Source organism: Hyalella azteca, unplaced genomic scaffold (genome assembly GCF_000764305.2).
Source record: "Hyalella azteca isolate HAZT.00-mixed unplaced genomic scaffold, Hazt_2.0.2 contig15124, whole genome shotgun sequence".
NCBI lineage: Eukaryota > Metazoa > Arthropoda > Malacostraca > Amphipoda > Hyalellidae > Hyalella > Hyalella azteca.
Genome location: NW_025944985.1, coordinates 46,635 through 172,502, shown reverse-complemented (window position 1 = coordinate 172,502; position 125,868 = coordinate 46,635). Strand labels below are relative to the sequence as shown.

General features: G+C 38.3%; 7 protein-coding genes across 7 annotated transcripts; 2 read left to right on the top strand and 5 right to left on the bottom strand.

Annotated features, from left to right (window-relative positions):
* Positions 1-28,194: 28,194 nt before the first annotated feature.
* On the top strand, positions 28,195-42,802 carry LOC108670484. The gene is made up of 21 exons (XM_018157960.2): positions 28,195-28,216; positions 28,832-28,954; positions 29,697-29,837; positions 30,092-30,186; positions 30,485-30,854; positions 31,176-31,318; positions 31,563-31,845; positions 32,095-32,189; positions 32,525-32,732; positions 33,028-33,131; positions 33,744-34,074; positions 34,352-34,494; positions 35,485-35,617; positions 35,824-36,114; positions 36,949-37,382; positions 37,986-38,214; positions 38,777-38,933; positions 40,174-40,246; positions 40,812-40,909; positions 41,243-41,321; positions 42,176-42,802. Exons 1-21 carry the CDS (start codon positions 28,195-28,197, stop codon positions 42,746-42,748), a joined length of 4,125 nt encoding a protein of 1,374 aa, XP_018013449.2. The 3' UTR covers positions 42,749-42,802.
* Positions 42,803-44,334: 1,532 nt separating this feature from the next.
* On the bottom strand, positions 44,335-55,423 carry LOC108670497 (leucine-rich repeat-containing protein 20). The gene is made up of 4 exons (XM_018157971.2): positions 54,828-55,423; positions 46,572-46,715; positions 45,944-46,111; positions 44,335-45,652 (listed from the first exon to the last, which is right to left on the bottom strand). Exons 1-4 carry the CDS (start codon positions 54,961-54,963, stop codon positions 45,489-45,491), a joined length of 612 nt encoding a protein of 203 aa, XP_018013460.1. The 5' UTR covers positions 54,964-55,423; the 3' UTR covers positions 44,335-45,488.
* A 6,713-nt stretch (positions 55,424-62,136) lies between these two features.
* On the bottom strand, positions 62,137-74,988 carry LOC108670491 (peritrophin-48-like). The gene is made up of 6 exons (XM_018157966.2): positions 74,724-74,988; positions 73,006-73,073; positions 65,578-65,726; positions 64,765-64,950; positions 63,852-64,092; positions 62,137-63,503 (listed from the first exon to the last, which is right to left on the bottom strand). The coding sequence occupies exons 1-6, from the start codon at positions 74,746-74,748 to the stop codon at positions 62,946-62,948; spliced, it is 1,227 nt and encodes a 408-aa protein (XP_018013455.1). The 5' UTR covers positions 74,749-74,988; the 3' UTR covers positions 62,137-62,945.
* Positions 74,989-75,513: 525 nt separating this feature from the next.
* On the top strand, positions 75,514-83,265 carry LOC108670496 (chromatin assembly factor 1 p55 subunit). The gene is made up of 10 exons (XM_018157970.2): positions 75,514-75,678; positions 76,133-76,286; positions 78,442-78,587; positions 78,714-78,918; positions 79,197-79,374; positions 80,009-80,203; positions 80,586-80,663; positions 81,333-81,467; positions 81,936-82,034; positions 82,802-83,265. Exons 1-10 carry the CDS (start codon positions 75,651-75,653, stop codon positions 82,880-82,882), a joined length of 1,299 nt encoding a protein of 432 aa, XP_018013459.1. The 5' UTR covers positions 75,514-75,650; the 3' UTR covers positions 82,883-83,265.
* On the bottom strand, positions 83,252-99,707 carry LOC108670495 (protein toll-like). The gene is made up of 6 exons (XM_018157969.2): positions 99,531-99,707; positions 90,130-92,457; positions 87,851-88,001; positions 86,237-86,373; positions 85,553-85,819; positions 83,252-85,182 (listed from the first exon to the last, which is right to left on the bottom strand). Exons 2-6 carry the CDS (start codon positions 92,368-92,370, stop codon positions 84,973-84,975), a joined length of 3,006 nt encoding a protein of 1,001 aa, XP_018013458.1. The 5' UTR covers positions 92,371-92,457; positions 99,531-99,707; the 3' UTR covers positions 83,252-84,972.
* A 7,480-nt stretch (positions 99,708-107,187) lies between these two features.
* On the bottom strand, positions 107,188-116,226 carry LOC108670499. The gene is made up of 5 exons (XM_018157973.2): positions 116,196-116,226; positions 109,268-109,397; positions 109,048-109,138; positions 107,971-108,089; positions 107,188-107,315 (listed from the first exon to the last, which is right to left on the bottom strand). Exons 1-5 carry the CDS (start codon positions 116,205-116,207, stop codon positions 107,188-107,190), a joined length of 480 nt encoding a protein of 159 aa, XP_018013462.1. The 5' UTR covers positions 116,208-116,226.
* Positions 116,227-123,063: 6,837 nt separating this feature from the next.
* On the bottom strand, positions 123,064-125,013 carry LOC108670504 (protein transport protein SFT2). The gene is made up of 4 exons (XM_018157977.2): positions 124,750-125,013; positions 124,467-124,618; positions 123,630-123,789; positions 123,064-123,378 (listed from the first exon to the last, which is right to left on the bottom strand). The coding sequence occupies exons 1-4, from the start codon at positions 124,972-124,974 to the stop codon at positions 123,256-123,258; spliced, it is 660 nt and encodes a 219-aa protein (XP_018013466.1). The 5' UTR covers positions 124,975-125,013; the 3' UTR covers positions 123,064-123,255.
* Between the last annotated feature and the right edge of the window lie 855 nt (positions 125,014-125,868).

Genomic DNA, 125,868 nt, shown 5'->3' with positions numbered 1-125,868 from the left:
TAGCTTACAGGAGTCCAATGGCGGCAGATGTAGCGATGTTAATGCTTCCCTACACACTTTTAATGCTCTCCGGACAGAAGCTTTTTGAAGACTCGAAGCACGGCTGAGATGCGTATCTGGCCTCAGCTGAAAGTCGTATAAGAATGTGTAAGAATGGGTTGCATCCATGATTTTTACATACGCTATCAAGAAGGATGCCTTCCTTCCCATTTAGACGATCAACGAATCTCATGAAGATTAAGTTTATTTATTACATTTTCATAAGTTATCTTACTTTTTAGATTATCACAAATTAATTAGGTTAATCTTATAAAGGTGCGAGTTGACTTGTCTATAATGGCTTCGTAGATCACAATTTTAAACTAATTACGTTTGTGCGCGCCACCATTTAGTGACACTAATGTTGGTATCTGAAAGATTCAAGATTTATTACCGTGTTTTCCTCGCTTTCCAACGCCTTCTCTACTGAATAAAATAAGAAGCAAGCTTACGATAAGAAATGCCGATTGCGAGGCGGCGCTGCGCGGCTCAAAGACGGCCGTAAATCTCAAAGCCGTCATTGCGACTTCTATCAGTTAGTGCTGACTAAATAAACCCGGCTTCAGAATGGCTTCGACTCTTGAAAAGTGCCACCAAAATACCACTGCAGCTCCCTGATAACGGGCGACGTTTTTATGCCCTTGGGCATGGGCTACGATTGAATGGGTTTTCTGCAATGGTTTCTCTGTGTATTGTTTGTGTGTTCCATCTACAGTTAAAACCCAATAATAGGTTATTAATATCATAAAAATTATTTAGGGGGATCGTTTAATCGTTATTGAAGCTCATGACAGTTCAACCACTGTATGCTCTTATATTTTGTTGTTGGCTTATGCTTCAAATTTAATTTTAAATCTAGATGATCACCACCACGCATCGCTTTGTGATAGAAACTTGTATACTGGCCATTACTCTGCTCTTGAATCCTGTACTGTTCGTCTATACGTGTTCGTTTGATAAGTTAACTTTTAATAAAGGATCTGTTATTGATGATTGATGAAGGAAGTCAAAGAATTATGTAAGCCAAACAGATAATTTTAACCTTCAACTGTATGTATTTAGGCTGCCCATTCCATTTTCTCCTGATAATATTAATTTTAATGAAGATGTATGCATCATTAAATTTTGAAGACATTCATCAATTGTTTTAGAAAATAATCCATATAAAGATCGGCCTAAACAGCCTTATTCATTGCCGCAAGAATTATTTTTTATTAAATTTCATAAGGAAAATATAGTGCAAAATGTTACCCGCCTTAGAATTAGATTGAGAAATCTTCCAGCTTTGACATCAATCCGACCATAAAACTTTATCATGAAAGACCTATAAAACTTGTACCTATATTACATGAATAAAATACATTACATTTCATCATGAAGTTGAATTGATGACTTCCCATGAAGTTCACGGGAAGTCTTGATTGCAGATCAAAAATCCGATAAAAATTTCACGGTTGTTTGCGTTGGTTGCGGGCGAAGTCTAAAAGCCGATGGTGTCGGCAGCATCAAAAATGCCGCTCGGTGCCACTCATGAGCCATATCAGCTCGCCTACCTTCACTGTTCTCAGGTGATGAACGATTGCCATCTCTTTGAAGCCACGTTCAAGGCTCCGAGTTTCATCGGCAGCTGCTTCCGAGCGCACTTATAGACGACGCGTTGAGATTTCTAGTTTATAGACGACTTGTACAGTGTCGACATGTATAGACGACTTGTACCATATGACTGCCTGTATAGACGACTTGTACAGTGTCGACATGTATAGACGACTTGTACAGTGTCGGCATGTATAGACGACTTGTACAATGTCGGCATGTATAGACGACTTGTACAGTGTCGGCATGTATAAACGACTTGTACCGCGTCGGCATGTATGGACGACTTGTGCTGTACGTGTCTGCTAGTATAGACGACTTGTACAGTGTCGACATGTATAGACGACTTGTACCATGTCTGCGTGTATAGACGACCTGTACCGTGTCTGCCTATATAGACGTCTTGTACCGTGTCGGCTTGTATAGACGACTTGTACTGTACGTGTCTGCCAGTATAGACAACTTATACCATGTCTGCCTGTATGAACGACTGGTACCATGTCAGCCTGTATAGACGACTTGTACCGTGTCTGCCTGTATAAATGACTTGCACCGTCTCTGCCTGTATAAATGACTTGCCCCGTGTCTGCCTGTATAAATGACTTGCACCGTGTCTGCCTGTATAAATGACTTGCACCGTGTCTGCCTGTATAAATGACTTACACCGTGTCAGCCTGTATAAATGACTTGCACCGTGTCTGCCTGTATAAATGACTTGCACCGTGTCTGCCTGTATAAATGACTTGCACCGTGTCTGCCTGCATAAATGACTTGCACCGTGTCTGCCTGTATAAATGACTTACACCGTGTCAGCCTGTATAAATGACTTGCACCGTGTCTGCCTGTATAAATGACTTGCACCATGTCTCCCTGTATAGACGACCTGTACCGTGTCAGCCTGTATAGATGACATGCAAGAGTGATTCAGCGACCTGATCGTCCAGCTTACGAGTGAATATAGACAGCATTGACGAATATGTTAACGTTCGGACTACTTGCTCCTGCTTACAGAACCTAATAGAATCTGCTCATGAATGTCAGAAGGCATGTATTAACATATAACAAGTATACAAATGAAAGCTCATATCCGACATGTAAGACTCCATAAGCAAAATGTACGAGTGATAATATTCATGAATTCAAGGTAAATGAATAATTTTTTATTTGGATCTCATATTAACTTTTATGCATGGATGTTACTGATAATCTTGTAAATATAAATTTGAGGCAATAAAAAAGTCAATTTATGTGTTTCACAATATATCGTGGAATCTATGTTGAAAAACTTAAGTGTATATTTTAAAGTATCAGATTTTCCATTACCTCAAGTGAATGTCAAATCCTATTCTAAGTAAAAAATGAGCAGAATAAGTAATTAATGTTTATTAGAGCTCATAATTATCTCTCACACGACTCGCTCTACCACTCAAGTTTCCATAAGTGGGAATAGTTCTTACGACGCTCAATCTCTTAGCCTTGGGAACAATTAGTTTGCATCATACTGATGTGCATCATACTGATGTGCATCATCCTGGCTAGATGACTGGAGCGATGTGCTATCGAATATTACACATCACGGGGCGATCAAATAACTTTTGCGGCACACAATGATAAAAAAAACTTTGCCTAAATAATTTATTCAAGATCTCAACATTTTCTCCAGAAAATGACATTTTTTACGACCTGAAGGAGGGGAGTATAATTGATACAGTTTCACTTCTCGCTTCTACGAACAAGAATGACACTTCTGCAATAGAAAAATGTGTAAATTTAATTCTAATATTTAGATAATTACAGTCTCTTCTGAAAACTCTATCTATGGACTAAGGATATTGAAATCATTGAGTTACTCCATTTATATAGTTACATTCAGTAACATTTCCTCAGCCTATCATACTGCCTGCAAACTCTGAGCGGCTGCGCCTCAACGTATGCGTCCTAGAGAACTAATTACAGATACGCTCTTCTCAAGATAAAATCAGCCTGGAGTTTAAAGCTTGTGTAGGTTGAATTTTTTGAATGATTTTTGAGATAGTGCGATGCCATTGTCCAGCCCTACTGGTTAAAAGCGTACGCGTATCTCCTCGTTGCATATGCTCGTCTGTAGCCCGGCTATCAATTCTGTCTGCTCAAGTTGAAGCTTTCGCCGTCGACTAATTGACAGCTGCTTTGTCGATAAGCATTGGAACATAAGTTCTACCTGACTGCTGTGTCTTATCAGGCCTGGGTATACATGCTCTATATCCCGCTCACTTGATCCCTATCGTAACCTTCAAACGCTTACTACACGGACAACAGCCCCAGCAGACATGCAACGCTTGTAACGCCCAACGCTGGCTGCAACCACCAAGTGTAGGGTTGATTGCAACCAGTTATATTCAAGCTATAGATTCCGACTGATATCTAGTTTACAAATTTTTTACTTTGTGCATTAATTTAATTATTTTGTAGCATATAACATGTTAAAACTGAGAGCAAGGCAAAGTGATCTGTGATAAACTGTACCCATGCAGCTAGCAAGTATATACGACGCGTTTGTGAGCTCAAGCGCATACCTTAATGTTTTGTTGTTATTAAATAGAAACGTTCTAACACAGCACAACAAGTAATATTAAAGAAGCTCGATGAACTAACAAATCACTTATTTTGTTCTCAATATTTTGTCTGGCAAGGTGACACTTGATTTGTGATTTAATTAGGTCGCTAATTAAGTCACAACAACAGAAATTAAGTAGACACCTTACAACATGGAGAATTTTACTCGCGGGCTCGAGTGCTCTTGCATAAATTAATTTTTTTGTCAATTTTCCTAAACATCCCTTATAATTTTCAGTCCTTACGCTATAACGCATAATTTTATTTGCACATATAGAATAAATGGTATTATTTTATTGCGAGCAGCGGCCTGGTGAAACAAGCACGTGCATGAGGTCAGAGGAAGATGTCGCAAGATATGCAGACAGCATCATGCAAATCTGAGTAAAAGATTCGTCTTTTCCAGACCTTAATGCATGGGACAGGTTTGTTCACGCAGTTCCGCCACTCACATCTCGACGATAAGCTTCTGCATCTGAGAACAATCGCACATTCTTTGAGTTACTGAATTTGAATGAGAGTGATGGTGTTCCTTGACGTGGGGATCTGCCTCTTAGTACATGGACTAATATCTTGCAGTCTTGTTACAAATTAAATTATGTTGAATTAACTGACTGAGTAGGTGGCGAATTCAAAGTCTTATTTTCTTTAATTTAGATCTTTAGCATGTTTTTTGTTTCAAATGCGTTAGTTTTATACTTTTATTTTTGTTTATCTACTAATTTTTGTCTTGGTACATTCTATGATATTTATAGTTGTTTTATTTAACTTAAAATAAATTATTTCCGCCTTTCACCTTATTTAACGTCATAGACGATTGGTACAAGAAAATACAAGATATCCCAATAAATTTTCATCATGTTCGTATCCTATGCTATAAAGCTGGCTGTTTCATACATACATGTATTCCATTGGCACGACGACAAACTGGTGGTGCCAGCTTATCGAATTCTTGTCGCCAAGTTCCGAACAACTTTCTTGCTTGTTAACTCCGATTTTGGTGCGTAAAAAGAGTGTTCATCTTCACAGCTACCAAGGCTACTGATCGTGAGGGCTTGTCGAACGACTTCTCTCGATCTGATAGCGGGGACGACCTGGGACCTCTGTTTCGAAGCCCGCCTTCGTCCCATTTGGCAATCTGACTGAGAAAAAAATGCAAAAAATTGGCCATTCAGGTTGCTTTAACTGGAAGTAATAGGTATTATTTTCAATAGAAGATATTGGATTTAATCATAACAGTCTTAGAATATTTTATATTTAGCATTGATAGATTAATTATTGAAGAATATATGAAAGCGTATTAGAGCGGATGAGAGGGGATTTTGCGAAAACGTTGTTCATGGTTATGAGCAAAATGGATAGTCCATCGCAAAATTAGGAAGTTTCTTTGCAAATAATTTGCTATCAATTATAACAGCAAATTATGTTCAACGAATCCTAACCATTTATACAACAACCTGATAGTTCATATCATTTAGATATAGGTAAACCCTGCAAAATGTACAAATTAGTGACAAGAATTTACATATTTGATAATTGGGTACTGTTGCAAATCACTGAACATAACTGATTTAGCATTAATATAAATTACTAAGCCAATAATTTAGCGAGCCAACACCAATTCAATAATTTAGCGAGCCAACACCACCATGATATAATAAATTTCAAATGACCATACCTAATTCGGATGTCAACTCAACATTAGGTTTTTGAGACTTTCATCTTCTGTTTTTCTGGCGAATAAATTAAGCATTTCCTCTATAAAGTTACAGGTCCATTACATCAATTTCACTTCACAGTTCAATTAAGCATCAATTAGTTTTCGTGGAAGTAAGATGAAAGATAAATCCCCCCTAGCTGTAACACGTACGTTTGAGCCGACACGGCCTCCTAAGCCAAAACGACTGCGATAAACGATTTAAAATACAGCCGTCACGCGTCCGCTTATATGTTATTCGCTCACAAAACTGCTCGATAGGATCACGCTGGCGCTCCCTTGCCGGTGATTGCTGCCATGACAAATTATTTGAGAATGTTGGGGCCCGATCCTAAATCCCCTGCCATTTGCGACCCCATCAGGATGATGTTTATCCGTGCCGGAGGTCGGACCCCTTGCTGAGCTTGCTGCATGGGTGACGTTCGTTGTGAGGGGTGCGTGTATCAGGACAGACTTATCGACGCTGACGTGGCGAGCTGAGGGTAAAGAAGAGCTTTTTTATCCATCGGTATTTGGCCTGAGGGGAGGTGGTATCTATATCTCAGTTCTGAACATGATCACGGTGTGTTCATGCCTTAATGCCTCCTAGCTTTTATTGATCATGGCGATGAGACGCTTACATATAGCTTAATTCTTACGATCGGTACTTTGACAGTTAGCGAAGGATAATTTACCACTGGGCCGTGAACGCGATGTACTGAGTTGAGGCGGTGAAAGACACAAGAGTTATGCTGATATGATCTTAATGAATGGAACTTAAAATTTTCCCAAGCGATAGCAAAGTATGTAAAGAATTCGTAGACAAACCGCGTGTGAAGCTCACTTACAGCAGTTCACATTACAGCATTGAATGCCCAAGTGTGGGACGTGCTTAAATAGTGGGAAACAGAGCGACGACGGGTGGGCGTCGCGGAAAGTTTATTTGTTAAGGGAATATTTTTCACTGTGGCGATATAATATAGATAGATAGAGATGATAGATGGGTTTGGATGCCCCCAACTTGATCTATACGCGCATGGCGCGTGACCTGAAAAGTTTCACAAACACTCCGTAATCGCGTTTCCATTTAGCGGGATCAATAGGAATGCCTGAAATCAGTGGGAATCCTGGTGATTGTATCGCTGTTTTTAATATACGTTGTGACCTGTTCAACGCATAGCAGTAATTTTAGTCAAGCTCGGGAAACCAAACGATAAATGTAATGCTCTCTTTAATACAATAATCGTGAATTTATCCATTCAAATTCATCTATTTAAACTATGCTCAGTTAAACGTGAAGTCATTTAATCAGTCTTGATCATGCAGAATCTCAGCAGTTATTTCGTAGATTATAGTAATTTTTTTCGCGGACATGGCTCTGGTAATAACCCAACGCAATGCGAGGGCTGACGACTGGCAAAGGCGGTAGGCGACAGACTAAAGCCGGCGAGGACGAGAGGTATAGGTAAGGGTAGGCAATTGACTAGTGGCAATTGACAAGGGCGATAGGCAATTGACTAGTGGCAATTGACAAGGGCGAGACGGGCGGATGAGGGCGAGAGGGATAGGTAAGGGTAGGCGACAGACTAAAGCCGGCCAGGGCGAGAAAGGCGGATGAGGGCGAGAGATATAGGTAAGGGTAGGCGACAGACTAAACCCGGCGAGGGCTAGACGGTAGGCGAAGACGGGTGGTATAGGTGAGGGTAGGCAACTGACTGGTGCCGGCAGGGCGAGAAGGGCCGGCGGAGGCAGGCGAGGCAGTGTCTGTGAATTACTGCGACCGGAAGACGTCGCAGGGAGTTAGTAGACGTGCGTATTATCCAGGACAGTCATTTGAGTGTCACACCACCTAACTTATGGTGTTGGTGGCCCAGGGGCCGTAGCACTCAGCTGTCTTGCAATCTCAGCTCTTACTAATTAGTAAGTTTGTAGAGCAGCATCGCGACCATGTCATTCCAAAGAAAACTGCTGTGTAGCTTTCTGATTTGAACTGAAGAAATGGGCGCAAAGAGTATGGACCTATTAAGAAAAGTACCCCATTGAAATAACGAGACCAGGACTGAACTTTCATTTACCACTCTAAACGAGAAAAAGATCCCGTCACGAGGCAAAATTTAACTCTAAAATCAGCGGAGGATTTCACCATACAGTCATTGTTTTCATTTTAAATTTAAATGTCAAACTGATTCTTCTTATTTCGATAGTAATTGCGTGTGGAAGTAAAATTCCATAGTAATTTTTATTTAGCACAGAAAAAAAACTAACCGGATTTATTCGTGAAGCGTAAAAGAGTTTTTCAAGGATAGTCCAAGTTCAATCATCGATTATTTCCCTGACACGAAAGTTAATCCACGTCCAAATAGCATCAAAACTAACGCTAATTTTTATACAAAAGAAATGTCTCGTGCATCTCACACAACCTATAACAACTAAATGTCCGTGTAAGGAAAATTCATGCAATAATGAGAGCAGCAAAAGAGCTTCGAGATCATTACGGGTGTTAATCGGGTGGCACGGCCGCCTCCAGTTCGAAAGCATCTGTCAGCAGCAGCTAAATAACTCTGGGCCAGCTTCCGGACCGGCGACATGAGAGGCCCTGGCGATTTCCATGTCCGCGCGTTTTATCAAGAGGCTCGTCGTCTGCCACCCTCGTGCTAATGGTCGCCTCTCCTGCTCCAGGAAATTGGTCTATTCACACTCAGGAACTTGGAGTGAGAACCAGTCCGATTTATAGTCACGATTCCGCCAGCTCGATGAAGGATTTCGATAGCCGTGTTCTCCGGCGCACAAGAAACTACGAGGGATGGTCTAAATAGCTTCTGTTACAGCTTTTTTGACGTCCTTCGTTTTTCTAAACTTGCAGCTTTTTTAAGGTTCCTTGCACGTGTCGACCGACGTGCAAACACGTGACGCTATTTACGAGGATACGCCGATTGTTGCCTGTGATTGTACTCAAAGTTAACCATTATGAGCAGAACGTATTAACGCAGAAATTATAAAGCAGCTTACAAACTTGTATTAGCGAACAAAATGAATGACGACAAATAGAAATATTATTCCTGATTTTATAACTTGGTAATCATATTACTAATTAATGCTTATTTTTAACGTTATGGCAAATTTTCGTGGAGTCCTCGTAATATTTTTAAATTCTTATATACCACTCACTTAGAAAATCAAATGAAAAACCCTTTAATAATATTTAGCCCCAACAAATTTCAAGTAGTGGATCTATATGCCACCGTACTACCATAATATTAATTGAAGTGACGTTGATTTCAATATGCAAACACTTATTTCCGAAGGTCAACTCATACTTACGATCTCTCCTGTTAAACGACTGCAAATTTTTAACGGCAAATGCAGACGTTTATCTTCGTGAATTTAAACTCAGAGGTGGCAGTATGACAGTTCTAAGCGAATTTTAAGAATGGAAAGGTACTCATACTTATAATTTATCTTCCATGAACTTGCATGGGAAGTAGCGAGCCACCAGGCCACCCTGGAAGCATCAGATACAGGGAAGCTCTGCAGGAGGCGCTCCATACTTTCTCAATAGAACGATCCGAGATACCAGTGAGGGAAGCAAAGACTGGTACTTTACTGCCCCAGACGAGGGACCCGTCATCCATTTCCAGCGAATCTGATGCAAAACTATCCGCTCTGCTAGTTCCAACTGGATTACCTCCCATGAACTCAACGTTTCCCTAATGGAATTAGTGAATTATGCGTTTTGATTGGGTGGATTAAGATTTATTAGTGTTCAAAACGATTCGTGCGATGCAAATGATCTTTAATTAGTATCGTACAAGATGAGTTGATTACTTTAAATCGTTTTCCTAAGGCCAGCGGTGCCAAACAAGATCTTAAGATATAATTACACCATTAAAATCTCTAACACATTTTCAAGTATCAGTCCCCCCGGAAGATAGAGGCCTAACGAAGCGAGGCTACGGCCGTAACAATGGTGTTCTCGTAACATCCCTACGGAAGATAGCAGCTCGAGGAAGCCTGGTTATGGCCGTAACCTGAGAGCCCGGGAGCTACGGTGTAAGCAGAGACGGCCCTTCTTGGCCTCTTACATGTGGCCTCCTACGCCGTCCTCTTGGCCTCCGCCTCTGCGACGGCGGACGATAGTGGCATAGTCCACCCGGTCGGCTCTCTATAGAAACATTTCTAATTCGTGTCAATTTTCCTGGATCCAAGCAAATTTTCCGCCATAATTCGCCGTCACACAGGGGTTTAAAAGGTGAAAAAAAAATTCTTCAAGATGAAAATAATTTAATGAAATTCATAATTAAAAATATTTATTTACAATACTTTAAAATATCTGGCGGCTAGACTGAAGCTCTTATGCGTACGTTATATAATTCTAAGTGCTATCTATACTAAAATTACGATTCCAATTAGCGCCTTGATTAAAATTATTAATAGAATGTTTATTAATACTGTATTTATTAATGCTTGAATGTAATTCTTTTATTCGCTTGAACATACTCTGTCGACACATTGTGGACACGCAGTTTGAAACTGTTTCTTTAATTAAGCGGAATGAGTTATTGATCATTATTCCACACTGGAAAACATAATGTGCTATGAAGTTTCGAAAGATTTCTAGTGAGCTAAAAAGAAGGGCACCTAGACTCTTTTGATTGCACATTTGCCTGTACATTGTACATCAAGTCTTGTGATTGTTTGAACTTTGTTGGTCATTGCATCATTATTTTAGCGCCTTGAATTTTTATTTCACTTTTTCAGATTGTCTTAGTTAATTTAAATCTATGAAATTACATATTCATTGAAGACATCTTTATCTATTCTGTCCATATTCATTAAAAAATTGAAGGATTGTAATTTATTTGAAAAAGGTATAAGAGTCAAAAATTATTACTTATGAATACATATAAGCTTTGAACTTGATGGAATACTGACATGGGTCAAAGCTGTTGGAAGCCTATAGTAAAGATTACAAATTTCTTCACGCTACTGATTGATTTCCGTGTTAATATAGTCACTTTTTGGTGTTTCCTGCATTTGTTCAAAAAACAACAGTTGAACGAAAAACATTTGAATTTTTCACTGTTATTTCGTATTATAATATGTGATACCAATCCATTCATCGCCACACATGCGTACAGATCCTCACCTCTCCCGCGCAACAAACATTGCTAACACTAGCCTTTCTAGGGAGTCCGTTGCACCAGCACTCGAGCACGTAAACGGGGCCGTATCTAAGCAGTCAACCAGCGCACAACGCTAAACATTTCAATTCTTGACATCAACATTTATGCGGCAGTCAGGAAAAGAAACAAGCAATCTTGCAGGGCTCTTGAGTTTGCGGTATCAACACCAAGAAAGTCGTTTAATTTCAAAGTCCATCTTTATAGAGCGGCCTGTTATGCCCGCTAAGCTCAATCCAATTCCAGCGAGTTCATTTCAAGGCTCCATCAGATAAACTGGGTTTGCTCACTAAATCATCGGCAGGCAATTCCCGAGATTACCCAGCAAACAGTAAAGTGGCGCCATAGGTGCCAACGGGCAGTTAGTTCGCGCCATTTCTTCGCTTTGATCGGCCTGGCTGTGGGAGATGAAGGATCAGGTACACGCAGCGCTAAAATTCTAGGCGGAACCTTCGGCTGCATGGACGCCCGAACCTTCTGACTGAAGGAGGCTGCTGGCGGGGATGTTATTCCAAGGCACTGTGATCGTAACAGACAGTTATATGATCATATATAAAATCACATTTGCGAGTTCTATAATAACTGTAGATTCGATGATGATATAATTTCAATAATCCTGATTTTCTTCTATTATGAATTATGACAATGATTTATCAGCAATGAATGATAGTCAGCCTCATTATTATCGCAAGTATATCATAAATTTAAAATGATGGGCATGTATATAAATTTTTCCATTTCCCAAAATTAATAATAGTGTTTTGACCATTTAAAAAATAAAAACATCAAAATTGTTATTAATATGATTATCAATAAAAAATTCATTGATTATATATTACTGCCATAGAATAGTGCTTGGTTAATACCTACCTATAATAGTTGCGAGTTCTATTGGTAGGCTTGATGATAATTGTTTGTTATGCGATGGTTGTGGTTTTTATTAAATGACCGTAGGTTCGGTGATAACCGAATATAATGCGGTGGTATTGGTTTACCTATTGATCAACATTCTATGTTGGTCTTAGTTACATTATATGATCATGGGTTTGAATTGAATTTAGCAAGTTATGTTTTGTTCATCACTTTTAGCGTGATATACATTTCCTTATATTACATTTCTCTGCTTTGCAATCATATTTTTCAAATTCGTTTTGACCGTGAACAAAAACAAAAGACGCATCATACACATTTTTAGTTTAATTGTTCAGAAACGTATTACTTGTTGAAACACTTGCATGTGATACCAAAGTTTATCGACAGTGCGGTACAAAATGTGCTGTGACAGCATAGTTTTCGTATTCGTTCTTGATTAGATCGAAGTCATAAAGAAAAAATGGCAAAGAATAATTTAAGCCAAATCGAAGATATAACTTCGCGACAAATGCATTACGAAAATTTAAACAGTTGTTCATGATAACATTCGAATTCAAGTGTAACCTATACCTACAAACCTCTGCACTATCGATTAATTTGCTGAATTAATTAACTAATTAAAACGGAAAGTCGACATCAGAGTTCATAAAATAATCCAATTTTTTAAACATTCACATTTCAATGAGGATCAACGTTTCATGCTTAGTTCCATTAAAGAGGCGGTAAAACCACTACGCATGTAATACACGATTCCAAAATTAGAAAGTTTCATCTTTAAATCACCAAATTCTCCGTTATTAACGGATGAAACTATTAGTTGAAGTTGGTTAGGTCATGTGTTGCAGAAGGTTGGTGCACTCAAAAAAATTAATGTGTCATATTGTCAAAATTGAAACACACTTTCTGCGCATAGCACTCAGACTCCCTGTGTCCAGCTGGGTCAAAATAACCAACTCAAAGTCAGAACTTGCACCCATAATTCGACAAAGCCTCACTCATTAATTGCAACGTTATTTTGACAAAGCCTCACTCATTTTTCTGGGTGTGAGAACGGGGCAGAGGCCCCCTCTTGAAGCTCCCATGCAGAGCGAGTATCGCTTACAGCATCACGCCGCTATCACGGCCCTGCATCTACAGCCGCTCGTGACCACACACACTCCTGTATAGTGGACAGCTGTGTACAGTACACAATGTGTAGAGCTGGTATAGTACTGTGCAGCGTACAGCTGGTGTAGTACTCTACTGCGTACAGCTGGTGTAGTACTCTGCTGCGTACAGCTGGTGTAGTACTCTGCTGCGTACAGCTGGTGTAGTTCTCTGCTGCGTGCAGCTGGTGAGGTACTTAACTAAGGGATGCCACTTCACTGTACTTGCAACGTTGCATGCACTGCACTCTATACATATAGTCTACAATATTAAAGGTTTTATTTTTTCACCGCGCAATGCTGACGAGCAGATTGTTCACTTAGAAATATTATGCGCTTATGTGCGCTTCAGTTGCACATGGCATTGCAGTTCTAAGAACTACTGTGTACTTCAGAGCTGAGGGCGGGTTTAACGTACGTGCAGTCCTGCACTGAAGAGAAATTAGTCCCAGAAGCCACAGTATGTATTTAGTTTCACTATTTATCTTGTGCTCATAGTTTATTACATAGTTCATCTCAGTCTGTCCTGATGAAAGTTCTCATGTCCTAACAACGCAACGCTAACATAGGCAGTCTGTCCTGTTCTGTGTCTTTCTTATCTCTAGAGCCTTAAATATAGATACATTATAATTTTAGTGTTCATTACTTATATCGGAAGTGTAACTACTGATTTAATTCTCTTGAAATTGTTTTGCAAAAAATGTAAGATTTATGGGCAGAAATGAATTTTAATAAAAAAAAGCGAGAGAGTACTCGACTTCAAATAATTCCGTCTAAAATTTGCCGAAAGCTTATTTAATTGAGATCACTATTATCGTGCCTTGGAATCATTCGGTCTATCATCAACAATCATGCAATTACAAATGTAAAAAATTAATTGCCAACAATGTTTCATTTTACTTTATTTTAACCATCTACCTTTGCTGGTTTGTAAATTTTCTGACTCAATTTCTCTCTGTAGACCTGCAAATTGAGAAAAGCTATCAATGGTCTCATGTAAATCATCTTGGTCTGTCTAATTACTTATTCCTTGTGTCTGCTCATTCATTTTTTTAATATAATTTAATGTATTGATAACGACAGGAAATCAATAAATGCTTCATTTATTCATGAAAACCATTCATGAAAGCAACCCAGGATATAGTTTTAGTCTTTTGCACCTGATTAAAAACTTTTAAATTTTTAAACGAGTCCTATGCAAGCTCACTAAGTTTTAGTTACAAAAATTATTGTACTTGTATAATGTTTTTGAACTGACGATGGAGCTGGGCGCTGAAACGTTTTCTCATACAAAGAATTTTTTGGTTATTTTCTTTGCTTTTAAGTTCTTGTTAAACGAGTCTGCACTGATCCGCTCGGTATTGCCACACATATCTTACACTTATAATATAAATAATATAAATATACGCTAAATTATGTAAATAAACGCTTATATGCTGTTATCAAGCCGGGCCATCCTTCAATACGCTTTATGCATCAAATTCTCTCTGCAACAATGAGCTGAGCAAATTCCTTCAATTGTCCAGGAAAATATGTGGTCTATCGATACAATAATTTTATGTACCTGTTCTTGTGTTTGGTTTAGTGTCTCGAAGTTGAAAGTACTAAACGATACCCGAAATCTGTTGAGGTCACGGACTGCAGTCTCTTACTTATTGTCAGTAAGGCTTTTCGTTTAGTATGAACCACTTACTGCAGTTCCTCATTGTTATCAAGTCGTCACGAATACATACGAGCAAAAAAGATATATTTTGGAATTGCAATCACTAACTGCTATTGTTACGCCATTTATTGTTGTCCGCTCGTGACGAGCGTGCTTGAGCTTTGAATGTATTCATGATTAATCTTAATATAATATTTTCGTGACTCAATGAGCCTGACTACATTCTTTAAATCACGTAAATCTCTGTTTTGATACAACCTGGGGGCATCTGTATTTTGATCAAAAATATTACGTCAGATCGTCTTTCTAATTATTTTAAACATTTATTCAGCTGATCATTAACTTCCAATAACAAATTTAATTCAAGTCCACTTCGATTTACTTTACCGTGAGTAAATCAAAGCCGATCATTGGAGATGTCGTTCAAATATATTTGCTCGGAAATACAGTACGTTTTCCTCATCGTTCCCATGAAATATTTAGTGACCTCAACACAACAATTGTTGAACCACAAGCTGCGTAGCAACGCAACAGTTTTTGTGCGTGTTGTTTATGTAGGTTTCCAGCGCATTTCTTGCACATGATCATGTGATGAGAACATCATACGAGTTGCTGCTATTGTTCTTGTGCACCTCAAGGCTGCTGTCTCCTGAGGACACTGGAGCACGGGGCCAACGGGTACTGTAAAATCAAGACTCAAATCACCAATTCTAAATGCCTTGAATTTATATAAGTAATAATGTCACTCGTTTGCACGAATCGTAAATTGCCTAAAAACTTAAAAGCAAAAAAAAAAACTTTTATGTTATATTGGTCAACAATTTTAAAATTTGTAATTTGTTAGATACAAAGATGGTGTAGGGAACCCACGCATAAGCTAGCGTCCCTATATATGTATATATAGTATATAAATATAGTTGTGCACGATGTGCATCTGCGTACGTCGGGATGACGTCTCACAATCTTCATTCTAGGGTCGCAGAACATAAGGGCTGGAGTTGTAGAACTGGTCACTTATTACCGCGCCCCCCTCATTCGGATGTGCGTGCTCACGCCGAGCAGTGCGATGTTCCAGTTTCTGACAGTGACTTCAAGGTTTTAGCTTCCACTTCCCGTGTTTCTGATTTGCGCATTTTAGAATCATTGTATATTTTTAAACAGAGACCTAGTCAAAATTTAGCTTTTAGCTCTTACCCGCTTGAAAGCTTGAAATTGTAAATAGATAGGTTTTACCATTCAGGTTTATTGTAATCTTGACTGTACTATAATTACTGATTTATCTGTGTTGTAGAATTTTCAACCCGACGATGGAGCTGGACTTCGAAACGTTTTCTTTTAAGATAATATGAATTTTTGTGGAGTTTTATTTGCATTTAAGTTTTTAAAGCGTTAAATTTTAACGTAAAGTGTTAACGTTCAAACTAAATGAATCTTGAATTTTCAACTTCTAGTAGAAGTGTGACATTTTCGGGTATCAATTAAGCTGTGTTGAGGGGATTTATGTCAGCCCAGTTCGCACATTTTATACATCATTACAACTTGTTCAAAATAAGCCCAAAAACATTAAGATGAAAAAAGCGTAAAACGTTTATTCTATCTTTGATACCGGCAAAGTTTCAATTTATTCTATTAAAGTAATAAGCAGAACAAAGTAGTAAGCCTCTTCCACGTTCGTCGGTCAAGCCTTGACAAGACGCGCGGTATCCTTGTCAAGCTGATTGTCTGGGAGGACAGCGTGCAGCAGGTGTCAGCAGGAGCTATTTTAAGTTTCAGCTCACGAATATGTCAAGGCCAGTCTTGAGTGCAATTTTCATGGTGATTTATGCAGCATACATAACGCAATGCCCACTTTACAAATAATTTTCATTGAGACTTAATGAAAATTGAACTAAATTATGATTCCTGATTTTTCAAGTCTTGATCACTCAAGACTTGCATGAATCCTCACAATTTATTGGTTCACGAAACCCATATTATTTCACTTAATTTTTCAAGAAGTTTCACTCAATTTTTTTAATGTTCGTGTCCGGGTGGTGTCTTTATCTCCTCGGATGTTCTTTTTCCAAGGCCTTTGAATCTTGTGTCACACCTGTTCCATTCATTGCCTACATAAAAAAAAAAAAGATTTTTTCAACTACTACTGTCGACTAATGACTGCAGGATCCATGTAGTTCCAATCGTTTTTTTTTAATCCAGGTACATCCTGGAATGGTATCTATAAGTTATATTATCCAACTCGGGAGCACGGACCAGTCTGTCGGACCTCGGTTTTTCGGGAATGCCTCGCGAGTTCCGGGTACGGTGTTATTAAACTGAATTTATAATTGCCAGTCGAGCCTTTTGTCAGCCAAATTTGACAAGTTGGGCTTTTTTGAAATTTCTTTAGCCAGCTAAAAGACCATGATGGCCAAGAACTTAATATATTTTATATATTAAGATGACTCTTAAAATTTAATTTTTACCGAAAATTACAAAATTTTAGAAATATGGTAAATGGTGGCTGGTTATAGCCTATTCTGTGCACGGATTGGCCGATTTTACTTGCCACCTAATGGCAGCATCAGCTCAATAATGTCTCATCAGACTCAGAGGTCCTTCCCTTGTCTCTTGTCAGTTGTCAGGAGGTGCGTAGTCTGGACAAACTATATCCTCGTCATGTGGATGTAAAAAAATCAGTAATGTCTCATCAGACTCAGAGGTCCTTCCCTTGTCTCTTGTCAGTTGTCAGGAGGTACGTAGTCTAGAGAAACTATGTCCTCGTCATGTGGATGTAAAAAAATTCAGTGGAATATGGATGATCAAAGTACTACTGAATAAAACTTACTAAATTTGAGAAGTAAAAGTCAGTTCCAATCCGTAAATTCTTCATCATTGTGAAGGTCTCTTAAATTAGTTCAGTTTATAGTACAATTTCTAGAACGAAAACTACTTCACAGAAAACGTGTGTTTTTATGGTATATTATCTAAATTTTTGAAGTTCATGAGGTTTCAATTTGTTACTAACTTAAAGTTTATTAAAAACCAATTCAGGAACCCCTGGAAATTTCTTTGTGTATTCTTATATTTTCTTCAATAAATATACCCTCACGGCAGCACTTATGATCGATCCAACTCAAAATTCGATAAATGTTTTCTGAGAATAATATAAAAGAGAGCTTCACTTAGTCATTTCGAACTAATGTGCCGGTAATTAAGAAAGGTATCAGTTATTTACTAATTGTATGTCACGAAAATGGTTGATTAAGCTTTCAAAGACCAAAAATTTACACATTAGTACTTTAGGTTGAATAATTTCAATATTTTTATACCTTCGACTGTTTCTATATTTTGTTCAAAATCTTTCATGTGGCCAAGATATCATCAACAAAACAGTCTGACCAAAATAATCGAATGTCGCTTTTTGCAATTGCTCCTTGATAAGTTTTTAATCTACGACTCTATTAATAGATCTTTATATTTATTAAACTATTTTGTGTAATTGGATAAATTGTTCCCGTTTTTATATACATCAGAAACAAAGAAGCATCGAAAACCAACAGTTAATGTTTTACAATTCTCTCTTATCAAAAGTCACTTCGCAGGTCAAAGATGACGTCAAAAATTGAGCATTATAAAGTTGTGAAAAAAAAGTTTAAATAAACAAATAGAATAAATAAATTATATCGTTGAAAGAATGAGACAAGAAGAACTTGAATTCTTGAAATTTAATTATTATTCCGATGTTCTGAGAGAACGTTCTTGGAAAGCTTTTTTGAGCGGGTGTGAGGCTGGTGTTCTGATTGTGTATGACCACGACAGCTCGACAGGAAAAACGCAAGTTTGTATTGTCAATTCATCTCTTGCCATGCCGAGACATAATAAAAAGGCGAGCTAGTCTAGCGCTAGCTTCTGAAAATATGTTTTTTTCACGCCTATTGCTGTTCGTTCAAAAGGTGATGAAGTGGACCAAAGTTTGTTTGTCTCAAAAAAATAAAAAATAAAAATTTATCCTCCCAAAAACATTTGTTCGTCTTATATCAAAGCGACTGGCAAATCTCGATAGTATTTATATACAGTAAACCCAATTGAAACTTAAAGTAAAATTAAACCTATAGTACCTATAAGTAAACTATATTAATACCTGTCATCAGCTTGAAATTCATCAGCTTGAAAAAGTAGTAGCATTTTAGCGAAACAAATATTTATAAATTCATCAATGGGTTTGCAAGGGCAAAGAGATCGTGGGAGACCGTGGATCGCATCCCATGTTGTCGTACTTCGCAGCCCTCAACCGCATTTGCCACACCGTGGTTGGCTGTTGGCTTGAACACTGTAGAATTCGAAAAAAAATATAACTCAGTACTCACTGCAGTGAGTGACAGAGAGCGCATTTTGTCATCAACAAAAACGTGAAGTCACGGACGGACAGACAGACGGACGGACAGACAGACGGACGGACAGACGGACATGGCGAGCACAATAGTGCCTTTTTTCCATAAATGAGAAAATGAAATGATCAATCTAAAAATCAATCAATCAATCTAAAAATGATCAATCTACTTTTGCATAAAGTAGACATTTCAGTCATTATTATCTATGTAGATCGAAGTAAGAATCAAGACCAGTTTAATTGACAATCTGCCGATTCAAACGTGAAAAAAATAAATAATAATATGATAGAAGTTACAATTTATTGCGTAATGTTCCTCATTTTCTTCGAATGATCAGAAAAATAGGAAAAAAATATTTCCTGAGACTGTAATAAATTCAATTTTAGAATATTTTATATGAAATGTTGTATTTATTAAGTATTTTATCGAGCTTTTTGTTTTTTTAAAAAGTGCACCTGCCAAAAAACGGATTTGTCAATAAACGTTAAAATAAATATGATAATTTCAACAGTCATTGGTGCGTGATGCTCAATGACGCATTGCATGATGCACCAGAAAACATTACAATCTATTCACCATTCTGTGAAAAATTAAATTTCTGTTCATTTGTTCATTTATTGAAAATAATACCTATCAGTTGTTTCGAAATTTTGCGAAATCATCATAGGAAATCGTAGTATCAAGCCAGGATAGCAAAATGTGCAGGTCGAGACACCTCAAATCGGAACCGGTTAAACGCTTTTATCAAATCGATTAAACGCTTTTCGCGCATTTTCTCATACATGAAAAAAATAACTCAGTACTCACTGCAGTGAGTGACAGAGGGCGCATTTTCTCGTCGATGAAAACGTGAAGTCACGGACGGACGGACGGACATGGCGAGCACAATAGTGCATTTTTTCCATAAATGAGAAAATACGCTAAAAAGGCGCTTTTGTGCTCGTCATGTCCGTCCGTGACGTCCGTCCGTGACCTCACGGACGGACGGGCGAGAATATACGCTCTCTATCACTCACTGCAGTGAGTACTGAGTTATATTTTTTTATTTAATCAAACGCTTCTCTAATTAAAAAAAAAAGAAAGGATCGGTTTTCTTTTCAGTATAAGTTCTGTTGCTTTCCTTTTCGACAATCTCCCAAAAACTTACGTAAAAAACTTCAGTTTCATTTAAATTTAACTTTCCTTTTGAGCATTTCATCAGTTGGTAGTGGATTTACAGCATCTTGTGTACAACATACTAATGCTGTAGTTAATTAATTTCTGGTGTCAATAGGATACGTTGTTTGCCTCGGCGCCGGAGCTGAGGGCCATAGAGCCTTCAGTGGATCAGTGCTCTCCTTGCGATGGTGGTGGGTGGTGAATATTTATGGGTGCTGCTCTACTCGTGCCTAATTGGCCATTTTACTCATGGTGAGGATCATCCATACCCTGTGTAATGTATTGCCTGTATAACTTTAGATGCAATTAATAAGTGTTATGCGTACACACGTCCGTACATATATATATATATGATAATAGTTTGAGAACGTCCCAATTTTATTTTGAATCATATATTAGACTACCATGATCATTTTTCCGTGTACAAGAGTACATCTGAATAGCGTTCACACATTATTCCTGTACTGTACATTGCGCTCTATCGATTGAGAATAGTGACATTAATTTATTTGTTATGATTAGCAAAACGTTCGTTTTTATTGAATATTATTAACTAAACCGTTATAATTATATGTGATTCATTGCTTGGCATGGATGGAATGTACAAACTCTACAAACTCTTTACTGCGTACGACACGGTTGATGTTTTCTCACGGTTGATGTTTTGAACATCGTTGCAATGTAAGAGCTGATCACTGTGGGTATTAAAGCATTCTATAATTCTGATTGATGACAAAAAATTTTCTGTACGCGGCTTGAGCTTTAAACCTTGCCACTCTGATTTGCGATCAAATGTTCGGTTAGTTAAATCTTGCCACAATCACTCGACAAACAATCCGCGTAAGAGCGACTTGAGGCGACCACATGGCGACAGGGCCGAGTTGCCAGAGCTTGGTAAGCGGGAGGTGCCGTTCGCTGTGAAACGCATCAGCCTCCTCCCCTCAATGGGCATGCTTTATGACGTCATCACTTCCTTACTCTAAGTTTCTCACCGATTTGCTCATAGACAAGCTAATGCACTTGACATTAGTATGAGGTAATTCTCATGTATTTTTCGACTTTAGCCTGCATTATTATTAGGTCGTTGTCATGCATTTTTCGACATTTGTTCTATGGCCGTCATGAATTTTTCAGCGCTCTATCAACGGTTAATTGAGAGTTGAGTATGCGTTTACTCGCAAGTATTTTCACGAGAAATAGTCATTGAAGTTTTCGTCTGACTGAGTGCAATCAATGAGTGTGGCATCTTCCAGTGGAACTTGGAGGTGCTGCTTGGCGCTCACTGGGCACGCTGAAAATTGTTATAGTGAAATTTCCTTCTATTAGTGATTCTAATTACGTACATAATTATTAACTTTATACGCTTCGCACAGGCCAAGAACACGACAAGAACAATAACAACAACGTGGTGGAGCACCAGCAACTGCGCGCGGGTGACAACTTCACGGCCTCATGCCCCGCCATTTCGACCAGCCTGGGCAGTGTGAGTGCTTGTCTTTACAGTCGTAATTAAGACGAGATTCAGATAGTAATCGCATATCAGCGAATCATTGAAAAAAGATTACCTAAATATTTGAAACACGAGTTGAGATTTTGAACGAAATTCATTTGGTGCGTGCGACTACTGTCATTGCTCACGGACAACTTCAGTCAGGTTATATGAGATTTTTTCTACATGCCCTATTGAATGTTTATCACACGCTCCGAGCAATCAGATTATGAACACCGAACTCAACGACAAGCCATGGAAACCAGAGCTACCATTCACAAATTTCAAATTTTTTTTCTTAACCTGCACGTTTTGCTCAAACGAGTTCCACGTGACAGACTACCCTAGAAGCACTTTGTGACGTGACATGAATACAATGACAAATTTCACCTTCGACGTAGTTGTTGAGGATTTATGACAACGTTCGCGTGTGATTCTGCTATTTGCCATTAACGAAAAAGAATTTTGACTCTCAGTTATCAGATTTTTACAATAACTATTACGGGTTTATGTTAAGAATTCTTAAATTCTACCATTATCGTGTTATTTAAATTCACGGAGCATGGATGGCTTAGGCCTATAGAAAAGCCCTCAAATTTTATCTAAACAAGCGACTGACCGCAAACCAACTGCAACCCCCAGCGCCGACATTAGGTTTGATAAGCGGCTTCCTGCCTCGCTCTTCCCTCAACAACGGACATAATAACAGCCAATAATAATGCTGTGATAATTTATTTATAGCTCTATTGTGCCCGAGCCTTATTCAGCCTCTCTGCCGGACTTGTACCCTAATGGTATTTTTTGTTGATGTTTTTGTTGTGATATGAAGTTTAATGGCAGATTTAATTGACATGAATCTACACATTTGCTCTAATTATCGTGCATAATATCTCAGCATGCATATGCCATGCTTTTTTCATTATAGCACGGACGACAAATTTCTTTTTTAACAAAAAGAAAAAAGACTTAAAAAGACCTAGCAATCAGATCAATAGATCAATAAGTAGAAAAGCGGTTCCTGTAATTCATATTTACTTACTTTAATTCCGGATTTGCGAGTTTGACTGCTCAGTGAAACTTTCTTATTGAAATTGGAAGTCAAAGTGAAGAGGGACTATCCTACATATGAAAGCAGCATGTCATTCTTAGGGGAAATAGTTTGCGAAATATAGTGAAGATATTCATCATGATAGACCCTTCAGCTATAGCATTCATTACACATAACGACCACCCAACGCTTGTAGCTGTACCCCTTAATTACGATGTCCAACATGCGCTATGCGCAAGGTTACATGTGTTTCTAAAGGACGAAAACTCGAGTATTTTGTTCAGAGCGTTTGCAGATGCCGACGCTGCTGAAGAAAGTTGAGCAGTGCTAGTGTGTTGAATTCGCAGATGATTTTTCCCCATGGAGCAACAAGAGTAGACGGCTGAGCTGAATGGGTGGATGTGAAAATTGAATGAGAAGAGTTGGAATGCTTCACTGTCTGGCGATTGCTGAAGTTTCTGAAGGAAAAGGAGCTAGGATGCTGTTTTGAATGACGATATAAGACTTGGCTTCCTTACTTATCACGTGGAGTCATGTATTTCTTTTAGGATCGTTTCCTGCAACTTGGTTATTAATGACCTCCGGAAGCAACAGGTCTATAACTGCTGTTTTATTTCAATATTCTATCGAATAGGCGAAAAAATATTTGTACCGAACAATAACTGAAATTAATTCACTGCGTGGATATAACCTAAAATATTGTAGAATAATCAACCTGCTATATTTCAAATCTTGGTACCCAATGGACAGAATTATGTACAATAAAATTGACTCGTACAATTATTGAATCATTGTTTCAGCAGCAATATCGGAATTAATTTCATGAATTTGATACCTGAGACGTAATTTTTGTTTGAAATAACTGTGCTGAAATTTTCTTAATCGTTTTTCTCGAGGGGGGAAGTAACTGTACTTGAATTTATCAGTACCGATGGGTGGTCGTGGGCACCGAAGTACGGAAGCCGCGGGTGATCACAGCGGGGGTGCGGGTCATGGTGGGGGAACCTCGCTTCAGCATCACCCAGCAGGCGGGTGTCTTTTTTGGCTTATCGGCTAATGAAAGATTATTTAATAAGTTTATTGAATTAACTTTTTAATTATTAATCGTGTGAAAGGGATGAGTTGATTATAGTTAAATTGAAAATTAATTGCTACCTTAACTTCCAATTAAATACAAGTTTATTTTATATATACTAATTTTAATTGTAAAACTTGTGCACCCAATAAACTGATTATTGTTAAACTGAAAATTTGACTGCTACAATGACTTATAAAGAATAAAAAGTTTCTTGAATAAGTTAATAACTAATTTTTACTGACAAAATAATTGGTGCTTGTGCTACTTATTACTGATGCCACAGCCATTGCTACGGTTACTGATGCTGCTACCGCTGCTATTTCGTTGTAATAAACTGAATATTGTTAAATCGAAAATATATTGACCGTTTCACGCCATAGAATTATGTATAAATGAACTTAGCTCTCAAGTCGATCTTGGATGCTTCAGGCTTTGGATTTCAGGCCGTCAGACATGCCTCGTCAGAACCCCGCTCCTGACGTTAGCCTCGTGCTGACGCTGACATCGGTGCGTGAGAGCGACAGCGGCATCTACATGTGCTGGCGTCAGAGGAAGAGACCCTTCCCTCAGATATCGCTGACTGTTATCGGTGAGATAACGGGGCTGACTGAACACTTCCCTCAGATATCGCTGACTGTTATCGGTGTGATAACGGGGCTGACTGAATACTTCCCTCAGATATTGCTTACTGTTATCTCTGAGATAACGGGGCTGACTGATATCGCTGACTGTTATCTCTGAGATAACGGGGCTGACTAAATACTAGTCTCAGATATTGCTGACTGTTATCTCTGAGATAACGGGGCTGACTGATATCGCTGACTGTCTTTTGTGAGCTGACGGGGCTCACTGAACCCTTCCCTCAGATATCGCTGTTTGTTAAGATCGCTGTAGGGTTCAAACCCTCTTATCAAATATATTTGTAGGTCTCGATTACCATACATCTACGAAGCGGTTTTAATATCGCTTGAATATGTTATAGATCAAAGTGCTTTTAGAATTAATCGCTTCTCGTAAGAGCTGACGGCATTAGTGCTGCGGCGACCTAAAATTTCGAGAAAGTTGATTTAGCAAATTACTATTACAATTTTTTTTGGTTTTTATTTATTTGTACATGTTTACTTTTTGTTTTTACATGCTTACATTTTATTTTATCATGATTACATTTAATTTTTACATGTAGAATTACATGTCATAGTGGACATGTAATTTGCTGTATTTTTCCTGAACCCTGCAGGTTTGCTTGTCTCTTGTTTAACTTTAAAATGTATTCAGACATATAGCCAAAACTTTTTTAGTTATTATTCCAGGCAAAATTATAATAGCAAAATAGACTGTAATCTTTCCCGAGACTCGCAATAACTCTCCCCGAATTTTCCTTCGGCTTGAGAAAACAATCCAGGAGCGAGCGCGAGATCTTATTTTAAATTTTAACACTTCGACTCCGATTGCTTCATCTTGTACTATTATTTCATTTTTGTACTGTTTTCAAACAGGGTTGCCAGGCGGTCATTTTTTCCGGACAAATTCCGTGATTTAGTTTTTCTCAATTGCGTTGGCCAGCTAAAATTTATGATAGGGATACTTCCTAATTACAGTCTAAATAGTACAAAAAGAAAATAATTGGAATTTTTCTAGCGGAACGTACGAATAAACTGGTATATATTGAGTTATCGGCCTTATTTGGCCTTTTATGTTCTCGGATTTGGCTGATTTTAGACAACCTGAATTATGTGCCACTACGTCCTGGAGAAATACATTTTGTAGTACGCATATACTGTATGTACCACTTCTGAGTCAACGTGTTAATAGCATCGGGCTAGATATTCTCTCTATCCTACTCTAAACATTCTGCTATCTTCGAAATTTTCTAATGAACATAACTGCACAGACCCGCGCAGTTCGGAGCCTGAGCAGAGGGTAACCGCATTGACAGGCCCAGCCACTGTGCCCTTCGGCGCCCCTCTTGTGCTCAACTGCACCATACAGCCTGCGCGCTCTACGCAGGTGGGTCTCATTCGTGATATTGGTAAAATATATTAAACTTAGCTTATCAACATTGCAGTATTTCATTATATGAATGAAATATTCAATTATAATATTCGATTATGAAATATTCTATTATAATATTCGATTCTGAAATCTTCGATTACAATATTCGATTATGAAATATTCTATTATAATATTCGATTATGAAATATTTGATTATAATATTCGATTAAGAAATATTCGATTTTAATATTCGATTAAGAAATATTCGATTATAATATTCGATTATGAAATATTCTATTATATGAATGGCCCCAGGTGAGCTGGCTGAGGGACGGTAAGCGCATCTCGCTGTCGGACCCCGCGTACGGCCACACGTTCTTCACCTCAGACACGGAGCTCACGTTCAGTATCCAGGTGGCGTCGCTGAGGGAGGACGCTACCTTCTCTTGCTTCCTGCCTGCCGCCCCGCACTCTCGCAAAGATTGGCTTGTTAGAGTCCCTGGTTAGTCAGCGTCGGGTCTAAATACATTTAGTTGTTGAACTATTCAAAACATTATATATTAAGCGTATAATTTTACTAAAAATTGAATTAGCCTACATCCGATTCCTGAGATGTCTTAAATTTTTTCTTAATATAATTAATTTTCAAGCTTATATAGTCGTATACTGTAATTCTTAACAAGCTTAGTAAGTTATAGAATATATGTATAAAAGTCAGGTTAGTACTTTTGCAGGTTTACAGCCCTGCAAATAATAACTGGATTTCTAATGTTTCTTGGGATAATTCTTCTCTGACGTTACTCGTGAATTTGTTTCAATTCGCATCAACGATTTTTCAACATCTACGATTCAGTCGACAGCGTTGATGCCTTGACTGCCACTCCGTCTCCGGACGCGGTGCAGTACGGACAGCTTGTGTCCCTCTCCTGTACAGCATCTGGTCATCCTGGACAAGTAAATTATTTTTGCTGTTAACATTTTCATTTTTTTCGTATCCTGATACAATCATTGTTAATGATTATTTTAAATTTTTTACTAAGGCTCTCACTAAGAGCTGATTATGCATTATTCACACATGAAGTCATAGTTTTATTACACAAAGATTATTCATATAAAACCTGTGCAAACATAAGTATACTCGTTAAATACCTTTTTTCAGAATCCCCTAGAAATTGCTATAAGGACATGAGTAATAAATATAATTTCTCGGGCACTCGTGACAAGAATATTGAGTGTTTTTATCTGCCGGAACCAAGAGCTTCATATTTTCTAACTACTCAGGTGGTGTGGCTGAAAGATGGGGCGATATTGAGAGCATCTGTCGAACGCGAGATCTCACAGGTGTTGGTGGACGTGGACAGCGTCCAGTCTACAGTTAATATCAAGTCTTTTGATATGCATGATAACGGCCAGTATGTGTGCTACTACGGAGGTGCATCCAGAGCCTTGCTTATCAACATCGAGGGTGAGACTGACACTAATTTTATCCATAGATATTTTGAAAAAGCAAGCTTTTCATCGAAAGAAGTTTTGCAGACAATTATTCTGATTATTAATAATGTGATGCTGATGTTTTTTTCCAAAATAAATGTCTGTACCAATTATTCATTTGAGGGATTTGAACAGGGAATAAATGCAAGAAGTGGTCAAATCTGGGTTGAAGTACAATAACTACATATAATTTGTAATTTTCTCGCTGTGGTTAAAATAAAACGCCTGAGATGGGCATTTGGACAGATTTCAAGTAGAATGGCAGATAAATTTTCCAATTCTATTCACGATAAATCTTGTTGCCTATCATTCTGCATCTCGTTGTCAGTTACAGCTTTAGCTACTTACTACCGGAAAAGTTTCTTCGCAAAATTTTTGCTATATACTCACATATAAAGTTATTAATAAATACATATCATTAATAAATACATAAAACTTTTCTCATCAAATTGCTCTCCTCGAACTTTTCGCTATCCTCGAGACTTCGTTCATTTGTAACTGCTTAGATATGTGCGAATATCTTTTAGATGAATTAGTCACATTTTTCGATGTCATTTATATCATTAAAAGCCATCGCTGTCAGGTCGTCTTAGTCAGCTGCTGGGGCTGGAGGCCTCACCGTTCATCGTGGGTCGCCCCTTAGAGCTGACGTGTCGTACGCAGTACACGCGCGACCACGAGGTGAGGGGGGGGGGAGAGGGATGTGGTGGTTAGGTGGACATGGGGTGAGTCAGGGAGGGGGATGTGGAGGTTAGGTGGACATGGAGTGAGTCAGGGAGGGGATATGGAGGTTAGGTGGACATGGGGTGAGTCAGGGAGGGGNGAAACAACGTTTGGTTGCCGAAACAATGTTTGGTTGTCGAAACCACGTTTGGTTAACGAAACAGCGTTTGGTTAACGAAACCAAGTTTGGTTAACGAAAACACGTTTGGTTGCCGACACCACGTTTGGTTACCGAAACCACGTTTGGTTAACGAAACCACGTTTGGTTAACGAAACCACGTTTGGTTAACGAAACCATGTTTGGTTGCCGACACCACGTTTGGTTACCAAGTCTTGATATCATGATAGTTTCATTAGCGATACAAAGTTGAAGGCCGAAGTTTAATATTTATACAAATTTAGGACTAAATGTTTGATAATTGCTTCTCTGAGTGAAATTAATTTTACTTTCTCTTAAGCATATATATTTAATCGTAAATCTACTTTTTCATCGTCTATTTTGTTTCATTGTTCAGCCTCCTTTTTTTAAACATTTCCCCTCGTTTGCTTCACCATAAATTTTACTTTTCTAGTCGTAAAGTAACCCCCTGACCCTCGGAAATGGCCCTTGTCGTTAACTAATCCAATAATTACAATTTAGCACAAAGTTAAAAAATTTCTAGAAGTATTACTTCCATTTTTAACCTTATTACCCTCAGAACTGCCAGTCATCAGCCCGGCGGTGCCGCCGTCGCTGGTAGTGGAGGTCGGTGCTGACTTCTCGGTGCCGTGTACCGCGTCTGGGATCCCACCGCCTAGGGTCGTGTGGTTCAGAGCTGACCGTAAGTACGAGAAAAATATCTTGTACATTTCTATCGGGACCATCGATCTTATCAGGAACGCCCCATAATATTCAATATCAGTGCATATTTAATCGTGAGAAAATGGGTTCCCTGGTGATTTTTGCTTCTCTGGTAATTTATATGTTTTTAATTAATTACATAATTTAAATTAATTAAATAATATTTTAGCAATTTTTACCTTATATCCGATAACCGTGTTCATGAGTGATAGGGCCCAAGTAACAAATAAGCAGCTAACTATTCATTCTGTGTGCAACAATCAATAAATTGGGCCCCTGTAATGACCATGAGATGCTATCAACGTCTCCAAGTAAGATCTTTAGTAGAGATTTAAACGCAACTAAAATCACATGAAAATTCGCCAGCTCTCTTTTTGGAGTCCAGCTCCATCGTCAGTTCGAAAATTCTAGAATACAGGTACATTCTACTGGTAGTGCAGTCGCTATTGAAAAAAAAACACAGAAGAAGTTACAAGCTAAGTTTACAGACAAAATACTGAGCCACTCTATTCACAGAAGGTTTTCAGTACTTGTGTCATTACTCTGCTTAAATCGTAAGTTATTTAAACGCTAAAAAAACGCCAAAGAAATTCACCATATCTTCAATAAAAAAATTTTCGGAGACCTGCTCCATCATCAGTTCAAAAAATGTATAGAATTTAATACAGTCATTAGGCTTTTAAGTGTCGGTAATACTCAATACGATATCCTGTCGCGTCCAGAGGATGGTCACTGGCATGAGCTGGACAAGAAGTCCGCGCTGACGATGAAGGCGGTGGATCTGCACGATGCTGGTCTCTACATGTGTTCGGCCGTTAATACTGCAGGCCGTGTAAACTCTACCACGCAAATCTCTGTCATTTGTGAGTTATTTATTAGGAAATAATTATTTTTTAAAGTACTCTGGGACATTATTTTCTAACTTACGTACAAATTTTCATCGTCGTCGATTGGTAGTTTGTCGGCTCGAGTGATTGGTAGCTGGTCTTTATTATTTGTACAACTAATCTCAACCTATAGAACCTTTTACTTGTTCAATGAGCTATTAATTTGGTTAAGTTTCCCCAAAAGATGAGGCGAGACATTTTAATTATTTATCAACCTCTATATTCGTAAGCCCCGAAGCCGAAGGTTGTATCGATGGTTGCGTCAGACGTGGTCGAGGGAGAAGACCTGGTTATCACGTGCGTGGTGCAAGACTGGGATGGTTTCGTGAGTATCATATATACTCTTTTACTCGCCTTGATTATGTTATTCATGAACTGACGAGTTACCTTATGATAGAAATAGGTATTTTAGATTACCCAGAAATTGCGCTATCAAAGCTATCTCTTGTAAGCTAAACTGCTCAATTTGTTTGAAGTTTTGTTGAATTCTCGCGGGGAGATGAATGTACTTGAAATTTTCAAGCCACAATTTAACAAATAACGTGCTGGCAAATTATCTTTTTATTAAGCGTTTGTAATGCCTCAAATCTCTTTTATTTCTCTATTTTCTTCGTCGTGGAAAGGTGGATTTTGTATCTGGGAAAAAAGCTCTTCGTCCCGATGGTGAAAACGGATCCCGATATTCCATTGAAAAAGTAGCCGTTTCTAAAAGCCTTCATCAATCTATAGAAGGAGATGAAACCGGCCAACGCACAAAAACTGATAATATCGTAAACTTTCAAGACGAAATCGCTAGATCAGCTGACTCTGAATTAATGGACTCCGTTCAAATTGGTGAGGAAGCTGACGCAGCGTCCCAGGTTCGCAGAGCGGGTGACCTGCTTTTCGCGTACACTCTACGGGTGTCGCGCGCCACCGCTCAGGACAACGGCGTGTACACTTGTCACGCTGGGCCAAACGGAGCACAGGCGTCGCTTCCTATCGTCGTAAAACGTACGTAGTTCTCAATAACAAATATAGCCGTTGCCACTTTAGCGTTAAAAACAAGCACATGAAGTCTTTATATTCTACTCATTTATTTCAAACATCGTAGTTGTTTTCTTATGTTCATACCTTCGAGCATTCATTAACTACGTGAAAGAAATGTTAATGCGAACAAATATTTCTAAACAGTTTTGTATGTTACTAGGCATCACATCTCACAGAAAATTTGTTTTAGTATTTCTCTCGTGTCACTATTCTTCTGTCTACTTTTATAAATTTAATTGAATTTATTTTTATTATTTTATACACTTCGATATTCAATTTCGGTAGCGCGCGCGCCATACGTGGTGGGGACGCGCGGCGCGGTGTTCGTCAAGACCGTCGCTCCGCAGCACCGGATGCCTCACGACGGCGCCCCTCATCAGCAACATGTAGCCGTCATCTGCATTCTAGCTAATGCTAGGAACAAGCAGGTGCTGTGGTGATGAATTAAGGTAATATTTTTACGATTATATTGCTGTTAAATTCATCATTACTCTCGCAGCTTCATGAGCGATGCAGGAACAATGTGAAATTGTTCACGGATTATTTCATTTTTGCTTGAAACTCTACGGATATTAGATCTCACATTCAACTTACTTCTTGAATCACCATCAATCATCTAATATCAACTTAAGTGTTGTATTTCAAATTTTAATAAAATATTCGTAATCACAGGTAAATTTCTACCACAACGGGACTCTCATCAGCTTCCATGGCGAACAAAGTCGCTATGAGAGAATCTCCTTGACCGCTGGCAGGCAGAAAAACGACCATTCAATACCGGATAATGTTTGGGAAGAATTAGAGGATAATGAAATAAATCCGTCAATCAGGCATGAATATGACATCATTTCTCGTCAACTTCTGCTTGTGAAAGACGCTGAAGTTCATGGCAGCGGCCTGTACTCCTGTGGCTTCGATAAGGAACAATCCGAAGGCATAAATCTTGTTGTTCAACGTAAGTTTGAACTCCACTATCGTAAAATACGAGTGGCATTCCTTATAACTAAAAAGGGTATAAAAAGGAAACATAATAATAAATTAAAAAGCATTAGTACAAGTATTTTTTTCATCTATGGAGACTTTCCAAATAAATCAGCAAGAAGATCATTACTTTCATTTCGTAACGTAATTTGTACTTATATTATGTTACTCTTAATTATTTAAAATTTGATGATAAAATTTGACGCTTCTGTTCGGCCTTCAGCTGTTGAGGCGGTGGTGAGCATCTCTGCGACGCCATTGGCTGTGCAGGGAGGGGAGCTGCTGCTTTCCTGCCGTGTGATTGGCCAGCAGGGCGAGGTAAGCGCTCTGATTGGCTGGCTGGGCGAGGTTAGCCCTCTTTTCATTCTTCCTTCGCTTATTCTTCCTTCGCTTTAAAATTATTATGTTAAGCTATTGCATGTAAATAAGTTTGCGTTTAACATCGAATGGTATCGTGTTTTCACTTGATTTTCCGTGCTATATCGATTTCTTTTTTGCAATTGATTTTCTTCTGAATGTTTTAAATCAAACGGACGCTTTTACGTTGATGAAATATTGAAATATTTTCATCTAAATTTGAGCTGGTAAACCAAAACACGATTGCTTTCTAGGCAATTTATATTCCTAACAAAACCTCATTTCTTCGATACCAGGTAACATTTTTACACAACGGGACCGAGATTCAAAACACCGCGGGTGATGAAATGGTGCCGACCGATGGTGATGGTGGTGGTGGTGACCCGCGTCTCTTCACCACCACTCACCAGCTGCTTCTGCTCAACATCACGTCTGCTCATTCTGGTGTCTATACTTGCCGGACTCAAGCATCACCAGGCCGAAGTATAGAAGTGTTGGTTCACGGTGAGTTTAAATAGCTTACAAAATTTTCTCTGAATAGATGGCTTGAAACCACTAATAATCCGCACTGATACTTTGCATCCGTTTTTACTTCATTCTGGATTTTAAGTGAGCAAAATTAACAATATCGAGCCTGAATAATATTCATTTATGAAACTACAGACGTCGGAAATGTGCATCCGTTCTTACTTCATCCATGAATTTAACTGTGCAAATAAGTAAATATTAGTGAACCCGAATAATATTCAATTCAGATGTCGATGATGAAAAAGGTTTTTGTAAATGGGTAACTTTGCAGAAGTCTTGGTGGAGTTCAGTTCGGTTGGTAAAGCGCCAGCTGCGTGGAGCGGAGATTCTGTGGTATTCCGGTGCCAGGTGCAGGGACCAGAATTACCTTACTTGGTGAGTAGGATTAATACCTTACTTGGTGAGTAGCATTAATACCTTACTTGGTGAGTAGCATTAATACCTTACTTGGTGAGTAGCATTATTACCTTACTTGGTGAGTAGGATTATTACCTTACTTGGTGAGTAGGATTATTACCTTACTTGGTGAGTGAGATTACTGGCAATTACACCAAAATTCGTTACATGTTCGTAGACGAAAAAATTTTTGCATTGGCGAGATCCATATAAGTCGATCACAGACCGATCAAACGCATACGTCTGAAGTCGGAATGTAGGCTTTTTATTCATGATAGAAATACACAATTTTTCCATATATAAACTTATACCAGTTTTGTGTTTACACTTTGAGAAAACGCCAGATCGAAATAGCCCGGACCTGAACTTCTATGAACCGACAAGACCACGGCACAGCTTATCTAAGTATCCTTTTTTGCATTATGTTGCTAAAAAATTCCAACACCACGAAAAATTCATAATTAATCCATAATAAAACTTCAATGATCTTCTTCCACAACCTTAAAAGTTACCTTCGTGAGCTTTAAATCTTCTCAAATATGCTTTTATTATAAAAAATAAATTTATGAAGACTTTTCCTCCATCATTTAGGAGGTGGAGCTTCTGCACAACGGCTCACCCGTGGGACTGCTGGTGGACAACGACCCTCAGACGCCAGCAAAAAACTCCCCTTGTGTGGCTGGCACAGAGCAGCCACCTTCCGACGATAGTATTTATGACCAAAATCAAATGCCCCACGACGCATCCAATCAAATACTGGATGCAAATGGCAGCTGCATCCACGCGTCATCCACCGTGCAGTGGAGCTACCACCAGACAGTGGAGCCGGTGGATGAGGGATCAGCGGGAGTTTGGGGATGCTTGGCCAGATGGAACGGCATTGAGTGGATGGCCAACGAGTTCGTCAACTTGACAGTTTATGGTGAGTAAGTTGAGGGAAAATTTATATATAACAAAGGAAGAGTAAATTAGCGGAAAATTTTATATATAGCAAAGAAAACGTAAGTTGGGGTAAAATTTTTATCTACAAAGGAAGAGTAGGTTGGGGGAAATAAAACTTGTTCCGAAACAAAACTTCCGTGAACCTTAATTCTTAAAGATACTGCACAACACATGGCCGACAATCGCATGTCACTTGTCATGCTAATCCTAGGTATGAGTTTCCTGAGGGGTTATCTTAATTTCATTTATTATTTCAGTGGCGCCTGTGATCGTGTCATCACCCGGGCCCAGTTTGGTGGTGACGAAGGGGCAAGTTGTGGTGCTGGAGTGTGCATCGTCAGGTTCCCCTGCACCACACGTCACCTGGACCTCACATCATCGTCCCAACACCGTCCTTGCAGTGAGTTTCACTGCGTCACTGCGCGACATTGTTTCACCATATCACTGCGCGACGTTGTTTCACCATATCACTACGCGACATTGTTTCACCATATCACTGCGCGACATTGTTGCACCATATCACTGCGCGACGTTGTTTCACCATATCACTGCGCGACGTTGTTTCACCATATCACTGCGCGACGTTGTTTTACCATATCACAGCGCGACATTGTTTCACCATATCACTGCGCGACATTGTTTTACCGTATCACTGCGTGACATTGTTTCACAATATCACTGCGCGACATTGTATCACCATATCACTGCGCGATTCTATAATGTCATGCATGAGAAGCTGTCTCTTCTCAGAGCGGCTCGATCTAGCGCCGCATTTGCCATCCAGCATTTAAAATCAGCTCGGCGAAACCGGCCTGGTGCAGCCAGGAAGTTTGCTGCACTTCTATTTAATAAAAATGGTTTATTAATTTATTTACGTTAATTATGCAGCCACCCACACGGTTGCTACGACTTCAATCAAGGCTCTAGAGTTGATTATTTTGTGCAATAATTTATCTAATGCGATTCTATGATGATAATAAGACGAGTAAGATATTTTTTCACAAGGAAGCTCCTCATCAAACACCTTGAGATCGCCAATGCTTATCCATGACCTAGGTCACTAAGCCTTCGGATCGTAGATTAAATGTATATATAGTCGAAGTTTGTATTCACTCGTAACGCCATGAGCATACGAGGGCTGTGATTTTTTGTATTAGTTTCTCCGAAACACTCAATTTCGGTTTTAATAGCATTTGTTTAAATTAATGAAATAGATTGCGGATTGACGAGTTACAAGCCTAAATAGCTTTCGAACATTTTCACGCGGAAAGCAATGCAACAAAGAAGGAAATTTCTGTGGATCTGCCCCGGTTTGAAGAAGAGATCAGTTATTGAATATTGAACCAGTTTTATTTTCAACGGTATTAATTAGTTGAATTACACCGCAAAGGACGGTGTGGGCCAGGCAACGTTGATTTTGGACCCGGCCACTGAAGATGATCTGTACGACTGCGCGGCTACCGTGTTGAACATCACCGTCAAATCTTCTACTCAACTCAAAGTGGTTATGGATCATGACTTTGGTTGGTATTCAATTTTTTCATTAATTATCCTAAGACAGATTAATGAAAGTATTTATAGTTTGTTTCTAATGAATATGCTTATATGCTTGGTGTTAATGAAAAGAATCCATATGTTTTTTCGTTGCGTCGGCAATCAAGGCAATTTTAGCTTTAGAGCTTTTAATTATAATGTAATAAGTTTAATCCAGAGACAATTTTTTCAACAGAAAATGTCCTGCAAGATTTGCCCACCACCCAAGCGCCTGATTTCAGAAACAGCCAACTTCTTCCCACAACGCCACCCATTAGGTTTACTGAAGAAGAAATATTCGAGTTGACGTCAGAAGTTCCTATTTCAACTAAGTTTCCTTATACGTCCAGTGCAGATGTGTCGGAAGACTCTGTAAACGTCACGACATTACCAATTTTCGTCGTGACGACCCAAGTTTCTGTCTCTACAGAGTCAGCTGCTCCAGAGAACTGGCCCGAGCACAGCGGTGAATACGATTATACGGACGGTGAGGGTCTAGAAGCTCACTATTTGAATCCAGTCATAATTATTGGAATTCTTTTATTAACTGTAATATGGTTCTGGAAATGTTGTGGTAACTGGACTTGGTTTTCTGTAAAACCTCAGAATTTACTCATAGAATAAACTTCAAACTTTCAATGACTTTAGAATGAAAGTTTTATAATGTAACCTCGCACTTAAAATTACAAATAAGTCCTAACGCGGCGATAAATGTAAGCATATTATGAGCCTACCCAACTAGCCGATCATATTCACGTCACTGCCGTGAAAATGTCACTCATGCAGTCGTCACAAGTCTGCCAAATGACTTCCTGTACTATTTTCATGTTCACATGAACTATGACACGGCTTAGTTCCGCAAAATGATAGTATTCTGCATGAAAAAGAGATCAGTCAAGTAAAGTGCTACCAGCAAACTCTAAGTCATCGTATCAATCCTTTTTTGTGAGCTCTGTTAGTAAAGTATATAGCCGCGCATTTCCAATGGGTGTGAGATTTCCATAGGAGTTTATTTGTATGTATAGCCGGTTGTCCCTTTACTTTATAATTTTTTAACGTTATCACTATGTTTATTTATCGTTCCTTAGACACCGACTGTTATTTTTAAATAGATGAACGACGTTGTCAAGGCCATTACACTAATATTTGACTGCAGCAGGTATAACATTGGCTTTCATCGCCTAAAACTTTAACGAAATAAACGTGTCTCCATGCATTGTTTCATAATGTTAAATTTGTGTTTTCAGCTATTTATTATTTCCCTTTTGACTGGAGATATTCGTTGTAATTGTTAATTGCAAGTTACACCCTGACAGAGTAGATGCTCTCACTGAGACCCCTGAAGTATCGACTTCGCATTGGGAGCCCCCAACCACGTCCCCTGACACGATGGCCACCACGGAAGAACTTTTATCGTCGTCATCGCAACCAACATCCACGAGGACTACTGCGAACATAACTACTACAACAATTCCTTCCATTTCTACTCCTTCCTTCCCGTTCACGCCTAGCACTTCACCACCAGATATGTTTTATACTTTACCACCTGTAATGTCTTCTACTCCATTGCCTGACATATCTTCTACTTCTGAAAGTGAGGTTATGTCTCAAAAAGAGAGCATAGAAGTCCCTGATTTAAACGAAGACTTCGTTGGATTCATCGTGAATGAGACGGAAATTCAGCAGCATTTCATCCGCATAGATAAAACCCAAAATGTCGACTTGCATTGCTCTCCGTATTCCGTGCTCTCAGAGGTGATCTAAGCATTTCAGTTTTTGCCAGACCAGCAGGTTGATTTTAACTGTCTGTATCTTGAGTTTGGACGAGACTTGTAGGTTAAGTTTGACTGTCTGTGCATCAACTTAGTTTAAAACGCTTTTTAGTCACAAAAAAAAACTATGCTCAACTTGTTGAATAATTATGAATATCAAATCATTTAGTTTGTCCATGAGCTAAAATTTTCTAGTAAAGTTTTGGAATAATTAAATTAATAAGATTATCCCGTGAGATAAATGCACTGCATCCATTGTTTTTTTTAATTTAAATAAAGGCATTCTATCATTAATTAACTGCGATGACAGAGATAGTGAATAACGTGCTGTTGTGTTCCCATGGGGTTTGAATCTTGTTCACCGAACCTTCCCCAGTGACATGAAAATATTATTTACCTTCTAGTAGTCTGAACAGGGGTCTTCCCTTAACATATTTATATCTGCTAGCGGATTAGTATTGTGGATACGCGCCTTATTTATATTTGTGATGTCAGGCTTAAAACATAGGCTCAAATTTCGACTACTAAATATGTAATATCCCATAAATCAAATACATACATACCAAATGTAAATGGTGTTTGTTAGGTCACGTGGGCTCAGAGTCCGGTAGAGAGTGACGCCAGCGAGATCCTCTTCATAGGCTCCATTGACCTGGCCGGCATTGAAGGAATGACCGTCACGGAGGCTGGTCATCTCGTGATAAGGGCCAGCGCTCTCAGCGACCTCCTGCCTAAAACATTCACGTGCTTTGTTATTAATGTGGAGACGTGGGAAGATGTGCCCATACACAGCTACACTGTGTCTCTCATAGAAGGTATGTTGGGATAATTGTCTGCACTAACACGAAGATGTGAGAGGATGTGTTAATACTGAGCTACACTGTATGCCAAATTGCAAAGTGTGAGATATGTATTTCTTCATAAAATTTACTCCAAAGATTATCGTCATTATTTGTGAGCCTTGGATGTTGTTCTATCAAACATTTTTTCACGGTAGAATCTGATGGTTAAAACTACACTTTTAAATTACGACTTTTGTATGCATTTCGTTCATCAGTCCTCCGTATGAACAGCTTAGCGTATAAATGTAATAAGCACAGGTTGTAAAATCTTGTAGTACAATCACTTACAATCTTATGATTGCCAGATAGAAGAGATTTCATGAAAATTGCTTCCAATTATCACCGTATTAATCAACATTAATTTAGTGTTCAAACAACTTCTTCACGCACACTTCAATGCCACTGACATTTCTACGAGTAACATCATGATTTTTCCATTTATGCCTCTTGATTATTAATAACTCGTGTTCAATGTTTGAAACTCAAAAGTGTTTTCAACTGAAGGGGAATATTTTAGTAATATTTATCCATACAGACATCCCCACTACCGAGTTCTCCCCAACACTGGTCCCCCCGACCAGCCCCGCTCCCCCCGAACCTGCGGTGCCAGAATTTGTCTTCGTCGCGGGCAACACGGCGCGAGCTCGGGATTCTGCCTCGATATTGCTTGATCACAAGCACGTAGAAAACTTGTGAGTTGATTACATTTAAATGATAATTAGTAGTGATTATAATTATAGTGTGGAATAATAATAATAACTGATAAGAATAATTATTGTGTGTCCCTCGTATAATAATAATTATACGTAAAATTGCAATGATAAGGCTAATTTATTCATGATTTTTTACTACTTCGGGTATCGTAAGATAAGAATAACAGTTAATCTTTCTCACTGTATTTAATTGAAGAGATAATTCCTATCGGTGAAACTTCAGTAAATTCTTTATTTACATTCTTTATTTACCACTACATCTACAGTAAAATATCAATCATGTTGTAATTCGTAACAATAATACTAAAGTCCATTACGTCATTTTGTATTCATAGTTCAATGTAAAATCTCCATCATGATATCAATCTTTAATACAGTTGGATGCCTTACCATGACATTGAATAATTTAGCACATTATATTTTATAGTTAATTCATGTCTTGTAATTAATTCTCTTAATCGGACTCGAAACATTTATCTCATCTAATATCATTATTTATTTACCTCATCTAATAGATGAATGTAGCGGCCTCATTTATTAATACAGAATTCTAGTCCTTTGTCATGCTGCTGATGCATAAACTTTAGCGAGAAAATATATCGCTGTATCTTGCGTTTCTCTCTTAAATGGTTCCGCTGAACAGGCGAATGTAGCTCAATGGTTTAGCTTGATTTGTCGACAGTGATTGATGGAGTTACGACTTCATAATTATTACAACACTTCTCTTTAACTTCACTTCTTGTCTGTCTGTCTGTCTGCTACAAATCTTGTAATCGAAATTTAATACACTTCTACTTATCCTATCGATCTGAAATTTTGCACACTTGCGTAAAGTTGGAAACAATGCATGAATCAAATGACAAAATAAATAATTTTATGAATAATTTTTTTTTTAATAATAAAAAACTGAAAAAATAATTTTGTCAGCTACAAATCTTATAATTGATATTTGACACACTTTTACCTGTCGAATTGATATGAAATTTTGCACACTTGTGTGAAGTTAGAGGCAATGCATGAATTAATAGACAGAATAAATAATTTTGAAAAAATTATATATTAAAAAAATTGACAAATTATATTCTTTAATATTCAAAAATAAAATTAGAAATTCATTGTACATCTGTAACATTGGAAACACTGGATTCTTTAGAAGTGTTGTCTTTCAAAAGTAATTTTTAAACGTATATTATTTCTTATTATTACGTCGTACCCACAGGAAGATCGAAGCCCAGGAATGCTTGAGCGGCGCTGTCGAGTCTTGGATTGGTTCCGATGAAGTGATGCTGAATGTGAGTTCTTGATAGTTATTATTTATTTTTTTCCAGTATAAACATGTATTTTATGATTCTTTTAGCTAAACATGAACTAATTTTTTGTGAAATTTCATTGAATCCCGTGTGGTTTCTAGATTCTACTTCATTTGCGAATAAATTGTGTCTTATTTTCTCGCTCGGTTTTGCACGCGTGGTATAATTTTTCTCAATTTTTAATACATGTATATCATATTTACACATTTATATCCTGGGTTTATACCCGTTATAATTCTAATATGTTTAATAATTTCCCCAGCCTAGGCTTAATGATGGCTCGTGTGCAGAGTTCATAATATAAGTAAATCACTATTTTATTCTATGAAGTTTAACAACTTGCTCAGGCTGAGATATGCAGAGGTCTTGTGTGTAAGCCTTATAAATTGATGTATGAAAAGTTCATATAAATAAAAACTAATAATTGATAAATAATGAATAAATTAATTAATAATTGATTAATTATTAATAATTGATAAATAATTGATTAATACTTGATAAATAAATAATAAATAAATAATAATTAACTAATTGATCCTAACCTCAGGCCTGTGGGCTGGGTTGGGTGGCGCTGAAGCACGTGCTCCTGCGACGTCCGTTGCTCGTCGTCATCGAGTTCCATAGAATCATCAGGGATCAGGAGAGGTGAGAACCAAGAGAATATCCTCTATTTTACTGGCAAATATATCGCTTGTGTTGCTTTGATGTTGATTCCTCGTATTTATAGCATTGTGTTATGATATTAGATGAATGCAAATGTTGATTAGTATGTTCACTCAACGACGACAGAATTACGGCTCAATGGTTGCAGAAAAAAAAATCTTAAAGATTAGTATCCAGTGGAAGATGGAATCTGATTATCAAAATGGCTTCATATACATTATGAACTGACATAAGGTCTTCATAACTTACCATAGTCATTAGGAAAATATGTAATGATAGCTATTTTTGCTAATTGATGACGTCGCGATTGTGCAGAATCCACTACTTACCGGCTGTGCTGCTATACCTACACGCCGGAGACGGACGACTCTTCTCAGCCGTTGCAGCGGAAAAGGTTAGTTGTTGCAAGACATTATTTAGCTCAGTATGGATGGGCCTACGCTTGTTAAATACTTCATTTTTTTAAGCTAAATTGCACAGTTGAGATAATTACAGCTTCTTTGAAACGAGGATGGTTGACTCTGGACAAGAGTAATAGCTAAATGGGCCTATTTCTTCAGTGCCGACACTTTTATTCTATTCTATAAATGTAATTGTATTAATTGTTGGTCTCCTGGTGGCGTCCTGAATTATTTACAATGGGAGCCATGAATGGTCAACTGTGGAACGATTCAGGACCTTATTGACGAAATTATAATCCATCTTTCACTTCACAAGTGACTCTTACTTATTTGTTTCATCTTGTCTACCATTTAACTCCAGCGACCCATCGTCAATCAATATTCTACTACATCAAATTCATTGGAAGCATTCTTCAAATATCAGCGATGTTGCAGTTGTAACTTCTTGAAAATTATCTTTTTTGATTGACTCGCATTTTTTTCCTTTTACAAACGTTTCGATTTCTACCAACGTTTTCAACGGAAATAATTGGTTAAGGAACCCTCTCCAAATTCACTGACCATCGAAGACATTGAATAGACTTTTGAGTTCCGGTCGGACAGAAAAAAAATGACTGAATAAACTAAAAGATCTGCATTAATTGTTACGGTCTACTTATAATAATTAATTAATTTACGTCCATCAATTATTTAATGTGCATATATTAATTTACGTTAAATTATTAATTTATATTAATCAATGAATGAATTTACATTATTCTGTAAATTACTTACATTATTAAATTAATTTACATTAAGTAATTAATTAATTAATTTGCATTAATTGATTAATTGTTACGGTGTACAGACGCTCAGAGATTACGTGGACGATGACGTGAAGAGGTCGTCAGCGCCGCAGTTTTTGTTGACCCTCAACGAGGGCTTGGACTGCGTGCTGAGTCCCTCATGCCGCAGCCCTCAAACTCCGACCCTCGACGCCCTCACATCCGCAGTACCGAGCGCCGGTACTCAGAGTCACCGACACGCGAGATCTCCCGATCAAGATCTGATCGATCTCAGCCTCACGAATGAGGAGATCGGTCGCAGATCTCTCGGCCGCGGCGAAAATCTGATCGATCTTGGCCTCACAAAAGGTGTGGTCGATCAGCGATCTCTCGGTCGAAGTTCACGAGGTCTGATCGATCAGAGATCTTTCGGTCGAAGTTCACGAGGTTTGATCGATCAGAGATCTTTCGGTCGAAGTTCACGAGGTTTGATCGATCAGAGATCTTTCGGTCGAAGTTCACGAGGTTTGATCGATCAGAGATCTCTCGGTAGAAGTTCACGAAGTCTGACCCATCTCGATCTCGCAAATGGCGTAATTGGTCAGACATCTTCGAGATCTGCTTTCCGAACTCAACGAGATGGTACAATCGATTAAAAATATCAAAGTTATATGATGAATGAGTAGCAAAAATCTTCATGTTGAATTTTTTGTTTTAAAAGCCAAATATATTCTCGGTGTTCATGAAATTCAAAACGCGCATTTAGGAACTCTCGGTAAGTGCCCCCTCGAATCGTGAAAACCGAATGTTGAAGCAAATGAGGAGCGGTTGTCGCTGCAAGTGATGTGAGAAAATATTATCAATAGGCGATATTAATTTTCTGTTAATTATTAGATGCTCTGAAAACTGAAGAGCTCGCAAGTTCGATACAGCAGAATGAAGCGAACGACGAATAGCTAACTAAATAATTTGTGGTTCGGATATTCTTCGTTCGAGAGAACGGATTTCGCAAGAATGCAGTTGGATATATTAATAATAATTAAATGAATAACATGTTTTCTCGTCTATGTAGTCAAGGAAAATGACGCCAAGCTTATATTTTTTTGCAAAGTTTTATAAATTTCACTATAATGGCTCACAAGCCTCTCTCCCTAGATCAGCTCTCATTACTTACAATTTACATAATAAGTTCATAAGCGATGCAGAGAAATGACTAGGAAATATCAATTACATTCAGATTTGAAAAATAAATTATTTTACCTAAAATTTCGCTAGTGTGCAATTTACACACGGTAAGTACTTGAAAAAAATTTCTTACACATCATTTAATTGCGATTGCAATGACACAGAGTTAACGTTAAAATATTGTTGTTCGTTAAAAAAAATACTCAAGAGCAACCGTTAACAAGAAATTAACAGAGTCTACCTTAAATATACAAAACTTACAAAAATAGAAAACTACGAAGCGCAGCCTGAAATACAAAGGATTTTACACTCGGCTTATAGCTACCTCATGTTCCACCTAACACTAACATCATAACAAACTATAACAGTTGTGAGTTTTGGACATTTTTTAGTTCAAAACACGAGATTGACTGCAAACCAAATCACCCCAACGTCAAATAGAAAAATTTTCTAATCACACAACTGTGATTAGACACAACGATTTTCTAATCACTCAACTGTCTAATCACAACGATTAGCACATAATTTTCAAAAAATGTAACCACCGAGAATTTGATAAAGAAGAATTGCCTACTAACACAATTGAAATTTGACATACTTGTATCCTGAAGATCAGGAATTTCTCTAAACCTCGTAAATAACATAGATTAACACAAACATCATGTCTGAGATGGCTAAGTGAAGGCTCACATAGTGAATAGGCCTAATCTCGATTTTTTGGTCACACGTAAATAAAGTTGTCTTGGAGTAAGGATGATGAACGAAAATATACTGAGCATTTATTTGCCAGTTCAAAAATAAATTCTGTGCGGAGATATTGCTGCCTTTGTCCCAACACATGATGTAAGCAAGCAAATGCCCACGTCAGAAGAGTTCAAACATTCTGCGTAGAACGAAGTCAAGAGACATTATACACTTGCAGAAATCAACAAATCTTACGTCATACTTTTAAAAACAACAAGGCATAAGTCCGCTGAGAGTATACAAAATCTTACAAGTAAGACTTAGTATTACGAGGAGTTCGTGGCATCGGTAACGTTGGGACTTAATACAAAAATTGTCACATCTTCGGCAGCGAAAAATTATTTTTGAAGAAACAGCATGGCAGGATTGATGATGGACTTCCATAGGAAGCAGCTGCTATAGAAGTGTGCGTAGATATCGTTCTAAAAGGCACACTTCTATTCGTGCACAGATCTTTCTATTACTAATCCATAAAATTAACTAATACTATAAATTTAATACTTCAATAAATTCAGATAGAGTTTTGAGACGAAAAATATGGCATATCTGATAATAGTTAAACATTCATTAGAACATCCATCGCAATAAATTCATAGAGCAATTATAGCGTACGAGATTCAATATACATCATATTGATAGTTTTTAAATCTTAAATTTTCTAATTATAAACTCGAAAATAAAACGCATTTTGGTTTCCCTCTCGTCATTTTTTTTAAATAATTACCGAAAGAATTTTCGTTGTACGGATTCTCCTCGTCGAAGTCATGTGCACGCTAAGAAAGATATACCAGGAGGTGTTACTATGTACAACTTAAAGCTAATCACAAGAGTTGTTTGAAAAAGCCACCTCTTATACCCGGGACCTCGTCTCAGAATAAAACAACTCTGAAGAAATCATGCACACGCAACCCAGCTTTTGAGCTGCAAAATAACAGGGTTTCCTTCAATGAACAACTGTTCTCCCACATGCTTGTGTTGATCGCAAGCAGGTTCTTCATAGAAATTGTTGAATTTCTATTCCTAAAATTCTGGTTTCATCAGGAAGGCTAACATTATAAAAATATACATAGTTGATTTTTTACCGTTCACGTGCTCATTCATCTCGAAATAGCTTCTTCTTAGGTTTTTCATAGGAGAAACGATTGTCTTTCATAATACATGCCAATTCTTGATAGAGACGTATCCTTTCTGTATATTTTGCATTTCAATCGAAGTGTACAATTAGTTGCAATTAACAAGTCCCGGATCCATGAAAAACAAAATAAATTTCAAGAAACCAAAATATTACGCATTTTAACGTGAACAGAAACTAATTTTAATATCAAGCCATCGTTTACAGTAAGCCAACAATTCAAGCACAGCTACGTATAGCTATATACAATCAACGTATCCATCAGCCCATTAGATCTAGGAAGATTATTAATAGATACAATTTATACTCCTTGACTTAAGAACAGTTAGAAGAAACTATACGTCAAGGTCTTCCCAATCTTCCTTAACTCTTGGTGAGAGTAAAACTTTAACTGACGTGACCTGGGATAGCATCTCGTGGCAGTCTGGCAGCAAAGGATTCTCTCTCAGGTCCACCTCCTCAATGGGGCTGTCCTTCGGTAGCTGCTTCACGTCAACGTCTGTGAACAAATGCAAACCTATTCATTCTCATCATTCAGAAACTATAAAATTGTGACCCGTGAGTATTTTGATTCGATTTAACATTATATTCTGCATCTAAAAGCTCTAAATATTGTCTATTTTTATAAAATTAAACCAGCAAAGTGAGCATTTACAACGTGAAAATACATAGATATGATGTATACCCATGACTCATCGAGTTCATTTAAATCAAACCTCATAGCAATTGAATCGAGCACATTTACTATTATCTATAATAAATATAAATTTGAAGACGTATTTCTACAAACCTATAATATAATTATTGTTGACAAGCAAGACTCGGATCTTAGGAAGCCTGAAAACCACTTGCGGGATGTCGACGAAAGAGTTGTGGCTCACGTCCAGCTTCTCGAGCTGACCGCACTCGGACATCTCGTCAGGCAGCCTCGACATTTTGTTGTTCGATAAGTTCAATTCTGAAATAAATATCATAGGTTAATAAGAATTCACGAAAGTTCAGACTTCCATACATAGCAAGTGGGTGATTTCCATCAAGTTTAAAGAGCAAACCACAACACAAAGTTCTAGAAACTCCTCTAGAAAAATTCAAGAAATTCCACACAAAATGAGGAAATTTGTGCTGTCACCTCAAAAAACAGTTGCGTAATAAAATACGTTGCATTTGCAAACATTTTGTCAGTATACCTTCACTTTTAATGACGCATTCCTTTCCAAAACCATAAGAAGTCAATTTCCTAAGCATTTTCAAGCATGAACAGTGAAAAACGTCATCATGCTTTAGATTTAATAAATCAAACACACAATAAGCACTGGCATCATCGTCTTACAATTTCACAATATAAGCGACAGAAATAGACAATTAATTTGAAAAATGACAATTAATAAAAAATCTGCACTAGATATAACGGAACGGACCTGTGATACAGGAAAACTTGGTGGCGAATTTTGGGGAGATCTTGGAGATGACGTTGCAGGCGAGGTTACAGGAGACGAGCGTCGTGTTGCGTAGCAGGTGGTATACGGCGTCTGGCACCGTCACCAGCTGACACTCTGATAAATCTGGACAAAAAATCAATGAATTAGGGTGGAGATTTGTATTCATTATCAGAGTTTATATTAATTATAACAAAGAGACAAGCACGTTAAGGCTGCTGGTGTCCAAGCTATAAGTTTTAACCACTATCTAAATACTCCCGGAATCATTCAGCAATTACAAACTGTATGCTTATTTAATTTTGGTGTTACGGTTGCCAGCAGAAACGAGTCAATTTCATCAGATAGTTCATCTAAGAGATCAAATACAAATTATCGCTGCGCTAGCTTACTGTAATTCAAGCACAATAATAACAAGGATCAAAAGTACCCTAATTCTGTCAGTAAACCGCGAGTACAATAAATCAAATTCAGGCACAAAGGCATCGTGCACACGACGGAACAAAGAAGGGAAAATAATCGCTGCTGACACATCGTTGTACGGAGAACACGGCCGGAAATCCTTGATCATCAGCAGGCCTCGACTCTACCTACGTCCTGCATGTGAACTTGCTAAGCTCATAAAATAAAGACATGAATAAAATACTATTCTTGCTCAATTGCGACCGAAAAATATTAAAGACAAATACGGAAAAAAGGACAAAATGGATATTGTAGTCATGCCTTCGTCTGGAAATATCAGAGGAACCGTATAAGAATATTTAATTCGTGACAATCTACGCACAATCAACAATTAAGTGAATTTTGCTAGGAAAAGAGGCCGTAATTTGATTGTATTGAAATGTAACGAACCTTCGCGTTAATAATTTTCATATCTAAATAGGCATGAAGATTAGAAGAACCATCACAGTGAATAGTGAAATATTAATTTCAGTAATTTACATGGTTGAGGATAAAAGTCCAATTATTTCTAGGTTGATTGATTCTAAATGTGTTAAGCGTTTACCGAAATTCGTCAACTGTTCATCAGCGACATAAGTGATCATGGATGTCATGTCAACCAGTTAACATTCCGACCCCCACCCTCCAATCAAAAATTGAAATCTTCACTCTCTAGAAAATGAAACGAAGACGTCGTAACACAACAACTCGCTTGTTATGCGCGCGGAAAAATGGGGAAAATTTTACGTCAATGGAGAATTTGCGGTTATAAATTTCACGTGAATAGATCTCTTCAGTAAAGATAATCACTATACATGACTCCTCAGTCTTTACACTCGAAAGTCTATACACGCAATATCGCGTAAGGAAATTTGCTTACAAGGGAAAAAAATTTTGCTCGCGGTTCATCATCCCAGGGCGGAGTGCCTGAATAAGGACATGACGCGCATGCATACGATAACGCGAGCTAGGCGCACCTGTTTGTTCTTAGCTTTGGACCCATGATCTTTGGACCCTTTGTGTTTAATCTACTGTTGATTGATTAAACAAAATTCAGTTTGCTCAGGAAATATAGTGAGTGAAAAATACTTCAAAAAATATAAATTAATATTATGAAATTTCAAGAAAGAATCCCGGAAAATCATGCTGGTGATCAATCAAAACGAAACGTGATTTGCAAAATTTTACCTATAGGTACTTGTGAGTAACCCGCAACTTATGTTCATTGCACTGAGCACGAAGGCTGCGTTTGCAGCCGATCTATTGAAAAGAAGCATCGCAACACAAAGAGCGATTGCTCCACTCCAGGATCCAAGGCCTCCAACCGACCGAAGTCTGGGAAAGTTTCCAAAGGAAAACATAACCGCAACCTCGAACTGCGTGAGCGAAGTAAAACCAACACCGCGCACAAAGCCGACTTGTCAACCGACCATTACGAACTTCAAATGGAGAAGACACATTTCAATCGTATTGCTGACTGTACAAGGCAGTAAAATGTAATTTTCAACATCTAAACTTTTCAGAGTGAAATATAATGGAAGTAAATGCGTAATTAATTTATATTCCAAATCCAAATAAATTATTCATGATCCCCGACTTAATTAAGAGAACTCGATCTGTTCGCTAACTCCAATTATCAAAAACTGTCATTTAATAGTCATACATGCTTTGAACTTAAGAACATACTGGTTGAACATATTCACTGTTCCCTTTACCACGTTTTACTGATTCTACGAACTGACGATGGAGCTGGACTCCGAAATGTTTTCTATAAAGATATGAAATATTTGTGGATTATTCTTTGCTTTTAAATTTTTAGTTAACTTTCGATTTAAGCAAACAAGTGACATCAACATACTGGTTTATGTAATTTTATTTGATCTCTTTTACACTTTCACAATCATCTGCATTGCCGTGCAAACGATATCTCATTTTCTCTCTGACTTGAATCACACTTGCGTTCACCGTTTTCGTTTTGCATCAGTTGAAACACTCGACATCGCGAGGTAGTGATGCATGCTGCTTTCGTTACATTAACATTATTCAAGCCTCGGTATATACAATTAATGGCCATCTAAAACTGCTCGACAACGTTTCACAAGTAATACACGCTTCAGTATATTCTTACATGCTGTGCTAATATCATAGCACATCGCATCAAAAGCTCAAACTGAATGTTCCAACACGGCATCGCGGGACACGTACCTCCGATGCATGATCTTAAGTAGTCAATATTCAATCATCATTGAGGTTAGTCAGTTCACTTCAGATTTCACAGATATTCAGCGAATGAAACGCTTCATTTAACTATTCGACAAATGTCAAGCCTACAAACAAACATAACTCATTTTTATATTACCCGTTACATATATACACGAGAGCCTTTGAACATGTGGGGTCTGATTTTCAACATATTCGTACGACGATAGAAAAATTGAAACGCGAAACCTACAGGTGTTAGTAATGAGCAAAGATGATCCATTCTGATATATGTATATATTTATTTGATCTAATAATGTAGATCATGGCAGCAAGGGGACTGCTGCAACAATTCCAAGCGACGCAATATCGTTTTAAGGACCAGACGGGCCAGCTGTTCGGGACTGCAGTTGGCCCTGGGATGACCAAGGTAGGACCTTGGTAAAGAGGAGGCAGGGATGAAGGAGGGTAGAAGGTTTCGTCTTTATGCTCTGCCCATACGCAACGTAACTCTTTCAGCAGCACTGCGCCACGGAACGAATATAAGTGATACTTTTTGCTACAGGAAAGAAGTGCAATAATATTCTACGGTGTAAGGGTACAAGTTGTTTTTATATACCGATTAACTCGACCGTACTAATACAATTAATGGCACAAGCCAGTTAACTAAATCAAATCATAAACTTTACGAAAATCACGTAAATGCCAGGGAAGTTCAAAACAACCAACTTGCATTCGTCCCTTATTCACTAGACAATTTCTGAACGCATTCTCCTACAAGTCGAAGAGTAACGGACCGAGCATCGAGGATGGGATAGAGCGTCTCAAGGACTCCCTCCTCCTGACCATGAGCTGTGACACGAGCTTCACACGCGTGACTCCCGCAAAAACTAGACTGTGATTACGATCAAACTAAGTGAAGCAAATGAGAATTGTAGTTGGTTTTTACTAGATTTTTTTGTAACATCACTCCACCTATGTATAATTTTATGCCTTCAGTAAAGAACTTCATGCTAATAAACGAAGTGCAGGAATGAGTAATCAAAAAAAATGAAACTTCCAGCCAAGGATTTCACGTCCAAGAGAGAATCAAAAGCAAATTTCATGAAATGTGTATAGATAATTAGGCGCACGGAACGCATATTGAATGATCATTTTGCCGCTATCAATGATGATGAAAATAAGATTAATAAAATGACTGTAATAGTGATAAAGAAACCAATCGTACTATTTGCAGAAGCGTATCAGGTTTTACTAACAGCGTTTTAGGATTTACTAACAGTCCACAATCTGTTGAACGAGCGTAAAAACGGTTAAGAACAGACAGTAAACACTAAAATTATACCGAAAACTTGCGCGATTTTTATACATTTCTAATTGGAGTACCGTCAATGACCAAAGTCGCCGAACCTTCTCATACGTCGCCACTCGTCAGTAAAAACTGTATAATATTGGTCAGAACTATGATTTGTAGGGTTCGATAACCACATGATGTCTACGAAGCTGTTTGGATCACGCCAGAAAGCTGTGGTTCAGAAAATGTAAGTATAAAATCGTTTATAAAATAGATCGTTTCTATGGAAGGACGGCGACTCAAGCGATGTGGCGAGTTAATCGGCAATGACGGTAGTTAGACTTAATACCAAAATATTGAAGCCAGAGGTAAAGAAGTGGACTGCCGACGGAGGTTTGAAGGTTACGCGTATGAAGGATATTCTGTTGCTTATTATTACTCGTCGCAAGGTTAGGACGGCAGGTCCGTGCACGTCGGCCACTGGTAAACAGTGTATAGTAAAGCATATAAAACAGCTTAATTTAAAGTACAGACGTCAATGATTTATCATGGGACTCGCGGGCTAAACTAAGGTAACTAGGAGACTATGAACACGGCTAGTACATGCATTAAAATATAAAGCTTCCGCATAAGAAATGTGCAGTGGGGTACTCATTTTGGAGCCACTGCACAGCAAATTGCTCTTTTTGTAGCCAATGTGCGCTGCAAGGTTCTCTTTTTGAAGTCACTGTACAGCAAGCTGATGCAAGTTGCACTTGCTTCACAACGCTATGCGCAAGGTTCTACGGCTGCTGCCTTGAGGGAGCGTAAAGAGCTTCTTGGAATAGCCGCCGGCAGGGTTACGTATATATTAGGTTATATTCTGTGCTCTACTCTAGGAATGGTTCTGCGCACTGTAACATTTCGTTTGAGAATAAACGACTTTCAAAATTATCAACATAGGAGGTCATTTTATGCATCCATCAACTCGACGTTTCAGCATTTTAAAGTTATTTTTTTCTTAAGTTGCCTAAATTTAATTCTAAATTTTCCAGAGCAATGAAATCACCTACGAGTCATGAGGAGCTCTATCCAACAATTTAAAGAACTGATCTCATACCAAAAATTTTTGGCATTATGCACGACAATTAGGTAATTAAAAGCCTGCTAATCCGTTTCTGATTATGAGCTCATTGAACTCGCTCGCTCAGGCGACCACTACGCACTCGGCAGCTGATCGGGAAGACCAGCAAAGATGTGCCCGGTTACTGCCTCGGCTAAAACAGGACCAACCGCGGCGAGTTTGGCAAGCCCTTCGGTACCCTAAACTCGCTGCACGTTTTCAAGGAAAACTGCTATAATGCCGAAGAATCTCTTAAATAGTGACACGATTTTTTCTTAAATCGACCAAGCGACACATTTCGTCTTCAATAATTATTGAACTCTCATGAAAGTATCCACTTTCCCTGACCTACCAAGATGGCCATTATTTTCCTGGGCACTCAAACAGCGAGCTATCACAGCAGCACATTCCCTTGCCATGGTTTCAGCGACACTGGTAGCGCCCCAAGTACAATCCCTCAGGTACAATCAGTATTTAGTAGAGATAAGCTAACTCTATAACAAATAATAACGCCGCTTAGATCGTAGCGCATTTCAAGAACTTCCATGCTCCAATTTATTCCCAGAAACAAATTTTAAACAAACTAAACCGCATACGTATCAGAAAAAAATAGGCTTTAAAAAAGGCCCGCGGTCCATTGTCTCGTCTACTTATCTTGGACTCCAAGAAGTAGGAAAGGTTTAAATCGAACCAACTACAAATGACAGAGTACGCGGTTCTCAAAGTCTGTTGTACAAATTTTGGCAGCTGATGCTACTGCAGCTAATACCGTGTCGAGATAGGAATACCCAAGCAGCCTCTGAACTCCTGCAAATCGATGACACGACGCAGAGCCTGACAGCATCTGAACAAAGAACTACGTACGTCAAGTGGCGGTATTTTTACCCGTGACATTTAGTGCGGGGCGGCCGGATGGTTCAAGAAAAGGTACTGTGGAGGGAAGAAATTAGTCCAAGGGGAGAAACAACTTTGAGCAACTCACCTTCGAAGTCGGGAAAAGAAAGTTCCGACATCCCGCGTCAGCAGATTCCCTCCTAATAAAACGTCCATAATAGCGAAAATATTGATCTTAGATCGCACGATGATCGTGCAATTTGCTATAATATCGATTATCTCGATTGCATAATAGGCTTTACCGAGCGATTGGAAAGATTAAGCGTAGGAAAAATTTCCGATTTAATATAAATGCATAAAATACACAAATGAGCAACAGAAGAGGACATCGAAGTACCTTTGCGGTCACCAAGTTAAACTAAATGACCTTTAGGTTATCGTCATTCCCGTCGGTTCAAATCTTGTGTTATTCCCACATCTTCCATTCTTTCGTTCGTTATTCCTCCCACATCAAATTTTATTTGGTTCATCTCACTTGTAATCTTACGTTAATAATGCCTGTTTTTAATCCGCATGTATGTCGGTAAAGTACAATCCTAATCATTGGTTGCACGCAACAGCACGCGCGCATGCGTCTAATCAAAAAGTAAACAGAGCGTTGAAGTTGGCGGAGTACGACGAGCTACACGCATCCAACCAGCTGACGCTGTTACCTCACTACTCTTGACTTTCCCTCTCTCTTTACACTTCAAGTAATCATAGCAGATGCATCTGTTATTATGCAACTGCTCGCCTCAAGCCTTGAAAGTAAAATTATCTTCCGGGAAGGAGATTGAAGAATCATGCCAACTTATATGCTTTTTGATTGAAGAATCACAACACATAAGATGAAAGTACTAGCAGACGACTATTTTTTTTATCCAGTCATGAATACAGGTATAAATTCGTTATTTCTAAATTTTCTGTTCAGTAACAGGGAACTGGAGCCGTCGACTTTATTCAAATTTCCAGCCATTTGCACATTAAACAAGAATTGAATAAATCACGAGCGCCTGAAGTGTCTTTTTTGTAATGCGCAGGTCATAATGAAAGCCTCTTACTAAACTTTCACTTCCAACGTAATTGTTAATCAACATTGGAGTTAATTATGAACAGAAATAGGCAGAGAAATGCACACAGCAATTCTGAGTTACGAGAGCATAATATTGTGGATACGTGTTAATACACGAGGCGGTGATAGGAGACGGCACTGTGTCATTAACCATCTAACCTGGGGAATCGAATTCAATCTGTCGAAACAATTTGCTTCGAATTTTTTAGGCTAGTACTTATATACTAATTAAAAAACTTCAAAATGGTCACATTTTTAATAATTATAGAGACCTTAAATGTGAGTTGCATCACTTTCAACAGTTAATGCAATTAAAGTAAGGAATAACGGACATGAAACTGAAAACCAATTTACAGTTGGTTACGCAAGAACCGTCACTGAAATACTTTGAGAACAAGTCAAAAGTTGGTAGAACCGAAAGTTTGAGTCATGTGCAGCTTTTTAATTATGCGTCCTTACAAAAAAACTAGCTGAAGACCAGAGAATTCCGATCACAACGTCAGTTTCGGTTTCAATTTCGAAAAGGTAAGTTTCATGACTAGTAATATATATGAATTATATATTATATTATGTAATAGTGATTACTGTAAAAAAATTATGACGCATGAAACTGTCACGATCAGGTTTTCCACATTACATAAGAGGTCTAAAACAAGTAGGTAAATCGCGCACTCCTCCTTCATGACCTAATTTCCGGAAAAGAACTATTCGTCAGAGGCATAATTTTTAAGTAATTTTCTCCCATCATTTAATTATGGTAAGAACTATACAGAGCTTGGGGTTGGCGAGTGCGGCGCAGCTACCGCTATGAATGATAGAAGAATTACAATGTTTTCATAGGCACAATCTGTCACTACGAGTAAAAGGCTTCTCCAGTTATCCACTTGAAATTTGAAAGTTTCACGTGAAGAAAAGCACGGAGAACATGGATCGCGTTAGGGAAAATTTCGTAGCGTGGATACGAGGATGACATGCTTCCATTTTTGCCAATGATCCGGAAAATTTATTTTATCTGATATCGATTACACAGGAATTGTAGTCTTGGTCATTAGATATTCGTACGAAAATATGATTGTGATAGTCAAATCAGCAAACATTATTCAAACTTAAACTCCCCACCACGAGACAGGAATTGTTAGTCTTGGTCAATAGAGATTCGTACGAAAATTTGATTGCGATAGTCAAATCTGCAAATGTTATTCTAATTTAAACTCCACACCGCGAAAAGCTGATTTAAAATATTTGTACGGAACTTACTAAGGTTGCTGTCTTCCATGGCTTCGTTACATCTGTTGACCACACGGATGACCGCTCTGCCAGCCATCCTTGTGTGGATGATCTGCGATTGCCGTAGTAACACGTTGCTTAAATCCGCTCCGAACTCTGGTTTCATCTTGCTTTCTTTCTTCTTTCAAGTTTCCTTATCAAATTCAAGTGTCCTACTCTCTTATAAATACGTGTATCTTGATAGATTTTTCCGCTTTCAACAGAATTGAAATCTTACGACGAAGCCCGTGAAGGTCTCAGTTGGTGATCGATAGTAAACAATCCCGGACGGACCAAGCACTTTACGTACTATGGCCTTCGGATCGATGGTCTTAAAATAAAAATTTGTCGCAGATAAAATCTGTGTCAAAATTCTATAATAAATGACACGAATTCGTCAGTTCACTACAAAATAATGCACAAATCCAAGAATCACAGTCTGCAGGTACACGTCCGTACGGTTCTCAGTGTTAAGGTTTCTTCTAGTCTCTTTGAATCACGACGCAATAGCAACACAAAGCAGCCAAGCGAACGGGCTAAGTCCAGTCACCCCACACCGACCGAGGTTCTCTCTATGAATGCGCGCGCAGGCACTTCTCATCCTTTATATAGCCGCACGTGCTCGATATTTACAGTGGGTTGTGACGTCGCAGCCCCGCAGAAGCACGAAGTTCTTTTGTTCATGGTTCGACGAACTCACTTTTTCTCGTTGTGTTAATATTGTTTATTTTCTTCGAAATTTCGATGTTAAATAATTTTAATTTGTATAAATGATGTCGTATCTTTCTGTCTATGATATAAACTACATTCGACACTCAATTTGAGATTCCAGTCGACTCTGCAAAGAAATCGAACACGTTGGCTTGTGTCTGTGCATAGAGGGCAAAGTGCGACATAGATTCGCACAGGCATTGTTGTTTTGTTCTGCTCTGTGCCTTGTAGTCACTAACACCGAACTATTGTTTTTACATTAAACAAAAATTTTTAGAACAACCATTGTTATTGTAGGTCAAACATTGTAGGATTTCAACATCAGAAGGTTTACCAGAAGCAGAATTTGCTGTAGAACTTACATTGCATACATTGATTGGTACAATGACTTGTAGCCTTAGTAACCCAATATCATTACAAATTCCTTTACCAGCAGAACAACCTGTAAGTAGTACCAAAACCAGTACCTGCAGAAGTACCAGCACCAGCTGTCACAGAACCTGTCGTAGATGCGTTCAGCCTCGATCCCCGGATCAATACGTGGAACAGGTCAGCTGATCGCAGCGCGGGCAGCGCTCGCCCGCTGCGCCAACCGCTACTGCGTCGGAGGATGAGCTGCAGTGGGTACGAGCTGCAGCCGGGGTACTGTGGGATACTGCGCTGACACTGAGTGGGCACTGAATGCACACTGAATGGGTACTGAGACACAGAAATGAGGGGAGGTACTGAGTGGGCACTGAGACACTTAGCGGCCACTGAGACACTTGAGGAAAGTGAGTGGGCACTGAGACACTTAGCGGCCACTGAGACACTTGAGGGAAGTGAGCGGGCACTGAGACACTTAGCGGCCACTGAGACCCTTGAGGAAAGTGAGCGAGCACTGAGACACTTAGCGGCCACTGAGACCCTTGAGGAAAGTGAGCGGGCACTGAGACACTTAGCGGCCACTGAGACCCTTGAGGAAAGTGAGCGGGCACTGAGACACTTAGCGGTCACTGACACCCTTGAGGAAAGTGAGCGGGCACTGAGACACTTAGCTGCCACTGAGACCCTTGAGGAAAGTGAGCGGGCACTGAGACACTTAGCTGCCACTGAGAGAGACCCTTGAGGAAAGTGAGTGGGCGCTGAGACGCTAAGGACATCAGCAACACTGGGACATTTTTAAACTGGTGTCAATGGCGAAACTGGGAGTGTGAGGAAACTGAATCACTGGAACAAGAGTGACGCTGACAACACTCTGGCCTTGGGTATATAAGCAACATTTGACATTATGAATTTATTTACGTGAAGTACGCTGGCCATACTGGGAAACAGTGCACCGGGACACCGGCTACATTGGGGCACTAATAAACTGGGCAAGTTTTGAATACTAGAGTTTGTGGGAAACTGAGGAGAGTGTTAACACTGGAACATATGTGGCACTTGTGGACATGATAATTAACTGGGGACAGTGAGAACATGAGTCACTCTGTGCATTAATGAACCTGAGGCATTGAAAACAGAACGTATCCCAGCCACACCTGAAAACTAAAGTCCCTAAGTTTGGAATATTTAGGTAACTGATGACAAGTTGCAAGTAAAAGTTATGTTAAGCAAAAATTAAGATAAGTTAATTGAGTTAATGGTGCACTGGAGGCCTTTACGCCGCTCATCTTCTGCGCCGTCGGACGCGAGCCAAATTGGCAAGGAATGTTAAATTCGCGAGCGTCTTTCATTGGGTTTTCTAGTTCAGCAAAATGGTTCATATGTGTGACGGAGATTCGGTAGCTTATATTGTTGCATTTGAGCTGCAATGTTCATTATTGAATGTAATTTAGTGAAAAAAACATCGATTATTAATTGAAGTGCCACTTCTAGTGTCTTTACCTTTTACAACATTGGTATATCAGTCATATATAAACATATACTATGTTTAATATATTTTAATAGCGATGTTATTTTATCGCACTAGCTGTTATCAAATTATTGACTGCGCCGAATAACACTGAACCCTGAATTATTCATACATCTAAAACTAATATAATAATTACGTCCGTGTAGTTATCTATGAATATTGTATTCCTATAAATGAAAAGAGTTGTGCTTGATTTATCTTACATTTCAAAATGTTCATATGTTTTTTTTTTTTGCAGTAATGTAAACAGGGGCTATTCGAGTGCGTATCTACAATACAATCTCTGTCATCTCTTAACCTGGATTAAAAAAGTATTTATTGTATCAAACAAATAGGAATGAAGTAATTGAAGCCTATTTCAATATCAATTAAATTTTGCGTTTAAAATTTTTAAATAATTTATTCAGGAATTGTGATGTTTACAAATAAGGAGTCACTTTATTTGATTAGAATTATTCTCGCAAGGATATTATGGTGCCAACCAAGAAAATGACATATAAGACTATATTCACGATTCACATGAATTATCTGCCCCAAATAAACGTTTGGCTACCAAGTAGTTATGATAAATTTTAAATCTGATAATTTTTTTCAGGGAGAAACAGGCTGCGTTGGACGCAGTTCGCCGAAGCCACCAGAGTTCACCGAACTGCTTTACCTTCATTTTTGAGGCTTGTACCTTAACATTATACCGCAATTTATTTAAATATGAATCATTTCTCTTCCTATTAAAATTTTAGTGTTCGAAAACAGTGAGTGAATAGTAGAGTTTGTGTATAGTGGTGGATATTGATAGGAAAATTTTTCTTCCTTTGCAAGCATTCAAGCAGTTTGTCTTATAATCTTAAAATGGTCTCGTTCTTTGATAGAAAAAATCGAATTCTGTGAAGTTATTTCAATATAAATCGATACCTTGCACGTACTATTAAAAATGTGCATCTGATTTGAGTTACTTGTGTCATGTGATCATATTTTGTCATTAAATAATCCTGATATTCCAACCTTTACAACCGCAAGGACAGATTATAGATGCAAGAATTGTGTTATGCTTTTAAGTCTTCTAGGTCATGTGCACCTGCGTGACAGCAAGACAGGTGTTTCAGGCAGGTGTCTCAAAGCCCTCCACTCTTCTTGATCAGCAACTGGCGTACCTGAAACCTAAATTTCAGATCGCACTTGAATGTTTTGTATCATTCATGTGAAATTTCTTTTGTGTGATTATTCTTTTTTCGGTACAGTTGCTATCAAAATGACATTAATATAATGTTTTAACATCTTTTTAGTCATTTGACGCTGCAGCTGCTGTATACTTCGTGGTGTCATAGGCTGACAGCGAACATACTATCGAAATGCCTAAATAATTTGGCAAAGAAAGTGGAGCAAGCGCCTTTTTCTATTCGAGTGCTCGCGAGTTATTATCTGTGACTTAGTTTCAGAATTGGAATGGTACTTTAAATAAATAAAACAATAAATTTTGGGTAAATGCTAAAGACATCACGAGAATAAATATCTCAGTTACCTACCTTAACATCATACAGGCAAAAATCTGTTATCTCTTGGATTCCTTCATTTTCGTGTTCACAGCATTGACTGAAATCATGAAGCAACTCGTAACAATCCTCAACAAATTTCTACGCTGATCGTTAAAAGTTGATGAAAACTATCCCCTTGTAAATTCCGCACCGGGACACGTGGGTTCACCACAGGCGCGCCATCGTTGGCCTCCCGCCAAAGTTCGGTGGTCACGTGACAGTGGGACGCCCAGTGAGTCAAGCATACGACCACCGGGGTCATTACGTCGTGCATTATTGCATACGTTGTTTACGAACTATTTCGGACACAAGTAAACAAATTCTTCATTTCTTTTGATAATATTCCTTTTTGAAAGTTACATTTGATTTTTATTAAACACACTAATGCGTTTTGGAATTTGTAACAAGGAAGTAGCCAGTATACTTGAGAAAGTTATATGTTCATTTGATCGGTAAATAATGAGAGCCGATCAGCCGTCTTAGAGAAAAAAGTTGTTATTAATTTGTTTTAATGCAGCCGACAAGATCATTGAAGAAGTCAGAAAGTTGATAATTGGTAATATTTAATAATTTATCATTATAATTGTATTATTCCCAGTACACTTTCAATCAAAGAATCTTTAAGTTCGTTGTTATGGTAGTAGAACCGTATTTTTATCTTATTGCATGTCAAATAGTACAATTGCTCTAAACGAAAAATTGTATTGCTTATATTCGTTAAAAGTTACTCTAAGAGAAAAGTTCTGACATGTCGTCATGTGTAGTGAATGATTACAATAATTTCGTCGGTTCGTGTATGGCGCTTATTTTTATAATTAGAAAACGCCTTCATCAATGAAGTTAGAAGTGTCTTCCATCAAAAATCGCAATTCGTTTGAATGTTCAGGGCGTTAGGATAGGAACGCTAAACGGGTATATTTACATAGATCAATTTTATTAGAATGAAAATTTGGTATTAAAGTATGTTGTACTCGTAACAGGCGTGAATTGCGATTTCTATCAATGAACGTATGATCATAAACATGGTTGCAATGGCTGTCTACGAATGATCAAAATTCACAGGCTTGAGCATCAATTGTGTCGTTCGTTATCTGCGCAACACTGGGCGGTTGCGAGTTTCGTTCGTTTTCTACGCATTTCGTGTGGGCAACTGCAGTAAAGTGCGTAGCCAAGGGCTGCATGTGTGCAACTGCACTGCGTCCCACTTAACCTATTTAATTCTCAACGAAGAATTCTTTCTCGGTGCATTTTTTCGCTACTAGAAATCAGGTACGGAAGCATTCTTCTTACTTGAACTGAAACTTGCGAGTTGATACGCATCATATTTATTTCCCTTTCCACGTTCATACGTTTATGTTGAGAAAGGTTAATGCAAAGTAGGTGTTGTTTTTAAATGTCAAATAACTTGATACAAATTGTTGTCCAGTAATAAATACACAGTTATAGCATAACAATTATACAAATAGAAGCACTGAATGATTAATTGCATCATAACTAATTTATAACCAGTAATCTTTCCTATATTTGAAGAACAGCACAAGTGAAGACTAAATAATTCAAATTCATTTAAACATTGAACAACATAAATCATGTTGTGCCTGTATATTTTCTTCTTATCCTATTTTTCTTGTAATTCTTCCGTTACATAATTCCTGGCACGAGACCAGTCCACCTGGCAGCGCGCGGGCTCTTATTTACAGACCGGGGTTTCCCCGCCACTTAGAGCCGTTATATTGGAGGCCAGAAATAACGACCACGATGCTGGTGCGCACATGGGGAAACTTGGCTACTGTTTTCCGTTAAGATTTTCATTGATAGTGCACGCATGCCGTAAATTATGTGTAGGTATAAACATGCTGCACTTTACCAACATTTTTAGCGCATTTTTCCATTTATGGAAAAAATGCATTATTGTGCTCGCCATGTCCGTCCGTCCGTCTGTCTGTCTGTCCGTCTGTCCGTCCGTCTGTCCGTGACCTCAAGTTTTCGTCGACGAGAAAATGCGCTCTCTGTCACTCACTGCAGTGAGTACTGAGTTATATTTTTGTTAAGATTTACGCGATAGCGCATGTAGGCAATGAACTTGTACATGCACATGTTGCAGTTGCTGCACATTCAAAACGCTCAATCGGAATTTACATTATATTTTCAGAAATAAAGTGAAACCATGTTTTGCTCAGCGACTAGTACGTTGTACTACGTTCAAGGTCAGTTTGTGATACCGCGAACCATAGCAGGTAACTTCAATACTGCAATTAGTTGTTAAATATAATTCCCTAATTACAAGTACATGTTCAGGCTTATATAACGGTGTAAGCGTTAAATAGGCCGTAGGCCTGTTGCCGATGCGTAACATCGCAGAGTATTCACAGCTTGTTGCTGTCTCGAACACGTAACAATCGGCCTCCTCGCCGATTCTGACCAGAAACTGGCGCACATATCTGGGATCGAACCCGCACCTCTCTGATCAAATCCTTTTTACTCTAAACTGAAACCACTGGGCCATCGGGCCATAACCACTGGGCTTTCCAATTGACAAGAGATGAAACTTCTTTGTTGGTTCTCCTAGAACGGATGCGTATGTATCCGCATTTTCGTAAGACATTTACCCATTGTTCTGCAGTCTCAAAAGATGCGCACAGCGTTGTTTCGTGAAGTTCCATTGAAACGATCAAGCTCAACTTCTCTGTCATTTAACGGACATTCAGGACCTCTGATGTAAATCAGATCAGTCCTCTCAAGGGGCGCTGTCAGTCGCATGCAGAAACCAGAATCTAGTGAATAAATAACGAATCTGTAGAGCTTTACTTAGTTATTAAATTTCGACGTTTAGTTTTGCACTTGCTAAGGACCCAATGTTGACCAAGAGGTCAATGCAACAGCAGTTCAGAAAAGCTCACCGCGTTTTATTTTTACAAGAAAGACGAGAAAAACTTTGTTGTGTATAAATTCCTGTTATTTCACATTTTCACTGACAAAAATAAAGTTGGTCATGAATTATAATTGATTTTTTTGCCTCTAATGTGCCCGTTGCCAGCACCAGCTAAATGCGGAGTATAAATTTTGAATGAGAGTTTGACAAATTTGCAGAACATTTATAATATCTTCCATCAAAATCACTTGCAGGTGTTCGATGATGTTTAGGTATGTAAATCAAAACAAATTTAAGTTGGATTAATTGTGTTATAACTTATTGATTACATGTAATAAGGATAAAAATAGCAGAAATTAAGTATGTCCTCCTATGTAAGCCTAAATAACTTGAACATTTGCACAAGTTAAGGTAACTTTCATAGAAAGTACTATTCAAAGTATCATAGATAAGTGGAATTCTAACGCCTCAACTGGCAGAATAACTGCCTACAATTTAAAGCTTGTACTATACAAACTAACCTGAGTATGCTAACTGCATACACCCGTGGCCGTGGCCGTCAAAACCAAGCACCCAACAGAGTAAAAACAATTTCCTTATGCACTAATTATGAGAATATATGTGAGGAAAATCCAACGGTTGATTTTTCGTTTTTAAACCACATAACTCCCTTACAGGGACACAACTCTAAACGAGAAATCAAAAAATTTCTACAGTTACATACGAGTGATAACTCGAGCAATCATGGTACGCCATCATTAGAGCTAAATATACCTACATTCCATTATTCGAGAATTTGTTAGAAGCAAAAGCGGTGTCAAACTTCGAAATTTTGAGGAACGAAAGACCATTACCAAAAACCTTCTTTTGTTCGAAGTTGGGTAAACGTTTCTTCAAGATCTAATTCGGAAGATAGTAACAAACGTTTTGCTGCCGGCGTACTGTAATTCTTCCGAATTCAGGAATCTTCCCTGTGAGTAATTTATAACTTTGGACTAAATCAATTCATGAGGGCTGGGATTGAGAAGCATTTTCTTATCGCTAATGAGACCTCAGTCTCATCATCCTGATTTCAATCCATTACTTGTAAAATGCTGTGGCTAACAGGAGAAGTTTTGAGGATCGGTACAATGCTCTCCATTGAAGACATAATTTCCAGGGCAGTTGTGATCGCTGAGTTTAGAACCTTCCCTGCAGTAGTAAAAAGCCCGACAGTTAGACTTATCAGTTATGTAGTAGCCATCAAGCTTGTTGCTGCAGTCAGGAACTTTGGGTCTGGACGAACAAATGTAGTTCTGACTGTCAACGCAATTTTCTCCATTAAACACCAGTCCCGAAGCACACTTGAAACTCTTGACGAGTCTATTTTGGCGGCAGAGGAAGAACCCACGACATTCTTTGTCGTCCCCAGAGTAAACCCCATCCGGTCTCTCGGCACACGACACGTTGTTCTCGGTCCAGCACGAGAAGTTCCCTGCCCTGACGCACTCGTAACCATCAAAGATGTGGCGTGCTGGACACACTTCGACCTGGACCAGGGCAGCGTTGAAGCATCTGAAGTACGCGTGGCATGGCGCTCGTGGCATCGCATGCTTGCCGTTCTGCCGGCCCTCGCACACGCGCTCGTAGCACACGCTGCGTGAGCTGCTCACGCATACCTGAGCCAGGAGCGGTTGAAGGCATGTGATTCAGTGTAACATTGTTATCATAAATGAATTTCATCGCAAGTAAATAAAAAAATATAGTTATTAAATTGCAGGGCTTGTAAATTAATTTTTGGACGCATGAAGCAGAAGCAAATTTACTGATAAATATTTCGCATTTATCATGCCCAAATAAGCTGGCATAGCTCCACCCAATTCTGAAATATCAAAATTAGGAGTTTTGAACGTTAATGAAAGTTCATCTTGTTGGTAACAATCCGATTATATAATAATATTTAACAACATTTTTATTATTATTATTACGCGATATTTAGAGCATCAATGCAACACAATAATTCCCACCTTTTCCATGTAATCGAAGATGGTGCCACTGGGACAAATATTATCAGTCCTGAGACCATCCTTGCAGGTGAAGTAAGCCGTGCACCCCGACCCCTCGACCGGGTGGGGACCGTCCGGCAGTCCCCAGCAGGATGGGGGGGAGCAAGTGGTCCTCAGGCTCGACCCACACGAGGATGTGGCGAAGTCCCACAGCGTCCCGCGGTCACAGCGGCCTGTGGCCACAACTTCGTCGTCGTGACACCTGGCAAGATGCCGAGTTTCAATGATGGAAAAATAATTTCTTAAGCAAAGATCTTTTATCGTGAATAAAAATTTTTTAAGCAACGAAGTGTTATTCAAGTCTATAATAATGGTGAATATAATTTCAAAATCAATCGTATGAGTAACATAAACAGGAGAAAATTTCAAACTTGAATGTCATCAGTCGTTCAGAAAAAATTTTATAATCAACGGAAAAGCTATCAAAGAAACTTGACATTCATAATTATGATAACTTTATGATTCAGATTATGATCATGACAACGCGAAAGCTGTGAATAATCAACAATGCCAGCGATTACTCAAAACACAAGGACTCATATGCGATCAGTGAAACATATAGAATTATAAAAAATATGAACTCAATTTAAAGTGAAGAACCATAATTTACGACTAAACATTACGAAGGGATGCTTAGAATTAGCGATTACAAAAATCGTGATATAGTTGAATTATCAGGAATGGTAATACTCCACATGAAATCATGCCTTCTGTAAGTATTATAAATATCACATCATAATTAATTGCTTCATTGTATCCTCGCACTAACTGAAGTACTTGTTTTTTTTTTCGAAAAATCAATCATTTCTATGATATTTCGAACAAAATTTACAATAACTGAACATAGATATGAATGATCAGTTGCTCGGTTTACCGATAGTAGGATCTGCATCCATCCGCGTAATCCGGATAAAATCCATCTGTTTGATTGCGACATTTCCGGGTGTGCGGAAAGAGCGCCGGACACGACACAGACCGCGCGGGCTTGCATTCTTGTTCTTCTCGGTCAAATTTCTGACCGACTGGACACACGTACGAGAACACGCTGCCTCCCAGGCACCTGGAGCATATGGAGCAATTAGACATGCAAAGCTATTAACAAAATATTAATGTTAACTGCGAACGACTGTGGCAAATCTGAACTGGACATCTTACATCACAAGTGCATGGACTTATTGCTACGAATGCTCTAGCTAATTTTCTTGCCAACTCTTAATCGTGAACTTTGATGTAAACATTAATGTATTTGAGTTTTGCACGCACGATTTTTATGAAAATACCGAGTGAATTAAGGTTCTCAGTTTTGCGAAGTATGAGAATAATCAATTTACTATGCAATTAAAATGAATAAAAAATGTACACTTAAAATCCTTTGGCCTACATCGATTTACTAGTAGGTAAATGTCCAAATTTAAGTAGGGTTACAAAAATATACTATAATATGCCGGTTCATAGATTAGTACCTAAAGTAGGTAGTAAATGAAGCAGGTAGTACCTGAAGTAGGTTGTACCTGTAGTAGGTAGAACTTCAAGTTGGTATTTACCTGAATTGATAAGTACGAGAAAAATAAGGTATCTGTATTTGGTGGTACCTGAATTAGCCATTACTTGATTAACTACTACCTGAATTAGGAAGTACCAGAAGAATATTGTGCCTGTAGTTTGTAGTACCATAATTAGCTAGTACCTGAAGTAGGCGGTGCAGGAGGACTGTAGGTCAGGGTAGGCGCCGTCTCGCCTGCTGGTGCAGGAGAACGTCCTGAAGTGACTGAGCTGCGACATCTGGGGCAGCACCACCGGGCCCTCTCGCAGGGCGAGGAGGAAATTGGCTAGGCTCTGCAATGTCCAATTGTTACATTTATTATCATGATCTAGAAATTGATAACAGTTAGAAAATATTTGAAGAAAATTAATTAGGTATGTTCTCCCTTTATGTTCACTGTCTTAAAAGCAATAATCAATCTTAAGGCTTCCCGAGTTCACTTGAAAACCATTCTTTACTCTCTCAAACCGATTTCAGCATATGTTTGCCAAGGGAGCTAATATGTGCAATCAAGAATCTGAAAATGCTCCACTAAACAATTTTTTCACTTAAAGTCTTGGTAGGTACAGTAACTTAAACTAATGTGTTTCAATCAAGTACGGTTTCATTGACAATTTTTTCGAGTACAAACGCCAATGCAAAAATTGAAACAAAAATTTTGAATTTGAACTTTTTACCGCAAGCGCTTTCGAACATTCAAGACCTTCTCCATTGAAGTCAGGGAACCCGGATGCTCGATGTAGAGAAGCTCGACAAAGAAATCAGCACAAACAAAAAAAATGTGAAGGTGTACATGGAACTGTGCGTATATGTGAACCAACACTGCACAACTGAAGCCTAGCGCACCAACACTGCACAGTTGCAGCCTAGGCTCCTAGCGCACCAACACTGCACAGTTGCAGCCTAGCGCACCAACACGCACAGTTGCAGCCTAGCGCACCAACACTGCACGTTGCAGCCTAGCGCACCAACACTACACAGTTGCAGCCTAGCGCACCAACACTCACCAACACTGCACAGTTACAGCCTAGCGCACCAACACTGCACAGTTACAGCCTAGCGCACCAACACTGCACAGTTACAGCCTAGCGCACCAACAGTGCACAACTGCAGCCCAGGGCATAAGAACAGTGCGTTTTACATGGTTTGCAGCTTTGCAGAACATTCAAAAAAAAACAAGAACGAAGAAAATTTTCCCTGTTGGGCAAAAGCTAGTTTCTGTTCTCAAGTCTGCTAATATTTCTCAACTTGCTTTCAGGTTTCAATCACGTATCAACTTAATAGCATTTGAAGTACTAGGATGATTTTACCAACAACATTAAGCACCGGAACACTAAAATGATTTTACTAAAAATTCAAAATATCCTTTAACTTGGATTGAAGCAAAGTCCTTGATGAAATTTTCCTCTGAATTTCTTCTACGTGACATATCCCCGTTAAAGAATTTTTGTTGCTTCAAAAACCAAACTACCAAAAAAAAATTCGATGAAAATGCGGCTTAACGCATTTTAACTATTAACAATTTTAGCCACAGCTCAGGGTTCCAAAAACCTAGTCTACAAATTATAGGATTGTACTCAACAAAAAAATATCAGTAACACTGTTAATTCGGAGCGGCAAGCGGATGTTCCAATGAAGGTCCATTGAAATTTTTTCCTAGGCGCCACCGGCCCAGTCAGGTCCTAAAAAAAATTGCAAAAACCAGCATTTGAAGATCAATTAGGAGCAGGATGTGAGCCCCGTCAAGCGGTTCATCGATTGTATTTTAACTTGCGCTTCAGACACATGAATATCTGAGTAATTTTCTGCTGTTAAAGAAACGCATAATATTCATTCATGCCTCGTGTTATGAAACACTTGGGTAAAATAGATATTTTTGCATATAATATAGCCTTTATTTTCTATCAATGATGATATGTATCGACATAATTCAAGCTCTTCTATTAATTTAAGATTGTGCTTAGAAAATTTCTGTGCCGCCATTTAATGACATAATTCTTACGAAATATTCGTATGAACCATAACTGGTGCTTTATAGGGAACCCAATTCCAGGTATATACGCATGAGCTGGGAACCTGGAACTTCTTATTCGAGGCACGATCCAAGCTTTGGCTGGAGTATAATGAATGCATATTGCATAGGTATCATAACTCACGAAAGCATTATGGCGTTCGAAGGGACTGCATAATGCTTGCCGGGTTCCATCTCATTTCTATTTATGATGGAAATACATTCCGTAACCCCTCACTCTGTAATTTTATTTATTTGCCAGTCAACATGCAAGAATTAACTTAGCTTTCAAAGAACTAATTCCTCAACAACGAGTCGAAAGAAACTGCCGCCTTAAGCCATAGTTGTTCCAGGTAGCTGAAGAATATACGTTCCAGACACGAGACAGTCTGCAATCTCGAGACGAGACTCAAGAGAGTTTAACGGGGACGATGCTGCTTAAATCGTCTGCTGAGTGAGTCAAGACGAAGCATGGCAGCCGAAAATTGCAATTTATTACCTCCTGTTTGTGCACTGAATGTATTAGTCGCTTAGGGGGAAGCAGGAAGTACTCTGAAGATTAGGATCGGTGAGGTATTGTTTTGAAAAAAATAAATTGCAATCGAAGATAGGACTTCGCATTGCGGACGTCAGTGAATTAAAAAATATAACTCGGTACTCATGCACGGCATTGAGTGACAGAGAGCGCATTTTCTCGTGCATAAATCAGTTTTCATTGCGATTAGTACAGTGCATTAGAGCTAGAGATGTCGTATCTTTGATACAGGCATGCCCGCCTCTTAAAATCGACGAAAACGTGAAGTCCCGGACGGACAGACGGACAGACAGACAGACGGACATGGCGAGCACAATAGTGCATTTGTTCTATAAAGGGAAAATGCGGTAAAAATGCTGAACTGGAGTTCAGCAATAATTTTTCTATTTTGTTATTGGACCCAAATTTTTACCGAAAGATGCGTATATTGCAAATGCAGTCTAATTAGAAAGAAATTTATTTACGCATCCTTAACTTATCCGTACCTCAATTCGCCAATCTAGCAACCACAAACCAATGATTCGTAATCTACTATAGATGAATCGATTACAAAAGTTTTATGCAGTAACATGTTTTTTTCTGACAATAATATTTTCCTATTTCTTTAAAGGTAATTAGTTATCATCTATTTTGTATATTTAATGTAAATAATTCGTGACCATGTTCCGGGTCATTTAAATTTTGCCCAGTTCTGGAATCGCTTCTGCCGAAATCGATTAAAGAATGTTCTCATGCTTATGTTTTCGAGTTCAAGACTAACTTGTCGAAGCCGCGAATTGCGGTCAATTTTTTCCGAGAGATAGGTAACTAACAGAGGGATTATTAGAAGCTGTAAACAAATTCAGAATTTATATATATCATATCAGTTTAATTTCATTGAAGTGAAGCGGAACAAGCAACCGGGTACAACAAATACATGAATGATCATGACACGTGAATTACTTGGTGTACAAAAAGTGCCCTTCAGTCATGTTAGTGTACATGCTAATAACGTGTATCTTTTTATGCTATAGATTTTTCATAAAAAAAATTAGTAAATAACCCAATAAATATTCAAATCCAATAAAAATATTGAATCAAATAAATAATGATTCGTTTTTAACGAATCAGCTTTGGTGAAGTGAAATATTCCAAAATTATTGTAAATTTTGAAACATCGTCTGAACAAGTAACTTCCCTTGTCAACCAAATTATGTATAAATATAAAACAGATATGAATGCAAGTTTAAAAAAACTCTCTGATTGAGATCACTTACATGAAAAAAACTCACCGCACGAATATAATTGAATAATTTCGGTCTAAGCTTCTCCGAGTAGCCGTGCACGTCTAAAAGTTTGATATTAACATTGCACATAAAGTAAGATCGTAAAAGGTGCAAAGCCAAAGTTTTTGGCAACAAAACTTGGAGATCCTGAAATCGGGATGCCATACGACCACCCCCCATCGTGCAAACAAGATGACGATGCCCAGCTTTAGGTGAGACAGATAAATATAAAATATATTATTTAATGGGTACGTCGATCATGTTATGAAAAACATACAATGCATGGGTGCAGTTGATCGAACTGCGCAAATGTGATTTTAGCCTCGATCGGCATTCAGCTATAAAAATCAAAGCTTCAGAATAAGACAAAAATTGTATCTGAAATGACGACGTGCGGCACTGCAAACGTGGAAAAAATGCTGTCAATGGGCGGCGAACTTGCATGCTTCGTATGTTAAGTGGACTTGAATTTACGTAGAAAATGTTGGCTGTTTGACCCCAGCGACGGTATGAGAGATAATACTTCCGCAAACCTGACTGCATCCGCAATCGGTTGGCAGTGCATGCTTGCATGCTTTCCACATTAGAAACCAAAGTCGCAAATTTTCTTATGAATCAAGTGTGCATTAAATTTCAGATCTTTAAATGTATAAACTTGGTCTTCTACGCTATATCTTTTGTAAACCGCTTGAATTTAACGCAGGTGTTTAAAAGTAGTCGACCTTATGTAAACTCAAACTAAAAAATAAAATGTCATACAACTGAGACAACCCGTGTATAAAAAGACACTTGACAAATCCATCAGCGCATGACGTCCATCACGCGGGCACTGCGCAGCGGCGGCGGTTACGTGTGTCCGCAATCCCGGAACTAGGAATCGAATGAAGCATCAGACTACATGTTGAAGTACAATTCAGGTAAATAAAGCCTCAATAAGCTAGATATCTTATTTACAGTACAGTTTTAGGGTATGTTGAAAACCATAAAAATTTAACTTAACGACATATCATCTGAATCGTGTGTCCCGTTGAATTCATAAATTATTGACAACACGAAAATATATGAGGCGAAAAAATCGACCCACTCATGAACCCAAATTGGACACGCCCACTCATGCATGAACCTCCATACTTCCAGCCTTAGGAGCTGGCATCTAAATCTTCATCATTTATGCACTGGAGTGGCGGTTCAGCTAAAAGATGGCATGTCATGTTACTCCGTATAAACCACGCAGCGGCAGAGACGAATTTATTTCTCCTTCGTTCTCTATACCGAGCGGTGATCGAGCAGTCGTTAAACCTTATAAGTTGCAGGAGTTACTTCTTTCATTCTCCATGGAACCTGCTCTCGTTCCTCCTATACATGGCATTGTTCACAGGAGGTATCATGGATGCACATTCCCGACGAGAGGCTGGAACTTGTATGGCTCATTCCAGCGCATTCCAAGCACAAGAAAAGGCGCTGCCGGGCAGTGTAAGTGGCTCTGCCGACAGCGGCCTCTATATTTAGCTAAGAATTTATTCATCTTCAGAATATTATGCGTGTACTTGACTCAAGTATATTGAACTGCATAGAGCAAGCCAAAATTTATATTGTACCTTTCTGGAGAATTGTACTGACAAGGATGAGTCGGTAGCGGTTAGAAGCGAAAAATTGCAGCATTGATAATAATCTGTTAAGAGAACTCCCACCGACTCGGTCGGTTCTGAAATATGCAAGTCATCTCGCCTCGTATCTTCGCCGCGTGCTCGTTTTTGGCACAAGCTTGAGCCGGATGCTTAAAGTTTCAAGCTCGGGTTTTTATCCAGCGCGAAATTCGTGGTTGTTAACGAAAATTCCAAATAAGGTGATCAATATCCCTTTGTTAATTGAGTTAATCTACTGAGCTATCAAAAACAGCAGACACAAACCTCAAGCTATCGCGCGTAAACCACAAGATAATTATGCAACATTTTTTAGTCCGATTTTGCGATAGAATCGAGAAAAATTAGGGCCATCGAGACAGTTTTTCAAGCCGGATTCAGGATACGAGGCAGCTGCCAGACCGGCAAATAAGACCGATGATGAAGAATCTTGTGTTCCACAGATCACTAGATAGCAGAATAAGGCAATAGGGTCGAATTGCTACGCTGGATAAGGTTAATAATATATATTTAAATTACTTTTTTGCGTTCTGAAAAACTGGCATCCGTGCTAAAATGTTATAAGGGACACTGTTCTAAACCGAACGCATTCCTTCAAATCATGTACTATGCTCAACTTCGGCACAGATTTTTCAAAATCATTTCGAAGAGACATCTTGAAGCAAATAATACATTATTTACTCAAATGAAGTTTCTTTCAAAGTTAAAAACTCCTGTCTTTCAATGAAAGTTTCATACAACATTATTAGATTTGAGTTTTATCAAATCGAAATTCACGTAATATCTCATTTGAACCTATTACTCCTCCTTAATCTTCCGTCAATTGCCTTTAAATGAGATTGCAATTAACTCCTCTACGTCACCTCCGTTTAAGATCTAACAAACATGACATTGAGTAGCGCAAAATATAGACATTGAATAAACAAGGAAAAAGAATTCCCAGTTACTGGAAAGACGCCATAAACTACACTCGGTGCGGACGGCACAATGGCTGCATGGTATTTCCTCCGTGATGAGAGATGTGCGTGGGAAGGTCGAGTCGAATACTCACACGGATGTTGCTGCAGTCCTTTATTGCTTACAGTGATTGTTGGACACTTAAGAAGGTGGTCATTATTTTGGCTTGCTTTTATAGAGACATCAATAGTGTATGAGTGTATGTTTTAATACTAGGAATGATCTGTTTTCGGGATCATACGGAGAACACAACCTATTGTTCTGCAGTTGGTCAAAGTCGTTTCTTTTTTTTGCTATGAATTTAATGCAACTCAGAGTTCATTGTAAGTGCAATAATTAATATATTGATCTAAGAATTTTGAAATTAGAATTATATTGAATAGATCGATACATCCCCGCAAGCAGAATACAATTAAAGTACACCCCTCATTTACATAGTTGAAAATGCTAGGAAGTTTCAATATTATTCACGTAGTTGTATTTCCAGGTTAAATAAGTTGTAATTGTAAAAATTGGTAAAGTCAAACCATCTCAAACAAGGGGAAACTGCCCATCTTAACTACCCTTAAGTCAACGTAGCTACGCAGCTCTCAACATCGTCACGCGAGTTCAAGCGTCGTCGTGTAATGACCAAGAAAAAGTGTGTGCGTAATTGCCTGGATTGCCTTTTGGGCGTATTAAAAAAACGCCGATTACTGCGTAGCTCAGAATGCGCCCATTCGTGCGTAGCTTAGAATACGCCCATTAGAGACGCACAGATCGCTACATGCTTCTTGCTAATTACATTTCGGGCAGATTTTTGGCAATCACTTCCGCGACTGGGGCGCGTTGTCCAAGTCGACCCTACCATATAGGGTCGGCTTATAGCCGGCTTACAGCCGGTTTACAGCCGTACGCAGGTCGAGGTGCTGGCACATGATTTCGATGGCACATAATTTCGCACACATCAATCATCGGCAGCCATCATCAATGTATAATGATGATGCTACATCATTATACCTTGAAAATTACGCATATTCTCACACATGAGAAAATAGAAGATGACAGTATGTAGAATTATAAGAGCTTAATTGTAATGATTCGTTTGCTCTCAGATTTATTTTTCAATTACAATGGATAAAAGTTATAAAGTTAGTAAGAGTTCAATTTAATCACACTTACCATTGGTGACGGTGTGGCGGCCATGAACTGCAGCTCAAACGCGAGCAGCAACAACCCCAGCAGCCAACCTGTGATGAGATTAAAACTTAAGTTATACTGCAGTGACTTATTGAAGTGTCTTTTGATACTGAAGTGTCCTTTTATTAAGTTATACTGTCTTTTTGAACGTTGAAACCAAAATACATAACGCACACTTTTTATCTCGCACATTTTTAATTAATCGAATTGTAAATAAACGATCAAATGACATACCGAAATTGTTTTTTGTGTTTATTCACTGATATTATTCTATGGAAAATAATTTCTTCGGGCGTATAATGGACATTTAGTGAATATAATGTTTTCGTTATATTTCAAAGCACACCTTCTTGAGATGGTATGTGGTACTTGCATGTCAATACCTGACATGGTGGCGGTAAAGTAATGTCTCCCAAGATAGACTAAATTAATGCCTATTTTGATGAACGTTACAAAGGGACCTGCTGAGTATACAGATGCCGCATGCCCCATGCTCCTCCTCCTGAGTCACCTTGCTGATTCTCGACACAGTTCTTACCGAGCACATCCGGCTGCCAGTTCCGCATTGCCTGGCTCGCTTCAACTAACATCGAAGCGAGTTTCATGAGGCATAGCCATCTGTCTGCTACCCCTCAAGACAGTGCATCAAGACAGGGCATCAAGACAGGGAAAGAACCATCTGTCTAATACTCTTCAAGGCAGCGTATCAAGACAGGGATAGAACCATCTGTCTACTACTCTTCAAGGCAGCCTATCAAGACAGGGAAAGAACAATCTGTCTACTGCTCTTCAAGGCAGCGTATCAAAGACAAGGAAAGAACCATCTGTTTACTACTCTTCAAGGCAGCGTATCAGACAGGAAAAGAACCATCTGTCTGCTACCCCTCAAGACGGGGCATCAAGACAGGGAAAGAACTATCTGTCTACTACTATTCAAGGCAGCGTAGCAAGACAGGGAAAAACCATCTGTCTACTGCTCTTCAAGGAAGCGTATCAAGACCGGAAAAGATAAGAACCACGTGTCTACAACTCGACAAGACAGGAAAAAAATACACCTATACGCTACCCTTCAAGATAAGCTATCTTTCTCATTTACAAGGCATTCATTTTCTCAAAGTAGTCGAAAACTTAGCACCTCATTTTGTATCACATGTTAGACTTCTTGATCTATTGAAACACGGTCGAGTTTGAGATAGCATAAAGCTTGCCATTTAGTTGTAAAATATAATAAATTTTCTAATAACTACAATGATATGGTAGTTTTTTTATCTGGAAGAAAATTTCGCTAATTCTCAATCAAATTGTGCTTATTGTTTTTGCCTAGATTTTTAAAACATAACGACGAACAACCTTCGTTCTATGTTAGTAAAATATTATTTCATTGACAAATCCTTCACTCTTCTAAAAACATCTGGACATCAATAGAAATGATGCAACCGTAGAATTGTTCCAATGCAACCTAAGATAAAAATAACACTGTCATGGCATTAGAGAGAGGCTTTCTCTTACAGAAAAAAACGGTTAATCCAAAGGTGGTTGTGTGTAATCGACGAATGCGCCTTGCAAGTTAAATTTCTTAAATATTGCTTCATTGATTTTACAATTACAGTGTACGCAAGCCGATTTACATAAAAAAACATTAGAACTGAATTATATGCTCAATTTTTTATGAAAAATATAATCAAAGTCAGTTTACTTACCTGAGTTCCACCAAGAACAGGTCATAGTGACTTCGAAACTATCACAACGGTTTCTTTTACACGCGTTTTTATGTTTATTCTACTTGCCAAAAAGTAGTAGATCAGAAAGATATGATTGAGTATCATCAAATGAAATTGTATTAGCTTCAAGTTGAATTGGAGAATCTTTGCAGAACAACCTACACCAACGAAGACCGAAGTGGCATTCGCGCTCACTACTTAGCACCGCTCCGCACTTCTCGTCCGCCTCCGATACCTAAGACGTTTTCACACAGACTGAAGTGAAACGTTGACCTGTTCAAGTATCATTGTCCAAGCGTCACTATAAGCATCAGAGCATCAACCGAGTGTCATTCTAGTCTTGGTGACTATCCTTTCGATTCTGATGGACAACAATTATTGGACGTATAAGAAGAAGCTTATCAAAAGGTAACGCTCATAATCGAAACTCAGCCCGGAATGGAAACTCTAATTGATCACAAATTCTTTAGTCATTACAACAATTCTTATAATGCTCCATATTCAATTAGGAAAAACAAAGAAACGTTTTAAATTTTTAGTTCGTCATCGTTTTATTCGTGTCAGATGGATTGCACAGAAAAAACTCACAATATAACATAATTATAGTTTCAGGTACTTGAGACCTGAATTTAGGTTTGATTTATCTGCTAAAGTAATGAAGCCATGTATTTTTCAACAGATCTAGAAATAGGATATAGGAATGCGAATGATTCTTTCCGGGGTATAAAATTTTCTGTTAGGGTATTTTTAGCCGCATTTCTCTCTCATGCTCCCTTTCTCTCTCTCTCAACGCCGAAGTTTGGTGTTGGCGCCATAAAGTGTTGGAAGGGCTGAGTGTATTTCTTAAATCGACGAAGTATAAAATGCAATTCTGAAATAGGAAGAGCGAAAATTTTCAAAGCAATCATGGGTGATAAAGAAGGAAGCGCAAAAGGTAATGATCAAATGTTTTAGCCTTTTTTCACTATTGTTTCAATAACTCAATCGAATTTTCCGTGTAGGTAATTGATCAGTATTCACAAACAAAATCGTTGCACATTCGTTCTTTTTCTGAGCTTAGCATCTAGAAAAAATAAATAAACAATTCTTCAGAGGAAAAACAAGGATGTATGTTTGCAAATATTAACGCCACATATCTTTTACATCATTAGTTGAAGATTCATAACTTCTTTATTGTTTTAAAGTTGTTGGAACTTGGAAGTGATTTTAAAATAGGTATGAACCCTCCTAAGTAAAGTGGATGACAATTTACAAAACTGCTATTAAGTACCTATTGACTTATTTCTACTCTAGTTCATAAGTTCTAAGATGCCTAATATTCATACTATTCAATTTTTATGTTCTTTTGTCATATTTTTATTCTAGAATAATCTTTTCTTTCATGTCAGGAGCTGAAACATTTGATGATGCTGTTGAGGAAAGAGTCATCAATGAAGAATACAAGATATGGAAGAAGAACACACCTTTCCTTTATGATCTTGTTATGACCCATGCACTGGAGTGGCCATCTCTTACTGCTCAGTGGCTGCCTGATGTCACAAGGTAAAATAAATTATTATTCATGATATTAAAATATTGATTAAAAAGTTGAAATCAGTTTTCTTATCTAGCATTGATGCCACTCTGGTGTTTACTCACTTAACAGTAGGGTAAACGTGGTATATTCCGACACATTAAGGACGCATCAAGAAATGAAAAACTATAAAAAAAACGTATGCGTTAGCCTACGTAAGTTCTGTTGCCCTCACGCAGTGTGGAATTCTGTATAGTTAATATATTCTCATGTTAATATATGAAAACGTATCGAAAAATCAACCCTACCACCGCGTTACACCACCTCACCTTCCACTGCAGTGAAATCATATAAACTGAGCTCATTGGAAACTGCCTGCCGCTCTTCCGAAATCGCGCGTGGTTTGAAATCCAATCCCGTTATTTTCCCACTAGATGGCCAAGACCTAGTGTTTTTGCAGTATTTCGACACACAAATGTATGACGTCACCATTTCAACCATCAATGAACGCATGGAACTAAAACAAAGCTTAATATAAAGGAAAAACTAGAGAAGTGACGGAATTACCTACGATGTCGGAATATACCGCGTTTACCCTATCTAATTTTTAGTGACGGCTGGAGCTTTCTTGCAAGTTTTGAGGTTCTCAAAGTTCTTGCCAGCCAGTCTGGAATAACTAGCAGAACTTTACAAAATTAGAGTGTAAATGCCCATTTTGCAGGCAATTTCCAAAAATCAAAATTTGATTTGCAAAGTGACAAAAATGTGCCATTTTCTTACTTTTTACCTATGAAAGAAATCAGGCAAGGGCTGTATGAATGGGTGAAATTTACTGCAAGCATGGGAGTTTTTGTTTAAACCATGGGTAGCTTCTGCCTGATTTCCCTGAAAGACCCACTATTATTATGGCACTCTTTAAATTATCTTGTGTCTAATTGTGACAAAAGTGTGCAATTGAGCTATAAGATTCCACAACTATTGAAATTATTTCCAAAACTGAGGAGCAGAGAGTGAGCAAATGTCTTAATTCTTGCCAAGACATTTCTCATTGAATATCTCATTATGCATAATTTTGGAGAGAAATATTGCAGGTTCAGGCAGTTGTGGAACACCTCTAACACTAAGATACTGGTGATGCTTTAGGTCTAAAAACCAAATATTAGAACACACGTGCCTAATTCAGCACAGTGGCTTCTGTATGTCATCCCTTTCACAACAATTCATGTGAAGAACTTGAATGAGTCAAACTCCTTTGAAAAGGACTTTTTTACATTTTTTATAGCTTTTTATCAGTTTTGTTTGTTAAACTGCACATAAATTCTTTTTCATTAAAACTGCACATGATTCCTGATCATTTCCTATAAAGTAATAGTTTTTACTCACAATTTTTGGAAAAATACAGCCTGATATACCAGATTGGGTGTCATTGAGGAGAAGCGGAGAGATATACTTTATTAAAGTAGCTACTGCCACTTTTGAGCTTTTGTGCTATTTCTGGAGTAGCTAGATTTTAGATATTAGATATTTGCTCATTAGACAAATTAGCAATTATGAGAATTATTCATATGCTTCATCTAGAATATCCTATAACAAAAAAAAAAAAAAAAAAGATTCAGCACATCCAGTAAGTGAATTGTTATTACAATTAATGGTGAGATGTGGATCAAACTGGTGTAGGATGGCAGCAGTTGCTAATTGTTGCATTGGGCTGTGAATATTATTATCCAGCAAAAAAAATTGACTGTGAATCATTCATAACTTCAGAACTTTTTACACAGCACCTGAAAGGTCTTTGCACACAAAGTTAAATGCTTACTAATCTTTTGGGAGAGATGCCATTCGAGTTGAATGTTAAAATTAAAGTTCTACTACTCACTAACTTTTTAATTTTTTGCTTCTGTTTTTGAGGAGAAGCTGGAATTTTTTCATGTACTGCATTTTTAACAAATTTATTGCAAATTGTAGAGTGTGTGAACTTCAGCTGAAGGAATTTATGGTTTTTTAACAAAGAAAAAAAAAATAATTTTCTTAGGTAAAAATGCATGTTCGGGTGCGGTGCATGTTTCACATGCTCTACTGCAAAAGCAGGTCAATGACTTTGATCCGCTTGGTCTCAAAAAAATATATGCATAAATTTTTCCAAGCATTTTTGTATATCAGGTCAAATTTCTCTGTATTTCTCAGGCCTGAAGGGAAGGACTACAGTATTCACCGCCTTATACTTGGGACTCACACAAGTGATGAACAGAACCACCTCCTTATTGCCTCAGTTCAGCTGCCAAATGAAGATGCTCAGTTTGATGCTGCGCATTACGACAATGAAAAAGGAGGTGACATTAAAACTATTCCAGTTTGACAGCAGTACTGCTAGCAAGTGTCTTAATTCTAGAGTTTGGTTTACTTGATGTCTGTACGATCAAACTGCAATCAGTTTGATCAGCCTATTTACTCCACAGAGTTTGGTGGCTTTGGATCTGTGAGCGGTAAGATAGAGATCGAGATTAAGATAAACCATGAAGGTGAAGTAAACAGAGCTCGCTACATGCCACAAAATCCCTGCGTGATTGCCACCAAGACTCCCTCAAGTGACGTGCTTGTTTTTGATTACACCAAACACCCCAGCAAACCTGACCCATCGGGCGAGTGTCATCCTGACCTTAGGTGAGTCTTGCTGCGGTTCTTGACTCCATTGAATTTGTAACTGAATTCATTCATTTTTAAAGTTTGTATATGTAGTCTAAAGCATTCAAGACTTGCAGAATTTTGCAGTGAAAACATGTAATTAATCAGAAATGTTGTTGGTGGAGTCTTTAAATTGCCAACTGCGTAGTTTGCCATTTTTTATAGTTTTTATTTTCAGGTTGGTAGGTGTATTGCTTAGACTGTTCTTTAGAAGTTTTTCTAGATATTCATCCAAACCTTAATCCATTTGTTACCAGATTGCGCGGTCACCAGAAGGAAGGGTACGGTTTATCTTGGAATCCCAACCTGAACGGATATTTGCTGAGTGCCTCCGATGATCACACCATTTGTTTGTGGGACATCAATGCAACTCCTAAAGAAAACCGAGTTATTGATGCCAGGACGATCTTTACCGGTCACACAGCGGTCGTAGAGGTATATATAATCTAAAGAATAAGGTCTTAACTGCTTTCAACTTAACTTTTGAAATTGTGATTTTGAATTTGTCATGTCCTCATATTTTTTACACACATTTTCAACTGAGTAAGGAAAAAATCTTTACTTAAAGTTGAATTTATTAAACATTTATGAGCAAATGCATGTCCGGTTTTTATACAAGCTGAAAGCATCATATCACGAACTATACAAAGTAAATTAAAAGTATGATTTGGCATTGAAGGCTTTCATGATTTACTGAAAAATTTCATGGAGCGACTTAGCTAGATTCTTACTTAGATCTCTTGACTTTAGAAAGTTATGTTAGAGTAAATTTTTCTGTTTCAAGACTTCACTATAATAGATTCTCATACATTAACATAACGGTATTATTGAAATTACTTAGCGATCTGTGACTTTGTGATTCTAAGAAATTATTCAAGGATGCTAGTTGTAAAATCTCGAGTAAAACGTATTTCCTGTTACTTACCCTAGTCTAATGTTACTTGAAAAATTCCTGTCTAAAAATCAGCTTTCAAAGCAAAAAGTAGTTTATTAATAAACTCAGCTTTACGAAACAAAAATTTCAATGAATGAAACATATATGAATATTTAATACTGATTGATTTGACAGGACGTCGCGTGGCACTTGCTCCACGATTCGCTCTTTGGTTCGGTGGCCGATGATCAGAAGCTCATGATCTGGGACACTCGCAGCAACAACACTAACAAACCCTCGCACACCGTCGACGCTCACACTGCTGAGGTCAACTGTCTCTCCTTCAATCCTTATTCCGAGTTCATCCTGGCTACGGGCAGTGCCGACAAGGTATAATCATCTCCATGAGTTGCTTTTATATTATAAAATTATTATTATTATATTATTATAAATAGTATAATATTATTATATAATAATAGTATAATATTATTATTATACTATTATAAATTATTCTATTATAAATACACAATAATTTAAGACGCCCATAACTTGTTTTTATTTTAGTCAGATACTGGAGTGACTTGAACAAAGAAAATCAATGAGTTTAATACTTTCTCTTGCTCATCAGATTCTTTTATCAAGTTCTATGTAATGAAGTGAATTAAGTTGTTATTTTTCAACTTGTAGGGAACATCTTCTGTTTCCCAGACTCTTATATTGCTTTAATTTTGTTACCATTCTATTGTTCACAATTTCTTCCTATTAATTCCAGACTGTGGCCTTATGGGATCTACGCAACCTTAAACTCAAACTGCATTCCTTTGAGAGTCATAAAGATGAGATTTTCCAGGTGAGTGTACACAAACTTCTTATACTTATGTTCTCAGTAAGATTATGACAATAAAGCTTGAGCGCGGTGTCTGGCTGTTTGCATTGGATGTTTCTTTATAAAGTTGTTAACTAATTGAAATTTTCATGCTTTTATCGAACTAACAACTCATTTGAAACTTGGATCCCTCAAATCAAGTTAGGGGAAATTGTTGTATTAAAAAGGATGCATCCTGAAACAGTTGCTCGTAGGAGAACTAAAGCAGTAAATTTCAGAAAGCGGTATAAGTTTTTGAAAAAAATCTTTTTGATTTCAGGTTAAATACTTGCTGATTTTTTCTCAAAATTTTCTGCGAAAAAAGTTGCCAAAAATTATAGGACCGCTTATGTGGAATATTCATGTGTTTACATGAATCTAATTACAAATTCATACCTTTTTGTAACAATCTTTTTTTATTGCTCTGTCACTTTGAGCTCTTAACTGCGTTTGCATTCGAAAACCTGTAAAACATGCTGATGATTATTAATTTTATGTTACAACTTAGCTTCCAGCATGCCGAAAAACTAAAAATATATAACCTCTGATAATGCTTTCTTGTAGCCAACCCAGTGTTCTAAAGTGAAATTATCGATGTAATTTGTTTAAACAATTACTCTAAGCGTTAAGTAATTGTGTGATTTTATACTGCAGGTTCAATGGTCCCCCCATAACGAAACTATTCTCGCGAGCTCCGGCACTGATCGCCGCCTCCACGTCTGGGATCTCAGCAAAATCGGAGAGGACCAAAGTCCCGAGGATGCCGAGGACGGCCCCCCCGAGTTGCTTGTAAGCCCCCTGACGCTCAAGTGCCTTAGTTCGATTCGAAATTTTTTTTTAGTTTTTACTACCTACATCTTTTGTTTGTATCGTATTCTTATTTTCGTTCCCGTTTGTAATTCCTAATTCTCAGTATTTGCATTCTTTTATTCATTTATTCACATGATCCGTGATTCATACGGCGTGCAGGCATTGACTTCATGACTAGCATTGCAACAGCACATCATTTCTAAATATATATCTGGCTTGTTTATTCAAGCCACCAATGGATGGAAAATAATTTTTTTCCCTCGACTCTCTGGTTTTTTAATTGTTTTTATAACATTTTTGAGTGACATGCTTACTAGAAGAACATCCATAACCCACACCTAATTCGTAGCCTATGGATGAATTGATGAATTAAAAAAAGTATTTGTTAATTTGGTGCAACTTGAATAATAGATTTTTGCCACGGTTTCATTTTGTTGAACTCCACAGTTCATCCACGGCGGACACACGGCCAAGATTTCCGATTTTTCATGGAACCCGAACGAGCCGTGGGTGGTTTGCTCCGTCAGCGAAGATAATATCATGCAGGTCAGTTCGGTGATCCCATTTCTAAGTCTTGTAAGTATTTGCTATAGAAATAAAGTAACAAATTTGCAGGGGTTGCTCCAATGAAGTTTTATTCCATGGTGTTAAGGTGTCCAATGATTCAGTTACAAGTAGAACAGCTTCGAAGCGATAAGCAAAAAAAATTAATTCCCTCAAGTCTTAGCTATGGTTTGACTAAGTGTAGGATGGCTCGAGACCTTGCAATTTGTACGTGTATGAGTTCTTGTTGGTTGCGTGGAGTGAAGGGCGTCAAATATTTCGTTTAAAATACTAGCAAGACACATCGATTGCCACAAACGTCGAGCAATTACAGCGGTCTACGATTGATCGGATTTTGGTCTCGGAATGTCGAGGTGTGCGTGACATGAATTTTTGCAGTTCTTGGGTGATGGTAGTGAAATGTGACAGGAAATATTGCAGCCTTTGTGTTGGATTAGCAAGTGGGGGCGACCTGGTATATTACTAAATAAGTGGCTTTTTTGACGATTTGCCAGCATGTTGCATCAGTTGCCCACAAGTAGTTAATTTGATGTACCGTGCATGGTAATTGTTACACTTATTAACGTAACGTTCATTTCCTTGTAGAAATATTCTACCCTATCAATTTTCATTGTACGTTTAGCCACTCGCCACGTCTGATGAACTCCTGAAGAATATATGCACCTGAATTTTATGAAATTTTTGGAACCACGTGATATCCCATAGTGATTTTTTCATGTCTTATTGTCAACATAATTTTCTTCTACTAGGTCTGGCAAATGGCCGAAAATATTTACAATGACGAGGAACCGGAGACGCCGGTGTCGGAGCTGGAATCAGCGGCGTCGTGAGGAGGCCGGCGAAACTTCCGTTTCTGCTAGCAGTTTTATAAAGATTTGTCAAGTAATAAGTTCACTCTATGGAGTCTTCGGCTGGTTAGAAATCATCATTTAATACGGCATTCCTCTCTGCTTGAATGGTCTACGAATGTTTGAATAATATTGGGTGTTGATTCTTTTGTTATCATTCTTTCGTAAACTTATTTCTTCCTGTTACACTTACAGCCTCTGCGACAGCATTTTAATGGAAGATTATTCTGAATAGACTTGCGGTTGGTTGTAATGAAGTGATCCACTTTTCCTGTCAGTTATATTGATAAAAATGTATCGACATATTATTACCTTTGTATTGCTTTTATCAGGATAGTAATGTTCACAGTAAAAATTTTGATGCGATAATTATTTTTTCATTTGTGATCCAAATTTTAACATTGCTAAACAGGAACGTAATGAAAGTTCTCATCCAACAAAATTATAAATAGTCAGTGAACAAAGTCGGTCTACCTTCAACTCTTACCCAAATATAACTTACACATCTGTACGCAACATCAGAAAGGTATTTCATAACGAACCAAAAACCTATGTGAAGAATCATTGACGACTGGATTTGTATCGCTTATTTGAGCAGTTCGACCATTGCAAAAAGTATGCTCATTTATACAAATTTCACTGGAGTCCAATTGGTGGCTATAACAAATCGCGCTTCTTGCATTCATTATGAACAGCATCGCACCGGGTGACAAATGTTTGCATGCATTACCACAAAGCCGGAAGTACAAAGGGCATGCTCTCATAGTTAAGAGTGAGAAAGTAAAATAAACTTTATTCCAACCTCCCGAAGCGTCTGAATTACGAAAAATATCGTAAAGTCTAAGTGTAATTGTCCATAACCGACAAACGCGACGAAATATAGTATGAAAAGTTGATTCCAACAAAAAATGGTGTTAAATGATGTAAGACTCACTGTGATTTTGTACTCACCTCTAGAAACATCTTAATTCTATACAAACGATTCATAGATTAATATCTATACAATCTGGCTTGTACTGTACAAATATCAATAATTGCGCTAAGATAATTAAGAAAACTCTTAAAACTCGACAATTGCTTAGCATACAAGTTCTCAAGTGAGTAAAAATTTATAGTAGTCAATAACCATAATTGTCGCCGTTGATAGAAAAGGTCACCGATTATAACAATTCCAATCACCTATCATAAGAATATAATAAAACGCAAAGCTAACGTGCCAAATCGTTGCAACACTTATTGCACTTGGTGTTAACTTATCTCAATATATATGTCATGTAAGAGTTCTTTCAGAGCAATGTTATTTCTCGCCCAGATGATCCCTTATCTCAGTTAAGAAAGTAACATTATATATCTTACTGAACATAAAAACACGAGACAGAACATATTGCTTAGGATTTCTTACAAGCTACATTGTGAACTTAACTTTGTACAGACGATAACGTAGCTGCACGGTGTATAAACTAAACCTATCATACCTTAGAAGTTATCTGGCACACTACAATATTTCTGTTGTCTTTATCACAGCTCGCGTACGCGCATGGAGCCAGCAATGAGAACCGTTACAGCATCTCCACCTCATTCACAAGATGAGGGCAAAGTCATCGTGTACAATTATAGTTTTCAATTACGTAAACTAAGTTTCAGTTTCAATCAGTTAACTAAATCACATCGCCACGAAAGTTGATAGTGTAGTCATATGAGACTCCTGATGTGACAATGGTTAAAAAGCAACATAATTAGCTATTCCGAATATAAAATACACGAAACAAAAAATGTGACGACCAAATCCTATAATGTTCAATACACGCAACCTCGAACTATGGACCGCATTCAAATAAGTCACTCAAATTTATTGCACTTGTCAAATCACCGATTCGCTTGCATTCAGTTTTATTCACTTAATAGCAATTCGAATCAAATTCACGGCCTAAAATTCATAAAAAGTCTTGCACTCGAGTTTACATCACAAACATGTCAGTTTTTGAACATTTGGGAATGCACTTCGAAACTAGAAAAAGTGAAATTGATGAGGTCGATGATTTCAGCTCAGCCCTCGATGAGAGTCTAGAATTTCAGTCGTCCAGTGTTTTAGTTGCAGACTCGTGCGCAGGTTTGACGAGCTCCAGCTTATCAACTTGGGATTTTTTGCGCGGCCGCTGATATTTTGCATGGGGCATGGCATACCTAAGGCGCTCCCAGAACTTCGGGTCGCCCCACTTCAGGTACGTGTTCGTGGAGACGTAGAGCTTGAGCTCGCCTTCTAGCTCCTCGGACGGCGGCACCTGGAAAATATGAAGACAAATGAAAAGGACACGACATTTGCACTATTTAAAAACTTTCGTCTTACAGATGTCAAAAAATTGAAAGTAAAATTAATAACGATACTGAGGAATGATACCTTAGGCAGATTCTTACTCTAATTATAGATCGAGCAGCATAGTTGAGTAGTACTTTTACCACCGTTACCTTTATCGGTACCGGAAGACGCAACCAACAAGCACAAGAAGATAACATAGATTCAAGGTTATGTAATCTTTACCTGGATATTTATGGTTGATTCATTCTTTCTCATAATTATATTAACACACTCAGAATGATGACAGGAACATATGAAGCATCAGAAATCCTACCGAGAATAATTAAAAAACTCACGTCTCCGTACACAACGACGATAATTCGATTTGTTTTGTCCTTAAGAGCCTGCGAGTGAGCAGCCTTGAACTCCAACTGCCCCCACACGCTCTCTATGAAATTCTTGGAGAGAACAACGATGGTCCGACGGGAGGCTTTGACCGAAGTAAGGATCTGCTCCTGGATGTACTCGCCAGGAATCCAGTCCCTGTAGTGGAGGCAGACGCGGTACTTAGGGTCGCCAGACTCCAGGCCAGGAACTAGAGTTTCGTTCACGAACTTTTCGTCCTGAAAACAAAACAAAAAATCAAATGTTGACCGATATTATCAAAGGAAGCGGACCAGGAACTAGAGTTTCGTTCACGAACTTTTCGTCCTGAAAGCAAAATAAAATCAAATTTGGACCGATACTTTCACAGGAGGCGTGTAAATGTCAATGATGTCAATGAACAAATTGCATTGTTTTATTAAATTTGCAATATGCATACTACGAGGAATCGTGTGTTCATCTATAAGAAAAACTATATATTTAAATTCCAGTTAGATCATTAAAATTTGTGTACGACGATAAACAAAAACTTCAAATTTCCGACAATGAAAATGTTGAAAACAGCAAAGAACATATATAACGTTATTAAAAATATAAGACTCGACGTTTAGGAACATGTTCTATTTCAATTGCACCATGAACTTAAAAATACTAACTTTGTATGAGTAGCTGATGAAAGCGTCATACTTCTTGTCAGCGTCGATTTCTTGTTCAGTTACCGCCCATAGACACATGTTGTGCGAGTACAGCCACACCTTCATCATCTCTTTGTTCCTGAACCAAGCTGCAGTAACTGCGGGACAGAGTAATCACAGTTTACCAGCCACGTACGAAAAACAATCCATGAGATAAATAAATAAGATCCTTCTTTATTTAATTGAAGTTACTACATAAAGACTCCGGAATTAACTTACTATTAATGAACTTAAACTCCTCATAAAAACCGAGTCGACTTTAGACATGGCCAATCATTAATCATGGTTGAAATTAAACTACGATAGTGCCTTATTTGAGATGCCTTGGTAGCATCAGATTTTGTACCCATTTTCAATTTTTTTTATTTCCTCATAATGTAAAAATATCCATTGGTGCGTAACATTTAATAGCGACAAACATTAAGCTAAAAGGCAAGGAGACTTTGACCTTGGAATGAGCTGCTCACCAGTAGAGGGAATACAAAGATAAACAAAGCTGCGAAGTGAAATTGCACAAGAGAACTGCAGTGCAAACAAGTCCCACGGCTGCAGACCGGAGTGACGTCGACTATTCTAGCTATATATAATCAGTGGACTTTTGATTGCAAAAGCCATAAATAACGCGCGTAAACTTCCTGACGGCCCATCCCTAGAAAATAAATAGGGATTCATTATGCCTATTACTTAGGTAATTACTCGCAATCTATACCGATGCAGATGATAAATGTGCGTATTGCAATACTGAAGGTAAATATGTTGTACACTGTGCTGTTTAGTACATACGAGTTACGAGAAGCACTTACTGAGCGGAAATTGTAACACACGTTGCACGAATTCAAGCCGTAGACTTCGCCAGTCAAACTACCGCTACACAAACTAACTCTTTTCGTAATTATTATTTGCGGTCAGAACAACGAGTAAAAGCAGCACCGAGACACCACAAGTGATTCCATACTGAGAATTTTAATAATTTACATGTAATTCAGCCTACATTGATATTTAGGAGAATAATTAAAAGTGGAAAGGGATTTCATTGGGTAGCTAAATCCAGTTCACTTTCAACATCATCGCATGTATCATCGACATAAAAAAAGTCTGCGAAAGATTCCCTAGAAAACCCCGGGCTTACGAACTTTCTAGTGCATTGACCACTCGATGCAATTCTGGAATTTTAATCAAAAACATCTATAAATAAAAAATAGGCCATAGTTCCGCGAGAAGTTTATGAGCACTTGTTATTTAGACGTTCTGATCATTCTAGCTTCGGAGGCACGCGAGTTGCATCACAATAGTGACGGTTGGTCCAGTCTCACCCAAGAGACCCACGAAGATGAGAATCAGAGTCTCGCCCGAGATAGCAGCGACGATGAGAATCACAGTATCTCACCCAAAATACCAGCGACGATGAGAATCACAGTATCTCACCCATGATAGCAGCGACGATGAGAATCACAGTATCTCACCCAAGATTGCCGCGACGATGAGAATCACAGTATCTCACCCAAGATTGCCGCGACGATGAGAATCACAGTATCTCACCCAAGATAGCAGCAACGATGAGAATCAGTATCTCACCCAAGATAGCAGCGACGATGAGAATCAGTGTGCCGATAGCGATAGCAGAAATCGTCTTGGCGCGGTACAGGAAGGGGCAGAGCACCTCGGTGAGAAGCTCTTCGACCGGCATGCCGTTGTGCGAGCACACGACTTGCTGTCGGTCCACCACCTGCAATGTCACAACATCGTCAGCTAGATCATACGTACAACTGTTGAATGGATTTGAATAGTTTATTGGGATTTATTTATAAAATATTGAAGAGATCTCAACAGTTTATTGGGATTTATTTATACAATGTTGAAGAGATCTCAATAATACATTGTATTTATTCTAGTCAGTAATCATAACTAACATGATTTACTGTCGGGCAGTTCTTGTAATGTAATATCCTATCAATTAAATGATAGATCAACAGAATTATTTTTAAAAACCTATATTAATAAAAAATAATTGTAACATACTATCAGACACCTAGGATGCTAATGAGGCAATTAAATTTCTGGCCTTAGATAACGTTAAAATACCGTTAGTATTTCGATTTAAAACGTATTTAATGTTCTTAGTACGGTATGTAATAAGATGTGAATATAATTTTCGTTGAGTACGAAGACCATCAAGCAATGCTTGTACAAGTAAACAAGTAGAATTCGATTCTAACACTGAGGATTGAATCCCAGGGCGGCAGAAAATTGTCATTAGTTTAATAGATCACCAAAGAATAAGTCCGTAATACAAAGACTAGATTCTAATTCCCCAGTACCAGTATACACGTTCCACAAGGTCAGACGTCAGATGCAGCGAAGGCGAACCACAAAGGAAATGATCCTGCGCGCGTTAGACTAGCTGTGAGTGACGTCACTCGCTACGACGTCTGGCAGCGTAACCGCCCCTCATTACCAATACAAGAGCACAAGGGAGTACGACAACATCTATGCGTCTCAAGAGACAGCTGACAGTGGGTCGTTCACATCTTATGTTGCTTCTCTAGCCAACATAAGGAGCAATAGGATCGGTGACAAGTCCTACGCATTAGCTGAAACGTCTCGCGTGATCAGCAACAACTTCTCAACAAATAATTACGAAATGATCTAGTTATATTCTAGAAACAACACTTGAAGCGTGATTAAACAATGTTTAATTAATTTGATTTGTAATCTGCAGAACAAGCATTTCATTCTCATAGACTGCACTCGCTGGTTGCTTCAATACCTCAGCACTTTAAAAGAGATCAGGCTGGGAGGTGCTTCTGACACCACAAGTCTTCAACACGGTTATAAAAAAAATTACAAGGCCAGCATCAGTGTCTGATGGCATCAAGCAGGCACCTCAACAGTAATTAGCTCCGAACAAACGCCCCTCGACTGGCTTAGGCTTAGCTGTACGCCCGTATGCGAAAATAGCCCTATGAACTATGCCACATAACACCTTGAATTTGAAAAAAACCTCCATTTAACACGACAAGAAAAATATGATTTTAAAAAGTACTTTTTAAATACCACACTTCTAAACAGGCCAGTGTCTCCGATGTTACACATGTACAATGAATTTCTTACTTTTATTTTTTAAATATTATAAAAAAAATTCAAATAATTTTTTTATTCTGTCAATTGATGTAAGCATTGTGTTCAATTTTACGTCAGTGTGCAAAATCTCAGATCGATTTGACTGGTAGAAGTGTGTTAGATATACCTAGCTTATAAGATTTGTAGATGACAGACAAAAACAGGAAGTGAAGTTAAATAGAAGTGTGGTAAAAATGGAGGAATATTTTGACAGGAAAATGCCCTTAAAACACACTGACAAAAATGGAAATGAAATCGGCGAGTGATAAGCTAGTATTGAAGAATCTCTCCCCCCTAAATGTCGAAATTTTCTAAGCATATTGAAGGTCAAGTTAATAAAGCCAATCAACGACTTTGACTGATCAGACGCTCTTTCGAGTTCCTAGATTTAGAAACGATGAAGCAGTTGTTTTGCAACAGGCCATGGGCCTATTTCTTCAACGCCGACACTTCTATTCTATTCTATTCTAAATGTAGCCAGTCAACACGCAGATCAACCCGTACCTCCGGCAGTAAGGCAACCGCTCGCCTGCTCATGCACTCACCATAGTCCTGAAATGTCTCACAAAAATACAATTCAGTACTCACTGCAGTGAGTGACAGAGAGCGCAGTTTCTCGTCGACGACAACTTGAGGTCACGGACAGACGGACGGACAGACAGACAGACGGACATGGCGAGCACAATAGTGCATTTTTTTCATAAATGAGAGAAAACGTGCTAAAAATCACTTACCTGCTCGTAGTTGTTCCTCAGGAACTCATGCAGGCTTCTCAAGTCGCAGTCACAGGACCATGGGTTGCCACTCAAGTGCACGGCAATCGTTGTATGGTTGAGGAAATCAACAAAGTCTTGAGAAAGCATTGAGAAATTGTTGAAGCTTAGGTCGATGAATCGTAGTGTCGGGGGTAGATCAGTCCCATTGATTACTTGCAACGAGTTGTTCGATAGATCCAAGTTCTCCAGCCTCCCAAACTCCAGTTCACTCAAGAAGCTAACATTCTCGAACAAATTATTCGAGAGATCAAGACTTAGCTTGAAGTTTTTCCTCAGTTTATGGAATCTTTCAGTAAAGGTAGGAGAGACTGACATACCACGGTCACTGCAGTCCATCAGTATGAAAGAGTCATGCCGTCTGATGTTGCACGAACATTCAAGGGAACAGGAAAACTCGCATACAACTTTCGACGCGTCAACTTTGGAAATTGGAATGCCTTGCAGTTTTCTTGGTTGCGAGCATGTGGTAAGGTCGGCATCTGTAACTATTAGATTAAACCCGTCCACATTATTGACTGCAAAATGTGGAATCAACTGAGCATTTTTCAGGAAGGTTTCCATTTGACAGTCGCAATTTAGTGGATTGCCGGCTAACGATAGTGAAATATATTTACCTTCAGTTTCTATTCCAAGAAAGTCCGTTGAAATATTCACGATTTGATTATCTTGAAGCAATAAGGTAACGTTTTGGGAAATAAAATTTATGTCTCGATCTGACAACACTGTCAATGAGTTGTTTCGCAGATCAAGCACTCTGAGACGCGTGAAAATGGTCAAAGCATCGTAAAAGATGTTACGCATCAAGTTGTTCGACAAGAATAGTTCTTCGATGTTAGTGAGTGGATTGAGAGGAGTAACGAAATCCTCATCATTGAATGCCAGCTTGTTATCAGACAAGTCTAACTTGACGATACTGGCTCGATTAGGAAACGTGTCAACAGGGATCAATGCCAAGTCGTTCTTTTGCATGAAAACTCGCAGCAACGAAATGCAATTCCGAAGTAAACCTGGAGGAAGCTCTTTTAAATAATTGCTGTTAAGGAGAAGCACTTTTAGTTTTGTCAAATGATCAAATATTCCTTCACTTATATTTTGAATTGAATTTGCTTGCAAATCAAGCCTGACGATGTTCGCTGATCCTTTAAACATGTTGGCATCCAAACTAACTAACGCATTTTTGTACAAAGTCACGTTTTCAATAGTAGGCAGGTCATTGAGTGTAGTGGTGAGATTGCTAAGACTATTATACCCCAAATTGAGCACAGTGACTGCTGTTCCTTTGAACAAATCTCCTGGCAGAGAGCTAATTTTGTTGAACTGAAGCGACACTGTCGTTAGATTCGCACATCCTTTGAAGGCACCAGCCGGCAAGGTTAGGAGCTCGTTGATTTGAATATCAAGTGTATGGAGCATTTTCATGTTGGCAAATAAATTCGGATCAATTTCCGACAATTTGTTTGAACTTAGAACGATAGTATTTAGCACAGAATTCTTTGAAAATAGTCTTGGTGGGATAGAAGTGAAACTATTTTTCCATAAGTTTAAAACCTCCAGTGATTTAACATTTTCCAAGAGATTTTCTCTTAAACTGGACACCATATTATTTCCTAAATCTAAAATTTTTACCTCGGGTGTATAAGAAAGAATATCAGATGGTAATTCCGAGAGAAGGTTTCCGTTGATATAAATTTTTTGAAGTTTAGGAGTGTGCTTGAGGAAGCCTTCAGGTAGAGATGTGAATTCATTGTGCTGCAGTTGCAACGACGTCAGATTACCCAGACCAGATAAATGCCAGGACTGGACCCCATCTTCCAGAGTGTGTGAAGTCTCCCATACCAAATGAAGGACATTCTGAGGTACAACACCGACCTTCTCTAACACCTTCGCCAAGGGTTCCTTGAAAAGCGGGCACAGTTCAATTTTGACGTGGACAACATTTGGGAAACTACACTTTTCCATCCATGTCAAGTTTAGGACCGGGGACATGTAGTCACAAGTGAGTTGCAGTGCTTGATTGAGGTTATCATCAAATGGATAAAATGAGAGCGAATACTGCATATTGAATGAGTTAGGGCACGTGAGGGAAGTTGAGTCGCTCTCGCACGAGCCACATCTCACCGACGCCGCGGCGATACCACCACACAACACCGCCACGAGCGCTGCGATCGGCACGCAGCGCTGGCCTGCAGCTCTCAGCATCCTTAGCGTGAACTTTGGACGCTCCGAAATTTCGATGATAAACCTTCACGCTGCGCTTTTTCCATGGTTCCGTCACATCATCGGTCTCTGCACAATGAAAAAAAATCAATGTTAATCCTAAAACTAAGGAGGTCGAGGCAGATAAAAAATAATATTTTGTGACACCGAAAAATTCTGCACTGAGAATACCGTTCTCGAACGTTTCTTCACGTTTTCAAATATATGAATAGAAGGGTTCGACGTAACACAGTTGTAGCGATTTCAAAATTGCTATCTTATACCTGCAAACTCCAGCTTTCGAACCAAAGCAACTGTTTTCCCTCTAGTAATCGCATGTTCTTGAAAAAGCATCCGGTAAGATTTATCGCCCAACGTCTGAAGAGAGCATGCGCACAAGCTGAAATAATAGCTGAGCCAGAAGTTCACTTCTTCAAATATTAAAACGGAGCACTGTACTGACTAGGAATAGGAGCAAAAAGTGACCTTCAAGGAGCAAGCTCGGCAGCTTCTTTTTCGACGCTTGGGCCTATCACCAAGATGCCAAGATATGACCGACGTTGTCCAGTGAGCGCATTACAGCCCCAGCAAAACAGCGGTAGCGCTTCCAGTTAGCGAAAGACAGCAGGTGCAGGTAATAATAATTACTATTTTATAGAATATTTACAGTGTCTTTATGCATTAATGTAAAATATATATTTTTCAGCCGAAAAAGTTATCTCATTTTCAGGACTTCCTATGTCAGAAGCTGGTAATGATAGTTAAGAGCTGTGAAGGCAACAATTTATACACGAGTGAACTTACTAATGCAGTTTTGAATAAGGTTATGCACCGAGAAAATCATTCAATTATGTATCATTGAAGGGAATAGAGTTTCTGCGAATTCATGACGATGCTAAACCGCTACCCGTATTTCTACTTTTTTCCTATGCAATCGTTGGAAAAGAACGATAAACAAAAATAATTAAAATATCATGATATAAAAATTTAATATAGAAAAAGTAATCATAGAAAAAAAGTGCGGTCAGTAATTTTCTAAGTAGATAATTATATAATAATATCTCATTCGAGGAAGAAAATTTCTGTATAGATGTCGTATAATGAAGTGTTCTACTTCATAATTCTATTCTAAAGTAGATTGGAGACAGTTTCACCTACCCCGTCAGTTACGTAACCTTCAGAAGTAGTTCGCGTTCAACAAATCCAGTTTAACTTGTTAGATAAAAAATCAAAATATGCAGTTTAACTTGTTAGATACAAAAATTTCTGGTTCGCACTGTGAATTCAAGGAACAATGGCCAAATCCCGTCCGAGCATGACTGGTCAGTACGATTAAAAACAACCAAGAAAGAAGTAAAAAATCTTTTGCTAACAAGAAGCAATGGCAGTCTGACTATTTATTTGCGATAACGACAGAACCTGTTTTTCGGACATCGATTAAATTAGATGGTTTCAATTTTGATTAGTTCCAGCAATATATAATAATGCAATGACTATGGTTGGCAGTAATGTCATGCAATAAATGTGAATAATGGAGAGCATCATTGTGATTAGACCAACATTGAAAAGTGACACAACACTGTTATGACGCTAGGATCAAGGAGCCCCTAACGTTCAACGAAACGACACAATTCTTTCGATGACGCTTACACTTTTTGATACTGGGTGACACCAATACTGGGGTGATACTTACACTGGTGTGACACAAACAAAGACGCAGATATTATTTATAAAGTTGAAGTGACATCCATGAAACACAAACGTAAAGGCGTCATCAACACTGGATGATGATATTATAGGTTACAAAACCTAAAATGTTATTAACGTTACGCAGAAGTTACACTATCACTGACATCACCAACGCAGGTCTAGCAGTAACATGCGTGGTGTCACAATAACATGAGTGGTGCAACAATAATATGAGTGGCACCACAATAACATGAGTGGTGTAACAATATAATGAGTGACACCACAATGACATGAATGACACCACAATAATACGAGTGGCACCACAATAACATGAGTGGCACCACAATAACATGAGTGGCACCACAATAACATGAGTAGCACCACAATAACATGAGTAGCACCACAATAACATGAGTGGCACCACAATAACATGAGTGGTGCAACAATAATATGAGTAGCACCACAATAACATGAGTGGCACCACAATAACATGAGTNTACAAATCCTACTATATGTACATTGAAAACATGAATGGTATGATGTAACAGCTGTCTCTTATACACATCTAGATGTGTATAAGAGACAGCAATAACATGAGTAGCACCACAATAATATGAGTGGCACTACAATAACATGAGTGGCACTACAATAACATGAGTGGCACCACAATAACATGAGTGGCACCAAAATAACATGAGTGGCACCACAATAACATGAGTGGCACCACAATAACATGAGTGGCACCACAATAACATGAGTGGCACCACAATAACTCTCTGTTGCTACTTATAAGAGCGACGGCAGGCTGAGCAGCTAAGGTTGCACTGAACTCTGTTCTCAGAAGCAAGGGATGAATGTGGGTTGGAGAAGCTGGAGTTATACATATATGGCCGCAACAGCAGTGCCGAAACGTATGAACACCATCGAGCACCACGACAACACTTCTAATAACTTGGTGATACTGAGAAAAGTAATCGATGACACGTGACCTTGAACCGACTACGCGCACACTAGAGGACATCGAACGGAACAGAATGCAATTAGCGTGCAGTGCATTGGTGTAGTGTTCGATGAAACAATTAGATTCCGACTAGAATTTTCAATTGTATGGTAACTTGCCAACTTGTTAAATAATCATTGCATTCTAACAATATTCCAAAAGGTTAAAGTAGCATATATAGACTATTAACTATAGATGCATCCAGAGAGGCCAAAGAAGTAATGCTTTCATCGAGAAAACCCTCTAATCAATTATACGGTTATTTATTGTATGCTTACCGTTACATGTTACGTCACGACGAACCTACAATGACTACGTTGCCTTCACCAGAGCCACAACCAGCCCGGGGGCCGTACTAGCAAAACTCGCAACAGTACCTACATGTAGCTGCCTAAGTAGGTACACATAGCGACCCAAGCACACGTACGCTGCGGTTAATTTCTCGACTGTGATTGGAGGGTTCAGCTTAAAAACTGTCAGTGATTCGCTAACGGAGTTACAAACTCTATAATATTTCATATGGTATGGCCTCATGTCAGATAGAAACCCCAGGTACGGTCCCAGGTCAGATAATAACCCCAGGTACGGTTCCAGGTCAGATAGGAACCCCAGGTTACGAAATGTTAGAAGTACCAAGTACATAACAATCATTGGGAGGAGGAGGTGCGCCCGCATTGAGTTAGGTCTGTGGTTAGTCTGCGTATTTTCGTGGGAATAACATACAGAGGCACAAAGCTGTTATGCGAATTTCCCAGGGTGTATGCAGTCCACAGAACAACGCCTATAGCAATAGTAATAATTTATTTGCTACAGACGAAGCACGAGTTATTACCTTTGCAGTATAAAATTATTTATACGATTAAAATCTATCCACGTATGCATTTCGGTGACTTTTTGGAGCAAACAGTATACGCTATGTATTGCAAAATTAGCGACAAACGAGCAAATATTTGAAAATAAATTGAGATATTGTTTTAGCTGGTGAAGAGTTGAAATGATGAATATTTGAAACGGGATAAGGTTTCTATACAATTTTAAGGCTGTAAAGCGCGTGTAAACATCAGTTGGACCGAAAGATATTGTTCAAACATTAGTTATATGCTCAACAAATTCGGCATGAAAATCTGTTCCACCCTGTAAATTTAATACACCATCGCGTATAGATCCGTTCAGTTAGATAAATCATGTTTGAGTTTCGGTGCAATCCTGCAACTAGTTTATAAACCTGAGTTAATCTTCCATAATCTGTATACACAGCAGTTTCGCTCCAAAAACGTTTTTTGCACTCAAAACATTCGTATGCCGGGACTTGTCCCATGTATCCGGATGTAGTGGCAGCAGCAGCTACGTCGTCACCAAACACGTCGCTCGCTCACAACAGGAACCTTTCCCTCTCATCTTGCATCAGGTATACGCGACTGAACGCAAGATCCGGCGAAAGGATTCCGCCATGTCAGGTCAAGCGAAGGCCAACACTCTTACTGAACTTCGAACTTCTCTTCAGTTTAGTTCTATTTAGCTTTATCTATTGTTAAATTAATCTTATTTATCTCTTCAAATATCTCACTTCGAGCGAATAATTTACTCTATAAAAGGAATACAGATTTAGATCTCGATTAATTAATCAGGCGTGCGTACGCTATAATAAACGTATTAATCAATGTAAAAGTTTGATAAAAATAAAACATGAAGAAGTTACTGATTAAGTTATTGTCGAAATTTATTATTTATTAAATATATTCGTTGTTATTAATTTTCTGGTAAGAATAACTTTTACGATCAGTTCTTGGAAACTGATTTGCTATTGGTTGAATAATATTGAATGGTCGTTAAAATTTTTCTACGTGTCATTTATAGACCAAGTACTTAAATAAAAACGATATTTCACAGGATATAAAAAATAATACCCATTTTATACGGTTATTTTAAATTTTACATAAACTTTATATAGGCCTGACAAAATTACGCTTCCGTGACTGTTATTCGTAAATTCATTCCGAGCTCCTTTTCGTAATACGGTAACGCTCCGGAGGTTGCAGGCGAAGTGGCTGGTAGCAGCCGTAGTGTAAAGTTTATCTCACTATTTAATTAGATCCTGCATGAACGTTATATTTCCGGCGTCGTGAATGTCAAAGTAGTGAACAATTACACATAAAGTTGCATTTGTACATAATAAATAAATCTGTCAGCATTCGTTCCAATGATTATTTTTTTTAATTATTGTCATATATGCATAACATTTTTGCTTGCAGTTGAATACGGACATTTCGGATTGAAAAGTAAAATTCAGCTTTCATTTGCAGGCCTCTCAAGCCGTGACAGTAATAAGTTGACCAAGTTTATACGATGTATGCAACTGGTCGAACATTTTTCAATGATCATTCGGAACGAGAGCAAAAATAAATATTCGTATTAGAAATAAATTTAGATAAAAACCACAAACTCAGAGCATGACATCAACTTGAAATCCACTCATAGTGGGAAAACAAACACGTTTACTTCGTCAAAGCCTTAACTAAGCAGATAAACTTTTCACGACCAAAAATTATAAATCCCCCAAAAAAAGAAACAGGAAAATCGTTTAAAATCTTTTGAGTTCGTCGAAAAAAAAACAGGAAAATCGTTTAAAAATTTTTGAGTTCGTCAAAAAAAGAAACAGGAAAATTGTTTAAAATCGTTTGATTTCGTCCGTAGCACATCGTATCCGCGACGAAAGCACGGGCCCAACTCTGGTCCAAGTATTACATAATAGTGGCCTTGAAATAGCACTACAGGTACTGAACCAGCGACGATCACTTCAAGGCATATTCAACGGTCGTGCAAGGATGATCCGAACCGTTTGGGTTTTACCATACCATAACCCTAGTAAGGGCACGCGCATGGGTTTTTTGGCACCTAGGAAAACCCGTAGGAAAAACTCCTCGGTGGAATGTACAAGGAAAAAATTGTGTACAGGTTTTTGAAAAATGAACTCAAATGTTGGCGCGTGGAGCGCAAAATGTTAGCGCGTGGAGCGCAAAATGTTAGCGCGTGGGGCGCAAAATGAATTGTTGACGAGTGGGGCGCAAAATGAAATGTTGGTGCGTGGGCCGCAAAATGAAATGTTGGCGAGTGGGGCCCAAATTGAAATGTTGGCGAATGTGGAAAGCGAATTGCGTGTAAGTGTGCAGTCCAACATGCGGACTCCTAATCATAGCATTTGAGTATAAATACTTTAAAATGAGGATAAGTACCTGTTAGGGAGACCTGCAGGCTGGAAAACCTAGTTTTTGTTCACCCACAACGAATAAAATGTCTACTCATCCTGGTGAAAAAATTTCCCCACACTGTGGCCGAGAACAATGAAGAGGTTGCCAAATAAATGAGCGTTTTGGTTTTTCTTTTGAGGATTGCAGTGAATAAACGGCACGAACGGGCAGTGTATTGAGAATATTTTTGAAAAGAAATAAAAATTCACATTAACTTAATGTGAAAAAAGAAAATGTACAAGAAAATTTCATATTAACTGTCATACAGTTAGATATAAAATTCACATATCGCCCAGTTAATCAGTATTCAAGTTCAGACTGTGGAGTTCTGTTAATACAGTTATGAAAAGTTATGAACGTAAACATAATTAACCTAGTCATTTTTCATTAGATTAAATGGCAATGGCATCAACTGAAGGTGTTGTAAAATGTTTTCTTACAAAGACTTGCAGCGGACAGCGAGTTGATACTATATATTATACAGCACCATCCATGCAACCCAAACCGCATCACGTTTTTGATGGGTACAGGCTTTCCATATTATTATTTTCCTGGAACAGGCAATTATTCGAAGGCAATGAAGGAAGATATTCCTAAATATAATATTTCTTTGTTTGCATCGGCATCCAAATGAAATGCGCTCTATCATACTCCTTTACCGATTTAAACTTAAAGAAAAAGGAATACGTCCAACTCCAACGGATGTTGACCGAATAGCAGGCAAGCTATCTCAGTAACTAAACAAGCTTTTTTTCCGATGCCGATCCCAAAGTACATCACAAGAAACTAGGAAGTATAAAATGTCAACAATCAGTAGTGGCAATCGTTCCACGATCCACCTGTGGATTCCAACGTACTCAAAAGTTAAGTTTTACCTTTCAAATTTCTGGAGAGTTGAATGCGAGAGAAGCATCAACAGCAAATGAAAATTATGTCCCTTTTCACAGATATTTTAAATTACTACAATGATTGAATATACTCACGATAGCTATAAATATGACAATTATTCAATTGCAGATCAACAGTCAGTGTGATTAAACTTACAAAAATCTCTCGAATAGCTTTAAAAATTCAGCTTTCAATGTCTCAACAACCCATGCAAAACGACACCACACCATATGAATCATTGATAAACATGACGTCGTTACCCGTTCACCAGTTGAGCATTAAAATTTCCTTGCAAAGTTCACGAATTTTGGGCTGAGCCATCTCACGGTTATTCTTACCTTTTATTCAACAACTTCAAGCTTCCACTTGTTGATGAAGTTCTTAAACTACTTATGAAGGGCAGTTATATTGAATTTTGTTCCTCAGTGAGATATTTCACTTGAAGTTTATATAATCCTCTAAAAGTCAAACCATCGCGCTTCTCTCATTACTGGCACTCACCTACCAACACAACGGCTAAGACAACACTGGCATTGGCAGCGACACGTTCGTAGAGCAGAAGCAGCCAGCCGCATCGGATGACTATTCTCTTGAATGCTAATAACAGTGCAGTTCGATGCACATGAATGCTATTATGCAATATTCTTAAGAAATAATAGTGTGAAGTCCTTGCTACGAATGTTTTGGATTAATTTAATTCTCCATTGATGAACCATTCAGGGTGTGAAGGATCATTAGGTGTGAAGGATATTACAGGAGACGGAAATAAATCCACGTGAGCGGAATTCATTCAGCTCCAAACAAATGGTCATTCAGCTGTGCATCAAACGAAATGAAACTGATAACAACTACGTAGCACCTAAACGTTTATGCGAATTATTAATGTGTTAATAATTCACGGGCAATAAATCTATTTATTTGGAATACCATGCACACTAATTAGGTAAATAGTAATTTAAAAAATATGCGTTTAAAAATTACTTTTTAAGGACAAGACTTCTAAAGAATCCAGTGTCTCCGATGTTACACATGCACAATGAATTTCTAATTTTGTTTTCATATATTAAAAAATTATTTATAATTTTTGTAATATAAGTAAATAAATGTTCCAATTATGTATTCTGTCAATTGATTTGCGCATAATCTCCGATTTTACGCAAGTGTGCAAAATTTCAGATCGATTGAACAGGTAGAAGTGTGTTAAATGTCAATTATAAGATTTGTAGCAGACAGACAAACAAACAAACATCAAGAAGTGAAGTTAAAGAGAAGTATTGTAAAAAAGATCTCATTTTACCAACTCAACTCAACCGTAACAATTATGTCGATTCCACCGGCCGAATTTTTCACTTACACCCAATAATGTTGTATATTCATGAAGATCTTTATTAATTGTATTTTATTGGATGTGTTTTATGATATGGACGTAAACATAATAACCTAGGTTTACATTGAATATTCCCACGAGATATAACTGATTCAGAGAGGAAGTGAACGCTTAATCAATCCAACAAAAGGTTACCACCGTTCCCGCGTTGATAACGTGTACTCTGACATTGATTTGTTGATGCCTCATTGTTGAGTATGAGGAACATGTGTTAATTGAACACTACGTATATTTGCCGGCTATTTTGATGATAGCGGCGGCGGACGCATTAACGTTTCATTTCTGCATTGACCCTAGTAATTCAGATCGTTTAGTTTGAGTGATTTACGACTAGCAGTAACTATGGTAATAGCCTAAAAGCAATTCAGCGTGTTGCTCACTCCAATATGAATTCAAATCCGGATCTCGACTTTGACGTGTGAACTTTAATTAACAATGGCTTACAAAATGTGACAACGGCTTGCGAATGAGCAGTTTAACAGATGTTAACGTGAACCTTTTATAATCATAATTTCAATGGAAGATCTCGTAAATGGATTTTTACAGGTCAGTAATAAATTAAGAAATAAAATATGCTGTCACGGTTATAATGATAGGAAATAGGAATAGCCATATAAGTTTATCGGTTTATTAGTTTAAGAGAGTATTGCAGTTATCAGCAAAATCCTGCTAAACAATATTATGGGAGAAATTTCATTTACTACGTTTGTCTAGCGAACGTTCATCGTTTATGCACAATAAATAGCAAGAATACGCCTGTGCAGTGTACATGTCAATATTCGAGTTATTGTTGTCGATCAAAACTGAGCACTGACACATTATAACATTGCCATACAAGACTGAATAGACGAATACTCTTAAAAATGGTTGTATTCTCCAACCCGGTTTTGGGCATGGAATTTTTTATTCTTTGTCGGCCGTCAAAGGTCACATTACTCTGAATAACTGATACATGGACAGTGTATATTCATTAAAACAATTACGCATTAAAATTCTTCCAATTAGTAGATGACTATAGTGTTAAAATTATTAATTCATCCTCCGCATAGTTCTGTTAGTTTCATATACAGTGGCAACTCGGAAGCCTATAGTAATCCGTTACAGAAGAAGAGTCAATTTTCGAACAGTTTTGTTCAATGATACATAACGGGTAGGCAATTAATCTGTTCTCCCTGTTATTAAATGACTCAAACAGTCATAGCACCAATCTTCTTTTTTATAAATTACAAAAACGTAAACAGAATGACGCAAAATACACAGGAAATGAGTACTGAATGTGGAAATGTGTTTGTTTACTAAAAGCACGTGGGTTGCGAAAGGCGTGCGGATTGCATTGCCCTTCGAATTTCCCCCGAATGCTCAGTAATGATTCTGACGAAATTCTGATTTGACTTCTTCGAGCTCCTCTTCTTCTTTCTTTGACGACTTCTTCGAGCTCCGGAAAGGTCGTCTTTCTAGGATCAACTTTATACGGCTCAAGTAATTAAATATGAGATAACTAAAGGGATCAGAGGCTTCAACTGGCATATCAACTGACTAAATACTAATTTCTGCATGTCAAATGACTAGATACTAATGCCTGCATGTGAACTGACTAGATGCTAATGCCTGCATGTCAAATGACATAGACTAGACTACTATATCATTACCAGAGATTTCACTACCTGCTTAAAAGGGAATTTAGTATTTACAAGAGAATACTTACCTATTCCTGCTATGATTATCGCTCGTGCAAGATTGTACAAAACGAAGGGATAACGCAAGTAAGATGCCATGCGCTATAGTACAGTAACTCTCAAAATTAAATGTTATTTTGGGATAGAATTATTGAATATTTTCTTGATGTTAGCTCCAATTTGTTATAATTATAATGCATGAAATTGTGGGTAATCGTTGGTATCACAAATTTAAGCGATGTAATTCGTACACAAATAATACTTCAGAAGTTCAGAACACACAATGCTGCTGCTAAAAGATAACTGTAACATATTGATTATTGAATAGGAAATTATACAATTCTATCACAACAATTCTACCACAACAAAAAGGAAATGATATACTTCCATCACAACAATGAGACGGTAGTTGGGCATCGCTTCTTGACATTTTTATTGTAAGTTTTAAGTAACGCACGTCGCTGTCCATTAAAGAACTGAAAATAAAAAAAAAATATTGGTTGCGAAATAGACAAAACTACAAAAACTCGGTGCACACACTAGCTCTCGAAATAAAAATTAAATAATGATAGAAATATTTATTATTTTTATATAAAAGTCTACTGCGATTAGCTTTGACGAGTTAACCTTGTAACAATAAAACCTAGAAAATTTGAAGCCCGTTAAAACTTGCATTGAATTTTAATGAATGGATGAATGCAGAATGTATACACTCTCTGTGTTATTAGACACACTATACCGTCCATTGTTCATCAACTGCATCACCTCTTATATTGCCGTACCTATAGCCCTATACCTTAGCTACAAGATCTTGAGAGCCCTTCTGATCGTGAGCTTTGCCATGGTTTTACCTTCACGTCAAACGGAAGGATTGGCAAAACAATGAATAACAGATGGTCATTAGAGTTAAGAGTGCTGTTTCCAACTCATGAATATACATAAATGTTATATGCCACGACTACATAACACTTGATGGTTCAAGCATTAGATAAAGTGTAGTTAATGAAAATATTTGCAAAATTATAATCATTCTTTAAAAGGAAAATTCGCTTGAGTTCTAGTTATCTAGTTATTGAAATTATAAACGGAAACTGCCACAGATGAGATACCGTAATAACAAGTAAGAAATCTCAGTGTGAAAACAATCAGGAATTTAAAGATACCTTTCTACCAGACGCTACGGCAATAATACCGTTATATCATGCACAGCCAACTACCTACAAACTGTAAAATCCACCACGCTATTAACTCGTAATAATATCAAGTAGTAACAATACAAAATGACATCAAACGCTTGCGCACACATTTTTTACACTGAGGAAAAAACCGCTCATAATTAACACCAACTTCAAGTACAGTAGAATACCTATAAATATCTGGCCAATGTACCAAATACTCAGTTGTAATTTACTATAGAAACAGCCAACCGCAAATTGGTATCCATGTTACTTTTAAACCATTTTTTAATTCGCAATACACAGACTATGGTCGTATAAAAGGAGGCCTTGCATAAAAATTCTCTAATTCCATCACAATGAACGTTGTGTGCGACATATCATAAAACGAAAAATGAACAGATGGGATTAATCAGTTTCGACTCGAGAGCAAAATAATCAAAAGTCAAGTAGAAAATCGCGAGTATGAAATTTATTAAAGCTATTTTGATGTTACAATCGCACAGGAAGTTTCATGAAATACATCAATAACATTGCAGATGTTTGAGTCACATTGCACTTGCTGAAGAACTATTGCCAAACCTTATAATGACTGAAATATTTCAGAACATTTCGAACGATTTTTTCTTTAGTTCCTGAAAAAACTAATTGAAAATTACCTCGTGCAAGAGTTTGATGATTGTTCGATTTAATGAAAGATGAACATAATCATCTATAAAGGTCTTAAATTGAATTGTGTCACTACCCTAAATTCCTGAATTGAATCAATACAACTCTTACAAATCCTACTATGTACATTGAAAACATGAATGGTATGATGTAACAGTGCGATTCCTAAAAATTGATGAGGTAAAGTCAGGCATCCAATTTACTATTCAGTTCCATTAGGCGTCCAGATAAAGAATACAATCGTCCTTGTTTCCATCCAAGCCATTAAGGATATCAGGATTAGGATATCTTGTATACGAATCATCAACTTGAATTGTTGACAGACCGCTTCTGGGCAATCCGTGTTCCTCATCAACAGCCAATATTGTTTCTTCGTTGGCGTTCCTCCCCTTGCGGTTCTTCAAAATTCGCTTATCTTGCGCTTCATTTTCATACTTCTCATGCCAATCCACGAAATCTGTACTTTGATACTCAACATGTTTGTAGATGGGCTTCCCTGTCCCAGCTAATTTGAAACTTCTCTGTAGCCACCCCGTCAACGATCTTATTTTTGGGAAACTGAATAACCACGTAAGCCAGCTGACACTAGCAGCTTCGCTCGAGTTCTTACAGTGATGCATTTTCCTACCAAACCATTGCTCGTAGACAGACCAAAGCCACTCAAAGCTAAAGAAATATTTGATCGCATCAGTGACCACAAGAAGCTCGTCTCCCCCTTGGTAAACCCGGGGCAGTGGTTTACCCGTGCGATGGAAGTAGCTGTTTTCAGCAACAAGGGCTCTAAGTTCCTGACGGTCGTCCGAAGCAGGCGCGCGTTTCAGTCGGTCAAAAAGTGTCTCTTCGTAAACATGGTTCTTGTAATCGCCTTCGTAAAGCTCCTCAAGTTGATACATGAGATCATCACGATAGTCTTCATAATGAGCAACATATGCTCCGCTGTTCCAACTCCCTTCTGTCTGATAATCAACACATTCGTAGTTCGTTGATAACATATCAACAAGCTTGAGTATGTCATCTTGACCCCATCTGTCTCGTCGAGCTTTCTCTTTTTTATCGCCGTCAATTTTCTTTTCGAGTGCTTTTTCAATAAAGTTTGCGCCGTACATCCAGAAGTCTTCGTCGAATGACTGACTAAGATTATCAAACATGGCGCTGAATTCGGCTTTCTCAGCTTGTCTCAATTGTTCTTGTTCGTCTTCGTAATCTTCGTCGAATTTGATCTCTAAGTGCGGCTTGCTCTCAGGTTCCATGAGATCCTCATCCGGGTCTTCGACAAGAGTTGGTTCCTTAATGGCTTCTCCAGCTTCTTCTTTTTGGCCCACCCTTAGAACAGCTTCCTTGATGATGTCGTTATCGCACACCACGGGCGTAGGAGCCTCCGTGCTCGGTCGGTACCCAGGTTGATCTTCATTCACAGCCAAACCGAGCTGACGCTCATTGAACTTCCTGTAGTAGTCTAGCAGTTTGTTCATAACGTCGTTGTCAAATTTCTCCGGACCGGGCGCTTTGCCCTGAGAATCAGGAACTTTCTTCTTGGCTTTCTCAGTTTTAGGTAGAAAGTCTTTATTCTGAAAGGACGTCTCATTCCTGGTTTCACTTGTTTTAGGGTTTTCGGCACACGAATTTTCGATGGAAGCATCACCAGATTTGCAGGTATTGGCTCCAGAAGTTTCTTCAATGCAATCTTCAGTTAATTCCTTGATAACGCAGCCATCTTCTTTTTCATCAAGGTAGAACTTACTACGGTCTTCAGGGATGATAATGGTACCATTTTCAATTATACAAATTTTATATTTCTTGAGGCCATCATCAGGGTATTTGATACTCAGAGCAGACATTTCCTCGGGAGCACGACACGGTGAATTTTCAGTTTCGGGGGCATTACCCTTTCCAAGGGCAGGGGTAAAGTTGCGCGCACCCGATGAGTCACAAACCGTTGATTCATGCATTGATGAGTCTCGCTTCGATGAGTCGTACCCCGATGAGTCATTCCCCAATGACTCACACCTTGATGAGTCATGCTTTGATGAGTCATCCCCTGATGATTCATGCCTCTGGACGACTTTCTCAACGGCCGAGTTGTTCATGTAGCTTGAAATGAGTTCTTGTACTTCATTCAGACGCTCTTCGTCCAGCACTTCGTTGATTATCATAGGGGCTGCCATGTCTATTCTGATGTCGGGCTGATTCCAATAATAAAATTATTTCGTCCGCTGCAACCAATCCTATTCAGATCAGAAGACTTTTTACTTTTAAAGTTGTCGTCTGATGCTATTAGGACGATATAACTGTTATCCCTACAATGCGAATTGTAAATGCACCCTAAGCAATTAGTGCGCCATGTGATTGGTGAAGTAAATGTTGAGCTGGAGATAAATTTTTAATTTAGTTGAGTCTTCAACCAACGTTTGTATTAAAGTGATTGATGTGAACGTACGATTGGAATGCAATAATAGGAATACAAGAAAAACTTATGTGGTATATATAGGTATGACAAGAAATACACAACTAGCATAGAAAGCTATAGATTAGAAACAGATAGAATTTCAAGATAAGAAAAAAGGGTGAGTAAATTTCAAAGATGTGCAAAAGTGACTAAAAATTATGGTTCAGTGGCTTGATAATTACCGGGAGATTAGCAAGCAATGTGACTGCAAAGGCAGGGCACTGGACAGCGAAGCACAGCTATGGTATAAAGAAGTAGAAACTAAATATTTATAAAATAGTTGTAGATGATTTATCGGAACCTTAAGGCTCACTTTGGGGTTAAGGGCACTGTTTTAGCACTGTTTTATTATAATTATTTGTTAAGACACTCACACTGAGTACTTTCAAACACCACTCCAGCACATGATTTAAAAGGAGTTTTTATCTGTTCAGTTTATCATCACTGCAGTTAATTATAGTCTTTAAAGGGCCATATAATTTATGGACTTAAGTTTCACACACATCAGAGACATGCGACATGAGGTGCAGATGGAGGGAAATGTGCAGGTGCATAAGCAGGTGTGGCAGTAGTAGCAGTAGGAGCAGTTGTAGCAGTAGCAGTAGCAGCAGTTGTAGCAGAATTGATGCTAGGCACAGGATATCAGGTTCGTTTTTTATTCCAATTCTTTTTGCGCGGTAAACCAAGCTTAAGCAGATGACTCTCCTCGTCGTCCACCTCCGGCGGCTTCAGGAACGACGGCGCCACGAACAGCCCGATCATCGTCAACACTGCCATACAGAAATTTTTTTTAATGGTTTCTTCATAAGATAAATAAATTATCGAATAATATGACAAACTATCACATTGTCAACATTGCGATACGGAACTTGTTTAATGGGTTGTTGAAAACATTTAGGAAATTATTGAATAATATGAGAGTATATCACATTGTCAACACTGCTACATAGAACTTTTGTAATGGTTTGTTGATAACATAAGGAGATAAGTGAATAATATGATACATTATAACACAACATCGCTTTCTTTCGAACTCATAATTAGGTGCAATGAAAAAAGCAGTCTTGATTTTATTTACAATTTTCAGGCGTTACGTGAATGATGTGGCAAATAGAATTTATACCTTAATATAATAATACCGATATTGATATAATTATCTCATGCGTCATCACTAAGATTAATTACTTCACCTGGAAATGATTTTAAAGGTACCAACATCCATCCTTAGCCTTTCTAGTTAGAAGAAATTTTAAACCTTTACCGCAAATTGCAGGAGTGATATCTACACTTATCAATGATAAATGCTGTTTACCACGCTGAAATGCAAGCTTAATTCACTTAAAAGTGCTTATATATTTGACAGATAAGTGCTATATTAATTTACTTATTTAAGTAATTGAGACGCTAATAGGATGCACATCAGACCTGCTGTGGCCACAGGGAAGAGCGTGTAGAAGTTGATGGGTGTGGTGCAGTACCATAGAGACTCGGACGCATGGGTCACCACAGTAACCAGGCAGCTACACACTGCTAAACTCAGCACTCTGCAACACGTACCGAATTAATGATGATTCATGTGGCTTGTTGTTGTAAATTATTATTTATAATTGGCTGAAATTAGTTGATTTTACTGGAAAAATTTTATTTAGAAACAATTATGTTCGTACGCAGAGCGTTCAAACCAACTCAGCACTCTGCAACAAGCAGCGAAATAACATCCCATGATGTTGAATGCGAAAAATTCTTTGAAATTATCATATCCAATTCGCCGTAACTAGTTCATTTGATTGGAAAAATTAAATTTGGACGCTCTGAAGCACGCAGCGCGCTCAAGCAATTGCATATGTTACAGGTTATTAATTGATGAAGTGATTTACCTACGCAACACAACTGAAAACAGCTCTGCGTCCAACATAATAGCGGGTGCCAGACGTGGTGCTGCTGGATGATGGTTGCAGAGACAACAACTCATGGTGGATGATGGCTACAGGGACACTCACGCTGGATGATGGCTACAGGGACAATTTCTGCGCGGTGGATGATGGCTACAGGGACACTCACGATGGATGATGGCTACAGGGACAACTACTCACGGTGGATGATGGCTACAGGGACACTCGCGGTGGATGATGGCTACAGGGACACTCGCGGTGGATGATGGCTACAGGGACAACTACTCACGGTGGATGATGGCTACAGGGACACTTTCTGCGCGGTGGATGATGGCTACAGGGACAACTACTCACGGTGGATGATGGCTACAGGGACAACTACTCACGGTGGATGATGGCTACAGGGACAACTACTCACGGTAGATGATGGCTACAGGGACAACTACTCACGGTGGATGATGGCTACAGGAACAACTACTCAAGATGGATGATGGCTACAGAGACAACTGCTCACGGTGGATGATGGCTACAGGAACAACTACTCAAGATGGATGATGGCTACAGAGACAACTACTCAAGATGGATGATGGCTACAGAGACAACTACTCACGGTGGATGGTGGATGCAGAGCGCGCAGTGGGCGAGGATGATGGCAGCCAACATCCTATGCGTGCCCAAGAGGCGCGCCATCGCCGGGTTCACTGGAACATCAACATTCGTACGAATAAATGGTACGAAAAATATAAAAAATACAAATAACAAAAAAATCAGAATTATCGTATATAATACAAAAAGTTTAAGCAATTGATAGAAGAAGAGCCTGCACATACCATGTTCAGCGACGCCCGAGGCGGTGTAGAGCGTGCCCAAGTATGCCTCTGTATCTATGAAGCACTGCACTGCTGTGCCCAAGTCCAGAAACGACACGAATGCGATCCAGCCCCGTAAACCATAGATAACCTGCAAACAAAATCACTTCCTTCAATTAAATTCACAGCGATAATCTGCGAAAATAAATAATTATTTCATCTTACAACTGGTAATCAATGAGGAGAGTTCTAGCCGATAGTATTGGCGGCAAGTACTTTCCACTTGAAATGTCGGGCTAAAGTACAGTTTCGTGCCAAGTTTTAATAAATGTGTATAAAAAATATAGCTGCAACAGATCGCGCAATGAACAGCTATAATTTCGCGCAATGCCTTCAGTAATTAACTTTACAGGACTTAGGTATTAAGATTAACCTATTTGTTATTTTCTTAGCCCCTCCCTTTTCAAGATCCTTCGAAATTTGTGTTTTAAGTAAGCTAACCAAGTGTCGCAAATATCGAGAAAGAAATCTTCAATATCGATTCATGAGATTACTTACGGTTTGTTATTGTCATGGCGTTTGACATCTAAGAAGAAAAGGGTACCGTGAAAATAAATCAATTAATGGCAATATTCGCATTAGCTATTTTCATTGAAAAGTCGGTACAGGAGCTAATTATTCGAACAAATAATAACAATTGTACGCTTATTTTATGATGAATTGCTATTGTAACCGACGCTGAACTGCTGCGTTGTATTTGGTCGCACCTTATAAGGTCGTTGGCAGAAGCAATCTCACGGGCAATGTATGTGAATAATGTAAGCCATATTATACATGTCCTCCTCGAGAATACTTCCTTGGTAGGATTTCTTCTTTCTCCGCGGATTATAAACGACGATCCAGGCTTTAGTTAACATAGCAATGACGGCTATACAATGAAGAGAACCATGCGCGCCTTGCGTCGAGCGACTAATGCACTGCATCATGCATTTTGCCACTTGTCCTTCGAGCAAGATTATCTCCAAGAGCTAAAAAAAAATGACACTGACCATAAAAGAGAGTAACGAAGCCATCACGCAAGAAAAACCTTTAAGTGCATGCTCTCTCGCGCAGCTCACGAGAACGTCCCGGGCAGTCGCCAGAATTACCGTGCTGAAAAAGCGAGCGGTCGTTGCAGCAGTCGAGGGTCACAAGACTCGTAAAAAACTCAGCGAATGTTGCTCGTAAAAACTCCCTATGACATAGGAGCTCATGCTTGCTGCTCCTGTTCAATTAGTCTATCGCTATGAGCGTCGAGAAGAGAACTGCTACACTGGAGTAGGAATTACAATACTGACTTGGGAATCAATATACTGGAGTAGGAATTACAATACTGACTTGGGAATCAATATACTGGAGTAGGAATTAGAAAACTGACTTGGGAATCAATATACTGGAGTAGGAATTAGAAAACTGACTTGGGAATCACTATACTGGCTTAGGAACTACTATAGTGGAGTAGGAAACAGTCAGCGACTATCACTGCAGGAAAGACTATTGTCAGATCGGGTTTCGCTTGCAAGATCTAAGCGATAACTTCGTTGGCATCAGTTCATAACTTCATATATAAACAATGTTCAAATTCGAACAGAAACCGTCATATAAATAATAATAAAATCGGTTTTAACGTTTATTAGGCCGTATGCCTGTCGCCGATTCTTAACATAGCAAAACATTCACAGCTTGTTGCGGTCTCGAACTCTCAACTCACTGCTCCAATTCTGCTTAACCGCCCGGCCTCCTCGCCGATTCTGACCAGAAACTGACGCATAAAGCTGGGTTCGAACCCGCACCTCTCTGCTCCAATCTTGGTACACTGAACTTTAACTACTGGGCCTTCCATGGCACTAAAATTAGTCGTACAGCGTCCCTTGATGCTAAAAAAATATCGAGTCCGATACCACTATAAAAAATATATTTATTAATATTGTTTTCTATAAAACCTTTTAATATAAATACTTGGATGGAAAACAGTTGAATAAAAAGAATTACTGCTAAAACGTTGAAAAAATTTATCATGCGGAAGCATGTTCCAAAAATGCTTTCTAACTGGCCAACAAAGTTACGCCAGGAGGAGAATTGTTTTGAAGTAGTTCACAGCTCTGGCTGCAAGCTTCCATTTACTTTCCCATCTCATCGCAGTAGCGCAGCAATTGTTGCGTGATGCGTCTCCCAAGCCTGTAGTAACTCTATAGTTTTGAACATGAGGCATCTTTTTCGTGTCAGATTTCAGACTAAGATATGCACATTTATTTCAAATACATCGTCTGATGAGGAAAAGTACTCTCACTTTATAGCGAGTACTTCATTCATTTCTATAAAGCACTCCTATAAAGTCATTCACTTTATAGTGAAGCTGGCAAGCGCCCACGCATTGGCATGAAATTATTCAATTATAAGGGACACATTAAACCACCATAGATTTGTGCTAACGTGTAGTTTGTGCTAACGTGTAGTTTGTGCTAACGTGCAGTTTGTGTCAACGTGTAGTTTTGTGTCCATGTGAGATTCTGTGCCAACGTGAGATTTTGCGCTACTGTTTAGTTTGTGTTAACGTGAGATTTTGTGCTAGCGTGTAGTTTGTGTCAACGTTTAGTTTTGTGTTGACGTTAAGTTTTGTGCCAACATGTGATTTTGTGTTAACGTGTACTTTGGGCTGACATTTGGTTTGTGCAAATGCTGTTTTGTGGTAGAAATGTGCGGTTTTGTGTTAATATGCCGTTTTGTTTAAACGAAGCTACGTAAGTCACGTTAAAATATTAGAAAATTTGATTTGTATTGTATATATATTTCTGCAGTTCAGTTAAACTTACCGACTAACTAGATCACTTTAAAAATACAGGTAAATTTCTTTTTGGAACATTTACAGCAAAATGCAAGCATACTAGAGAAGGTTTATGCTGGAGCACAAAAAAGCTGAATATTGCAGCCACGCTTGATGAATTTGCAGCTCAAGAAGAGAAGAAACAATTCAAGCCGCCTAATTAGACGACAAACTCGGAAAATGCTGCGAACAAAAGCAGGCGAGTCGAGGAAAATCAGGGAAGCTTTAGAGCCATTCACAGCCGCTGCTAAACGACCGAGTATATTTCCTTGGTGGAGACACGGGTTCTGAGTACCTACACTCAGAGAAATGAGAGAGACTTTGTCCAAATTACGATGAACTATTGCCCTATGTGTGGGTCATACACAAACAGCTTGACACGACAAGAGGGCGTATCCGCGCAATAAGTATCAATATTTAGACAATATTATCCAGTTGTTTTTATGAGCGTGCATGTAAATGCTGCACCGAGCGGGGCAAAATGAGTTCACTAGAACGTGGCTGGAACACTTGGAGCAAAGCGCTATGACAGAAATTTGACATTGAAATTTTTGTATTTTCCACGGTCGTGAAATTCAAGTCAATATTGAGTTCGTAAGAGTCTGCTAGGCTTCAAAATTTTAGATTAAAATTTAACGCATTATAATGTAATATCAACGTTGTGTCGCTTTTGAAAATTGGATCTAAAATGTTCTAACTCAATTCCTTTTAATCTCACAATGGATTATATTTATGTGATTCACTTGCTAACACATGTAATACTGGCATCTATGGACATGAATAGATGTTGTTTTGTGAGAAATAATTCAGATATCAGTATAACTCAGATGAATTTACTCCTACGAGTTAATTCGCCAGGTATTCGAGAACTACCCAAATCACTTTAATCCTCTTGCACACAGCCGCGAAAGCATTAAGGGTAATTTATCAGTTATTAGGGTAACTCCGAAATATACATTCGCTTATCCTCATTCAGCAGCCACGTCAGCGACGAAATGTTTACGAACAAACAAGAACTTCGTTTACGAAAGTTAACAATGTTTACGACCAAATATGGATAAAAGCCCGAAATGAATGTTTGAGAATATTTGCACGTTTGCACGGGGCACTGCAAATTGGCAAGAGTTCTCAGCTGTCTATGTTTACAGTCATCTCACTGAACACTAAATCCCCCCGAATACCTTTAAAATTATATTGACGTCAGGGCGTATTGAAAATTAAAAGTATAGAGATACCGTTCAGAAATAAGCAGAAAAAATAAGTGAGAAGTAAAATAAGTGTTGAAATTCTAATATAATCATATATTCTCGCGTTCCTAAGATCAACTTTCAATAAATAATTATACCAAATTCCCGATATAATACGATTCCGCGTTTTTTGTCATTTATAATTATAAATAAGTCACCCAATCCTAGAGATTATCACTTTCGAATTTATTATACATTCCGAAGTATAGATTATCACTTTAGAATTTATTACATATTCCTAAGTCGTTATTAGCCTTAATTATACTTACCCCCATCGTTTCATATCAAAAACATTTGCAAAATGAACGATGCCACCCCTTTCGCTTAAATCTTCAGCCACGAACCATCCACCCAGGAAATTATTCAGCGGTAATATCAGCGAATCTTTAGGAAGCAAAGTCGTTCATTTCACGCAGACCATTGCGTCCATTGAAGGCCTGGTCACCTGGGGCCGTACTATTAAAACTCGTTAAGTACACGTAGCGGCCTAATTACGCGTAGCGGGTCATTTCTCCTCTGTGATTGGTGGGAAATAGCTATAAAAGCTGTCAGTGATTGGCTGACGAAGTAACGGACTCGCATTAACTATTTCTGATAGTGCAGACGCGGATCATACACCTGGGTATGCATGGGTCCTGCCTTGCTAATTCATACGCCCTTCAATATTGAGCCTTCATGATCGTAGAAACTTATTTTATCCTAAAACAATACGAATTCTTCTGAGAGCATAATCTTCTATTCGCTAATCACGACTCAGAACCTAATCAATCGATAGTACTCTATCATTTACTAATTACTACTGAGAACTTAATCAGTCAACAGAATATTAATCCCGGCTGAACCTAATCTATCCACATTATGTGATCTTATACTGGTAGATCTTTTAGCCAACGATTATCTGAACAAGACTCAGCATATGGAGCTTTATTACCAAATTTGTTTAACGCGCTCAGGACAAAGCCTTTAATTAATACTGAATAAAAGTGTTCCCGCCACAACAATTTTTTTCCATATGCCTATTATGAACCTCGACGCGAGATTGCAGCAGCGCCTTGATGAGATGAAGCGTCAGGCGCCTCGAGAAATTTTTACCTACGAGGTATAACAATACATTAAAGGTATATAAATTTAACAATACCTATGAGGTATAACAATACATTAAAGGTATATCAATATAACAATACCTACGAGGTATAACATTACCAAAAGGTAAGCAATATATCAAGACCACAGAGGTATATCAGTAAAACAATCCCTACGAAGTATAAGACGAACTAAAAAGTATAACAATGTAACAAGACCTACGAGGTATAACATTACCTAAAAGTGATCAATATAACAAGACCAAAGACGTATATCACTGTAACAATACCTACGCGGTATAACAAATCAACAGTTACGGTTATTTGCATTACGGAACATAAAGTCGTACCAACAAATATAAGAAAAGAGCGAACCAAAGTTTGGTGTCGTTCAGTTTAGCCGACCGCATTGTTCGTTCGAGAAGGCGATCTTCTCCAACGAACTATTCTTCTATTTATTTGCGAATCGATTCCATTAAAATTAGTTGTCGATGTTGTTGTTGTATATCACTATCACTCACAGATAACAAAAATAATAAATGGATACATCGCAGATTTAACACTCGTAACCTTTAATCTATAACATGTATTACGTTCTCTATTCTTACGTTCCCATGCGTTATCTTACGTTTTAAAGCAATTATTAATATTTTATTTACTATAAATTTTCGATACGAAAATGATAATTACAATATATATCAAACATTTGCATAATAATTATACAAAAAACTATAAGTAGGAGAAAAGTTCTGCCATGAAATAGCAATATTTTGTTCGCAATTGATTGATTCATAATTTGTAAGGGGTAAATATTTGAAGGGTGAAGACCATAATAACGACTGTTGCAAATTAAATTGCCACGCATATAACAAGTTTCAGTCAACATACACCCTCTTTGCGTGAGCCAGTGCGACCAATGAACAGGCCCTTTATTGACGATAATAATTTCAATACAAAATCATTTTGATTGATATAAACTCTTTTTCAATTCCTTCATTGAACTTGAGAACGTTTTTTGACTACGGCATATTCAAATATTAGGTTCATATTCCGCAGAGTTAGAAGCGATTTTTTTTCTTAATCTAGTAAATTTCAGTGTATTTGCCTAAAATTTAAAACGATAAATAATTAAAATTATAATTATTATATGGAGGTTTCGACCGTAGTAAATAGTAAAATGAATTCAGATAACAGAACTTAATAAAAGACTATGAATTGGTTACGAATTTTGACCAACTTTTGTTAATTCAGGATTTGATTTTTGCTGAGGAAATCTAAAAAATGATGGACTAGAAAGACTAGAACAACACTTTTACGCAACTAACAGTTGAAAATCTTTTCCAGCAAGTCACATGAGATTTTAATTTCAATTTTCGTCTTCCTACTGAAAAGAATGACTTTGAGGAGCTAAATAACTCAAATTTAGAGCGATTGCATTTGTTCCTCCACTAAGTGAACTGAGCTGACTTACGAAAACTATGGGAGTAAATCACGTAGTAGCGGCTAATCCTTTAGCTTGTAGCGATGCTGCAGCGCTGCCGCATACGCAAGCTGCGGCAGAGAGCTCTACGATAGCTCTTAAAGAATGCACCAATATATCGAAAAATCAACTAGAAAAGAAATAAAAATAACCAGAATTAGGAAAGACACTGTTCATGATATACGATTCAATTTATTAGGGGGAAAATAAATAATTAGGAATTCATTTTAATGGATTTAAATCTTCAATTGATGAGAAAAGACAAGCGAACACCTACTCTGTGCACCATACCGGCTGGACTGCTGCTGCAACACTGCGCAGCTTCGTGCCAAACACCACTAGACGCGAGTGCACACTGATCGAAAACTGGCAACTTCAACCGAGTGGCAACGCTCTGATGGACAGACAATAACATTAGGACCGCCATTGATTTAGAATATAAATAATGAAAACAGAAGCACTCCTTTGAGGACCAAGAGTAATCTAACGAAAACTTCACACTGAATTTCCTTCCTACGGTTTAACTTCGACAGAGAATCTCCAAACATGCATAAAAACATTTTTTTTTACACGAAGAATCAACTGAATGTAGTATACATATTGTCGTGTCAGAAAATCTGAGAAGACCGAAATAAGATACACAACTATTCTATGCGGGATGAGAAGGACCTTATTCCTACTTATCGCCTGTCAGAATTACTCGGTATCATCATCGAGCTCAATGTTGAGTTCTGGCAGTGATCGAGGACGCACGTAGTGTTTGCGGGTCCCAACTTTCTCACTTCTTACTATGCCGGTTTGACTTATCTCGCGAATTTTGTACCGAAACGATTTCAGTGAAAGGTTCAATTTCAAACTATCGCCAGTCATGAAAAGATCCGGTCAAATGACACGAGTTTAGATCTATGAACAAGGCACGAAATGGAAAAGAATCGGCGACAGGCCACATCAGGCCTACACTTCAGAGCCGACATCACTATGTTATGTTATGTTATGTTAATGAAAGTTGCCTTTGCGGCTATAGGTCTCGACTGCCGCAAGAAGCGCATTGCGAGACCCGACTGCAGAGTTGCGAGACGGTCTTTTCTTTCGGACAAATTTCGCGATTTAGTTTTTTTAAAGCGTTGGCCGGCTGAAATTTACGATAGGGGTACTTCCTGATTAAAAAAAAAAAAAAGAAATGGAATTTGTACATCGGGACCTACAAGTATTCTAGTATATATTGAGTTATAAGCCTTTTTTGTTCGCTGACTTGTCGTTTTTAGCGCATTTTCTCATTTAAGGGATATAAGGCACTATTGTGGGCGTCATGTCCGTCCGTCTGTCCGTCCGTCTGTGACTTCTCGTGCCGAGTATCCATGACACTCGGCAACGAGAAAATGCGCTCTCTGCCACTCACTGCAGTGAGTAATGAGTTATATTTATTAGGCCATCTGGCAGCCCTGCCCGACTGACGTTTTCCCAACATCTGGAATTCCAGAATTTCTCAACGAATTGAAATTATACACGATTCGTTTTAATTTGAAACAAATATGGTTACACTTTACAGCATGGCCTAGTGGTTATATTTCAGAGTATCAGGATTAGAACAGAGATGTGCGAGTTCGAACCCAGCTCTGTGTGACAGTTTCTGGTAGAATCGGTGAGGAGGCCGGGAGGTTAGCGAAGCAGAATTGGAGCATTGAGTTGCGAGTTCGAGACCGCAACAAGCTGTGAAAGTTTTGCTATGTTAAGAATCGGCGACAGACCTACGGCCTAATAAACGCTTATATTATCAGTCTGCTTATACAGCAAGTTCACAAGGAATTTAAAAGCAAAGAAAACACCAAGTAAATTCACCATATCGATATTGAAAATGTTTCGGAAACCAGCTCCATCATCTGTTTGAAAAACTAAAAATGAATAAATTCAAATTATTATATCAAAATTCAAAGACAGACATAAAACCTAAACAAGACCTAGCATTAGATCGAAAAAAAAAACAGGACTCGATTGAAACAACTTAGTCCTAGGGTTCACGAATATAATATAAAAGCCTAGCGATTCACTATTTCCAGATTATATGAACTAAACGCATTATTGAGACACGGTTTTCGTTTGAAGATATGTAGAGACTGCAATATTCTCAAATCCGAGCAGCCAGAAGTGGAACCGAGTATCCTGAAAACACTCTCAGATACAGCCACGTCGCACTGTTCAGCATGGAGGCGCACGGAAGAATGAGGAGGCTTTTTTCCGATATAATGTTAGGTCTTGTTTAGGTTTAATGTCTGTCTTAGAATTTTGATATAATAATTTGATTTTATTCATTTTTAGTTTTCCGAACTGATGATGGAGCTGCACTCCGAAACGTTTTCAATATCGATATGGTGAATTTGCTTGGTGTTTTCTTTGCTTTTAAATTCCTTCTAATAAACGTTGAATCAGGTATTATTATTATTATTATGAGTATAAATATGAAGGTATTAGATTCCATAAGGAATTACGAAATTGAATTAGGCTACGCAACCTGAAAATTTTCTTCTGTGACGACGACCATTTGCTTCCAGTTCATTGAGTAACTGCCTGAACGAGTTGCAAAAGCTAATAATATTGACACAGCTGAACAACTGATTAATGTGATAGACTGAACAAACTGCTCCTCGCATTAGAAAAAGTGGCTGAGGTGCAAACGAAGATACCTCGGCTACAGCGAAAATTTCAAATGCCGGACGATCTTACAGAGAGTCAATCCATTTCAAGAGACGGACGGACATGTCCTATAAGTTGAAACCACCTCAAAGATTAAACGCAGTGAGTGGAAATTTTCTCTAAAAAATGGTCCAATAGGTGACAACTACGCAAATGAATCAAGACGTCGAACAGGTCTAAGCACGAATAAAAATATTTTCCTAATCTCAAATTAAGAGAGACTAAACAAAATGTACCTTTAGCAGTCAGGTCCAGTAATGATTAGTTGCTCTGGTGTCAAAATAGGACGTCTCTGGTCAACGACAATGCGAAATGTTGGCGATCAAGTTTATTATGTTTACCATAGGACGTGTCTCAACACCGACGTGTTACCCACGGACGTGTCTGAACACCGATGACAATAATAATAGCGATATCTTCGCATTGGAGTGAATAGCTGGAACACGCTCATTTTCCGCGTACGTTGCGTAATTTCAATTTAGCTCATAATTTCCCCGTTTCGATGAGGGCTACTAGTCCGCAGATAAAAAAATAATATTAAAATCTAGAGTCAGCTTGCAACTAGCAAAAGTGTGTAATAAAAATGCTGTTTTTACATTTTTATTGCAATTCAGCCATTTCGATAAGCTACATGCGGAAATAATATTGAAAAATGCAGAATTTTAAACGGAATGTAATTAAATTCCCAAGTCGAATTATATGTTATTTACTACAAATTATTCGGATTTCCGCGCCCTCAAACACGAAGAATATGAGGAATACCCTTAAGTAGTAGTAGTATTAGTAGAATGGTTTGATAGCGCCTCAGCTATAAAGCTATTTCGCACCGGAGGTCAGAAGATAACATCGCCAGTGAGGCGGAAGGTCTGAATCATTCAAAGTCTCAAGTTAATCATCACCCACAAGGGGCGGAAGGTCTCAGATGTCCAGCCCGCTGAAGCTGGCTCGAAAGAAGCAGCGTTAGCATCTCAAAGAGACGCAGTTACAATGAGGGACAGGTGAAAAGCAACAGAAACTAAGACACTCGAACAAGAGGTCGCTTATACGGACGCCGGCCGCCTGCACGAGAGAGACAGAGAAGGGATATGTAAGGAATCCTACCTACATAATAACTTAACCCCACAACTGATACCTGTCGTCAGACACCGCGAGCTCAGCTGTGGGGTGATCAAAATATCCCCCTAGGAATACCCTAAACTGCTCGCAAAAAATTATCCTGCGCTGACGTGAGTAACTTCCATGTGGCGCCAAATGGAACTTCCATGCCAAACTTCCACGTGGCGCCCTCTATTACAGCAATCCCTTGATTAGCACGGTTTTGAATACCGCGGTTTTGATTAACGCGGAAAAAAAATTTGCGACCTACCCTTGATCTACGCGGTGCCAGTTTTGATTAGCGCGACTTTTTTTCACAATGCATCATTTTCCCGCCTACTTTATGAATTTCAGCCAATAATTCTTTAAATAAGGTCCCGTTCCGTAGGCACTCGTGCTGACTGCAGAGTCGGTTTAACCGCGCCTTGTCTCGTTCATAACTCGAATGATCGAGTTCGGCAACGTTCGCCGGTAAGTGCGCCATGCCGGTGCTCTAGCCCTTTAAGCCCTGGTGTGACGAATTCGTCACACAGAAAATAAAAGCTTCTACCGAGAGTAATTACATGTTTGGAGTCTAGCCGCGAGTGTGACGGTAGCGTCACATTTTTCGAACGACGTTCGATGGAGTAGGCGCGCCGCTACTGCCAGTACAACACAAAGACTGCGCGTGATCTGAAAAGTAATTCAGATTGTTTTTTCACTTTCGAAACATAATTTAGTGCGTAGAGGGCGTAGAGGGCTAGTTACTCGTTAGCCTTCAACTGGTCAAGATCGCTGCCATATCTACTGCTCACTTTTATCAAACTACATAATTTTCCTTTCCTTTGATATTTTTGAGGATTCATTATAATTATTCCCATATATTTTTAAGTTTGATTAGCGCGGTTTTGCTTAACACGGTAAAACTCGGGGATTTATTAACCGCGTTAATCAAGGGATTGCTGTAGTTGAAAAATACCGCGTGCAGCGCTCACCGTTCTACCGAATTATATTTGCAAATATGATACGCGAAACAGCAATAATAATGAGCTTGGTGAAGCATATTTTGATATCGCATAATGATATAGGCTCCCGTTATAAGGCAAATTGCATAGATGGGTAAATAAAAAAAAATTAGAATAGGAATATCATTCATTAACTGATCATAAGCGATAGGTCAGCAAACTTGAACAATTATAATTATATCGGATGAAACCACTTGATAACACTTTTGACCATCTCTCCAAGTTGGAAGAAGATTCAATGACATCGAAACGTAAAGTAACTGGTCATGCTTACCCACAACTGGTCATGCTTACATGCGGTCGCACAATTATAACAGTATTTTGCAAGGCTCTTTGAGCTCAGTATCGCAGAGTAGCATAAACCCCTGACGCTGACGGACTCTTTCCCCAACTGCAATCATCAACTTGGATATTATCTGCGCTCTGCAAAATATTTCCTTCACAGAGTTGTGGAACATCCTCCCCGATTACATCGTTGGCGCTCCGAGTATGAACGCGTTCAATAACAGACTAGATAAAGCAATGGAAAAATATATGTTCAGACTTGAAATGCTTAGCACCATATCGAAACCGGTGGAAGTCTAGTAGCCATTTCAAACTATCGTCAGTCCTTAAAAGATCCGGTCAAATGGCATGATTTTATATCTTCAGTGAACAAGTCACGAAAAGGAAAAGAATCGGCGACAGGCCACATCAGGCCTACTCTTCAGCGCCGACATCACTGTTATGTTATTGACCGACCAACAATATAACTTCCCAATTTTGTGAGCTATACCGGTAGTTGATCAATTGACACAATGTTTACGATGCTTTTTGCTAATAAGATTCGTCATGAACATATGTTCAGTCTTAAAATGCCTAGCAAATTACGGACCAGGCAATAAGTACAGCAGCTATCTCAATCAATCGTCAGCTATGGAAAGATCGGATTCCAAAGGCCGGATCCCTTGTGAATCAAGTCACGAAAACTTCAAGAATCGGCAACAGGCCATGGGCCTATTTCTTCAGTGCCGACACTTCTATTCTATGTGTAGACAGTTGCTGGGACTGCTGCAACCTCTGAATTGTCGGGCAGACGTGGAGCTGTTTGGACTGCTGTAACAACTGAATACCCCGTGCAGACGTCGAGCTACAAGAACGTGTCTCCCAAGCTCCAATAATCATCAAACAATAAGAAGAACATGGATATTCTAAAATTCAGTGCTCAGGCTTTAGCTCGCTAGCAAAAATGGTCAAAGCTCCAAAGCAAATATAAGGGTGGTTTTTATTTTCCAAAAGGAAATTAAAACAACGGGAATTAAACAATTTTGCTAAATCATGGATCAGAGACAAAAATCAAAATGAAATCTATATGTTAGAGACGTGATTAATACAGATTATAATACTGGATTAATTTCAAACCTGTTCATCTGTATACATTTGCACTTCTATGAATACAGGAAATGCGTTTGATACTACATTAGAAAGGTTTCCATGTCTAAAAACTGCAATGGATAGAAACAGGACAATTAAAAATGTGCCATAACTAATGTGCTTAATCTTACGGGCTCAGAGCAATGCTAAAGAATTAACCACAAAGAGCAACATTTTGAAATAAATTTCTAAGTTCAACATCCTTGCTTGGTTCTGATGAAAAACATTCATTCACCGTTTTCCTAATCAGATCAACATGCAATTTTATCACAGTAAAATAACACATGAATATTTTTTTAACCAGTACAATCTTAAAAAACTCTTGCAATTGCAGCAACAAAAATAAATAAAGTATAGAACACGAAATCTTTCCTTACATAAAAACAATAATTAATGCCATGAAATACATGCTAAATAAACTATTTACTTATATGTTAAACTGATGAAAAAGAAAGAGAAATATTATACTGACATTTTAGGTGAGTTAATGGATGCATAACAGACATATGGTTAACTGACATATCAGCATTAAGACAATTTTTCCCCCCAAAATAACCAAATTATAGTTGATAAATGGTAGAGCTTTACTAACTTAAACTTGTTAGATTAAAAAATGATTTAAGGCCTACAAGAGGTGGTAGAGCTCAAATGGTCAACAAAATGAAGAAGGGAGGAGACAACAGTGTTGATCTCACAGAATAAGATGATATAGGTATATGAATGGATAGCTACAAAAATAAATACCCTTGTACAGAATGTAGCTTATGCAAAGCTTTGCTCTGCTTCGGCCACCTACACGAGCAAGGGAATGAAAGGAATCCTAGCTATATGACAACTTAATGACACATTTAAAAATTTGAATTAAATACCACAAGAAAGGCTGTGGGCACTCAGGTACAATCCTCTAGGAATCAGAAATATAATAGAACTTCTGATACACTCAGAAAGATAACTACCATGGAAGTATGAGACCTAAAAACATTAATTTCATATAACATGAATAAAGAAGTTTTTAAGCAGAAGTCATCTTCAAAGCTGATTAAAGTCTACACACAGAATTATTGATTTGTTCAGTGAATCTTGGTCATGTAGTAATAGTAGCCATGTAGTAATAGTAGTAAAATAGCCAGCTGATTAAACAGGCAATGCTTTTGAAACAGTTTTGCGTAGAACTGATGTACAAATGCTGGAGAAGAAGTTGAGCCCTGCTTGCCCTCCTGGTATGTTTGATACAATGTAGCACAGCAGTGCCAGCACCTGGAAAACATTTTCAACATGATGGAAAATATTTTTTTAATATAATGCAACATTTTCAAAATCAGAGAATATTGTACAGTATATTAGCATTGTATTTAGCCCTTAATTTTTTATACAGTTTTGTCAAAAACATGATCTAGTTTTAAGATGACAAAAAAAGATGAAACTATAAATACAACAATTTACGATGACTAAATAAATAACAAATAAGACTGGCTGTACCTTTAGAAGAGACTTCCAGGAGCACATACCTGCAGTACAGCAGCAATAGAGGTGAGTATAGTGGACTGCAAACTGAGTGCGCTGTACAGGGTCCCAAAAAGAGACACCAGATATACTGAGGTGAACATGAGGCGATCAGAGGAGAACAAGTGCTTCAGATGGCATACCGGACCCCAAAGGAATGAAAAACTGTTCAAAAAAATGTATATGATAAAAGATATAATCTTATTAGGTTAATAATCAATATATAACAATGCACTTCTTGATAATTGGGACAGGTTAAAATATGGCTATGGTCTACCTAGATCATAGTGGCAAAGCAGAGAGTTTTTTAGACTCTCCCTCAAGTTCATTTTTGAGTCCTATAAGTAGACCAGTAAAGTATCATGCATAGTGGCAAAGCAGAGAGTTTTTTAGACTCTCCCTCAAGTTCATTTTTGAGTCCTATAAGTAGACAAGCAAAGTATCATGGATACCAGCATTATCATACATAAGAAATTGGTTTAAATCTTGAGTAAATGAGGAGATTAAAAATGAACTGAAATTCAACTGATTCTAAAAAATCTCTGGTTTGTCACTATGACCTAGATCATCACATAAATTTAACAGATACGGTTACTTGGATCACAAACTAAGGAATTAATTGACTGCAAACTGCTATTGTGACAACTGACAATCGACATTGCATTAAAATTACTGCGAGATTCCAGAACCAGCAAAAGATACGGAAATCAAAATGTTTCATATCATACCTCACAATACAATAAATCTTATGGCTATTACAATTATTATTGATAACATGTGATTATTTGTGATATACCTAGGTATAGTTTTCAGCACAAATACAAATGATTCAAATAATGCACCTCATTAAACTGAAGAGGCTTCCAAGAGTGAAGAGAAGTGCAAATTTTCGAGCTTTCAGCAGCAACAGAGGAGCATACATTGCTGACAACGTGAAGCAAATGAGGCCCATAACAACGCAACAAATAAAACCAATGATGCGCTGTTTCCTTCCCTGCAAGTAGGAAATTTAATGAGTAGGAAATTTAAATGTACTTCATAAACATTTCAATCACGCTTTTATAAAATATTGCAAAATTAATTATCTGGAATCAATACCATATTATATGGGTACTCATTACTCACCAAAGAAGGAAATATTGATTCAGATTTGTTGCTTGAGAACCATGAGCTTGACGTTTGAGCAGGACTTCCTCCAGCCTCTTCATCGACTACAGACCCATTAGGTGTAAACCACGAACTCAATTTTGGTAATTTAATATCTTTAATCGTTGAGGGCAACAATGTCTCCTTGTCATCGTTATTATTCCTAGAAAGATATTCCTTTAATTCCCTATTTAATTCCGCCATTACGTTGCAACGTATTCGTCCGCTGTGGCGGAAAAGATTGATTCTCATCCATATTTCAAATAAACGCGTAATGAGGAAAATAACGAAATCTTAATTAACATATGCTTATACTTTGTTCAAATTTAATCATCATTCATGCATTTCACAATTTGTTATTTTGTAATTCTTATCTGAAATATCAGTTAGTATTTAGCTTAGGCTAACGACCAACTTTTGAATACATATAGCTATAGAGCATTAAAAAGTTACATCATTTTAAATTCAACATACTTCAACAATTTGACATCCAGGTAAATTATAATTTTCAGTCAATAGATAAAATTACATTAAATGCTGTGATTTATTTTGTGACATCGGACATCGGACAAAGTGTTGGAACGCGCGACAAGTTTGAAGTTGTTATTGAGTTGACGCTACGGACGAAGGCGGACGTCGTTACTTTGCTCTGTGCCTGATTCCTGACTGTCAGATATTCAACCTCATAAGTGTACAATCACTACAATGTACATACTAGGATAGGTGTGAGGAGATAAAGTTTTTGTTATCTTTATGTCTGTCTCAAGGATGAGGGGTCTCAGTGGTTAAAGTTAATCAGTACCAAGATTGTAGCTGAGAGGTGCGGGACTGCGGGTGCCGGGTTCTGGGGTTCGATCACAGCTCTGTGTGCGTTTTTCATGTCAGAATCGGCAAGGAGGCCGAGCGGTTAAGCAAAGAAATTTGAAGCAGTGAGTTGCGAGTTCGAGCCCGCAACATGCTGTGGACGTTCTGCAATATCAAGAATCGGCGACAGGCCAGAGGCCTACACCTAACAAACTCTGAAACCAATATAGAATATATACCAATACCATAATACCAATGAGGCAATGACCAATGCAATGTGTTGCCGAAAGCGGC

Coding starts and splice junctions, on each gene's coding strand:
- LOC108670484 (XM_018157960.2), top strand. CDS start 28,195: ATGGAGGTTAGGTGGACATGGG. Junction 32,733..33,027: donor TATAGAAGTGTTGGTTCACG/GTGAGTTTAAAT, acceptor GTAACTTTGCAG/AAGTCTTGGTGGAGTTCAGT. Junction 34,495..35,484: donor GTCCCAACACCGTCCTTGCA/GTGAGTTTCACT, acceptor TACACCGCAAAG/GACGGTGTGGGCCAGGCAAC.
- LOC108670497 (XM_018157971.2), bottom strand. CDS start 54,963: ATGAAACCAGAGTTCGGAGCGGATTTAAGCAACGTGTTACTACGGCAA. Junction 46,112..46,571: donor CAAGTTTTCCTGTATCACAG/GTCCGTTCCGTT, acceptor TATTTATTTCAG/AATTGAACTTATCGAACAAC. Junction 45,653..45,943: donor CAACAATAATTATATTATAG/GTTTGTAGAAAT, acceptor ATTTGTTCACAG/ACGTTGACGTGAAGCAGCTA.
- LOC108670491 (XM_018157966.2), bottom strand. CDS start 74,748: ATGACCTGTTCTTGGTGGAACTCAG. Junction 73,074..74,723: donor CTGTTCTTGGTGGAACTCAG/GTAAGTAAACTG, acceptor ATCTCATCACAG/GTTGGCTGCTGGGGTTGTTG. Junction 63,504..63,851: donor TCTTCGATTACATGGAAAAG/GTGGGAATTATT, acceptor CTCCTGGCTCAG/GTATGCGTGAGCAGCTCACG.
- LOC108670496 (XM_018157970.2), top strand. CDS start 75,651: ATGGGTGATAAAGAAGGAAGCGCAAAAG. Junction 78,919..79,196: donor GAGTGTCATCCTGACCTTAG/GTGAGTCTTGCT, acceptor ATTTGTTACCAG/ATTGCGCGGTCACCAGAAGG. Junction 81,468..81,935: donor ACGGCCCCCCCGAGTTGCTT/GTAAGCCCCCTG, acceptor TGAACTCCACAG/TTCATCCACGGCGGACACAC.
- LOC108670495 (XM_018157969.2), bottom strand. CDS start 92,370: ATGCTGAGAGCTGCAGGCCAGCGCTGCGTGCCGATCGCAGCGCTCGTG. Junction 88,002..90,129: donor TGAGGAACAACTACGAGCAG/GTAAGTGATTTT, acceptor GTGACATTGCAG/GTGGTGGACCGACAGCAAGT. Junction 86,374..87,850: donor CATCGTCGCTGCTATCTTGG/GTGAGATACTGA, acceptor TCTGTCCCGCAG/TTACTGCAGCTTGGTTCAGG.
- LOC108670499 (XM_018157973.2), bottom strand. Junction 109,139..109,267: donor CTCGGGCGTCGCTGAACATG/GTATGTGCAGGC, acceptor TTGATGTTCCAG/TGAACCCGGCGATGGCGCGC. Junction 108,090..109,047: donor CTCTGCATCCACCATCCACC/GTGAGTAGTTGT, acceptor TACGTGTTGCAG/AGTGCTGAGTTTAGCAGTGT.
- LOC108670504 (XM_018157977.2), bottom strand. CDS start 124,974: ATGGCGGAATTAAATAGGGAATTAAAGGAATATCTTTCTAGGAATAAT. Junction 123,790..124,466: donor AGCCTCTTCAGTTTAATGAG/GTGCATTATTTG, acceptor TTTTTTGAACAG/TTTTTCATTCCTTTGGGGTC. Junction 123,379..123,629: donor CTATTGCTGCTGTACTGCAG/GTATGTGCTCCT, acceptor AATGTTTTCCAG/GTGCTGGCACTGCTGTGCTA.